Raw genomic sequence first — 134,391 nt, 5'->3', positions numbered from 1 at the left:
ATAAGATTAACCTTAAGGAAGGAAGTAAGCTACCTTTTAAGTATCTATTCCGTATATCGCCTTAGGAGGATAAAGTGATTAAGCATTAGACGGATAGCTACCTAGCCGACTAGAAGATTTAAAGGTATATAGGACGAGCGGATATAGCTTCGCCTATACTTATAGTACGTAGGCCTAGTAGTAGACTTCGGGTATACGTAGACTATCGCGGCCTAAACGCTATTACGTTAAAGTCTAGATACCCTATCCCCTTAATATAAGACACGCTTAATAGGATAGCGGGTAAGAAGTAGTTTACTAAGCTCGATATAATCGCCGCCTTTAATCGTATCCGTATTACGGAGGGTCACGAATAGAAGACCGTATTTACTACTAGATATAGACAGTTCGAGTGCTTAGTAATGCCGTTTAGATTATATAATACGCTAGGTATATTTTAGTCTTATATTAACGACACTCTTCGCGAGTTCCTAGATAATTTCTACTCTATATACTTAGACGATATTCTTATCTTTAGCGACACCCTAGAAGAGTATATAAAATATATAAAGAAGGTCCTTTAGAAGATTTAAGACGCGGGATTACAACTAGACTTCTCTAAGTACGAGTTCTATACGTAATCTACGAAGCACCTAGGCCTTATTATTAGTAAAGACGGCGTGTCTATAGACCTAGCTAAAGTATAGGCTATACGAGACTAGGCTACGCCGTAGTCGGCTAAGGATATCCTCGCGTTTAACGGATTCGTAGGCTTTTACCGAAGATTTATTAAGAACTATAGTAAGATCGTCCTACCGCTAGTTAGGCTTACTAAGAAGGACGTAGTGTTTATATAGTCCCTAGAATGTTAATCCGTATTTTAGTGACTTAAATAGGTATTTACGGACGTCGAAGGTATCGTATTAGCTATATTTAAACCCGGAAGAGAGACAGTACTCGAAACTAATATATCTTACTTCGTAACGGCTACTATACTTAGCTAGTAAGATAAAGACGGCGTACTACGGCCTATCGCTTACCTTTCTAAGAAGATGTCCCTCTAGGAATATAATTACGATATCTACGATAAGGAATTACTTACGATCGTTAAGGCCTTCGAAGAATAGCGACCTAAGCTTATAGCCGGAGATATAGATAGCGAGGAAGGCTACTTTAAGTACCTATAAGATAGCGGTAAGCCGGTACTCGTCTACTCCGACTATAAAAACCTAGAGTAGTTTATAACTACGAAAGAGCTAAACCGACGCTAAGTACGCTAGGCCGAATTCCTCTCCTAGTTCTTCTCTAAGATCGTATATCGACCGGGTAAACAAGGTAGAAAGCCCGATAGCCTAATACGACGGACGTAGGACCTACCGGAGCGGTATAATACTAACGACCTACGCCGATAATACTAAAACTACGCCGTTAGCGAAGATCTAAAACTAATGCCTAAGGAAGGTCACCGGGGTATATAAGTCGATACTAATAAGGATACTTAAGTACGAGACCGCTTTACCGCCGATCGACCTATATATATAGAGACTACGGACCTCCTACTTAGGTAAGTTAGTATAGTACCTAGTAAAGAAGGTTATCGCTAGTATAGTCGTAAGGGCCCGTAAATTAGTACTAGCGTATAAGGGCATTCGACCCGGAAACGAGCCGAACTACCGGGTAAGGGACGAATAGCTAGTAATATAATAGGAGGGTAAGAAATCGTTTATAGAGTAACTATAGAAAGAGAGGTAGAATAACTAGGGTATAGGGTATAGTAGACGTCCTTAGCTAGCGGGATAACTTAAGGAATAGTTAGCTACGAAATTAGCGGTCAAGTACCTCCCGAAGCTTATCTACTACCGCCTTACGAGGGTATAGAGTAGTATAGTAACCTAACTACGAAGCGAATATATCGGCCTCGAGGAGTACCTATTATAGAGGAAGGTTCTAGAATATACGAATACTAGCTACCCCTACGGCTATTACTCCTAGAACGTATAGTACGTACTCCTTATCTATCCGAGGTAGTCGCTAGGAAGAGGGGAGTAGATAGTAAAGGCGAGGAACCGGACGATTAGGGCACTTCTTAATAACATTAAGGACCTACGGCGTATTACGAACTAGATACTAGAGAAGGGCTAGCTAGAACAGTACCGCCTAGTAGGAGTAGTATAGGAAGAGAGGACACGACGTAGCGCGACGAGACCGGCTAGGAGCGGGGACTAATAGGGTAGTAATATAGACTACGTACGTTTAGAGGGAAAGCTAATCTAGATAAGGAGAAGTCGGGGGCGGGAAGGGTTTTCACCTATTCGGGTTTCCCTTTATATATAACAATAGATATATACCTATATAGGCCAAATAGGGTCCTAGAACAGGGCAATAATAAATCTATCTATCTTATTAAATAGGTACGAGTTACGTAGTAGTAGAAGACGGCGGATTATATAAAAGACGAAGAAGGACCTAATAGGATAGCGTATATCTATATATAGTATCGCTAGTATTAGTATAGGTAGATACTAGGTGTCCGGATGTTTACTAGCCTATAGGCTAGTAAACCCTAGTTACGTATTCTAGTCACATAACACACCTATACCTATATACTTGACCTACGGCCTATATGTTCTTAAAACTCCTACTTAGGCCACATAGTCTCCTACAATCCCTTTACGTAAGCTAGAGCTACCTTATAAAGTTTTGAAACTACTAGCTATTAAGGGGCTTTATTAACCTATTAGTAGCTATATCCTTTATATAGTAGTAGTCTACTACAATCTTCTTCTACTACTAGAGATGTCTAATATATTTATATACAATATCAATATGCTTTGACCTTTTATGTATATAGGCATCTTTAACAAGTGTTAAAGCGGCTTGGTCGTTATCTATAAGCTTGACTGGCCTTAGCTCGTTAATAGTGCCCTTACTTGCCCTTATACTCGGCTAGAAAGAGCTCTTTCCTACTAGTTCTAGGCACCCTATTTCCCTAAGGACAGTAGTCAGAAATTGTGACTACTTTGCGACTACGTTTATAGCTATAAACTTAGCTTCTATTATTGATGTTATAATAGACTTCTACTTCCTACTTATCTAGGACATAGGTGATCTATAAAGAAACCACACGTATCCCAGAATTAAGACTCTATCCACTTTGTCTATAGCGTAGTTAGAGTCCGAGTATCCCTAGAGATTGGCCCCTCCCTTTCTATATATAAGACCTAGGTCTAGGTACGACCGTAGGGATCGGGAGAGCTTCTTTAAAGCCTTTATATACTACTACGAGGGATCAGCAACATATAAGCTAATTCTTCTAAGGGGGAATGCCAAGTCTAGCCTTGTCATTGTCATTAGCTATATCTAGGTACTATTATGGCTCTAGTAATCCTATTTGTTACACCTCTTATCTATAGGAGCCATAGGTACTAAATACTCGTAGCTCTCTATAGGTGAGTAGGTTAGCGTAGCCTTCTCTCTAGCTATGTTCATCTTAGCTAAGTTAGCGTAGACATAGTGTCCTTGATCAAGCTTCAAAGTGCCTTAGGACCTGTCTCTTATAATCCTTATTCTAAGGATCTTCGTAGGTTCACTAAGATCTTTAATCTTAAACACTTTTCTAAGCTCAGCCTTAAACCACTAAACATCTAATAGCTTCGGAGCTATAATAGGTATGTCATCTATATAGATAGATAGATATTTCATTAAGCTGTTGTAGTGCCCTTTGGCCTATGCAGCTATGCTATCTTGTTTTTGTATATATAGAGGGGAAACCGTGTTGGTGAAAACCCCTCCTCCTTCCCGCCTGTCTTTTCCTCCTCGTTGTCGTCTTAAATTTCCCTTGTTAGGGGTACGCTAGTGTCATGGGCCTGCCCTGATGACTACCCTATCTGCAACCCCCCTCGCTTCCGCCTCTTGTCTATCCACTCCTCCGTCTCGCTCGCGAGGCTAAACTGCTGGAGGTATCCCTGCTGTAGTATCCACCGAGAGATTCGGCGAATGTTGCCTTTGTCCCTAATAATTGACTTGTAGTCTCTCCTTCCCGCTTGGTGCCTCCAATTTCCCCTGCCTCTCGCCCACTGCGGGCATCGTAGTAGCATATGTTCTGGGTTTTGCGATGGGTAGCCACACTGGCAGGCTGGGCTATAGATGTCTAGTGCGCGTCTTCTGAACAGGTAGGCCCTTAATCCAATGTGTTCGGACCTGATTTGGATCGCTATGCTTGCTTCGGCCCTTGTCAGGTCCCTATATAGCTGGTAATTGTGTCTCTGGAAGGCTCGGAGCGCTATCGGGCCTGTTGTCTTAGGGGGCTTCCTTTTCCAGTCCTGCTCCCATAGGCAGCTCGCTATCTGTTCCGCTAGGTTTTGGGTCTTAGCCTTGCTCCCGCCGGCCTGGCGAGTCCTACGCTCCTCCTCCTTTCGTGCTAGCCATTCGGTGCTTGTCTGTACGGCCGTAAAGGTCGTAAGGTCATCCTCTTTTTGGCTTGTCCTATATCCTGCCCCTCTCCGGTAGCGGCTTTCTATCTTATTCTTTGCCTCCTGGATCGTGGTTTGTGCTAGGTAACCTGTCGTCTTTGCCGCGTATTGAATTCTCATTCCCCGGATGTACTGGCCGATTGGTGGTATTCCTGTCTCCATTTCTACCGTGCTTGTTGACGTTGTCTTGTATGCGCCTAGTACCCTACGTAGGTTGCCTGCCTGTGTCCTGTTTAGGGGTTGCTCTATCCGTTTCGGGATCGGCTTGCCTGCGCCTCCTGTTCCCCAAATCTGTGCCCCGTACAACATAGCTGGTCTGACGATCGCCTTATACATTACTCTTGCCTTGTCGAATGTTGCTCCCCATGTAGATGCCGTAAGCCTCTTTATCGAGGCTTCATTGACTTGCGCTCGACTCTGGGCTTTCTTAATCTGTACATTCCAGCTTAGCTTCGGGTCGAGCCAGATCCCTAGTACTCGTAGCTCCGCTGATGGCTTGGTCTCGTAGCCTTGGATTCTTACCGCCGCCTTCATATTATGGTGTGTTCTCGCTTTACTGAAGTGTATAAGTTGGTACTTTTCAGGGGCGAACCGGGCACCATGCTTCTTTGCCCACTCCTCGCATTTCTTGTGCCTATCTTCAAGGAGGCGACAGTTCTCTTCTGTCGAGTCTGACCAGGCTAGGATGTTTGTATCGTCTACGAACCCCGATGCTGAGGTTTGCGGAGAGGTGAGTAGGGGGATTAGATCCGACATAAATATTAGAAACAGGATAGGGGAGAGAGTAGATCCCTGAGGTATTCCAGTCTCTGCCTTCACCGGGTCGGACGTGTACCTTCCTAGGACTAGGTATGTCGTCCGTTCCTGGAGAAAGGAGAAGACGAACGACGTTGCCCACTGGGGGATGCCTTTCTGCTGTAGGATATGTATTAGCCTTTGGTGTGAGACGTTGTCGAAGGCCCCTGCGATGTCGAGGGATAGTAAGGACGCCGCTCGGTTCCTGCCGTAGTGCCAGAGGGTCTGGATTTGCTCCGTAATTAGCTCCATTGCTGTTAGTGTCGATCGCTGGCTTCTTCCCCCCATCTGTGTTGCTGGGAGTACGTGGTTGTCCTCGGCAAGCTGCGTAAGTCTCTGGGCTACTATCTTTTCTAGGACCTTCCCTATCGTATTTAGAAGTGCTATTGGTCTGTACGACTTGGGCTGAGTATAGTCTTCCTTCTGTGGCTTGCGTAGCACTACTGTCATAGACTCTCTGTACGGCTTCGGGTGATACCCTAGCCGTAGGCACGCGGTAAATAGGTTTGCAAGGCTCGGCGCGATCTCTTCTCTACACTCTTTTAGCAGTACGTTTGGTATCCTGTCTGGGCCTGGGGCTTTTCGTCCCTTTAGCTTACTTATGACTCCTGTTACTGTGTTAGGGCTAACCGCCCAATCCATGTCCAGGGGTTCCGGGTATGTGCTCGGGTCGATGTCCGTAAGGTCTGCCTCTACTTGCGTCGAAAAGAAATGGTCGGCTAACGCTTTTGCCTTGCCCCGGGGCGTAGCCTGGGCAATCCCTTCGCGGTCTACGATTGGGGGGAAGTGAGGGGCTTGTTGCTCTTCAGGTAGTCGTGCCCATTTAGCAAGTCTCCACATCTGTTCCGGGTTTTCTGTAACGAGCCCGATCGTCGCTCTCCAGTCCTGCAGCTTATCGCGTCTTATCTGTGCCTTCTTCTCTTGTGTCGCGTGGCAGTATTGCTCCCACGTCTCTTGGGTGTGCTCCTTCGTCCACTGTCGCCTTGCCCTTCTAGCCTCCCTTACCTTCGTAGAGCATTCAGGGGTCCAGAAGGCCTTCTGCTGCGTTGAGGGCCGGAGTAACGGCGTGTATTGTTCCGCTGCTTGCCATATGACCGAGGTAATCTGTTCCGCTGCTTGATCTAGCTGAGCTGTCGTCTCGAGTTCTCTATGCTGTGGTAGGTTCGCTATTAGGAAGCCTCTTATGTCGTCCCAGCGTGCCTTCTTCCAGTTACGGCGTGGTTCGTTTGCTGGCTCCTCTATCGCCTTCACCCCTAGCGTCGTTTGGATAGGGATATGGTCTGAGGAGGCTTCTAGCGCGTAGTTCGGTCGGCATTGGACTAGTCTCTCTTCAAGTTCTCGTGATAGAAAGCATAGGTCGATCGTGCTTGCACTAGTACGGGCCTTCCACGTCTCTGTTCCCTTTGGTGTTACTAAGGCCATTCCGTAGCGTGCGGTTATGTCCAGTAGCTTCCCCCCTAGAAATGCGTGCGGGGGAGTGAATTCGAGTCCCCACTGTGGGTGGTGGAGGTTGAAGTCGCCGAGGAGTACTTGCTTCGTGTCTTGGCTTAGGGTCCGCTCTAGGTGGGCGAGGGTTCCTAGTTCCCTACTCGTCCGACCCCGCGGTGGCGGGTTGTAAACGTTATGGATCTGGATAGGGCCTTGTGTCGTGTCGATCTGGATTGATGTTATGTCTCCTAGGTTGCCCTGCTGCGGTAGTATAACCTTCCACGACTCAAGGTCTATAGTCTTGCTTACGTATATACATGTCCTCGGGTTGACGCCTCGTTGGCCCGCGATTACGGTGTGGTATCTCCGGTCATTACAAGTGGCTGGGAGTCCTACGTAGGGGTTGATCCATGGTTCCTGTACCGCAATAACGTGGTGCCGTAGCGGGTCTAGCTCTTGTAGAAAGTGGCGCTGGACCTTGTCCCTACTTTTGTTTACGTTGTACTGTACGATAGTGATGTCGTCGTATAGTATCATTCGTTATCCGTGAGGTCCATTTCCGTGCTGACCTGCTGTGTCTCCTGAGCCTGTATCTCGCTGTCCGGCTGGCCCTGGGGCCGCTGGGGCGCCCCAAAGATTCGCATTTGGCCTAGTTCGTTGGCTGCCCGGTTAAGGTGTCGAGGCCGACCGGGAGGTGGATGCGTTTGCGGTTGGGTTCCCTTGTTCGTCTCTTCTGCCCTCTTCCTTTTGCTCGGCTCGAAGCCCTTGTACACGGTAGGTCCCTCCTGTTGTCGTTGGGGGTACCTAGCTGGTGTAGAGATCCTTGCTTGTCTCGCTCGTTCTTGTGCTGCTATTCTAGCCGGGCATTGGCTTGAATACGCTGGGTGCCTTCTGCCGCAGCATGCGCACCTGCTCTCCTTTTTTGGGCATTCCCTTCCCTGGTGTGGGCCTGCGCAGTGAGGACACCTTGGGGTCTTCTCCCCGCATTTTGAGGCTATGTGACCGTACTGTTGGCATTGGAAGCATTGTAGTACCCTGTGGCTGCTCTGATGGATCTCCGTGTCCATTCTCTCGCAGTTCCAGAATAGCCCATTGTCTAATATCTGGTTAGCTTGTTCCGCTGTCTCTACCCAAATAATAAGCGATGAATGCGTCTTTTCTCGGTCTACTGTCTTGTGCAGCCATGCCGCCTTCGTTAGTCGTACTCCTGGGGAGGTGTTCTGGTTCTGTACTTGGAGGTGGGGAAGGTCTTCGACCTTGAATGTCCTAGGGACCCCGTGGGCGATGACGGTATACTGTTGGTGGGAGACTCGTGCCGACTTCGCGACTTTAGTAGTCCACTCCTTATAGGTCTCCAGCTTTCGTCTATCAGACTCTTGTGCGGTAAAGAGTCTTACTACGCCTGTTGCTTCTACCCTCGCCCCAACTACCTCCTTTTGGCCGATTCTGTCGACAATCTCCTTGCTTGTTAGGGCTGCGATTTCTTGTTTCTCCGCCGGATCAGTAATGTATAGGCGTACCGCCTTACTTTCCTTCGGAGGGGGTTGATTCTTGCCTGCTGCTACTGTTGCCCATGTAGTTGGTTTCTGGGCTGCCTTCTGTGTTACTTGTTGGATTGTCTTCGGGATTTGGTATGATAGCGCTTTTAGCGCTCCTAGTAGCTGTGCTATGGTGTTCTTATATGCCCGGGCTGGGTGTTCGTCATCCCCTAGTAAGTTCTCCGCCTCCGTATATAGGGTCGTCCACGCTGTGTTGTTTGTCGTTGGCCTCTGCTTTCTGTATAGTGGGCCTTGGCTTGTGTCCTGGGTTTTTTCTTGGTTTGTTCCCCGGTTTGACTCTTGGTGCAGAATGTTCGCAAGGCTATGGCTCTCGTTGGTTGCCATCCTTCGCTGTTGTTCGGGGTCGCGCTTCCTAATTGGGCAGTTGTCCTCCGCAACTCCGCAATTCTAGGGTCTGCCTTCAGGGGAAGGGGACCTCGGTTTTGGGGTTTTTTTTTGTATCACAATTGCGCCGCCGCCAGCGCAGGCGGGTCGCTACTGCTTGAGTAGATTGCTCGTCTTGATAAGGGCTATCGATTGAATGGTCCTCGTCCTAGTACCCGAAAGAGTCGCTTCTGCCTAGTTATATCAAGCGGAAGATATTGTCATCTATATAGGTAAGGACTATAAGGTCTCTATCCGTATAGATAAGTAGGTATAGATCTACCTAGGACTAGGTAAATCTAATCTTCTCTAGCTTTGTAACACAGAGCTTGTTCTAGTCTCTAGCTACTTACTTAAGCTTATAAAGGCTTCGTAGGACCTTGAACACTATATTTAGAGGTGCTTCAACTCCTAGGGGTAGGATTATATAGATGTCTTCAAGAAGGCTACTTTAGGTAAAAGCATTATTTATATCTACTAGGTGCATCTCGAGATCTCTCTTATACTACTACTATAAATACTTAGAGAGTATTATGTCTAATAGTAGGTATAAAGGTCTCTTCGAAGTCAACCCTATATTTCTATAAAAACCCTCTTATAACTAGTCTTACCTTAAACTTCTTAATAGCTCTACTAATCATTCTTTTTATATCAAAGATCCACCTAGAAGTAATTAGATTCGTACCCTTTAGCGGTATAACTGCCTCCTAAATATTATTACTTACTAAGGTAATAAGTTCGTTCTCGATTACCTCTTTCTATATATGTCCCTATTCGGGGTCTCCTACGGCTACCTTATAGGACTTTAGGATTAGTACTTCCTACTAATAGGCTATAGCCTACCTAATAGTAGCAAATGTATGTTCTTCTACGTCGTTTAGAATCTCCTCTACCTAGCTCATTATAGGGTCTAGATAGAACATCTAGGCGATAAGAGCCTTATAGTATTTAGCCTTATACTCTTGAGAGTTATTATCTCCGTCCCCCCTTAACCTCTTGTTACCTATAACCTAAGGTAGCGCTAGGTGTTCGGATAGATCGAACTGAACGACATCTTCTTTTTCTTTTATTAGAGTACTCTAATCTCTAAACTTCTAGTATTCCCTAATGTCCTTTAGGGGAGGGAGAAGTTGTATAAATAGCGGTTGTTTTAGTGTTAATGACTTAGGTAGGTTCTGTATAGATCCACCGCTATCGGCCTTCGATAGTATTAAAACCGCCTTAATATTTTCTCCTAGCCTTCGTAACGGTGTCTCTAATAATCCCCTATCGGAACATTTCGTCCTAAAGGGCTTCCTCCTAACAGTTACGCTATAGCGCTCGACTCGGCTAGTTAGTAAAGGTGATACCAAGATCTATATCTCCCCCCTTCTCATTCTTGAACCAGTCGACGTGACTATACGCTTTTATAGCTTTTATGTCGGGATCCTAGAACAGCTATTGTTTTGTAGTGTTTTCTAAGTAGCCTATAAACACGGCTTCTTTCCCTCGGTTCATTAACTTGTCTCTCCTTAAGCCTTAAGGTTAGGCTCTTAGGTCTATATAGATAGATAGATGATTCATTTACCCGTTGTAGTGCCCTCCGGCCTATACGGGTTTATGTCTATATATGTTACTACATAAGGTAGGAAACCTGTTCCTAGGTAAAAACCTCCTCTCCTTCTCTAATAGCTTCCTTGCCATGAGTTCTCAGTTTTCCTTCTATTAGGGTGCACTAGTGTCATGGTGGTTAGCCTCTGACTACCTTGTCTGCAACCCTAGAGTTGTCCCCCTCTTCCTGCTCTCCTCCTCCTTCTTTCTCTCCTCAATCCATCTCTCTGTTTCCCTAGTAAGAGAGAACTGCTTAAAAAATCCTTAGTGGATGATCCACCTTGTAATTCTCTGGAGGTCTCCCTTATTGCTGATCATGGCTTGGAAGTTTCTGTTCCTTGCCCTTGCCCTCCATTCACCTCTCCCTGTACTCCATTCTTTGCAAACCAGAAGTCTATGTTCGACATTCTGGGACAGGTAGCCGCATGGGCAACTCTTGTCTTCGATACCTGGGACTTTTCTCTGATGCAGGTATGCCCTGACTCCGATGTGTTCAGAGCGGATTTGTATTGCTATGCTTGCTTCTGACCTGGTCAGGTCTGAGTACAGTAGGTAGTTGTGGCTACCAAACTGTTGGAGTGCCTTTGGGGTTCCTGGCCTCTGTGGGGTTCTTGTCCATTCAGTCTTCCAGAGGAGTCCTGCCATCCTTTCAGCTAGAGACTGTTGCTTCTTCCCTTGGCTGGCTGCTGATCCTCTCCCTTGAGCCCTTCTGTCCTGTTCCTGCTGGGCTAGGTGCAGCTGTTCTGTTAGTTCTTTGAACTTCTGCAGGTCCTGCTGCTTCTGTGGGGCTGGATTGGGTCTTGCTTGTCTGTGCCTTCTTGTGCACTGGCTCCTGATTTTGTTGACTGCCTTCTGGATTACTAGCTGGGCTGGGTATGCAGACGTCTTTCCTGCATACTGGTATCTCAACCCTTGAAGGTAGAGCTTGGCTGGTGGGGAGCCAGACTCCATTTCGACCACCCTTGTTGGAGTTGACTTGTATGCTCCAAGCACCTTTTTCAGACAGGAGGCTTGGGCCCTGCTGATGGGATCTGCAATTCTCTTTGGGATCTTGTCTTGGGCTGACCAGATCTGGGCTCCATATAGCATGGCTGGCTTCACAATGGCCTTGTACATAACCTTTGCTTTCGCAAATGTGGCTCCCCATGTGGAGGCTGTAAGCCTGTCAATTGATTGCCTGTTGTTGTCTGCTCTTGCCTGTGCTTTCTTGACCTGTGGTCCCTAGCTGAGCTTTGGATCCATCCATATTCCTAGCACCCTTAATTCACTTGAGGGTTCTGTTGTGTGTCCCTGAATAGTGATTGGGGCTTGCATATTGTGTCTGTTTCTGGCTCTACTGAAGTGGATGAGTTGATACTTCTCTGGGGCAAATCTGGCTCCATGTTTCCTGGCCTATTCCTCACATTCCTTGTGTTTCTTCTGCAAGATTCTGCAGTTCTCTTCTGTGCTGTCTGACCAGGCTAGGATGTTTGTGTCATCTACAAACCCTGAGGCTGATGTGTTTCTGGAGTTTAGCTTTGCTGGCAGGTCTGCCATAAAGAGGAGAAACAGGATTGGAGACATTGTTGATCCCTGTGGGATTCCTGTCTCTGTAGGCATGCTGTCAGATTTGTATCTGCCCAGTCTTAGTCTTGTGGTTCTGCCTCTGAGGAAGGACTGGATAAACTGGACTGTCCAGTTAGGGATAGCCTTCTGTTTCAGGATGTGGATCAGCCTCTGGTGTGAGACATTGTCAAAGGCTCCTGATATGTCTAGTGAGAGGAGTGTGGCTGCTTTGTTGTTCCCAAAATGCCATAGGGTCTTGATCTGCTCTGTGATAAGTTCCACAGCTGTTAGTGTTGATCTTTGTTTCCTGCCTCCCATCTGTTCTTCAGGAAGGATTCCATGTTCTTCAGCTAGGTTTGTCAGCCTTTCTGCTATGATCTTTTCCAGGAGTTTGCCTAGTGTGTTGAGCAAGGCAATAGGTCTGTATGCCTTTAGCTTTGTGTAGTCCTCTTTCTGTGGTTTTCTCAAGACCACAGTCAGTGACTCCTTGAAGTGTTTAGGACAGTGTCCTTGGGCCATGCACTGTGAAAAGATGTTTGACAGTGCAGGGGAGATCTGGTCCTTGCATGTCTTAATGAACAAGTTTGGAATCCCATCTGGTCCTGGGGCCTTGTTTCCTGAGAGTCTCTTAATGATGCTCTTGATCTCTCCCTCTCCCACTGTGCAGGATTGCTCTAGTGGTGTTGGATACACACTGCCCTCCAGATCCTGCAGGTCAGCTTCTACCTGTGTGCCAAAGAAATGTTTCCCCAATGCCTGTGCCTTTCCTGGGAGAGTGTGTTGGATTACTCCTTCCTGGTCTTCAATGTTTGGAAACTGGGGCAGCATATTTCTGTCCTGTGTGGGTTGTCTTGCCCACTTTGCTAGTTTCCACATCTTCTCAGGATTCTGGGTAATGGATCCAACTGTTGACCTCCACTCCAGCATCTTGTCCCTCTTGATCTGGGCCTTCTTGTCTCTGGTTGCCTGGTTGTATCTGTCCCATGCTTCCTGGGAGTGACTCTGGGTAAGGGCTCTCCTGGCCTGCCTGGCTGCCTTGACCTTCTCTGAGCATTCCTTTGTCCAGAATGGCTTCTGGTACAGTGACTGTTTCTTTTCTCTAGTGTGGGCTGCTGCAGTTTCCTGTATTGTTCTAACCAGTTCTGCCACTACTTAGTCTATGTCTAAGGCTGTTTCCAGTCTCCTGGTCTCTAGTCTAGCTAGCTTCTGTTCCAGGTCTTGTCTGATCTGTTCTCCTAACTTCCGTATATATATAGATTAGATTAGATTTGTCATTCCCCTATTCTAGGACCCTATCCGGCCTATATAGGTATATATCTATTGTTATTTATAAAGGGAAACCCGAAGAGGTAAAAACCCTTCTTGCCCCCCGACTACTCCTTATCTAGATTAGCTTTCCCTCTAAACGTACGTAGTCTATATCACTACCCTATTAGTCCCCGCTCCTAGCCGGTCTCGTCGCGCTACGTCGTGTCCTCTCTTCCTATACTACTCCTACTAGGCGGTACTGTTCTAGCTAGCCCTTCTCTAGTATCTAGTTCGTAATACGCCGTAGGTCCTTAATGTTATTAAGAAGTGCCCTAATCGTCCGGTTCCTCGCCTTTACTATCTACTCCCCTCTTCCTAGCGACTACCTCGGATAGATAAGGAGTACGTACTATACGTTCTAGGAGTAATAGCCGTAGGGGTAGCTAGTATTCGTATATTCTAGAACCTTCCTCTATAATAGGTACTCCTCGAGGCCGATATATTCGCTTCGTAGTTAGGTTACTATACTACTCTATACCCTCGTAAGGCGGTAGTAGATAAGCTTCGGGAGGTACTTGACCGCTAATTTCGTAGCTAACTATTCCTTAAGTTATCCCGCTAGCTAAGGACGTCTACTATACCCTACACCCTAGTTATTCTACCTCTCTTTCTATAGTTACTCTATAAACAATTTCTTACCCTCCTATTATATTACTAGCTATTCGTCCCTTACCCGGTAGTTCGGCTCGTTTCCGGGTCGAATGCCCTTATACGCTAGTACTAATTTACGGGCCCTTACGACTATACTAGCGATAACCTTCTTTACTAGGTACTATACTAACTTACCTAAGTAGGAGGTCCGTAGTCTCTATATATATAGGTCGATCGGCGGTAAAGCGGTCTCGTACTTAAGTATCCTTATTAGTATCGACTTATATACCCCGGTGACCTTCCTTAGGCATTAGTTTTAGATCTTCGCTAACGGCGTAACGAGTCCCTTCGATAGGTAGGCCCCCTTACCTAAGGACTATACTTAGCTACTATAGGTAAGGACTGGCCGTATAATAGCCGTATATAGAAGTCGTAACTACCGAAAGTCCGCCCCCTATATAGACGTAGTAAGCCTCTAGTATAGTACTATATTCTGTTTAGCTTTCCGTAATATTACCTATACGTACTTCCTCTACCGTAGCGCCGGGTCTACCTATAGCCCGAGGATCCTAAGCTAATTTACCGGGTTAGTCGTATACCCCTATATCTCGATAGAAGGTTATATATTATAGAACCGTAGCCGGCGCGTAAAGTATATTAGATTGTAATAGTTATAATAGTACCTATTAAGCGCTTTAAAGATAGTGACACGATGATAGCGATCGCAGGAAACGACCAGGAGCAGGAGAGTAACGAGTGGAAGGAGGTCTGCAGGAAGGCAGAAACAATGGCAATGGCAGGAGATGGCGAGCACCCAGAAAGAGCACTTAAGGGGATGATTTTGGAGCTCCTTGGAGGGCTAAAGGCACTAAGGAGCCAAACAGGACAGATCATTAACAGGACAGTAGCAGCAGCAGCAAAGAAGAGGACACAGGAAGGCCAGAAACTAAGCCAACCAACCTGGGCAGCAGTTGCATCCCAAAACCCTCCCCCCCCCCAGAAAACAGCTATCAAGGTCTACATTTCCGACCAGCAAGAGCAGAAAGAGATTGAGGGCCTGTCAGGCAAGGAGATCATACAGAAGATTGGGATACAAGGCATCATTGGAGCCAGGAAAGAGAAGGGAGGTGTCCTTAAGCTGTTCACAGCACAGGAGCAAGACAGGAAGAGGCTAGAGACACAGAAGGAGTGGACAGTCAAACTAGGCAAGACGGCTAAGGTCTCACACCAACAAAATATGGTTATTGCCCATGGGATGACCACAAAGTTTGACATTGAAGGAGACCTTAAGAGGCTGCAGGACCAGAACCAGGCTGTATGCCCAGGGCTACAGATCACAAAAGCAGCATGGGTCAACAGAAAGACAAAGGACACAAAGAGAGAGTCTTCTCTAGTGCTCTGGATAGGCACTGCAGAATAGGCAAACACCGTGCTTGACAAGGGCATCTTCTGGGAATGCGAAAGAATGGACACAGAAATCCATAGAAGCACCCACAGACTACTGCAATGCTTCAAGTGCCAACAGTATGGTCATATCTCTACTAGATGCCCAAGCCAAAAGGACACTTGTTCCCACTGTGCTGGTAGCCACAAAGTACAGAATTGCACAGCCCCAAAGAGTGAAGCCAGATGTGCATGCTGTGGAAAGAAACACCCTTCCTGGTCCCAAGACTGCACAGCTAGGATTAAGGCAAAGAGGAGGGCAAGAGAAGCCAGGATCAACACCCCTATCAGATTCCAGACAGGGACAATCACCCAAGAACCCCTAAGGACTGTCTACAACCCTCTGAAAAGAGGCAGAACAGAAGAGACCACACAGGCCCAAGGCCACCCTGCTATGGGTAGACCAAAATCAATTGTGGTTGCAGGAAGAGACCCGTCACAAAGCAGGCTCAACCTTACCACAATCCCAAATAGCAGCCAGCAGCAGGAAGCACGAGATGACCAGCAGGAGACCAGCATGGATAAGTCATGATTGAGACACCTAATCTTACCACTATCCAGTACAACGTCAACAAAAGCCAGCACAAGGTCCAGAGAAGCTTTCTCCAAGCACTGGACCCAAAGAAACACCTAGTTATTGCAGTCCAGGAACCTTGGATCAACAGCAAATCTAACAGACCATCTACTGCTAACGACCCAAGGTATCACACACTCCTAGCCAAACAAGGCACCCCTAGAACATGCATGTACATCAGCAAAGAGATGGCAACAGACAGCTGGGAACAAATCCAACAGGAAGGGGGAGACATCACCTCAGTCAGACTCAACACCAACCAAGGCAGCATCCACATCCACAGTGTATACAACCCACCCCCCAGCTCCAGAAGCAGCACCCAGCTGGGCACACTACAACAGCTGCCAGACATCCTGCAGAGTGACTCCCAACACATCGTGCTGGGAGACTTCAACTTGCACCATCCTACATGGGGATCAGACTTTGCACCTGCCCATCACTTCCTAGCTAACAGACTCCTCTCCACTACCCGAAGCAACAACATGCACCTAGTTACCCCAAAGGGCCTAACTACCTGGTCACAGAGAGCAAGCTCAAGCACCATTGACCTGTGCTTTGCATCACATGACCTGCAGCAGAAGGTCACCAGATGCTGGGTTAACCAGGACTTGGAGTCCTCATCAGATCACCTCCCAATTCAGGTGGAGTTTGAAACACAGACACAGCAGGAAGGAGACCTAGAACCTCAGCTGGCCTGGAAGGCAGCCAACTGGGAACAGATCAGACAAGACCTGGAACAGAAGCTAGCTGGACTAGAGACCAGGAGACTGGAAACAGCCTTAGACATAGACCAAGCAGTGGCAGAACTGGTTAGAACAATGCAGGAAACTGCAGCAGCCCACACTAGAGAAAAGAAACAGTCACTGTACCAGAAGCCATTCTGGACAAAGGAATGCTCAGAGAAGGTCAAGGCAGCCAGGCAGGCCAGGAGAGCCCTTACCCAGAGTCACTCCCAGGAAGCATGGGACAGATACAACCAGGCAACCAGAGACAAGAAGGCCCAGATCAAGAGGGACAAGATGCTGGAGTGGAGGTCAACAGTTGGATCCATTACCCAGAATCCTGAGAAGATGTGGAAACTAGCAAAGTGGGCAAGACAACCCACACAGGACAGAAACATGCTGCCCCAGTTTCCAAACATTGAAGACCAGGAAGGAGTAATCCAACACACTCTCCCAGGAAAGGCACAGGCATTGGGGAAACATTTCTTTGGCACACAGGTAGAAGCTGACCTGCAGGATCTGGAGGGCAGTGTGTATCCAACACCACTAGAGCAATCCTGCACAGTGGGAGAGGGAGAGATCAAGAGCATCATTAAGAGACTCTCAGGAAACAAGGCCCCAGGACCAGATGGGATTCCAAACTTGTTCATTAAGACATGCAAGGACCAGATCTCCCCTGCACTGTCAAACATCTTTTCACAGTGCATGGCCCAAGGACACTGTCCTAAACACTTCAAGGAGTCACTGACTGTGGTCTTGAGAAAACCACAGAAAGAGGACTACACAAAGCTAAAGGTATACAGACCTATTGCCTTGCTCAACACACTAGGCAAACTCCTGGAAAAGATCATAGCAGAAAGGCTGACAAACCTAGCTGAAGAACATGGAATCCTTCCTGAAGAACAGATGGGAGGCAGGAAACAAAGATCAACACTAACAGCTGTGGAACTTATCACAGAGCAGATCAAGACCCTATGGCATTTTGGGAACAACAAAGCAGCCACACTCCTCTCACTAGACATATCAGGAGCCTTTGACAATGTCTCACACCAGAGGCTGATCCACATCCTGAAACAGAAGGCTATCCCTAACTGGACAGTCCAGTTTATCCAGTCCTTCCTCAGAGGCAGAACCACAAGACTAAGACTGGGCAGATACAAATCTGACAGCATGCCTACAGAGACAGGAATCCCACAGGGATCAACAATGTCTCCAATCCTGTTTCTCCTCTTTATGGCAGACCTGCCAGCAAAGCTAAACTCCAGAAACACATCAGCCTCAGGGTTTGTAGATGACACAAACATCCTAGCCTGGTCAGACAGCACAGAAGAGAACTGCAGAATCTTGCAGAAGAAACACAAGGAATGTGAGGAATGGGCCAGGAAACATGGAGCCAGATTTGCCCCAGAGAAGTATCAACTCATCCACTTCAGTAGAGCCAGAAACAGACACAATATGCAAGCCCCAATCACTATTCAGGGACACACAACAGAACCCTCAAGTGAATTAAGGGTGCTAGGAATATGGATGGATCCAAAGCTCAGCTAGGGACCACAGGTCAAGAAAGCACAGGCAAGAGCAGACAACAACAGGCAATCAATTGACAGGCTTACAGCCTCCACATGGGGAGCCACATTTGCGAAAGCAAAGGTTATGTACAAGGCCATTGTGAAGCCAGCCATGCTATATGGAGCCCAGATCTGGTCAGCCCAAGACAAGATCCCAAAGAGAATTGCAGATCCCATCAGCAGGGCCCAAGCCTCCTGTCTGAAAAAGGTGCTTGGAGCATACAAGTCAACTCCAACAAGGGTGGTCGAAATGGAGTCTGGCTCCCCACCAGCCAAGCTCTACCTTCAAGGGTTGAGATACCAGTATGCAGGAAAGACGTCTGCATACCCAGCCCAGCTAGTAATCCAGAAGGCAGTCAACAAAATCAGGAGCCAGTGCACAAGAAGGCACAGACAAGCAAGACCCAATCCAGCCCCACAGAAGCAGCAGGACCTGCAGAAGTTCAAAGAACTAACAGAACAGCTGCACCTAGCCCAGCAGGAACAGGACAGAAGGGCTCAAGGGAGAGGATCAGCAGCCAGCCAAGGGAAGAAGCAACAGTCTCTAGCTGAAAGGATGGCAGGACTCCTCTGGAAGACTGAATGGACAAGAACCCCACAGAGGCCAGGAACCCCAAAGGCACTCCAACAGTTTGGTAGCCACAACTACCTACTGTACTCAGACCTGACCAGGTCAGAAGCAAGCATAGCAATACAAATCCGCTCTGAACACATCGGAGTCAGGGCATACCTGCATCAGAGAAAAGTCCCAGGTATCGAAGACAAGAGTTGCCCATGCGGCTACCTGTCCCAGAATGTCGAACATAGACTTCTGGTTTGCAAAGAATGGAGTACAGGGAGAGGTGAATGGAGGGCAAGGGCAAGGAACAGAAACTTCCAAGCCATGATCAGCAATAAGGGAGACCTCCAGAGAATTACAAGGTGGATCATCCACTAAGGATTTTTTAAGCAGTTCTCTCTTACTAGGGAAACAGAGAGATGGATTGAGGAGAGAAAGAAGGAGGAGGAGAGCAGGAAGAGGGGGACAACTCTAGGGTTGCAGACAAGGTAGTCAGAGGCTAACCACCATGACACTAGTGCACCCTAATAGAAGGAAAACTGAGAACTCATAGCAAGGAAGCTATTAGAGAAGGAGAGGAGGTTTTTACCTAGGAATAGGTTTCCTACCTTATGCAGTAACATATATAGACATAAACCCGCATAGGCCGGAGGGCACCATAACGGGTAAATGAATCATCTATCTATCTATCTATATTAGATTGTACTTTTCTAGGGTAAACCGAGCCCTATATCTCCTAGCCTAGTCCTCGTAGATCTTATACTTCTCTTCTAGTAGCCTATAGTTCTCCTTAGTCGAGGACGACTACGCTAGGATATTTATATCGTCTATAAAGCCGCTCGTAGCGGTGTTCTAGGATTCTAGGGCTAGGAGTAGCTTCGCTATAAAGAAGAGGAATAGGATAGGTACTAGCGTTAAGCCTTACGGGATTCTAGTATAGACTACTTAAAATAGGCTTTTATACTAACCGACTAGGATCGACGTACTACGGTTTTAGAGGTAGGACCGTACGAAGTTAACAAGCTACTTAGGGAGTCCTTTCGACCTTAGGATATAGAGTAGCCGCGGGTATAATACGTAGTCAAAGGCTCCCGATATATCTAGACTAAGTAAGGATACTACCTTGTCCCTATTCTTATACTAGATAGCCTTTACCTAAGAGGTAATAAGTTCTATCGCGGATAGCGTCGATCGCTATAGGCGCGTACCTATTTAGGTATCCGGGAGTAGGGAGTACTCCTCTACCGCCTTAGAGAGTCTCGTTATAACTAGCTTCTTAAGCGCCTTCCTAAGAGTATTAAGGAGCGTAATTAGGCGGTACGACTTTACCTACGTATAGTCTTCCTTTTACGGCTTATATAGGACTACTATCGTCGATTTTTTAAATGCTATTAGGTAGTATCCGGTCTATAGGTAGGCGTTAAAGATCGCTACGACTACTAGGGCTAGTTAATCTCTATACTTCTTTAGTAGCTCGTTTAGGATTCTATCCGGCCCCGGTACTTTCTTCGCCGGTAACCTCCTAAGTATAGCGGTAGTATCTCCCTCGGACATATCCTATTAGACCGCGATACTAGGGGCTAGGGGAGTAGATGTTACGAATATATGTTAGTAGGTATGTCGTACGGTACTAAGACTAACTTAGTATATACTAAGCTAGTCGAGACAATAGTACGGTAATACTATTATAATACCGTACGAATAGTAGGAGCGACTTAGAGGAACTGCCGTCGTAGGATAAGACATAGGTAAAACCGATAAGGCGTAGTGAAACAGAACTAGGACTAGAGCAATATCCCTCTATATAGGTATAAGAGACGTAGTCTCTATACCGATAGTAGAGAGACCTTTAGTACTAAATACTATTCTACTATACACCTTTATATACTACATTAGTCCTTCCTCCTTCTCTATTACGTGTCCTAACTTCCGTATATATATATACTATACCTGTCTAACAGGTTACAAGCCCGGGTTTGCTTAATAGGACATCGATATACTAAGGAAGTACGACGTAGGGTATTATACCCTATACCCGGAATCCGTACGGTAACGTACTAATAGACTCGAGGAGTCTAAGCTTATTCTAACTACCGTAGTTAAGTAGAGCTTGCTACATATCTAAGGCTACCTTCGCTATAGAAGACTTAACGAGTTACGAGGGCCCCGGAAGGTCGGCTCTACCCTTACTCGTAAGAACTAGAAGCGCTAGTTCGTTATACTACGAGACTATCTCGAAAGCTAGGAGGTATTCTAGGTTATCGACGACTCGTCGGCTGATCTCCTAGAATCCGTTACGCCTAAGATCACTTCGAAGGCGAACGGTATAGCGAGATATACTATCTTAGTATATTTGTCCGAGGAGGACAACTAAGAAATCTTAGACATACGAGATAGGCAAGAAATCTAGAAACTTCTATAGAAGAAGTATAGTAAGGTCTATAAGGTATACGTAGTAGCGCTTATAAAACAGCTAGTATCGTTTAAGCTACCGGACGATTAGACAATTAGACAAGGGTAGATATATCTAGGTAACCTATCTATATAGATTGCCGAAATAGATAGTAAAGAGACCTACTATAAGGACCCTATCCGGACGTTTAAGCACCTACTAAGCAGCCTCCCGGACGTCTACGCTAGTACTAGGGACACTATCCTAGCCTAGCTAAACCTAGGCTAGGAATCCGCTATAACCTTACTTAAATCCTATAAATCACGGATCTAAGAGATCAAGGGCGAGACCGCTCTATACTCCTAGAGGTAAGGGGGCAAGAGCGGCTACTTTATCTACGATAGTAACTACGTAGTTATATCGTGCCCGGAACTAGATTCCGTAAAGGAGTTTATTAAAAAGAAGAACACCTAGAAGCAACCGGAAAAGAAGTCCTACGAAGAGCTAGTCCGGGATCTAGAGAAGGCCTAAAACGCCCTTAAGAAGTCTAAGAAACAGTAGAAGGATAGGAGAAGCCAATCCGACAACAAGATAAAGGCAAAGGCGATACGAGCCTATACCTTACGAGAAAGCGATAGCGAGGAAATATACGACGACGAAGTCGCCTATTCTACTACCGAAGTAAAAGGCAAGTTTCCCGCCTCCGAATAGTTACTAGACTCCTATACCTCCTTATACATAACTAATAATAAGTCTCTATTTAGATCGCTTAGAAAACTAGCGAGAAGGAAAGTGATTAAAGTTAGTAGGGGGTACCTAGATATATTCTATAAAGGAATAGTAACTATAGGAGGACTAATAGGGAAACAAATTGCGCTAGAGAAAGTCTTGTTTGTTCCTAATCTCGGAGTTAATCTAGTTTTATAGAGGTAGTTTAGTGAGCAATTCGATGTCGAACCTCTAAACTTTATACTTAAGTATAAGAGCGGAAAGCCTATCGTACGAATAGTACTACGAGGGGGGGTACCGGTAGTATCTTCGATATCCGACTCCCTAAACTAGGTAGATAATAGACTACCGGAGGTGCTATACGAGGAAGCTCTAGCCGCGGTAACTACCGAGGATTAGTAGGAGCTTTAGTATAGAAGATTCGTACACCTAGGAAAAGGGTTACTCCGGAACGTCTATAGGGTAAGTAATAAGAAGGACCCGATTCCTATCCCGGACGAGCATAACTATAAGGTATACTCTATCGCAAATATACGGAAGTTAAAAGGCGCTATTATAGAACGAAAGAACGAAAGACTTGCGCTTATATCTATCGACATCTACGGACCCTTCGAAAATACGATATCTAGGCTAGGTTTTAAATACTAGCTAGAGATCGTAGATAACTTCTTAAGAAAGAAGTAGGTAATCCCGCTTAAGAACAAATCCGACGTACCGTAAGTACTACGATAATAGCGGCTAACTATAGAGAAAGTATCTAAATACTACGTAAGAGTAGTACGGAGTAACAATATACTAAAGCTACTAATAGTTCTAAAAGAATAGGAGAAAGAATCGGGGGTTTAATACGATACGACGGATACTTATAACTCTATACAAAACGGAGTAGTAGAAAGGTCAATCTAGGCATCGGAGAACGCGATCCGCGTAATACTCGAGGAATTGGGGATACCGGTAGAATTCTAGCCTAAAGCGCTAGAGGTATAGGCGGTTATACGTAACCTACTACCGAACGGACCGTTACTTAACGGTGTCTAACTTTCGCCGGAAGAAGCATTTACTAGCAAAGTACCGACGGTAGATCACCTAAGAGTATAGGGTTATAGGGTAGTAGTTTACGTAGAACCAAAATTATATCTAAAAGGGCTACGATAGGATAAGTTAATAAACCGGGGTAAGGAAGCTGTTTTCGTTAGATACGGTTAATCGACTAAGCAATAGTTGTTCTAGGAGCTAGATATACGAGCTATTAGGCAGTATAGCCAAGTAGATTGGTTCAAAAACGAGAAGGGGGGAGATCTAGACTTAGGTATCTCCTTTACGAACTAACCTAGTAAGGCACCCGAACGAAGGCTAGTCGGTCGACTACCGGCGGTCTCGCGACCACTACTATAGCGACTAGCGGATGCCCCGATAGCAATCTTACGATCCTCGGGTAGTATAATACCTAGGCCTAACGAGAGTAACTCCTCTATAGAAGAACCGACCTAGCTAATTCCCGCTCCCTTCGTAGAGACCGAACCCGCTACGGCTAAGGACAAAGGACTAACTGTCTTAAGACCGCTCTATATCTAACTTCCCGGTAGACTAGATAATATCGCGGACTATAAGAAGATCGAGGAAACCCCGGAGCTACCGGAACTAATCGTCCGGAGGAAAAGGACTAGGGATCCTAACGATAACTACGGCTAGGACTAGGACTATAAGGCTAAGCACTACAAAGCTATAATAGCTTTGTTCTACTAACTACTATAGGTAAACAATAGACTTACCGATACCGACGAACGTATATTTATAGCTACGGTAGAGGAACTGTTTAACGAAGTCTAAGAACACGCCTTTACTATATTCGGACCCGGTATCGCCTACTAATAGGAAGTACCTATCCCGAAGATATATAAGGCTACGGTAAGGGATCCTAAATAGGGCTACTTATAGAAGGACGCTATCGATACCGAGCTGCTCTCGTTATTAAGTAATAATACCTAGGAAACGGCTGTCGCTCTAAGGGGGGCGAATATAGTCACCTCTAAGTAGGTCTTTAACGTAAAGAGACTTATTAGCGGAGCAATCGAAAAGTTCAAGGCAAGACTTGTCGTAAGAGGGTTTTTATAGAAATTCGGCGTTAACTTCGAAGAGACATTCGTACCTATAGTACGCTATAACACCCTAAGGGTCTTTATAGTAGTAGTTTACGAGCGGGATCTCGAGATGTACTAGGTCGACGTTAACAATGCGTTTACCTAAAGCTACCTAGCCGAAGACATCTATATAAAACCCCTACTAGGAGTCGAAACCCTACCGAATACGGTCCTTAAGGTACTCCGGAGTCTCTACGGCCTAAAGTAGGTAGCTAGAGACTAGAACAAGCTCTATATTACTACGTTAGTCAAAATAGGATTCTACTAGTCCGAGGTAGACCTATGTCTCCTAACTTATACTAAGAGAGATATTATACTACTTATCTATATAGACGACATACCTATTATAGTACTAAGGTTAGCCGATATCTAATAGTTTAAGAAGCAGTTCGCGTAATACTTTAAGATTAAGGATCTCGGGGAACCGGAGAAACTACTAGGACTAAAGATCACTCGCGATAGGCGTAACGGTACCCTAAAACTCGACTAGGGCTATTATATCCGTAAGGCCCTTACTAAAATAGACATAGTAAAAGAAAAGGCAAGCCTAATACTCTCGCTAATAGATAGTTACGATGATCTCTATCCTATAGCCCCAAACGACGAGAGATATAGTAAGGATGACTACTAGAGCGATAATAGGACCTAGATATAGCTAATGACTATAACGAGACCGGACCTAGCCTTCCTACTCGGGAGAACTAGCACATATGTCGCGGATCTAACAAAGCGGTATATAAAAGTACTAAAGAAGGTCTCGAGATACCTAAGGTCGTTCCCCGACCTAGGGTTAATGTTTAGACGTAGTAGCGGTGCCCTAACCGGATACTTAGACTCCGACTACGCGATAGATCGAGTAGATAGGGTCTTAATTCTAGGACATGTCTAGCTAGTATACGGTACGCCTATATCCTAGATAAGTAAGAAGTAAAAGTCTATAGCAACCTCTACTATAGAGGTAGAGTTTATAGCGATAAACGCCGCCGTAAAACAATCCTAGTTCCTAGCGGCTATCCTCCGAGAGATGAACTGCCCGGGGCTAGTAGGAGACTGCTCTTTCTAACTAATAGTCCTGGCCGACAAGAGTACTGTCGACGAACTGAGACTAGTGCGCCTTATAGGGGATAACTAGGCGGCTCTAACCTTAGTTAAGGACGCCTATATCTACGAAAGATCTAAGCATATTAATGTTACCTACAACTATATTAGGCACCTCTAGTAGTAGAGGAAGATTAAAGTAGAGTACTACTATACTAAGGAGATAGTAGTAGATAGTTTAACTAAACCGCTAGCCGGTCTCTAGTTCTAGACCTTCGTACGATAGCTATAGCTAGTATAGTAGGAACAATCGTTCCTTACCTTACGACCTAAGTAGGAATGTTACGAATATAGGTTAGTAGGTATGTCGTACGGTACTAAGACTAACTTAGTATATACTAAGCTAGTCGAGACAATAGTACGGCAATACTATTATAACACCGTACGAATAGTAGGAGCGACTTAGAGGAACTGCCGTCGTAGGATAAGATATAGGTAAAACCGATAAGGCGTAGTGAAACAGAACTAGGACTAGAGCAATATCCCTCTATATAGGTATAAGAGACGTAGTCTCTATACCGATAGTAGAGAGACCTTTAGTACTAAATACTATTCTACTATATACCTACGTATACTACATTAGTCCTTTCTCCTTCCCTATTACGTGTCCTGACTTCCGTGTATACACATACTATACCTGTTTAACAGTAGAGCTATTTATATTGCTTAGATTAGCCTCGACTAAGGGCGGGAAGAACTTACTAGCTAGTAGACGCGCCTTAGCCTCGGGTTTACTAACCGGGCTACCAGGCAATTATAGCGCTAGGATAGAGAGGGAGGGGCCCTATATAGGGTCCTATTAGGCCTATTTTGCTAGCTTCTATATCCTCGCTAGCTTACCGGCAATTTCTTCTACTATAGCTCTCTAGCCGACTACTTTCTCCCTCCGTATTATAGCTTTCTTTTGTTAGTATACCTCCCTATATACGTTCTAGGCCTCCTCGCTATAGCTGCTCGTCTATATCCGGCGGGCTCTCCTTACTTCTCTTACTACCGTAGTATACTTCGGCGTCTAGTATAGTTTAGACTATATCGTTAGTTAGGTAAGCGGAATGTAAAGTAAGGTCGCTTTTCTTATTTCGTCTATTAACCCTTAGACTGCCTCGTCTATCTCGTCTTTACTATTGTATTACTACTACGCGATCTAGACTAGCCTCTCGGAGTCGTCGAGGTACGCCTAGATATTAGCCTAGTAGGCCTTTCCCTAGTTAAGCTTAGGGGTTCTTGCTAGTATATATTATATCTATGTCGTAATAGAGGTCCTAACTAGTATATAGTCTAACGACGGCTCGAGTTTATATTCGATCCTATAGTAGGTTACTATATAGTAGTAGCTATCTAAGATCTAGGAGGGGTCGATCGTGCCTTAGAGTCCCCCTCTCTTCTAGGTACCTAGGTCCTTCAGGGTATTAAGGGCAATTACGTTGCTCGCTATCAAGTTGAGTACTTCGTCGGCTATAGGGTACGGCTATATAAGGCTTTCCTAGGAAGGGTAACGTGCTTTACTACCGAGCGGGCTATACTACTAAGCGGGCTACTTTTACTAAGAACTATACTACTTCTATAGATATAGCTATATAACTACTATTATAGCGTATATTGTCTTTAAACGAGGCCAAACTGACCTTAGCTATCTAGGCTACGAAACGCGACGCGATAATTACGAATCGACTTACTATAAAGGTATACGACGCGTCTCGAATTATACTAGGGTATCGATTGAATAGACGACCTCCTCGGGGTGACTACGAGCCCGATTCGAAGAAGCTTATAGAGCTAGAAGAGTGGGTAACACTTGAGTATATACTCGAGCTAGATCTTAGAGGTTTCCCGCTATTAAAGGCTAGTATACGAGCAATAGCCGATTTATTACTATAAGAGAAGGGTCTTAAGCCCGCTAGTCTTAATTAGACAGATAGGTTTATTAGGCGGTATCGTGAGCTAAAGGTTCGTATAATACGTAGATACGATCGTTAGCGAGCCCTAATAGAAGATCTAGACGTTATTAAGAAGTGGTTCTTACTTATACCTAATATAAAGGAGAAGTATAGTATCCTTAACTAGGATACCTACAACTTCGACGAGATAGAGTTTATAATAGGTATCATTACGTCTTAGAGCGTCGTTACGGGTTTAGAAAGGCGTAGTAGAAAGAGGAAGGCCGTTTAATAGGGCAATAGAGAGGGAGTAGAGAGATAGCGTATTAGATAGCTCTTATACGAAGCGAGATTAGTAAGCTACGTAAGTCTAACGAGGCCCTTATATAGCGGAAAGCACGAAAACGTAAGTACATTTAGTCTAGAGGGTCTCTAACCTTCGATAAGGCGTCGTAATTGATACCTCTAGAGGATACTAGGAGGTAGGAAGTGAGTAGAGAGTCGCTAGATAGTATTCGGCTAGTACTAAGGCTACGACGCTATAAGCGATATAGCGAGTCGGGGCATAACGTACGTACCTATTAAGTAGACTCGCTAGATAGCGAAGAATCTAAAGAGGAATTGTCCTCCTAGTAACGATTCTATAGGATGTTGTCGTGTTAAGATACCGTCATAATTAAAGTAGAAGTAGTATAGTTCTTAGTAAAATTAGCCCGCTCGGTAGTATAGCCCGCTCGGTAGTAAAGTACGTTAGTATATATTAAAGTCTCCTACTACAATATAGCACCCTTGTCTCTTAATAAGGAAGGAATCGTATTTAGTAAGCTAGCTACGAGATAAGGTAATAAGTCTTAACCGCGCTTTCCTACTTATCTAGTACTACTATATAGCCTCGTTTCGAGAGGTTAGCCCGGAGCAAAAGCTTCCCTCTACGCCCTCTCTCCCTATTTACTCCTTAAGCTAATATCCACCTCTATAGGCCTAAGCCCTTTAGTACTCTCTATTAACCGATATACGTATCCGTCATCTCGGGCTATATAGATAGTATTAGCCGTCGCTACTAGTATATACTACGCCCTAGGTTTTAACGCCCTTCGCGTTACCGTAGCCTATCTCTAGAAAGCGGCCGTCTATACCTCGTAGGTTTACTCGGGGCATATACTACGCCGGGTAGCGTACTCCTTACGTTTCTTCCTACTAACTAATATAAAGTTCCTTATTACCCTACCCTCGATCCTCCCCGATTATAGAACTAATCTACTCGTATAATACATCTTTCCCCCGTCCTAATAGCCGTCTTTTCCTTGCTTAGGCTATCGTCTTTTCCTCGTCGTAATCTACTATATTAGACTAGGTACGTTATGTAGCGGGATAGGTAGTACCTTAGGTAAAACCCTCGTTCCTATACCGGGTATTTAATAGGCCCTTATAGGTAGGCTTCGTCGCGTGTCTACCTACCTACCGTATTACCCGCTAGTAAACACTAGATTGTTTTGTAGTCCGCTCGACGCCGTCGTATAGTCCGCTTAGTTATTGCTCTATAGTCCGCTCGTCTAATATTTGTCGCTTAGCCCGCTCGGTTTACGGTCTCCGGAGGTAAAAATTCTATACTTATACTAGAGGTGTCCTATCGAGCGTATAGGCTACGGTTCCGCGCCCTTCTTATATATAGAAATAAGAGGGACTCGCTCCCGATATAAGTATATACTCGTCGGATAGTTTTTATACCCGTTTTACTAGTAGTCCTCTATTTACCGCGGCTTCGCCTACGTTACGCGTACGTCGCGCCTACGACGCTCTAGCGTAAGAATACTTAGCTCTCTCGTAGTAAGACGAGAGCTTCGTAGCCGATACTACGTATAGGCATAGGCTATAATAGGGGGGATATACTAGTACCTACTTCTAGTAATTATCTAAGCGAGAATACTAGCTCGGCTATACCTTTATATACTCGTACCGGCTATATTAGCTATAGTAAGGGATAGGCTAATAGCGCTAACCGCAGAGGACTAGATTAAACGACGTAAGTTTATATAGTTAAGCTACTAGAGGATATAATAGATATAGAGGATAATAAAGCCTTAGCGCACGTATTAAGGAAGTTTTAAGGATATATACTTCAAGATAAACGTGTCTTAAGGGGGGGTAGTGTCACGGTAGCTCCGTAAGTAGAGGATTCGGATCGGGTTACGTGACTCGTAATCACGTGACATCGATAACTAAGCTCGGCCCGAGCGCGACCTCGGCTTCCCTTAAGAAGCCCTCTCTCTCTTAGAACTACCTTCTCTCTTTAGCTATCGACTTCATTAATAAATCACTACTATACTCGCCTACTATAGCCTCGTAATACCTCTCTAAGTACGTAGTAGGGAAGTAGGAGCTATATAGGTACTTCTATAATACCGAAGGCTACTAGAATAAGTAGATAGATTCTCTTAATATATTAAGAGAAGTAGGTACTCTAGTCGACCTCGACATTCGCGTAGGCATTATCTTTTATTAGCTATATCGACACTACCTATCGATTCGTAAGTAATATACCTTATTAAGAATATATAGGTTATAGGGTCAATATTAGGTACTTAGGGGGGTTAGTAATTAGGGCTTACTAGTCAAGTCCTAAGTATAGCTATCCCTCCTAAAACACCTATACTAATACTAGCGATACTATATATAGATATACGCTATCCTATTAGGTCCTTCTTCGTCTTTCGTATAATCCGCCGTCTTCTACTACTACGTAACTCGTACCTGTTTAATATACCTTAATAATATAGCTAATAGCGCCGCTTAATATAGAATTGGGCATTAGATCGTTTAGGGTAATCGTAGGACTCGGTCGATACCGTAGAAGGCGAGAGTCGCTAAGATTATTATACCTTACTTATATATACTATTTACGGCCGTCCCCTTCCGGAGTCGTTATTAGCCCGACTCGATTAGGAGCGCGTAGAGCGTATAGTTAACTACGGCTACTTAGGAGTCCGCGTACCTAAGGTAGTTAAGCGTCTTAAGACTTTTTAAGCTAGGCTTAAAGAGTAGAGGTATCTCTCTTTCGATTCCGAGGCTTTAAGGTCTCCTTTAGTTTCTATAGCGGGTTTGAAACGAGATATATATATAAATGTTTCTAATACTACTACTACTACTACTACTACTACTACTACTACTACTACTACTACTACTACTACTACTACTACTACTACTACTACTACTACTACTACTACTACTACTACTACTACTACTACTACTACTACTACTACTACTACTACTACTACTACTACTACTACTACTACTACTACTACTACTACTACTACTACTACCACCACCACTAAATCAATTAATGTCGGGGACTCTTGGGATCCTCTGCTCCAGCCGCATCACCACTACATCTCTCCATCTCGGGGGGGTACGGATCTTCTGCTCCATCCGCATCATGACTTCATCTGTCCTGTCGCGGGGTACAGGACTTCGTGATTTCGTCGACACGCAGCTGGCCACGCCAGATTCAAATTCCGGTCGACGCCCTGACGAGCATAGACATAGAACCCGCTGAACGACCAGAAAGACCCAACGGCGCGATGAGAACTCTTTAGTGTCCAAGAGGGTGCTCCAAGCATGTCAAGTGTCCACTCGTGAATGGCTTTAAAAGCATCTCGTTTGGAACACCTTCATACCCTACGGCCAAAGGGAAACTCGTGCCACGACGACATTATGGACTACCTGGAACCCAACGACTCTGACGGTCTCGACCATATATTCGCAGGTCTCGATACGACTCACTTTTCATTTGACTCGTACGACTCCTCTGATCTCTTCCTAACCGATATTCCCACATGGAACGCATTCACGGCATCGGATTACTTGGATACAGCACAAGCTGATATGATGAACCTCGCTCCTTTGAGAGAGGACACCAGTGACTGGACCAGCCTTTGTCAGACTGTAAACGCTGCGCTCAACTTCTCCTTGGCTGAGACCAGCACACAATCGACCGTGCAATCTATCATCCCGCCAGAAAGCGATCATATGGCGCCCTGCACGACGGGAGGCCCACCACCTCGCGCTGAGCCTCTTGCTATCCGAGCCACCTCTAGAACAGAGCCAGATATCTCAGCAGCAACCAAACCCAAGAACCCGGTCTGCAAATCTTGCCCTGTCTCCTTCGCCGACATCAGCGAGCTCAGGACTCACAACGACACCTCCCACTCTCGATCCAAGCACTGCGACCAGTGTCCATGGAGCTTCAAGCTAGGCAAAGACCTCTGTCGCCACGCAGCCAGCACGCATCACCGCAGCGGGACCCACGCCCGTCCGTATCGCGATTGCGAGCTCTCCAAGTCTGGCTTCTCGAGACGGGATACGTATGAGAGGCATATGAGACGGCGGCATGGTGTCAAGGTTAGGACAAGGCAAGGTAAGGAGAGAGAGAGGACCACTGCGCAGAATATTCAGCTTGATATTCGTAGTTTTTTTTCCATGCGGAATGGGAAGGGTTCTTGATATGCGATGAATCACTATACCTCGTGATATGTGTGGATTTGCGCGTGTACGCCTTCCGTGTTATTGATGACGCGGCTGTCGCTGTTCTGTGTTTCACATATGATACTGTCATACCTTGCGACCTTTTCGGGCCCGTTCGACACCTCTCCGCGTAATGTTTGGCCTTTGCCTTCTTGCTAGATCCTGGTCGGCGCAACTCATTCATTCACTCGGCTATGACATAAGTGAGACGATTAATCATCGCTACAAGCTGTTCGCAAACGACGCTCCGTCGCGGCAAGTTAAGCTTCAGCAGATCATCTGGGATAGTCTAGTAATCACACCGCAGCCAATCCGAAGCTCAGGAGCCTCGGGTCAAACAGCTTCGATCTCGGCCGAGCAGAAACACGCGTCGACTAGGGTTTTGCGAGATTCTCTACTGCTGACAAGGACCAGGTTTGGCTCGACTTCAGCTGTTGTAGCAGTGTGATGGTGGGCTGGCGATCCTGCGAGATGCGGGACGAGGACGACGTCGAATGCTGTCGCCTATGCCGTACTCAGCCAAGGGTGCAAAGGCACGACTGACTGTCAAAGCGAGAACACGAGACGTGACAGCAGCTGTGGCGAGCAACAAGTCGGTAGGCAGGAAAATCCGACGAGCTAGTGAAGCTCTACGTAACCATTGCACAAGCGATGCACGCAACAGCCGCTTCTACGGGCGACTTGCTGCGTGGTGGAAGAGGAGCTCTGGGGAATATTGTCCGTGGTAGAACTGATGAGGCGAGAAGAGGCCTTCACGCATCCCTCGGCGAAGCTTTCACCGCGCCCACTTCTTCCGCACTGCGCGCCATTTGATGTGGGCAACGCAGGGGGACAACAGGAAGCTCTTGTCGAAGCATGTAGCCCTCGCTGATGGGCATGTACATGCATACAGTGCTTGAAGAGTCGGAGTTGTGTGCCAGGCGGCATCTTTGGCAGGGAGAAGGCATGAAGTCGGCTTTCGGCACGCTAGATGCGCCTTGACCGATGCATTCTGGACGCTGTCACGCGGTGAAGACGTTCGGTCAGAAGGCATGGCCAGACAGACTGTCAAGGTGACTCCAGCGGGGACTGCTCCCCATTCTGCCGGTGCCGTCTTTGATACGCCAGTGGCCACCCATGCAGTCGTGACAGGATTGTCAACAGCTGGGCTACCGGAATCGTCTCTTTGTCGGACTTAGCCACAAATGCCGGTCACTCAGTCGTCAAAGCACTCCACTTTGCTGCAGAAGGCTCTGTAAACGCTGCTGATGGCTGGAGTACATCGACGCGACATCACACATCAGTGTCGTTGATTTCGCCGCTAGAGTCCGGGAGTACAGCCTGTACAGGCAAAGTAAACAAGCCTTCACTACTTGCCGTTCTCCATGCCCTACCCGCTCCAATCACTTCCCCTGATTAGAAACGCTTGACGGGCATCGGACCTTAACCCCAGTGTTTCCCGCCGATCGTTCGAGAATGATGCGTCGACTGCTTTATGTACCTTCGGAGCAGTCTTTTCTTCCATGCAGCTACCGTCGCTGTCTATGCATCGGACTCTTCAACAACAATAACCTGGCCAAACATGTCTGCGCCTGACGCGGAGCGGCCATGGACTGCCAATACTGACACTCCCGGCCCTTATGACACAAATCATGCCGACCCTTTGGCCGAGGAACCTCTGGAGCGCGTCACCCATGAGAAAGACCTATCTGAGGAAAAGGTCCTTGACTTTGAGGCACTTGAGGAGACGAGTTCGAATAGTGACAGCGACCTCGGCAAGAAGCACAGGCGGCCTGAAGTAGAAAGCAGTCAAAGTAATTGGACCGCCGGGACAGAAACCAGCGTTGCCACTTCACTTGCACCCGATCCGGAAGAAGAATCACCTCGAAAACGAACATGGAGTCAGAGGCTCAATCCACTGAAGCGCAAGCCGCCGCCACCGGTACCCAAGGAACGATTGCCATCCCGCGAGCACGAAGCAGGATGGTTCAGTGTCTACACTTTCCAATGGATTTCACCTTTAATGTCGGTCGGGTATCAACGGCCGCTGGAGACGAACGATATCTGGGCTGTCAATCCAGACCGCAGCGTTGAAGTTATGAAAGCGAGATTGTATACGAACCTAGAGAAGCGAAGAGCTCAACCTGGCCGGATCAATCCTCTCGTTATGGCTCTTTACGACACATTCAAGAAGGAGTTCTGGATAGGAGGCATTACCAACCTGTTTGGAGCACTGCTGCAAGTTCTGTCTCCGTTCGTCATGAAGTATCTCATTGCTTTCGCGGGTCGCGCATATCGAGCGCAACTTGGTCAAATCCCTGCGCCCCACGTCGGCGAAGGTATTGGTCTTGTTCTGGGCATCACTGCCATGCAAATATGTCAGTCGTCATGTATCAACCACTTCATCTATCGAGGTATGATAGTGGGTGGACAGTGTCGATCGGTCTTGATCAGTGTGATCTTCGAGAAGGCCATGATCTTATCTGGACGTGCAAAGGCAGGCGGCAAGGCTCATGCTTCGGAAGAAGATCTCAAGCCAGATTTTGCGCCTGGAAGCAAGGAAGAAAAGGCATGGTACAAGAAGCAGCTCGGAAGCGGCAAGAAGGGTGTCAGCGGCGACGGTCAAGGATGGGGCAATGGCAGAATTGTCAATCTCATGTCCGTTGACACATACCGCATCGACCAGGCTTGCGGCATGGGCCACATGATCTGGACCAGCCCAATCCAGATCCTGCTCACCCTGGCACTTCTGTGTATCAACCTGACATACAGCGCGCTCGCCGGATTCGCCTTCATCTGTGTCATGATGCCTTTGCTTGCACGAGCCATTCGCAGCTTGATGGCTCGCCGAAAGTTCATCAACAAGATCACCGATCAGCGAGTCAGTCTCACACAGGAGATCGTGTCTTCTGTACGCTTCGTCAAGTATTTTGGCTGGGAGACGAGCTTTCTGGAACGACTGAACGAGATCAGGACACGGGAGATCAACAAAGTCTCGTTTTTGCTGTCCATCAGAAACGGTATCATGGCTGTCTCGATGTCACTGCCTATCTTCTCGAGCATGTTGGCCTTTATCACTTACTCGACAACGCAGCATGTGCTCAACCCGGCACCCGTCTTCTCCTCCTTGGCTCTGTTCAATGCCCTTCGAATTCCGCTCAATTTACTCCCAATGGTACTTGGTCAGGTCGTGGACGCCAACGAATCGATCACTCGTATTTCCGAGTTTCTGGCAGCCGAAGAAGCAAACGATGATTCCAACTGGGATAACGATGCTGAGAACGCGATCTCAATCGAGCATGCCGAGTTCACTTGGGAGAGGAACACCAAGAACGAATCCGATGGTGCGCCAGGCCAGAACCCGAAAGGCGAAAAGCAGAGGAAGCTGGAAGCGAAACAAGCTAAGAAGGATGCAGAAGCAGAAGCGAAGGAAGACAAGTGGCGCTCGAAACTGATCGAAAAGGGTGAGCTTGATGCTCTGCCCACTCCGAGCAGCACGACTTCACTTGCTGAGGAGGCCAGGCCATTCCGGATAAGGGACATCGATCTCAACGTAGGGAGAGATGAGCTTGTGGCTGTGATAGGATCTGTTGGTTCTGGGAAGAGCTCGTTCCTAGCCGCTTTGGCTGGTGACATGCGCAAGACGAGTGGTTCTGTCACCTTTGGTGCAAACCGACGTGCATTTTGCCCACAGTCTGCCTGGATTCAGAACGCTACTGTCAAGGACAACATCACGTTCGGCAGAGACTACAACAAGAAGTGGTACAACGATGTCGTAGACGCTTGTGCACTTCGACCTGACTTGGATATGCTGCCCGCTGGCGATATGACCGAGATTGGTGAGCGCGGTATCACAGTTTCCGGAGGTCAAAAGCAGCGTCTGAACATCGCACGGGCTATCTATTTCGACGCCGACATTATTATTATGGATGACCCGCTGTCTGCTGTCGATGCACACGTAGGACGTCATATCATGGACAATGCCATCTGTGGGCTTCTTAAGGGCAAGGCCCGAGTGCTGGCTACCCATCAGCTGCACGTCTTGCACCGCGTTGACCGCATTGTATGGATGAAGGACGGCGCTATCAACAAGATCGCCACCTTCCCACAGCTGATGGAATCTGACCAAGAATTCCAAGAGCTCATGAAGACTACGGCTGCAGAAGAAACCAAAGAGGATGTCGAGGAAGTGCTTGAGGACGAAATCGAGGACGAGAAGACGAACGCCAAGAAGAAGAAGGGCAAGAAGCCAGCAGCGGCACTCATGCAAAACGAAGAACGAGCCGTCAAGAGCGTCGGATGGGGAGTCTACGTTGCCTACATCAAAGCCAGCGGGTCGATCATGATCGCGCCTTTGATCCTCTTCCTACTGATCATCTCACAAGGTGCCAACATCATGACCAGTCTTTGGCTGTCTTACTGGACGTCTGGCAGGTTCGGACTCAGCTTGGGAATATACATTGGTGTGTACGCCACTCTCGGCGTTGTACAAGCCTTGTTGATGTTCGCCTTCTCGGTGACCCTCACCGTGTACGGTACTAGGGCTTCGAAAACGATGCTGGACCGCGCAATGTACAGAGTGCTGCGCGCGCCCATGTCCTTCTTCGACACTACGCCAATGGGCCGGATCACGAACCGCTTCTCCAAGGATGTCGACACGATGGATAACACGCTCACGGACTCGATGCGAATGTTCTTCCTGACCATGGCTATGATCGTTTCGGTCTTCATCCTCATCATCGCTTACTACTACTACTTTGTTATCGCTCTGATACCACTGACGATCTGCTTCGTCCTTGCTGCCGGGTACTATCGAGCTTCAGCACGAGAGCTGAAGAGACATGAAGCTGTCTTGCGAAGTGTTGTGTTCTCGCGCTTCAGTGAGGCTGTCAACGGACAGGCTACGATCAGGGCTTATGGTGTCCAGAAACGCTTCGCCGATAATGTGGACGAGGCCGTCGACTCCATGGACGGCGCGTACTTCCTCACCTTCGCTAACCAAAGGTGGCTGTCAACACGTCTGGATGTCCTCGGAAATCTTCTGGTGTTCACTGTCGGCATCCTGGTCGTCACCTCACGATTCACCATCAATCCCAGCACCGGTGGTTTGGTGCTGTCGTATATCCTGTCCATCGTACAGATGATCCAGTTCACCGTGCGACAGCTAGCTGAAGTCGAGAACAACATGAACTCAACAGAGCGCATCCACTACTACGGCACCCAGCTCGAAGAGGAAGCACCACTTCACCTCGGCGATGTCAGACCAACCTGGCCAGAGAAGGGAGGGATCGACTTCGACAATGTGCAGATGCGATACCGCGACGGCCTACCACTCGTGCTCAAGGGCCTGACGATGAAAGTCCGCGCCGGAGAACGCATCGGTATCGTCGGCCGCACCGGCGCCGGCAAGAGCACAATCCTCTCCACTCTCTTCCGCCTCGTCGAGCTCTCTGGCGGCAGCATCACCATCGACGGCGTCAACATCGCCAAGATCGGTCTCCACGATCTGCGCTCCCGTCTCGCAATCATCCCACAAGACCCCACCCTTTTCCGCGGCACAATCCGCAGCAACCTCGATCCCTTCAACGAACATACAGACCTCGAACTATGGAACGCCCTTCGCCAAGCAGATCTCGTCGGCGCCGAGCAGACAATCGAAGACGAAGCAGGTCGCATCCACCTCGACACGCCAGTCGAGGACGAAGGTCTCAACTTCTCCCTTGGTCAACGACAACTCCTCGCTCTCGCACGAGCTCTTGTTCGAGGGTCCCAGATCATCATCTGCGATGAAGCTACCTCATCCGTGGACTTCGAGACTGATCAGAAGATCCAGAAGACGATCGTGCGTGGTTTCCAGGGCAAGACGCTGCTCTGTATCGCGCATCGACTCAAGACCATCATCGGCTACGATCGCATCTTGGTCATGGACCAAGGTAACGTCGCGGAGCTGGATAGTCCCATCAGTCTCTACGACCAGGGCGGTATATTCAGGAGTATGTGCGACCGCAGTGGGATTAGGAGGCAAGATTTCTTCAATAGTGAGGAGGCAAGGTTTGGAGCGGAGAGTCCGGCTCTTGAACGCACGCAGAGTGCTATGTTTCAGCAGCCTGAGCAGGCGTATGTGAAGGAAGGATGATGAATGATGGTCACAGGATATGATACCTAGAATGGGATACAGCTTTGCATACTCGCATGGCCATGGCGTTTTAAAAGCTAGCACGAACAGCTATGAGGTTACGAAGATGACATGAGGAGGTTGGGGAGCTAGAGTTTGTAATGACTGTATAGCTTTTAGTCAATACGTCGTAGCTTTCCTTGACCACGCGGTCTCTGCGCGCGACGACTCTTTTCATAGCACCTCGGCGGTGGACTTATTAGAAGTCCTTCCTGGCACCATAGCTTTCCTTGTCATCGTCACATACTTGAGCGCTTCCGTCGCGCTAAGTACATTTTCATGCCAGCCTCGTCCTCATGCCATGCTCCTCCTCGATGGCCTATGCACTTCCCTAGTCTTTCTTGATAGACGTTTCATGCTTCACCTCGACGGCGCTATTTCGATGCTCATACTATCTTCCTTCGTGCTATGCTCCTTCTTGCGCTGGCCTATGGACTTCCTCAGTTCTCCTTCTTCTTGCGCTGGCCGTTCCCTGGTGAGCGCTCTTCTGGTTTCGGGCTCCCCTGAGAAGCGCTTCGAGCAGTATCGACAGGTGGAGCGGCGCTCGCGACCTCAGCCAATGTGTCCAGTGCGGTGGTGTCCTCGGCTGCACTGCTTTGCTGGGTAGGTGGAGCTGTTGACCGGACTACACCAAGGCTACCCCAAGTCGCCTCAGGAAGCAGGTGCTGCTGGAGGTTGGCCACCCTTGCACGGTCGTTCTGCAGCGACGTGGCTGGTGCGTGAGGAGCTTGTTGAAAGGCCACAGTCTCTCGGTGGACCAGGATGGCGTTGCAGATAGGACAGATGTCTGCAGTCTCGATGTACCGCTGCAGGCACGCTGTGCAGAAGTGGTGACCGCATGGGGTCACGGCTGGAGAGACCAAGACCTGATAGCAGTATTAGCAGATGCGTGCGGGTAGTGGACTCGAAGAGCCAACTTACGTGTGGGCCGAGTCCGCAGGCCATGGTGCCAGTGAGTCCTTGACTGTTGGCATTCGACATGGTGTAGAGGGTGTAGAGGGTGTTGAGGGTGTTCAGGTAATTTGCGGTGGTGTGAGGTAGATCTTTGTGTGTTGATGGATGTCGAACTTGTCTTCGCGGTGGTGGTGATTTGTATGTTTGTGTATACATTGAAGTGTAGGATGTCTTTAAAAATGTGGTTGTTCTCGAGCTGGTAGCCGGACCATCTTGTGCGCTTGTCATTCACTGAACCGAAAGCCGCGCATGTGGAGTCACCTCAACGAGTACGTTCACCATAATGCCAGTTGGTCGCAACAGCTGGCTGTGTACATTCTCGAATCAGTATACCAGTCTCCATGTTAGGGTCTATGGTCAAACGTCTGTCTGGATTCACCAGCTGCGGCACGTGTGTTATATCTTCGGCCGTGTTTGCTAGTCTTTTCTTGAAAATGATTGCCCACTACATAGCGGGTAAAGATTAGATCCCTAGTGTGTAATACTTCCTTGTGTCCCTTTGTTCGCGGAGATGCACCCTTTTGTTAGCCTTACAGCACGAGACGTGTGGGTTTACGCCAAGACACATGAGCAATGCAGAACACGCAGACAAGACACGAAGTGGTACAAACATACTAAGAGTGGCTCCAGACTGCACGCTCAAGTTGACGATGTGTAGTAGACTGTACTGATGTTCTGGACTTTCTATGTCCCTGCTCGCACCAGGCTCATTTACACACCATGCTCATACCTATGATCCATCCCCTCCTCCAGTGTACTTCTTCGTGAGCTGATCACCCTTTTCGACGCCTTGATCTGGGTTTCGAGCCACCTGAGCAGCTGTGTCCTTGGAGGGGCCGCTCTGCTGCATTGGTGAGTCTCCAGCAGGTGCATTGTGTTGTGAGCCGCCCTGCGAGGTGAGGACAGGATCTGCGCGATAGTTGTCGACTTGTTGGTTGCTTAGCTTGGATGGACGTTCTGGTATTGGGTCGGCGATAGTCATCCCCCCGAAAGATGCTCCAGGACGCATGTACAGTGGTAAACCTGCAGGGACTGGGTATAGGTTTGGCGGAAAAGTTGTTGGCGAGTTGAAGGACTGGAGTGTGGGTGCGGTTGAGCGCTCGTACACCAAGGTATTGCACGTAGGGCAGGTGTTCGATGTCGCTAGGTATCTGTTCGCGCAACCGTCGCAAAGGAAGTGGTGACAGGGTAGTCTGGTCGAAGACTTCATATCCTGGGCCAGATATTAGTAGATACTAGCGATAGACTCGAGAAGTTGTCCTTACCTCGCCACACAGTGCGCACTTCATTGATTCAGCCATTTGAGGGAAGAAGGCTGCTTTCAAAATCCGTGACGACTTGTCGTGTTGGTGTCTGTAGCGAAGAAGGGTTTCTTGTGATGCAGGATGAAGAGAGCATTTCTCTCGATTGCCGTAGTACGCTAAGACAGCAATCGGAAAATCCCGCACGCTGGTCATTCACTGCGCGCAAGCCGCGCATGTGCGACTACCACGATAAGCCCGTCCATTATACGAACACCACTCTAGAGGTAACAGATAGCCGTATATATCCTCAAGTCAGTATAGCAAATGTTATATCAATATCCGTGTTAAACTGTCATTTGGAGTCACTTAAGTACGCCACAGCCGCCTATATCTACGATCGGGTTTGCTAGCCTTTGATAGGAACGCACCGCTCTCCATCAAAGCAACCATGACCTTAGCAAATGACGCTGCTTTTTGAGTCGTTCTATGAGACAGCACTCGTTTGATCGTTATACAGCGCAAGCTACATGGAAGACTGCCGAGGCACATAAGCGAACGGAACGTGTGGATGAGCCACAGAGCGGGAGAAAAGCACACAATGGGAAGACGAGTACGTCAATACTTTGCGGGAAGCAAGACCGATTGGAATTGCTGAGGGTAGTACTAGTAGGTCCAGGCTATAGAACAATGTACAGCAAGCCATAGTGAGCGTTGCAAACTTCCTATCTTCTTCCCATGCGCCAGCGCTCCGGTGGCGCTACGCTTGAATCCCACACCAGCCTGTTTACTCTGCCTTGTTCATCCCTGGCCCTCTGTACACTTCCTTCGTCGCGTTGCTTCTAGAGTTGATCTTCCTCCTTGTGCTGAGCCTCTCGAGCGTCTTCCTCTGGCTCTTGGCTGTCCTGGTTGGCCTGGTCATCGCCTGTCTCGTTGCGCTGGCCTTGCGATGCTGACCCGAAACTGTTGTACTTGGTTCCGGTTGCGTGATTGACGAACACCCTCGCCGTCGAGTCTCGGAACCACTGGCAGTGCGGGTGCGATGGTTAGGCTACCCCAAGATGCGCCAGGCTGCATGTACTGCGGAAGTGTTGGGTCGCCGGTGAGCTGGCCTTGTGGAAAGGCTGGTGCCAAGGCTGGGGCGGTCTGAACGTGGTCTTGGGTAGCGGCGGAGGCGGTGGGTCGCGCAGTAGTTCTGTTACCATCGTACAGCTCCGAGCCGCATACAGGGCAGGTACCGTCGGCGGCTGCGTAGCCTCTCAGGCAGTGGAGACAGCAGTGGTGGCCGCAGCGAGTGTCGGTGGGGTTTGCCAGGATCTGGTAGAAATGTCAGCGAATTGTTGATGCACGTCACTCGAAGAAGTGTCTCACGTTGTCGCAGATCGCGCACTTTTGCTGGCCGACCTGGGGAACGAATCCTTGCTTCGTGGGTTGCGACATCTTGTCGAAGTGGTCGTGATGCTGTCGGCTGGAGAATTTATCTGGTGTGTTATTCCAGTTGAAAAGGCTGAGATCGAAAGAGCTGTGTGCTCGCTTGCAGTGTGCGCTAAGCGGAATATCGGAAACTCCCGTGCTGGTCATTCACTCCGCAGGTCCAGGCATGTGAGACTCATGTCGCAAAAGTTCGCGAGCAGAGAGGACGATGTTATATAGGCAAGGATTAGTCGTGGCGTATATATAGTTTTGACGAGTACGTAGTAGCTATGCTGAAGACGCTTCGGAGTATCTCCAGAGCATGCCATATGCTGCCACGCTGGTGAAAGTCGGACCCTTCGCTATGCTGGCTGTAGTACATGTAGCAACGTCGAGGCTTGTAAACTACTTCGATATAGATCCTGTTCGCTCGCTCTGCTCCTCATCGATCTGTTGTTCTGGCTCCTGAGAGCGAGTCTGTGCAGGTCGTTCTGAAGAAGATCCCCGCGGGCGTGGCGCAACAGCCACGAGACCTCCTTGCTGCTGTGCTCTTGACTGATCTTCTCCCGCTGCAGGACCCATGTTGGGAGCAAAGCTGAATGGATAGATCTGCTGCGCTGGTGTGATAGTGCCTTGCGGTCCATTGTGCATGCCGCCGTACTGGAAAGGTGTCGGCACCGCATTGAAGTGCTGAACAGGAAGCTGGTCGCGGCTGAGATGTATGTTTGGGTCACCTGTGTACATAGGTTGCGGTGGTGGTTGTGCGATCCTAAGACTACCCCATGAGGCTCCAGGAAGCATCCACTGTGGAAGTGTTTGCGCATTGGTGAAATTCTGTGGGTAAATGGCTTGTTGTGGAGTCGGAGCAGGCATGTTCTGGTGGACCACCGGAGTACAGGTGGGACAATTGTTGAATGACTTGCGGTAGTAGCTGATGCACTGAAAGCAGAAACGATGGCCACAAGCTAGATTGATGGGCTCGTTCATAGGCTAAGATGGGTGTTAACAAGGCGAATAGATGTTACCACGAGTATATGACTCACGCCGTTGCACAGCGCGCATCTCTCTAGCTTGGGATCATTATGCTCGGTATTGGAAGGTTGCTTGTTGGGTTGCTTGTTGGGTTGCGACATTGTGTGAGTAAGCTGTCGTGGTCGTGGTAATGGTGGTGATGGTGGTGCTTCGCGTGCAGTTGGATCACGGTATCTTACTCAACTCAGCGATCATGGTTGCTGCGCTTTACATATCCATAGTCGAGTTTGCTGATTCCATTTGCGACACATGCATGCTCACGACCATAGACCACAGTACTACCCTGCATTCCTTTGTTGGATTCACAGGCAGCTATCTCATTAACACTCAGGAGGAAATCTGTATGGGACATGAACCAAGATGAGCAATCCTAGCGATGTCCTTGTTTTGCCAGACGGTCAGTTCAAGATGGCAACATCGAAGTCCTACGTTCGTGTCTAGCTATATGAAGCACTCTTATCTTGCCAGGAGCATTCTCTTCTTTCAATGAAGACGCCAGGCCATGCCTCTCGTTAGGACACAAAAAGTAACAGCCTTGTGAGTGACGTAGTGCGAGTAAAGTCACATTCGTCTTCTTACAAGCCATCTGCTGTACCCTGTACATCCTGAGCTACAGTACACATGAAGTCCTCGTACGCCTTGAAACTTCCACACGATCGCCTCCTCAGCGCAGTAGCAACGAGGATCTGAATTCCCAGCCTGCTCAATCCGCCTTATGTCTTAGATGCGTGAGCAAGACACTTCAACGTCCCTGCGACTTGTCCACAACTACTTGGCTCGACTGTCTTGCGGTACGAAGGCAACGGAAACCTGTACCATGTGCATCATTCCCCATCGCGTAGCCAATCTGGCGGCGAGATGCCACGCCGCGGGATCGGCAAAGTTCTGAGTTCTGCTCTTCGTGGATTTCGAGACTCTGGACCGCCCAACTGCAGTCCAGGCATCGTCTGGAGGCCCTCGCCCATCACGTCTGGAGAAACTGTGCGGCGTGTGGCTGGAGCCGCCGCAGCAAAAGGGTTTGTGATGATTCGCGAGTGAGCCGGGGCCCGCCGCCAGAAAGGCCGCTCGCTCGGCAGAAGAGCACGTTCTCGAGGAGGCAAAACGACTCTCGCAGGACGATCAGTGCGTTCGGCCCTCGATGCGATACGTCCGTGGTTCAAGAACGCTTGCGCGGTCTGGTCAGCTGTAGCTGAAATCTGAGCATTCTCGCGTTGTGGTACGTTCTCCCCAGCCTGTCTCGACCTGCTCGGCATGCTGGACTCGGCAAAATTCCAGCGTTGACGTGCTAGTTCCGCTGCTCGGAGAACCGCGTCTGCCCTTTCCAGAGCACCTGAACGTGGTCTTGGAAAGTCTCGCGTGCTCTGGTCCGCTGCAGCTGGAGTCGTCGGAGCATTGTCGTCTTGTGGTCCATCCTCAACATTCAGTCGCGGCGTGTTCGAGACAGTACCGTACATGCCTTGGCGTCTCCTGTCCATTGAGTCGAGAAGATCGTCCAGTCTCCTGTCCATGTCGGCGAACCACCCTGCGGATGCGTTCGGAGGCGGTGAGCGTAGAGTATGGAAGTGGTGTTGAAGTGCTGTGTTCTCTTGTCGTAGTTGCTCTAAGAAAGCGCCGTCGATCCCGATTCTTCGCCGAGTTAGTCTGAACAACTCGCTGCGACATGTAGGGCAGGTATGTGCTGAGCCGAGCCAGGTCTTGAGACATTCGTGGCAGAAGTAGTGGTTGCAGGCGGTCTTGGTCGGGCTTGCCATGACCTACCGCGAGTTAGCATGTGTCAAAAGAGAGATTGCGCGATATCACTTGCCTCGTAGCAGATTGGGCATGTCTCCGGCTCAAGCTGTGCGAAGTAGTCTTCGCGAGTTGGTAGGACCATCTTGCGCAGGTGGTGCTTGGTGATGGTGGTGATGGTGGTGTTGGTGATGGTGGTGTTGGTGGTGGTGGTGGTGGTGGTTGAGGGCCCTCGTGTTTGGTAGGAAACTCTGCAACGTGAGTTCGGAGTTCAAGAGAGGGAAGATCTTGGAGCACAAAGTTGGATGATGCTGAGTCCGTGCATAGTCACATGCTTCTTCTCCGCCACGTCAGTTCATCAACACTGCCCAATCCGTCCACCCATACTCTTTCCATTCATCTTCAAGGTGGTAGATTCACCACAAACCGTACCAGACAGCCTCGCCTCGAGACAACAGTCTCAAATCCCCGAATCCTCCTGATGGAACTGCAGTCCCATTTGGTGCCACCCATCGCAAGTTTTCTGCGTAGCATCCAGAGGCCCAATACTACTCAAAATCTCATCCTGCCTCTCCACAATCTGCAATGCAAGCCCCGAAGAAGCATGCCAAGCGATGTGACAATGCCTACCCGACAGTCAGCATACATCCTCATGAAACACATACTCTTGCACCACTTACACAAGCCATATGCCTGGATTATCTAACTTGAAAGCAAGCGCCAGGTACCCACCACCATACAACAACGCCGTATCCCGTCTGGTCGGATTCTGCACTCGGTTCGGTGGGATCGTCCCATTAAAAGCTGAATCAACCTGCGCGAGAATCACAAAGTCGTGGCCGTGAAGGTGAATAGGATGTGCAGCAGGAACGCCTTGTTTGCCTGGAATCTTCTGAATATTGCTGCCATCAATGACAAGGTACACGAACCCTCCATTCCAAGCGTTGTTGGTGTAGTTTACAGTGGCTTGAAAGACATCCTCGAAATGCGCTGGGTTGTTGACGTTGAGGATACTTGGACTCGAGTAATTGAGGAACAGGGGATCGTCTTTGATTTCCCATCTATACGCTCCGTGGGTCGCCTTAGTATCGAGAGATGCGACGAAGGTGTACTCATCCCGAGAGTTGCGCAGGTCAGAGGCGTTCCAGGGTACGATGGGACTGAGACTAGCCATAGGCTCATCCGCGCAGACCTCGCGGTCTGTGTGTGCTTCTGTCGAGGGCGTGGCGCGGCTCGAGGCGTTGTAGCGTATTATGCCTGTTTCTTCATTATCTTGAGCCACATTACCGCAGCCGTTGGCGATGCGGGTGCGGATCCAGTAGTCTTTGGAAGGAGAGTCTTGGTTGCCGAGAGGTTTTGCGTGCACGATGACTTGATAGCGTTGGCCTGGGTATGGTCAGTAGATCCATCACTGGAGAGACTGGGTACTTACCAATAGCGATAAAGACAGAATCAGTCTTGTACGGCTTGATAGGTACCAAGTCGGCCTCGATGACTTCAAGCTCGTGATCATCGATCGCAAAGATGAACATGGCATCTGCCGAAGCGTTGATGAGCTGGAATAAATACCGCTTGCCTGCTTCAAATGTCTTGGCGTAGATGCCACCTGACTGCCGTACTGTACTGACGGATCCGTCAGCGTTCGTGACACTCTTGAAGCAACGATCGTCAGGGTCACAACAGAAGGCGGGGTCCATGCCAGCCTTGCATGCTGTTCTGGTGCTATTGCAGCTACTGCAGCAATATGGATCGAGGGCAGAGCACTTGTAGCTGGAAGTGCCACCAAGTAAGAGGCTGTCTCCGATCGGTATCGCACCAGCCAAGTCCTGTTGAAAGGCAATCGAAGTGTTCTCGTGCACCCAGTCTTGCATCATGATCGGCGTGAAAGTCTCATCCCAATTCGAGCTACTGGGTCCATAGATTGTGAGCGGGCCGGCAACGCCATCGGAGTACTGCGTCTGGTAGTGGCTGTGGTACCAGGTATGACCGTACTGATCAGCGGTAAAGTTGTAGGTGTAGGTATCACCGAATGCAATGGGGCATTGTGTGACACCATTAACCCCATCATGCTCCGTAGTATTGAGCTGCCTGATACCATGCCAATGGATCGTGGTGCCCAAATTCACAATCTTGTTGGTGACATGCACGACCTGAAGCCCAGTCAGTCAGCAGCGGCACTATGTTACAGCGTGGGACAGACTTACGATCTGATCCCCCCAGCAAGCCTGGAGGTGGGGACCAGGATATGTGTGGTTGAAGACTTGGCCCAGCGGCTTCAGGTACCCGTCGGGCGCGATCTATACATTGCTTAGCTCGTGTTGCTAGCTCTGTGAAGCACATTGTTCAAGACATACAGGGTCGACGCTAACTTCAAGCCAGTACTGCAGCAGTCAGTGACGAATCATGAAAAGGTCTGAGGTTGAAGGACTTCTCGTGTAATGCCAGGAGGAGAGAATTCGTCTCCAGGCATATCATCTGCATTCGCCATTAGCGACCCAGCAGTCCGGGTGGGTGTCAAGAAAGCTTACATTGTGTGTGGATGTCATATCTCGTATCCTTGCGATTCAAAGGCTTCAACCAGCAACTCCTATCCTTCGCACTATTGCAAGCTTGATGTCGAGTCATGCTAGGGTACGAGCAGGTGAACCCCGTTCCAGGAACCTGGAAGGAGACACCTGCCGCAGAGACATCTGAAAGACCGGCAGTGTGCTTTGGTATGTTCAGCGGCTGCTGAGGATACGAGGAGTGGTACCCGTCTAGTAGGTTGGCAGTTGTAGCAAGCTGCAGCAGAGCTTCCCAGTATGAGTTGAGGAGACCCATGGTCAGCAATAGTAGGACTGAGCAAGTTTGAGGTAGTAGAGTGCACAAGGAGGACGAAAGCTTGAGGTGCTTATATTACGCCTCTGGCTCCGATACTTACCTCCGTCTGACTGACCTACCTGCTCTCTCGTCGGTACGGTACTTGCAGCAGCTGAGCTGAAGCACAACAGTCATCCCTTTACACACTCTGTCGGTCCAAATCTGTGCGGAGGCCCTGTCTAAGTTTTGAACGTTGCTTAACAACGACAGAGTCTTACTGGTCCGGTCTGTCGCTGCATGGCTTGCACAGGCAATTCTGTGAACGCAATTCAGCTTAAAGCCCTGTAACCAGGGTAGAGACTTTTGTGTACGAGTTTGCAAAGGGATGGGAGAGTCGCTTCCTCGTGGCTGAGAGCCGGGTACTCACATCTGCGGTGGCTGCCAAGTTCCGATACCCAGCTGTTCCAGGATAGTGCCATGCTCAGGCTCTTTCCACCTCGTGTTACGTGGCATACGAGCTCGTCGTCTAAACTATGTCATAAGTTGGCTTCTACCGTCCAGCTCTTGACTTGACCTCGAATCACCACTCTCAGATCATCTCCGCTTGAGGGTAACGCAGGAACTGCACCTCAGTATCAGACCACAGGCCCTCCATGCAAGAAATCCCGTCAAGCATACGTCTCTGGCCCGTCGATTGGAGCTTTGCGGATGTGGCTCGAAATTGAACAAGGTATAGGCTGACCGCTGACACTGACAGCCTGTACGACGCGAATGCGTGGCGACGCGTCGGTTTCAAATGGCCGAGGTTCACCCGCATTATAATTGATGCTGCAACACACAACGTCCACACCAGGGTCACCTTCCACTAACAGCCCATCATAGACACGAGCAACCTCATTCAACCTTCCCATTGCACATCCATCTCCATCCTCCATAGCATCCACCGCCACAATCAACCGAGCTCCTACTTCAACTCATAAGCAGCTGGATTAATGTAATTACGCTTCACGCCCGTGTACGGCATCTCCGCCACCCTCTCACTATCTGCCGGTCCTGGTGGCGAAGCTCCAGACGATAGCCGCGATGGTTCTGGCAAGAACTCTGTCTCATTGCTGGCTGGATATGCCTCTCGCTGCAGACTGGAACCCCAGACAGTATCCCACTCCATTGGAGCTGATTGCTGCATCAAGGGATCTGGTACTGTTGGCCTGGCCGCTGCTCTGCTGAAGATGCGATCGTGGAGGTCGATGGTGATGGGGTTGAAGATGTTGGGATTGCCCCATGGCGTGGTGTTGAAGTCCTTGAATGATTGCTTTCCGGGTGCAGTAGAAGTGAAGTCCTCGTGAGCTGGTACATCCACAGGTCGTCTCATTGACTCGCGTCTCCGACCGACTGGCATGCTTTGTCCCCAAGCACTGGCATACTTGGCCATAGATATTGGAGTCTGTTATGGGGCGGTCTTCTCCGGGTCGATCTCTTTTCGTAAGACATCTGCAGTCTCCTTGAACACACGCCACAGCTCATACTTTTCGAGGCCACCATCGTCATCCTCAAGCGTATTCTGGCGAGCAAGAGTCAAAAGGGAGGCCACAAAGCACTCCTGGAGGAAGGCGAACGAGAAGCCTGGCGTGATGCGTGCCATTGCTGGGCAAAGCTTTTCAGGAAATGCTATGTCTTTTTTGTGAGAAACCTTTCCACGCCAGTACTGACAGTAGAGAGTTCGCTCGTGTTCGTTCGGCAGAGGAAACAGATACTTCCGATCGAAGCGACTCGGGCGAGATGTAAGACCCGGGTCGAGCTTCTCAAGGAAGTTCGTGGATGCCACAACGAAGATGCCATCATTGTGCTCCAGACCGTCCATCTGATTGAAGAAGTATGATCTAGTCTGTGGTCGGACGATTGTCTCAATGTCTTCCAGTACCAGCATGCAAGGGCTCAGCCTCCGTGCTTGCGAGAACACCGAATTAAGCTGGTACGCTTGTGGAGCGTTCTTGACATAAAGCGTTGGAACTGAGTGTTTTCTCATCAGGAGCGTATGCATCAATGCTTTGATGCTGATGGTCTTGCCATTGCCTGGCGGTCCGTGGAAGATGAGACCGCGTTTCCAGGGCACGCCAAGGTCATCGTAGACGTCTTTCGAGTCGAAGAACTTTGATGCGACTGACACTAGCTCCTTTTTCATCTTCTCGTCGAGAATTACTTTGTCCCAGGACGCTTTCTTGATCTCTTGGAACAGAGGTTTGGACTGGTACCAGTAACTATCGAAGACCCAGACAACATCGCTGAGGATGTATTGACCGATAGCTGTAATGAGTGCGTCCGTTACCTGTCGAAAGTTGTCAGTTGCAACTCAATCGCCCTAGCTTTCTTTGAGCAGCTCAGTGCCCAATACAGTCCGAAACGTACCTTCGATGGACCCAGTGGGTGCTCCTGCCATTTGCGCTCTTTGAGCACATACTGCACACCGCCAACAGTGTAGAGAATGAAGTCCTCATTACCCCACTTGTAGTGATACTTCGCAAAGTGCACTGCTTCGGCGAGTTGGCCATTACGTGACCCAGCAGCTGGTCCAGTATATCCTTTCCAGCTCCAGAACATATCAGTGTCCTTGTCTCGCTCAGCCGATGCGAAACCACTTGCCGCAAAGCCGAGGAGGTTAATGTTGCCAGCAGGAATACCAGTCACGATGTAGCCTGGAAACGCCCTACGGAGATGCTCTGCATATTGCAGGTCGTGATCTGCTGATTTGGCGGAGTTGAGGTCAAGGACGTCGTCCCAGAGGCGGTATGGAGCGTTGTGGTTCTGCTCTTCGATGAGCGTGAATGGCTCGGTGTCTGTCATGCTAAAGGCTCTTTCTACAACGTATGGTGAATTGGGGGTGAAGTGAAGAGATCACAGAACAGTACAGGACGAGGTACCTACCTTGATGTGCTTTGCCCCATCCTACAGCTGCAGCTGCCTGGGAAGGATGCGAGGTACGACTTGGCAGGAAGCTCCGGTGGAGCACGAGGAAGGGACGATCATCGCGTTTCGTCTGTCGCTATGTGCCCTTAACATCGTCCTGATAGCATTTGATCCCTCAAACATCGCATCCATTGATGGTAGAGGAGCATCCACGACAGATAACGATGAGTTTGGTGACCGCGGCGCTCCGACATCGGCGCCTGCCACCAAGATCCGACACGTCTTTCACTCATCAACATCTGAACTTGGCATCCTGCCCTCCAGCGAGTACACGATATTGCTCTCGTAACAGTGCGTGCGTGTTGGCGTGTCTCCTCGATCACTTCGCCGCGGCAACGCTGCGCTACCTCGAAGCAAGATAATGGTCTCAACGCGACACACCGAGTCAATGACAGCACGAAGACATGGTTCATTCTGGGATGCGCGAAGTTCATCTGGCATCTCGCGCAATCATGCTGCGCCGCGCAGCCTTGGCGCCCTCTGCCTTCATCTTCCGCATCCATGTGGCAGCACGAAAGTCCCTGGCGATACGCTGCTGCCTCACTTACCACGACGAGACCGCAATAAAGCCCATACCTCCATCCGCAGGGCCACAGACAGCATGGACGCTTGCAGGCAGCCAAGTCTACGACATCGCAATCGGAGTGGGCTGCCGAGAAGAGCAGGCAACATCGTTCCAGTAATGCATGTAAAACGCCTCTTGGTATGCGCTCGACCTTGCAAAACGTGCTGATCTGAGGCGTTTGGCACGACTAATGTGGAAGGTGTACACTTCTGACTGACATTCTCGAGCCGCTAGCCGGGTGATGGCACAACACAAACGAGCCATCACGCTCTCTGTAGGTCTTCTCATGCCAGGTAAGAAGTAACTGTCACCACTATGTTACTGCGCTCTCTTTCGCTAGTGAACGGGAAAGGCAGCGCGGCGCGCCCAGGGGTATATACTCCAGGTGCGATCGATGCTTGAAGATACTTCAGAGATGCACGACCATCAAGGGCAACGCTACTACAAGTGATGACGATAGCTGACTTAACGACGAATGGCTTGGAGGTGAGTGGGCATAGATGGCGAAGCAGTCAGAATTCAATTCGGCTCCAGGCGTGTCGTCTACGACGGCATAGCGACTGAACTCAGACCATCGAATGCACTCGGTCACAGCTGCAGAACGTCGCCATAGGAGAAACTTCTTGCAGTCTCTATGGCTTGTCATTGGACTTGCTGCGCCGAATGTCGCATTCTCACAGCATGGAAGAGAAAAAGTGGTACAAGCACTGTCGCCAGGGTGAAGCTTTCTTCGAGACATTTCCGATCGAGTTAGTCTGCCATGATGGTAGAAAACGTGAGCTCTGCACCATCGGCACTAGTGGCTGTCGCACCTGCGTCTGCATTTACGTCCGACTGAGCGACGACAGCTGCTTCATAGCACACATAGCAGCCGAAACTGGTACCGAGGACGAGGTTGAGAAGTGGCGACCTGATGAGGAGCAAGGTGCACTGCTTAGCCAGGCCATCGAAAAGAGGCTGCGATCACATTCACAGCTGACTATACTCGTCAATGCCAAGGATTACAAGCTTCAAAAAGGAGAGTACGCCGTCTGCTCATGCCACAGCGATACATTCAAGGGCAAGCCTTCGGTGGGCAAATACATCATTCAAGGTCTCCACGACTTCTTTGGCAAGATGGAAGTAAGGAAGGCTTGCGGTTTCATTGTGGATCATGCAAAGCGTGACATTGACTGGCTTACTACAACAGCGGAAGCTTCCAGGGAAGCGATACCGAGCGATCATGGATGGCATAGCCAGAAAGAGGATGATTATGTCATTGAGGAGGGCATGGGCAGCGAAGACTGGCACTTTGTGTGGATATATGAGGAGGGCGACTGGGTCAGGGTATAGTTCCCTTAGTATCTTTGGAGTTCGAACTTGCAAGACCTGTTCTGAAGATACGAGTGGAAATCTCTCTATGAAAGTCAAGTAGCTTCCACACTCGCTGTTGGTCTTCCTGTAATGTCCAATGCTTGCCTCTGGAACATTAGATGCAGCGAAATAAAGGAGCGATATCTCTGGCAATGTTTGGTGCCATTTCCACCACTCCTATTTACTCCATCAGAGACAAGTAGCAAACAACCAGATCCTTCATAACCGTACCATCGCTCGTGTGTCTCGCAAGCTGGAGAATCATAACTCAACAACAATGACAGAGTTCCACAAATTGACCCGAAGCCAGCAAGACGAGGCGGTGAAGGGACACGGAACCCATCGTCTCGAATCCAGGACAGGAGAGCAGTGGTACAAGCACTGCAAGCAAGGCCAAAGTTTCGTCCTCAACCTCCCGCTTGCCCTCCAATGCCACGATGGCAACACTCACACCGTAGACACAGTCGGCACTGCTAAGTGCTTCACCTGTGTCGGACTCTACGTGCGCCTGAGCGACACTAGCTGCTTCGTAGCCCACATCGCTGCCGACTTGCACCCTTTCGTCGACGACACCGGGCTCTTCGAGCCCTGGCGGCTCGATGAAAAACAAGGCGAGCTGCTGAAGAAAGCTGTGATCCGCAAGCTGGAGACGGTCGACGAGCTACGAGGCTTCAGGGCGCCAAATCACAAATTCGCGAAAGGCGACATCGCAATTTGTTGCGAGCATCGAAAGGAGGCCTGGGGATTGACAATGGTCGGCGACGACATCATCGATGGCCTGCGAGCCTTCTTCGGTGATGATATTCCAGTGAGACACGCACAAGGCTTTCTGGCTCAGCCTCACACCAGGGACATTCAATTTTTCAGAGGAAAGCCTAAGGAGTATGTTAATTGGGAGTGGTGTCTGGAGAACAAGCTGAAGTATAACGACATTGGCCAAGAGTTGCCATCTGATTGGGGTTGGGACAGTCAAGGTGGAGAGGACGATCTTTCGATTGCTGATGGCTCGGATGACCGTGAGTGGCATTTTCGGATGTACGATGGCGACTGGATCAGTGGTGATTGAGCAGAGGTGTATTGCCGTACTTGTTTTGGTGGAAGTGGAGGATCAGAATAGCTGTGAATGAAATCTCGCTGTTTCGGCGTTGTGAGGTATCAGTCGAGGTTGATGATTGGCATGGCTGTCGATGCAGACTGCCCACACCTGGCTCCGAATTCTTGGCTTCCATCTTTAATGTGACTGTTGTAAATACTCCATGGGCAATTAAAGGTGAAGCCATATCACAAGTAGTGTTGTTGGTCCACATCCACCCACTAATTCAATACTACGTGGCCACGCTGTGGCCGACTAGCTATATTTCGTCCATTATGGCTTTGTCGTTGCATCCTAAAAGAGACCCTAAAATTAGAGCAGATTAGGCATCTATAGGGGTAATAAGGCATTCAAATTACCTAAAAGACGACCTTCGAGCAGGTTAGGGGCCGGAACACCCCTGTCTCGACCACAGCTAATCCAATACCGTTTTATAGCCACACCCTGGCCAGCTGGCTATGTCTCATCCAGCCGTGGATCAACAACACTAATCGCAAGCTCTATTGACCCACAGCAGCTCCATAACCCATCCTCGGCTATCCACACCTTCACAGCTTCCTAGTCAGAGTTCCCCCACGACCCACTTCGAGCTCGAGGAGCAGCGGGCAGCTAGAGCGTCATCCCCATACAGCAGCACATCGCATACAGCTGAAATGCATGCTGATCTTGTGTAACACAACATCACCCTAACTCAATCTCAGCACCACCATGTCCGACAAAGTCATCGCAAAGCCCTCCTCAGGCTGCTGCCTGCGTGGCACAATCCACGAAGGCGAAGCCAAAGGCCGCATCGAGAAGATCGTCGATGTGGAGACTTACATCGCCGAACCGTCAGCGGAGAATGCGAATGGTAATATTGTGTTGTTCTTCCCGGATGTGTTCGGACTGTGGATCAATAACAATCTTCTGGTCGATGCGTTTGCTGCTGCTGGGTATTTGACTCTGGCGCCGGATTATTTCAGAGGTGTAAGTGGGTGCATGATTTGTGTTTGAGGGTTGAGCTGATGCGGTGCAGGATCCTGTCTGGAAGCATAAGAAAGATCTAAGTGATACGAACGACAATCCAGATTTTGATTTTCCTGGCTGGTTGGCGAAGCATCGGGCGTTTTCGGATCCGTTTGTGCCGAAGTTCGTTGAGGAGGTTAAGTCGAAGTATGGTAAGAGTGACACTAAGTATACTTGTGTTGGATACTGGTGAGTAGAGCCGGAGTCGGCTTCAGCCAACCGTTCCAGAATACTGACACCACTCCAGCTACGGCGCTCCATACGTGATGGACCAGCTCTCCGACAAGGGCATCTGCTCAGCTGGCGCATTCGCGCATCCAGCATTCCTTAAGGAATCGCATTTCGAGAATTTGACGAGTAGGTCCCAGCACCTGCTGTTAGAAAGCATCCACTGACCTTCAAACTTAGAGCCGCTTTTCCTGTCGTGTTCAGAGATCGACCAGACCTTCCCGAAAGAGTTCCGCCGCAGAGCAATTGACATTATGGACGAGCACAAGAAGCGCTACTCCCTGCAGCTCTTCCAAGAAGTCTCGCACGGCTTCGCGCTGCGTGCTGATCTAAGTGATGACTGGCAGAAACACTGCAAGGAGATGAGCTTTCAGGGCATCCAAGAGTGGTTCGACTGGTGGTCAGCTAAGAAGTGAGTATCCTCACAACAGAAGTTAGGCCATCGGATGGGGCCGCGGGCTCTCGCCTTCGGTGGCTGTGCTCTCAATAGTGACAGCTTCTGTAGAATGACAGACCATGCGCCAAAGCTGTGAATAAACTCTCAAGATTTGTCTGCCTGGCCAGGCCCTCTGGTGGCCCATCGCTGTCTGCTAAAGTCGTCTTATCTTACAATGCTGCTGCTGTATCCGTTGCGCCGTCACATCTACTTTACTTCGTCGAACATCATCTTACCTGCCCTGCCGCTCATACCAAAGGAAATCCCAAAATGCGCTGTCGCTGGCACTCATGCCGACATCTCATCTGCGCAGCGTCAGCATCGTCGAGTATGATAACATCACTAGTACTCACATATGTAGCTCGCCGGCCTGCCATCATTCCTACTTGATCGAGGGGGTGGACTCGTTTGCGCCAGTGGGGAGTACGATTGAGCTGGTAACGACAACGAAGGTCGTGGTGTAGGCCAGTCTGACGAGGCTGTGGTTGCAGTCTGAGGCCGTGAACTTGCTGGAGAATCGCCACCTCCAGGATGCCATGTGTATCCTTTGGTCAGACCAGCCAGGCGTTGCATTGCCTGTTCGTTTGGAACATCGCCAATAATGACATTGTGGCCAATGACAAAGGCGAATGTGTCTGTGCTGAGCTGCAGTACCTTACAGTTTAGCTCGCCAATGTTGAACATTTCGCCATGCCTGAAAGTGGAGTCGAAGTGATTGGCCCATTGTGGGTTCTGGCGATACTGTCGTGCAAACATACGCTGTACTCCCGCAATGCTTTTGCCAGTACAAATTCGTGGCATGTTGCCTTTCTCCTCCCGGAGCTGATTCCTGAGGTACCAAGCCGCTGTCCTGATCTGCTGGTCTCGCATGGCATGTGTTTCGAGTATGCGTTTGACACGATATCCGTGGTGTCGCACGTTCTCAAGAAGGCGGTCAGCTGCGGTGGTGCATATGCCTTTCGAAGAGTGCACTTTGTCTAAGACTCCGTCTATGATTACAGCATTCTTGGTGATAGGGTCTGCTACCACCCATTGCCACGTCCCGGTCGATATCTCGAACAATGTGTAAATGTGCGGTTCTGGATCTGGCTTGAGCGTGACGATCGGCGGCTCTTGTTCCATTGTTCTGCCGAGTCAGCTTCGTACAGGGATGTGAGGCCTTATACTGCATCGGCTTGGTATGCGATATGCTGTAGAGAAGTCTTGAAGTAGTTTGTCTCACTCCGACTGATGGAGGACGAACGCTGTTGTCGTTGCACTTCGGATTCTGCACTCCTTTTTCGCTTGATATCCGGTGTGACCATTCGAAACATCCCCCAGTCATGGACCAGATTCATACGATAGTGTCGACAGGGATTACCGGAGTTTGGTGGATATGTCAGCCAATTGGCTTTTGTGCTTGTTTTCTCTCCACCTCACTTGTCAAGAGATCTTCTCGTGTGAGATCTCAGCTCAATCGCAAGCCGCTTCCATCGTGTCGTGGCGTTCCTAGATATGACCCTTGAGATGCACTAACACATCTCATCTCAAGAAAGCCGTGGTGCCGTTTTAACGACAATTTCAGTAACTTGGCCACCGACAAAGCTGGGTTGGCAGCACGTGGCAAATGCAGATAGCCGCGCGGAGATAAAGGACCCATCACGATTTTGCACAAGTGGATAGAATGGCATAACTTTGCAGAACAAAGCCTGGTCGCGAACACCATCCGTGATGGTCAAGTGCCACGCTCACAGGAAAGAGTAGGCGCCCCCTCGAAGGGCTGAATGACGGTAGCAGATCCAGGCACCATTGGAGTTGCGCTTCCAATGCATCATGGATACACTGTCGCGCGAAAACACAGTCTTGCCCTCACACCCTGATTCTCGAACGGTGAGCAGGACCGCGCCATGTTCGCTGCCCCTTTGAATCATGGCTGTCGGGTTATAGCACTGAATGCTCCAGTGAGGGTTCTGCCGCTTGAAGGCTTTCACATTCTTCGTGTGTTCTGCCAGACTTCTTGCCGATGGGATTGGGCATTCGTGGACCGCTGCATTGACCATTACGAAATCCTCATCGAGATACGCGTGGATGAGTTGCCAGGCTGCCGAACCTGGGACCGCAAAGTCGGATGCCATATGTGCCTCGATGATGGCACCAGAGATCTGTGCGAGGTGTTCGGATGTCGAGGACTGCCGGGAGACCGCTGGTTGTGAAGAGGCCATGGGATCGTCCAGCGCGCCCGGGTGCAGTGGCTTTGCGACGGTCGCCATGGAGCCAATCTGAACATACAACTCCGGTGTTACAGGAGGGAAACAAGAGGCAAGATGGGAGTAAGGTATGACCACTGTTGCGCTGACTAACACGCGAACGAAGAAGGTTTCAGCCCCAACCACGCGACCATGGCATGGCCCGGGGGGTCCTTCCATGAACGGCCTTCGATGATACATGTAATATTGATTGACATGCCATGCACGTCTCAACAGGACATCCATGGATACCTTGCAATATCTGTACCGAGCTCGTACATGTACCTATCAAATCAAGATCTCCGCGACTTCTAAATGTTGTCATCATGATTGCAAACAGATACCATGGTACAAGCCACTTGCCATGCAATGACCCGGAGTGCTTGGCATTTGTTTGGGCAACTGCGGCCGAGGACCACGTACTGCCTCCTTGTGGTAATCGTCGCATCTACAGGCTTGCCCTTTACGATCGCGCCGGGCAACATGAGCCCCACGATTCTCGAGCCTGTGCTCCCAAGTTAACGCACCACGGAGCTCCGCACGCTGGAGGTAATTGCTTGGCCCTGTGTAAGCGACGACGTGAATCAATTCATCCAGTAATTGAGCAGTGGAGACCGTGGCTGGCAGCATATCTCGGATCCTGGAGCAAGGCATGTCTTCCATCTGTCGATCCTGCTGGCAGTCTGGCTCCTTTTGGTGGGGATGTGTGTCCGTGAGAGGAGGAAGCTACGCACGAAGAGGCAAAGCGACTCAGCACTGATGCGGACGAGGGACCAGAAGGATGACACGGAAACCACCATGCAGTCTGCTGTTGGAGTGGCCTAGAATGGCAGATGATAGGGCATCGCATTAGGCATCGGCGCCATGCCTATGGTGTATAATCAGTAGTCAGCTGCAAACCCCAGTATATAGCTCAGAAACTGACCATACCTGAATATCGCGTGAAGCGATACATACCGCGCATAACCTTGCCTGAAGGATAGTTGTGGACAAAACACGCCTGACTGTGATTCAGGATGATGACGCTCTAGAGAGAATGGCTTGAGCTCTGAGATACTCCATCCTTGATACAAACTCTTATACACAATACAGACTTGTGAACGCCTCTCCCTGTCGTGACATGCAATGCAGCACCGCATCTATTGCTGCTTCTTCTGAGCCTGCGGTCCCATCTCCTTGCTGAAAGCCATATACGACACCTCAAGTCCTGCAATTGCCGAGATGCCCACGTACAGAATCATGAAGAGCAGCAAAGCCACTGTCAGACCCATGAAGATACCTGTGTCCCCTTCGTTAGCATGTGTACGACGAAGTCCTCGTCGAGCTCGCAGACTTACCAGGCGACAAGAACTGATACTTCTCAAACAACGGCAGGTCCTTCTGGAAATCATCCTGCTCGTTCGTCTGCCGCCTCCTCGCACCATGCTCGATGTCTCGCTTCAAGTCGGTGTGCATGTTCTCATGGAACGGCGGCTCATCCATCTCGTACCCCTCTCCTTCACTTTCCCTGATCGATCCACCAATATAGACTAGAACGTGACTAGTATAATTTGACATCCCATGCAGTGCCGTCTGAATCATATCATCCGCTTCCTTCATCACATCCCTCCTCTGCTCTACCTTCTCCTCCCCTACCAGCGTCTGGAACCTCAAGATAACCTCCTCGCCCGCCTGATCACGCTCACACCTCTCGCGGACTCCAGCTGCGATCCTGCGGACGTCGACCTCGCCCATTACCTCAGGGATCTCTACAACGCTTTTGTACGTTTTGCCATCCGCTATCCTGCGCTGCATATGTGGCATGCTACCCTTTGTGAGATCGTGGGAGCGGACGCCGGCTTGCTCGAGGAAGATGTGGCGGGAGACATCGCAGGGGATTGAGGCGATGAGGGAGTCTTCGAGGGAGGATGATGTGCTTAGTTGTTGCGATTGGAGAGTGGTTTGATCGATGCTGTGAAGTGGTGTTAGCTGGGGTGTGGTTGGAGGTGATGATGGAGCTTACGGCTCAGTCGAGAGCAGGAAGAAAGGACTCGCATCGCGGAGACCGTATGCAGTTCTCGCGGCGAGGAGAAGCGGGAGTATTGAGCTCTTCATCGTGTTAATGTGTTGGTGTGTAGCAATAAATGTCGCCGCCTTCGAGATGCGCCTCAATGATGAAGCTCTCGGCAAGATCCGAACGCGATCACCTCCATCTAAATTTCGCGACAACCTCTACCACAATCGCATACAACATATCCACAGGCCTAAGACAATGGCCCCCTTCACCAAGAAACGCAAACTCGTCGACCGCCCCGTGGAGGAGCTAAAATTCGACTCCTCCGCCCGCGACGAATACCTCACAGGCTTCTCCAAGCGCAAAGCAGCACGGAAAGAAGCCGCAAAGGAAGCAGCGATAAAGCGCGATAAGGAGGAGAAAGTGCGCGAGCGAAAGCAGGTATGATGGATCGTGAAGTGAGCATATCATCTTCAAATTCTGGACTGACAATTTTCAAAAAGCTACGAGAACAACGCAAAGAAGACCTCGAATCCCACGTCGCAGCTGTGAACGACGAACTCCGAAAACAAAACGCCATCCTAAACGGCGAGGAAGACGAAGATGAAGATGCCTTCTCCGGCTTCGACGACACAACTACAACTACTCCAGTGACGAAAGAACCCGAGGAGGAACTCCTACCAGACGATGCAGAATATATTGACGAAGACAAGTACACAACCGTCACAGTAGAAGCCATGGGTGACGAAGACGATGAAGAAGTGGATAAGGAGCCTGAGAAAGCAAAGTACGCGGCAAAGGCAGAGACGGACAAGAAACCGCAAAGGAAGAAGCGGCCTTGGGATGACAAGGAGAAGGTCAAGAAGAAGAAGTTTAGGTATGAGAGTAAGGCGGAGAGGGCCGTGACTCGGCAGAAGCAGAAATCGCAGAATAAGAAGTTTGCCAAAGCCCGGCGGGAGGCTTGATCTGTATCGTTTCTCTTGCTCCCCGTTCAAAAGTGCAGGAAGTGGGAGACTTTGGGCATCATTATCGTGGAGGTTAAGTTGATGTGGTTCGGTTGATGAAGTTTCAAAGGATGGGTATTGTGCATGTCTATGAGGGGACCTTTCAATATCGCTACTTCTGTGCATGGCCTTTCTCTGCCGGCAAGCCTTATGACTCCAAACAGCAGCAAATGGCATTGACTCCATCCATAGTCATGCTTTATCACACTTCAGCGTCTCTGCTAGAGCACCTGCCTTTTCAGCGGCCTCGAGAAGTTCACCGCCGAAGGATCCGATAGCTCGATCGCGTAGCACCCTTGAGATTAGGCACCCACATTAGCACGTCGTAGGTAGCGGTACATAGGACGTGATGCAGCGCATGTCGCTCAGATGTTACCAATCTCAGCAACAAAGTCGTCCAGCTCCTTCTTGGTGTCGGCATATTTCTTGGCCATCTCCTCGTACTTGGTCTCCCACTGGTCGCGTGACGCCTCGAGAGCCTGGACTTTACGCTCGTAGTGACCAGCCTTGACGTCGGTTTGGCGGAGCCTGTAGAGTTCCACATTGTCAGCATCGACCATCTTCTGCAGGCCGCTCGGCTTCAACAGCTTCGTGGCTTTGTCCGGTTTCAAGGGTACTGACTTCTCGTTGGTTTCTCTCAATTGCTTGTCGTTCTCCTCTGCCTCCTCCTCGAGCAGTTGCAGCTTCCTCTGCAGTGCATCGTTCTGGGAGCCATGTTGAGCGCTCTCGTCCGCTGCAGCCTTAGCTTCGCCGTGCAACTTCTCGAACTTCTCGACCTCTTGCTCGAGCACGCTGTTCTTGTGTTGAAGGGAAGTGATCTCTTGTTCTTTCTGGAGGTTCTCTTGCTCAAGTGTCTTGACCTTGGAGGAGAGCTCCTCGACCTTGGCTGCTGATTCGTCGGCCTCAATGCGGAGGGCGTTCATACGCTGCCAACAGCATGATCGTCAGCATGCTGTCGGAGGGTGATACGATGAACGTAGCGACGTGGACGAGTATGGTGGTAGCTTTGCAGCAGCAATATGTGCTTCGGAGACGCACACATGGGTGTTTCCATACAGTATTGAGGGGCAGGCAGGGTGAGCGGTCAAGCATACCTTCTTGATCTGATCCATGGTTGCTGTCGTGTGGCTTGAGTCAAACAGAGGAGAGAAGAGGTCGATTTGTCAAGAAGAGATTGGCAGATGTCGGTCGGCGGTGGAGGTGTCAGGGTGTGGTACGTGTTGCGTAGTGGTCGTGGCCGCGATGCTCTCACGCTCACCAAAGCAAAGAAGTCGAGCATCCCCGTCGAATTCGCGGGACAAGTGCGCACGGGCACACTCGGCAAACATGGTTGCATGGGTGGCGCCGTCCGATTGGACCCTGCAGCAGTTTTCCATTGCAAGAGGAAGGAACGAACGCAGACATCAACGGCCAACCATCAAACATCAACCAGAACATCAGCAGCCGTAACAAATGACCCTGAAGCCCCACGAGATACCACCCTACGAACGACACACGTGTGGCTGGCGTGTCAGGACTGCTCACGATGCTCATGACCATACTAAATACGGCATGGCGGATCTCCAAACGAAGAAAGCTCGATATATCAGCTACAAATCTGCCAGAGATCCAGCCATACCGGCCCTTTGTAGACACTGCAGAACTCACAGTGCTTACACATCTCGCGGACCATCCTATACTACGCCCCAGACCTGCGCCATGGCCACCATCTAGCACACACAGACCTTTGACTTCGAGCGCGCTGAACTGACTTCCTCAGATTGTCCATTCAAAGCGGGCTGTGGGTGACTATAGCGATCGCGATACGCAACCTTCTGCGCGTTCGTCTGTGAGATCAAGTCCCTGTTGCCCGGGATGTGCTCCTGGCCACGGCCACCTATGAACTCTTGCTTCAGGCTTGGCCGGTCTCCCTTGCGACGACTTTTCTCTTGTAGCGTGCGTTCGATATCACGCTCCACTGCTCGCTCGTTGCCCATGCTATGTGGAAGAGCATCCTTGACCTCTTCGGCTGTACGCTGCGCGCCGCCTTTTGTTTGGGCACATTTTGGTGTTGATGTGGGGCATTGACAGTGAGGATGGAAAGTATAATTATACTGACACAGCTGCGTTATGATCGAGCGGATCGCTCTTCGCTGATGACGGAATATTGTCTTCATCTCGAGTCACTCTTCACGATATTCAGCTCGAGTGTACGGCGCTGCCTTCGCACTGTCGATCTTTAATATTATGTTCATTCCAAGCCAGTGGCACTGGCCTCTGGTCTGATCCTACTACCATCGAGAAGCTCCATCGAGTATATCTTTACAGGTCTGTCCTTCATTCCTTATTCTTACATCATCCCATCCTCATAAAAGTCATTCCACCCCACTGTCCCTGCATTTGGTTTACCAGCAGTACGCACCCGGCGCTACCTCAACTTAGCAATCATGCCAACATCATACCACGCGTTGATTCCACTTACCACCGGCATCCTTACAACACTTATCAAATGCATCGTCATTCAAACACGTCGTTGAACCGCCTGTGCACTGGTGGTTCGGGCCAGGGAAGTCGTGCTTCTCACAGCTTGAGACGGCGCTGCCTGAGCAGCATTGGCCGGTCAGGTCGTTACGCTGTGGTCCTGTGCCGGATGGGTCCTGACATTTGCAGTTCTCTGATGCGAAAGCGCTGCCAAGGATGGTGAGGAAGAGGGCGGTGAAAAGAGTGGTGCGCATATTGGCTGATTTTGACAGAGACCTTGGATTATGAGTTGGCTGATTGAGTTAAAAGGTGAGTTGTGAGAGATTTTTGAGAATGACACTGGCGAGCGATCCAGTACAAGAGAAGGTAGCCCTTATACCTCGACGTCAATGCATTGGTCATCCGCTATCTCGTTCCATTGTGATACAAGCGCCAGGCGGAACACGAATAGTGTGTTCACCACGTGCTGTATTACGACTCGGGATATATTGCTGATTCCCAAAGTCTACGGAGGAGGTCCACGTTGTGCGGTCTCGTCTTCATTTCGGTGCTGCGATAGGGCAAGTCGTGAGACTAGATCGCGCTTGTGCCGTGGGGAAATCGTGCCGAAGATGTGGCGGATCGGCGGTTGACCAGTGAGGCTACAGCCTCATGTTATCAGGTCTCAGACTGTATCAACGTGGGATGAGACATTCGTGTAAGCTCTTGTGATACAGGAAGGTAGTGCAGGTGGTGCGCAACTTCCTTTGCAACTTGGTGGCTTCGATAGGACATTGATATGCTCAGGGCATACAGGACCTTAAGAGACAGAATTTCAGCCCTACCAGCATCCATAGCAGCGACTGGGGCGGTGGAGGCTGTGCGAGCGGAGAAGTGGTTTGTGCTCACTCAAGATGGTGCTCCTATGAGTTTGCTGTGCGCACGCCTTTCCTCATCATCCAAGTATAATGCAGGGAGAGCTTCGTTCCATCAACGAGAGTGACACGTAGTCGGGTGAAACTGTACATAAGGGCGATGATCTGAGCAACCAGGGCACTGTAACGAGCAGATGAGCATAGATGTCGATGTCGAGACTTGCACGTGCAAAACAAAGCTGTTCCAACTCAGCCCAGGGCTACACCTTGCGCAGCAGCTTGTTGTACGTGATGATCAATTTGAGTAGGTCTAGGCTGACTCAGCCCATTTCATGAATCTGTAAGACTTCTGGAACCTTTGTCATTTCCATTCCGAGCGGTCTGTCGACTCTAATCTTTTGAATATACTTAGAAGTTACCTGACCACACGTTCCACTAGTCTATTGCTAGACTTTAACTTTTTGCAGCTTCAAAACTATCTCACTTGCCCCAGACCCTCCAGTGCTTTCCTGAAGTCGCGCGGAGGCTTCTCACATGTGACGCTTGGCAAGCAACTCCACTGAAGGCGTTCACAAGTACCATCATGTATTCCTCACATCGCCACCAAGCTACCACACTTGCAACATGGGTACACAAATACTCCAAGAGTCCGACCCGGACGGCCAGATCCTAGAACAAGGAGGCGCATATTCCCTCGTAGCCCTCTTCACCAAAAACATGCGCTTTGGCCGCAACCACCAAGAACACAACATCGAGGCCATCTCCGATCAAGTGATCAAGCGCATCGCATCATACGAAGAGAAGGTACGTCTATCTTCGGACAAATTACTGCGATCTGCAACGCCCGCGATACCACCATCAGCCATCCGGCTGAGCCAACACAATTCCACATCTGACTTCTCTACCTCACAGCGCCGCGGAAACGAGTACATATTTCCACCCCTCATCCTCACCGGCAAACGCAGTGACTGCAACACCTACAACTATCGCCCTGGCGTTCCAGGTGGTCTCGAAGACTCCCTCGAGCATCTGTTTCACACCAGTCCCGCGGAGAACCTGGCGGCACACTGTGAGACCTACCTCTCAGTCCTCGCGTTCTGGAATATGCAAGCGTTCCCACAGAAGGTCGAGTGGCGTGGCATAAGGGGCGAGACGGCGCGGGAAAGGCGGGAGTCGATGGGTGGAGGCCCTGTCGGGGCAGACTGGAAGAACGGCGATTGAGCGAGGTTAGACTTTGGGGGTATGGCGATGGAGAGGGATTGGGAGACGAAAAGGTGAGGTGGGATGAGTAGCTCATGTACATGTTTCACATGATCGTATTGTTTGCCACAGTTCTGTGGTTCTTGGCGTTTGTTTAGCTAGCGATCGATCGATCGTGTCCGGTGACCTTTGCACGTTTGCATCACGAGAAGACGGACTCATGATGACTCGCGATCTCTTGTCTTTATAAAATGATATCTTCGAGCCACGGACATGCTCAATTTACGCTTGACGTGGTATCCTACAACTTCCCACGAGCAATTCAGTATACGGCTATACACTAGGGTGATCATTGCCTTGCTTGACTTTGGAGCATGCTTCACTGTTGTTTCATGCCTCTCGGCGCGCGTATCGATATAGCGCCCGCCACTTTGCCGCCGCAGCATCGCAATCGTGAACGACGAGACTTTCAGCAGCGCACACATCAAAACACCAGCCTGTTCCCCCTTCCTTCTCTCACCAACCCTCCCGAACCCACCTCTCCACCCATCACCCAAGCTGACCACACTTCCAACAACCTAACCATCGGAACCAAGCCCTTCCACACCAATCCTCCAGCCCTCATCCACCCGCCGCCATGTCCGGCAACACCGTCGTCACCTCCTGCACCGGCATGCCCCTCGCCTGGCACTGCTTCTGCTGCAGCCGCTTCGGCTTACCAGTCGAAGCCGACGACGGCACCGGTTCTATCCCAGTCCACTGCGCCTGCTGTAGACACATGGACGAACCTACACGCGCGAACGCCATCGACATGCCTGGACATCCACATGTGGTAGCTCTGGCAACGATAGATCGAGCAGCGGTCTCTGCATCGCCGTACCTACTCACAGCAGATCCTGCACCGGTCCATGTAGCCCCCTACCTGGAATACCACCCAGACTGTCCGGCCTGCGAGGCCGAGCAGGAAAGCAATTCTGACTCCGACTCCGACTCCGACTCCGAAGCCAATATCCTCGACAAAATCGACGAGCTCTTCGAACACATCCACCTCAAAGGGCCGAATAGCGAGGCAGGGAGAGAACGTCTCGCAGTCCTGCTCTCGAGCCTCCAGGAGCACCTCAATAAGCTGAATGCTTCAGCAAACCCACCACCGCAGCAGGTACCTGAGGCAGAGACTGCCCGTTCAAAGTGCTCCCACGCTGAGGCTGCTCCATCCGACGCACGGGGTAGTCCATCTGCTGCGAGCAGCGTTGCTGGATCTTCTGGATCGGGGGGGGGGGGAGACGGTTACTATCGCGTCCTCATCGAAGAGCAAATGGAAGGCAAGCGATCATGACGATGTCATATCGTCGAGTGATGCTTCTTTTTATGGGAGCGAGTGATGGCTGGCAGAGTTCCCTGGCCATTGGTCTTGTGCTGGTGACAGATCTTTATGCGATTAAGGCGTTAATACTGCGTTTTAGTAGGTAGTGCTTTCTGTTTTCCAAATGTAGATAGTCATTAGGCAATGCTCAATGTTCTTACGCCTTCAGCTTCGTGCGTAATTCTCATCGCACACTGGGATCCTTCATTATTAAAGGAAGTCACGCTGTATGGGTATCACTGTAAGCAAGAAACATGTAAGCAGCCACGAACGTGCCAACTCCTAAAGGTCCAGCAACTCAACATACTCCTCGTCGAGCTCACCAAAATCGTCACTGTCATCATCACCTTCGCGATCAGACAGCATGTCCGGCGGTATAACCTCGACATAGTCCATCGCGTCGTGGAATTCTTCCGCATCACTCTCCGCCTTCACGTCCTGCATCCGGTCATCCTCTTCACCACCCACAAGCTCTTCGAGCTTGATACCGCCGAAAGTCCTCTCCATGAAGTCATGCACAGTCTGATCTGGCAGCAGCATCGACTTCGGCGGCAAAGACTGTATCAGCATATTCCGCAACGATCTAGCTCTCGACATGGCCACGTATGCCTGACCTGGCGCGAAGCACTTGTCCAAGCTCGTGACCACATTGTCCAGTGTCATGCCTTGTGACTTGTGGATAGAAAGCGCCCAGCCAGCGATAAGCGGAATCTGTGTGCGCGACAGCAGACTGTATGGTTCATCTCTTCCGAGCTCAGTGACGCAGCAGTCGGCGTATATTGGTATCTCTCGTCCGTCTTTGAACCGCACAATCGGCCAAAGCTTGTCTTCAGCTTGATCTTTGAAGTATCGGATCTTGTCTTCGGCATAGCGACGATGTACACCAGTGATGAGCTCTTCGCCGTTCCTGGTTTCATCCTTGTTGTTCTTCTTGGCACGAGGCATGGTCTCGTCATTCATATCTGTGAAGCCGATGATCTTGCCGGTACTGCCGTTGACCAACTTCTCCTTGGTGCTAATGTTTCGGGTCAAAATCACGAGCATTCCTTCTTTGAGCTCTAGACTGTCTTGATAGCGGTGTCGGAAGAGCGCATGCAGCGGAGCCGTTGTCATGCCATCGGGTCGTCGTGCGTCCAAGAATTCTGGATGTTGTCTGACCCAGGTCAAGTCATCCACGCTGCTGTAAGTATGGGAAGGCGTGTTCAGCGCTTCCATGTGTGCGTCGTTGATAGCTTCTGCTTCTCGCCTCAGCGGGCACAGCTTGACAGCTTCGTCAAAGACAACATCGTTCTCGTGGTTCAACAATTCCTTCTCCTGGTCCGACGTCCAATCAATTCCTTTCCGCATCTTGTGAAGCAGCCTGGTGAAATACACATCCGATTGACGATGCACCTGAAGCAGCTCGACGTTGGCAAAGTTGCAAGCTTGCCAGACAGGACTTGCGAACGCGTACTTGTCTTCATCTCGGAACTCGCCATGGTGCTTACACCGGTAGACGTCTTCCTTTTGGCTCTTCCATCCTTCAAGTTGTTCGCCGCATTTCAAACAGGTCTCGAATGGCAGAACGGGCGGCAGTTGGTAAAAGTCTCCGGTGATGATGACCTGCATGTCTCCGAAAGGAGGGCGGTCTGGCTGTGCCCGCTGCAAAGCTTCCTGCAGAACGTATGAGAGCCGACTGAGCATGTCATTCTCCACCATACTGATCTCATCGATGATCAAAACATCAATTCGGTAGAAGCGTCGATAGTTTTTGGGCATCTTCGCGGCCTTGCTGAGCTCCTCTGGTGAGCCCTTGGCCAGTTTCACGGTCCAGCCTGCAAAAGTGTGTATGGTTGATCCGTACACTTGCAATGCTGCCATGCCAGTAGGAGCGACAACTTGAGGCGACAGTCCGCTCTTGTTAAGATAGCGCACGATGGCCTCAAGCACCCGAGATTTTCCTGTGCCAGCAGCGCCAGTGAAGAAGACGTTTCGACCTTGAGCAGCAAGCTTCAGCACTTCGTATTGCTCCTCGGACAGACTGTACTGCGTCACTGCTGAAGTCAGACGAGTCGAGGTTTCATCGGAGTCGAAGCATTCCTGACAGACTCTACCCTTCTCCATGGGAGGACGGTGGCCACAATCTCTGCAAATGAGATGATTCCGAGTACAGTTGCGCGATCGGTTGGTCACTTTGATGCCTGCGACGGCAGCAGGTGTAGCATCAGCAGACCGAGTTGTCGAATCTGCTGGCACTTCGGGTCGTGCAACTGCGCACTGCCCGCCACATCCGTAGTCGCAGGCAGTAGAATCATGATTCATGTACTTCACCGCGGCAGTAACATACTCACCGACCCTGTCTCTAGTAATCTTCTTACCAGTGCCTTGGGGGAGAGATTTGTGGAGACTGTCCTGAACACCTCTTACCTGCGCTTCGGCTCCGTCCGGTCCGTAGTACTCGTAGTAGAAGCCAGGCTTGACTCGTTTCAGAACGCAATAGATCTTCTTGCACGACAACGGTACTTCCGAAGGTCTCAATCTCCAGGAAGCTTTGACCGAGATGTGTGCGGTGGCATTTCTGATACTTTGCTTCTCGGCAACTTCTTCTTTGCGAGCTTGACGGAGTTCAGGGTGTGTCCGCCAGCATGTCTCCCCGAGATGGCCTTTCTTGCCACATTGACCTGCAGGCTTGTCGGGAGCAGCGACAGGCTTTCGCGTGGACTCGGGAGTGGTGATGGGAGCGGGATGCACTGCTGGATGTATGCCACCCGTTGCCGTGCTTGCGGTCACAAGCTCGAAAGCATTATTGTTGTAGCTGGGCGAATGATTCCCACGAGAGGGTAGAGTGTTGGTAGCGGGCGTGTTATATCCCCGCCTAACGAAAGAGGTTTTGTGCATCGTTTCGAAGGCATCGTCGCTCGAAGTCGAGTCTCGTCGTGCATGGAAGGTGTTGGGCCGGGCAGGGGGCCGGGCAGGGGGCCGGGCAGGGGGCCGGGCAGGGGGGTTTTCAGTCGGGCCACGGGAAGTTGCAGTCGTCTTCTCCATGATGGCAGCTTGTGCGTCGGATAACTTTGAGCCGGCGATAGACTGATACGCTACTTCTATCCGGTCACGTGTCTGTCTCTTCCGCGGCCGACGCCCACACTCAATGGCGCTGGCAGTCGATGAGCATCAGCGTCCATGTGACAGCATCAGCCATCAGCCATGGCGTCGCCGATGTGCCTGCGATGCCTGAAGCGCTCTCTAATCGACGTCGAATCCTCATTACCCAGTAATGCCGTCCAGCGGGCTGCCTTCTCGACCTCATCGCCCCTGTGCAGGAACTCGGTGGTGCTCAAGAAGAAGGCCGTCGTTGCGAAACCAGCAACGCGAGCGGGAAGGACGCTGCGCCTGACCAAGAACACGCGCGTAGGGACGACGAGACCGCCGGCCGTTGGCGAACGGAAAGCGATCAAGAAACGCGTGGTACTCAGCAACACCAATGCGCTGGACGTGGCTGGTCTCCAGGACTTGACCGGTGCATATGCAGACATACAGGCAGCCGAGGGCAAAGTGCTCGGTCTTCCAGATGCCACTGTGGATGCGCTGCGAGCACTGGAAGCGTTCAAGCCGACGCAAGCATGGAGTTTGTTCAGACGGCCGGCGAGCTTGATCAGGAAGGACTCCGTAGAGCTGGCGGGCGACATCGCGTGGGTCGCCGAGAATGGTGAGGGCAGAGTGGTGCGCAAAGTGCTGTATGGTGAGCGTGGCAGTGGCAAGAGTGTGCTCCAGCTTCAAGCACTCGCGGTGGCACAGCTGAAGAAGTGGGTTGTGGTGCATATCCCAGAGGCCAAAGACATGGCCGATGCGCATACCTCCTACCAGCCCATCGAGACGCCCAATGGCTCCTTCTACGAGCAGCCGCATTACACGGCGAAACTGCTGGAGAACTTGGGCAAAGCCAACCAGGACCTCCTCAGCAACATGTCCGTGACGCAGCAACACGACCTGCCAATCCAGCTGAAACTCGACACCTCTCTCGCTCACTTGGCTGCCGTTGGCGCAAAAGATCCAGACCTGGCATGGCCCATCTGGCAAGCACTTTGGAGTGAACTTCTGGCACCATCGCAGAACGGCAAAGGTCCGCAACGACCACCGGTCATGGTCACCTGCGATGGTGTTGACCACATCATGCGCCTATCCGCCTACCTCAACTCCGAATCCGAGCTGATCCACGCCCACGAGTTGGTTCTTGTGCAGCACTTCATCTCACTTCTGTCCGGCAAGACCCCGATGCCCAATGGAGGCATGGTCCTCGCAGCTATATCGCAATCGAATCGCGCGGCCGCTCAAACTCTCGACACTGCTCTCACCAGGAACAACCACATCCAGATGCTGCAGCGGATGGACATTGATCCCGAACAGCCGGCCCAAGAGGTAAAGAGGCTGTTAAAAGGCAAAGGCATAAAACGCAGTCTGGAAGAGCGAGAACTGTTCCAGCAGGAACTTGCATACTGGAAGAAGCTGGTACTGCCAGAGTGGGATCCATACGTCACCTACGACAAGTGGGTGCAAGACGCAATGCAGTCGGTCGGTGCCCAGAAAGTCGAAGGACTGAGCAAACAGGAGGCACGAGGAGTGATGGAATACTACGCGCACTCTGGCATGCTGCGGAGCACAGTGACCGCCGGTCTGGTGAGCGAGAAATGGACGTTGGCAGGAGGAGGTATCATTGGACACATCGAGCAGGGGAGTGTACGCGCTCGGTTTTAGGCCATTGGGGCTGTAGATAATGTACAATGAAACACACTATACCACAGCCCCCATCCATGCGCAGTCTGACGCCGCACGAAGAATGAGCTGAAATACACAGATCCTGCGGCGAATCAACCAAGGCACTCGAGAATAGAGGTATCCCTCGTTAGCAACGACAGCAACACTGCAGCGCAGACACCGCTTGTAATGCGCGAACGATGAGAGAGCAGTCGAGCGCAACAGCAAGATAGTCAGCAGGACCCTCTACGGATGTTACCCTGGCCGTGGTCGTTGTTCGTCGAAGGTTTGTGATGCTTGGCGTTTGTCTGGGCATGATCCGCCTACCACAGTGTCGCTAAAGGAAGCTTGCCGTCGAATCTTGAGGATTGATAATAGCACCATTTTATTATCAAAGGCAGACAGATCTGCCTCGCATTTGACGCCGGGAGAATAGTTGTCAGTCACCAGAAAATATATCCTTCTGAATACCGACACGTGTGTCGCCCGCAAGAACTCCCATCATGTCGCAACACGCCTGGACCACAGAGGCCATCCAAGACGGGCTCAAAGTTGCGGAAAGATACGCGGACATCACATGGTACATCGCGTGTGCCCTCAGCTACCCTCTCTACAAGGCGATCCGCCACTGTCTCTACGGAAGACACCCACCAAGACAATCTCATGCACCGCTGATGGTATTTTCCTCTCTGGTGGCCATCACGGGCTACACCCTAGCATTCGCCATCGCATCAGCAGGCCTGCGATACACGATCCCCAGCACCAACATCGGCTTCACCATCGTGCACCCAGTCCTCCCGAATCAATGTACCCCCGAGCTGTATCATCTCGAGCCAGATTCTTGGCCTTGTATCAGGGATGGAGCTTTGGGGTATGTTCAGCGAGTTATGGGCCGACGTGGGTGGCAGCACATCAGACATTCCGAACCGAAATAATTCCTGATGCTTCTGCCCTATTTTGGGGTTTGGCTCGCGCTCGTCGGTCTTTTTCACTTTGACCAGTGGGTCGAGCGCATGACGGGGCCAGGCGATGCAGACAGGGAGCATGCACACGAGGATTAGATGGCGGTGCGCGATGAATGGACACCAAGTACGAAGTAGCACTGAGGAAGTGCTGCAGTCATCAGGGAGACGGCTTGGGACTGCCGGACCCCCAGGTACCGTATGCAGAGTGCAGGAGAGGCTGATCAATTCGGTGAGTCAATCGGTGGAAGTGCGATGACTGAAGGACTGGAAGCGAGACGAGGTAGGACAAGATAGTCGAAGCGATGTGTTAGTTGAGCGTGGGTGGAAATAAACTTGAATGATCCACTCCGATCTCTTGCATTCCATCTAAGGCTGTTGCTACCCATGAAGTGACACACGAGGTGTGTCGGCGACTCTTCCTCCCACAGGCCTGCCACCCACCGAGCCTGTACGCCGTCATACACTTTTTTGCATCTCCAATACCTGCCATCACGCTCCACCGAAAGATCTTGGCTGAAGCCATTCAATGATGCAGACCGCATGCCCGTCTGGACTATTCTCAGTGCCCGAGCGCTCTTGAACCTCCCGGTTGTGTTATATCACGACAGTCCAGCAACACTGCGCGACGAATGTTTAGTACCGGCAGGCTGAGTCGCGGTTGCCTGGCCATTGAGTCCGGCTTTGTGGTGCTGTTGCAGCGTTCCACGATCAACAACAAGTCCGGCGTGTGGTGCATCCCACAATAATGTAGACGATGGTGCGAAATACGAATCGACTATGCAACCCAGCTTTTCACTTTGTCTTTCTGCGAATTGACCAGGAGCTTGGCGACCATATCAAGAATCGCGTCGAGGAGGAGGGGGAGGAGGGTAGCGAATGCGTTAGCAAACGCAGACGACATTGTGGTGCAAGAGGCGGTTTTGGGGGAGAAGAAGACTGAGTCGAGCGTGGAAACGAAGTTGTAAACACCTCCATCGCAGCACTGTGGCAGTTGCCAGCGTTGAGAGCGTAGATACAGGAAAGCGCTAAGCGCTACGAGAGTCAGCCGCTACTACGACTACTCCGGTGTCGACAAGCCATCATTGCTCTTAACCTCAGTCCCAGCTTCGCTCTCAGCGCTTGTGACGCTTGCCACGGATGGGCTCGTCTCAGCTGAGGAAGTCTCGTTGTGGGTAGCAGATGGTCCTGCCTCACCAGTCCTTGCCCTCTTCTGCTCAGCAGCCTTCGTTGCCGACTGGTGCCTCTCCCAAGCTGCATACAGTTCACGTACACAGGTCATGAGGTCGTCGCCAGGGAAACGTGGACCATCCCAAAGTGCCTTGTTGAAAACATCGCCGAAGGACTCACGGTCGGGGCTATCGATGAACGCCGTAACCTCCTGGAGTTGCTGGAAGGGAACATGTTGCCAGCTACCCCACGACCAGCCGTAGGGCCAGTTCGCAAGGTTGTTGCCCGGGACGACTGTGGCATCGGAATCTGTGTTTGACTCGGAGTCGGTCTGCGAGGCGGCATCGTCCTTTCTGGCTGCCTCGCGCTGCTGACGACGACGGTAGCGCTCACGCTGGCGCCAAGCTCGAGCCGTATGACTAGCAGGAAAGCTAGGCAGATCATAGAGATACATAAAGCCGTCCTCATCAAAGCTGATGGGACCCGGCGGTGGGCCAGCAATGCCAGGTACGAAGCCCATGCCTGGTGGCAGGTGGATGTGTGAAAGGTTCTCGTGCAGGATCTCTGTAGGCTCGTAGCTGATGCTCACTGGGTAGCGCGACATGTAGTATGGCAGACCCAGCCGAGGATCGAAGCCTACACCAACTGGCAAGTCGTGGTGCACGTTCCAGTGACGCGGGTAGTTGGCCATTGTGGGAATTGTTGGAGTTGTTGAAAGAAGTTTGGGTTCAATTGGGCGTTGCGCTTGAGTGTGAGTAGTTTCGGTTGGAGATTCGGAGCGGATGGTGGTTGTGAGGAGAAGAGGAAGAAGGTCAGAGAGGGATCTTAAGAGATGCCGGTCGCTGAATGCCGTTGCCATGCTTCATTGTTCACGCTCGTTCGTCCTGTGACCAGTCGCCTTGACCACCTTATTCTTCCTCGAGACGCTGTCGTCAGGAAGTCTCCCCTCGGTTGCGTCCGCTTCAATACCCTTCAAACATGCCAACTCCGCGCAGCCGATGCACGTCTCCCGGGAGTCTCGAGAAGACCTGACAGATCCAAGATCGATATTACGGTATTAAGACATATATCCAATTCCGCTTACCTCACAGCAGGCCCGGTCCACTGATGAGACCCCATCTCCGCCCCCCCCCCTTTTCCATTTACCCATCGCTCAAAAGCAATGCACCACACAATCCACCGGTCAACACACACACACACACACACATTTTCCAAGTCCTTGCATGCCCAAAACAATACATCCACCGCGCACATCTCTGCAGTGCCGACGGCGTGAATGAAATCCTTTCCCTTTCTCCGCCTCGCCTGGCCAGTGAAAAGCCGCCCCTTTGTATCCCGATCGCGATGCAATATGAACAGTCGAACACCAAAAATCCCACACAATGGCGGCGGACGCCTCTATCGATCGTTACCCCAGCGACGCTTTGTCGACCTCGTGTCAATCACATCCAACGCTCGGGTCGCAATCCAAGCCAGCCGGATTCTGCTGAAACATTACATCCTGCGTCGCATCGCTCGAGCTCCTCCTAATGGGGCCAGAAATCACCTGTACGAACAACATGTCCTCGAGGATGTCGGAACATCTAATCCATGCCCGTATAAAGATCGTTGAGAGATGGCTCAGCAGTGGCCTGGGAAGTCGACTTCTTGCCCCACTTAAATCTCTTCTTCTCATCACGCTTCTTCTTCATGTCAGCCCAGCCGTCGTCCTCTTCGTCGGCGACTGGCCGTGTCTGTGTCTTCGGTCCGCCTTTGGGCTTATCAACGACCCGGATGGTGGGCTTGGGTGTCTGCACTTGTTGGCCGTTGTATGGTGTTACCGGGAAGTCGGGCGACGTCTGCTGGTTTGCAAAAGCGTTTAGAGCAAACCCAGATGTCATGCTCTGAGTTCGCGAGGTATCTCCATTCGCGGTAACAGGCCGGTATCGAGAAGGCATCCCAATATTGCTGCGCTCACTGGGTGCCATGGACGGTGCGTATCCATTTGCTCCACCGCCATTCATGTTGAGGCCTTGCACAGATGGTGCGTAAGTGCTTCCCTGGAGTGGCATTGCGCTATTCGGTCTTGGGCCTCTAGGTTGCGGGGGTTGTGCCCAGCCGGTGGGAGGATTCATCATGGTCATCGCGCCACCACCTTGACTATGCGGTCCAGGAGGTCCGTACTGGCTTGCCATGGACATTGGTCGCTCACCGCCAAAGTTGACGCCCAGGTAGTCACTGGTCCTTTGTTGGCCGGGTTGTTGCTGCGGTGTGCCTGGCGTTTGTGGACCTCCCATCTGCATATTCTGCATCTGGATCATGTTCTGCATCATTTGCATTTGCATCTCCATCATTTTCATGACCTCCGGGCTTACGCCACCCGCAGGTTGTTGCATTTGTGGCATCATCTGTGCAAACTGTGGCGGCATCATGGGCATCGGTGGAGTTCCGGAAGGTGCGTATACAGAGGGCGGAGCGAGATTGCCCGTCGAGTTGGCACGCGGCATTGGTGGTGGCATATTCATGTTCGATGGCAGCGGCATCTGTCCCATCGTGCTGAAGCCACCAGCAGCCATGTTGGGGTTTGCGCGCCTCGCCGCCTTTGCTCGCTCCTCTCCAGCAATGACACCAACCAAACCTCCTGGGTGACCTTGAGGTGCGGGTGGCTGTGGCATCATAGGTTGTCCCATCATCATGGATGCGTGACCGTTCATGGCCAAGGACTCCCTTGTGCTTGGATTGACAAGAGAAGAACCGAAGTACGGATCCTGGGGTAGCCTCCTGGCGAAGGCTGGCAGGGCGCCTTGACCTGCGCCGCCGCCATTAATGGCGGATCCAGCCATAGAGCTGCGTCGTCCATGTGCGTCACCGTCCTGTCGAGTAGGAGGTCTTGAGGCACTTGGAAAACCATGCGCCTGCAAGATACCAAGAGGTACATCCTCGTCTTCCTCTTCATTGAGCTGCGAGCCCCGGACAGCATCTGGTGGTGGTCGACCGCTGATGCCCCCGAAATGTATGCCCATTCCGCCGGGAGCGCTCGAGTCACGATCCACAGAAGGCCGTATTGTGGAAGCTCCGGATGATGGTAGGTCTGATGGCCCACCTCCGGTGACCTTCTTCATTTTTTGCCTGTATACCGACATGTTGGCCTCTTGCTTCCTACGCTGGTTAGCCAGATGCTTCACGCGCTCATGCTCGTCCTCGTCATCGTAGTCGTTGTCTGAAAGATCCTCTTCTTCGCTGTGCTCAGCATTGGCGCTGTGGCCATTCCTTTGTAAAGCCTTGAACTGCGCCGGTGTCATCTTCTTGAGGTTACCGCTCTCGGTGCGCTGGTGCGCCGCCGGTCGCACGGCGCGCGACGGAGGACCGTTGGGTGACGCCCCGTACAGTGAGGTGTCGCGCACATCGAGTCTCGTCGCTCGGGGTGTCGTGGCATTGGACTCGCCGCTGAACAGAGAGTCGTCGGCATTGCTGCTAGGGCTGGTCGCTCCTAGCCGCGAGGCGCTCGACAAGGCTTGGGTGGTGGTTCTGCTCGAGACTGGACTGGTCATGGGCTCGTCGCGCAGCTCCACCCTCTTGACCCATCGATCTTCATCATCGACCTGCGTCTGTCGGTTAGGGTAGTGTCCGTTCTCTTTACTGCCGTCGACACCATCATCCATCACTGAGCTGTAGCTGGAGATAGATGCCCTCTCTGGTCCAGGAGACGTGTAGCGTTCAGGAACGCGCGAGTAACCTGACTTGGATCCGCCAAGGAAAGCTCGGGTAATTCCATTCCCATCGGCTGGCCCCGGCGCGGTACCGTCTAGTGTGTGCGGCGAGCTAAGCGCAGGACTGTGCATGAGTCGGTCACTGTCTTGGGCGTATGGCGAGGCGTCGTAGTCATCGCGTGAGGATGTCAGCTTCAGCGGGTTCGGCGAAGGGGTCAGAGCGTTCCGAGAAAGTGTTCTGGGTGGATACATAGGTTCCGACTCCTGCGGGAATGTCAGCAGCGAACCATAGGAACACGGATTAAATGACATACGGTACGGTGAAAGGCACTCGCCGTGGGCGGTGGCAGGGCTGGAGCATCTTTGTGCAGGCTGTCGAACATGTTGCTAAAGTCATCGTTGCCAAAATCGGGTGAAGTCAGCGTCAGCTCGCGCTTGATGGGAATCGCTGTGACGGCCGTGCTGGCATAGCTGCTCGTGGTCATTGCTCGTTCTCGGGGTGGGCTCTGATTTTGCTGCGGCTGTGTTGGAGGCCTGCTGCTCGTATGCACCGGCACCAGTGGTGGAGTCTCTTTGGAATTTCTGGGCTGTCTGTTACCAAAGGAGAATGCGCGTGCTGCACGCGAAGAGAAGGAGGGCGGCGGTGGAGGAGGCTCGTCTGCATCTGCTGCCACGGTGCGGTACATGCCCGTAGTGGCCTCCTTGCGCACAGAGTGCAGGTCGTCCTGTTGCTCGTGGTGGTGATCCTGGTCAACAGACGAGGGCAGCGTCGAGGTCGAGCTGTAGCGGGCCGACGCCGAAGAACTGTCGTAGTGGCCGGAGGAGCCTGAGTTGGTGGTCCCACCACTTCCCCTAGCGTTGTCGTTTAACCGCCACCCCGGTCTGGTATTGTTTCGAGACGTGTGCACCGACGTGTTCGGGTAGGGATCCAGCTGGTCCGCCGACTTGCCTCGCAGTGCGTGCAGCGGCGAGACGAATGGCCGGCTGCTGGTCCTCTCTGGTCTTGTTACCGGCGCGCCATATGTTGGCTTTCCGTCTTTTCTCTCAAGCACGCGGAAGGAAGACGATGCAGATGCAGATGCAGATGCAGCAGGTTGCGCGGAGGCAGAAGCCTCGGAGTGTCCCTCGAGGATGTTAGCGGAGGACTTGCGCCGTCCGAAACCCTTCAGATTGAGTCCCTTCGGCATGTATCCGGTTTGTGGTTGAATGGCTGTTATGCTTTGCGGAGCACTGGGCGGCAAAGAAGCTACTCAGCGCGACTTTGGAAGTCAAGCCTATTGCTGGTCCTGTCGTCCCATGTATGAAGACTATCGTCTGCTCGAGCGTGTTCGGTATTGGGTATGTACAGGACAGGGCCGCCTCGTGGGTCGTGTTACAGCGGACGTTGATCGGTCGCTCGACGTTCGTTGGGCGGGACTCGTGAAATCTTTCAAGGCGTGCGACCAGGCTGCGCAACACAATGCGGCGTCGGTCTGGGGCGAGGGCAAGGGCTGGTTCGACGTCACGCGTAAGGATGGATTCGAGAATCTCGGTGGTCGTGCTGCTGATGAGAGAACTGTAATGTGTTGCGCAATGCTAAGGAGATTGCGTCGTCAGAAGAAGATCCAGGCACGCAGAAGGGCAAGCTTGCAGATCCCCGCCCAGCTACGGACCACCACCTGCACCACACAATCGCTGCGGAGCTCAAAGCATGAAGGGGCGGGACGGGACAGTGCGGGCCAACTCTGGATGTGGATGGTTCAGCGTTGTGCCAGTGGCTCTCGCGAGGCTAAACTTCTCTGCAAGATGGACATACAACTGCAACACACAGCAACGAGGTGGATGGTCGTTCTCTCGATGGCCTGCACTCAGCTGCTGCGTGGCCGTGAGTTGTTGTGAAATCTGATTCCTCGCGCGAGACACCAGCCACACATCGGAGTCTTGCTTCCTTCGTCCTCCCTGTCAAAGGGCATCATTGTGTCCACTGTCCAGAAATACGGTTCGCGCCATGCCCGATCCATGCATGGCTTGCCTCACTCCACCGCATGCGGGCAAGCTCGTCTGTACGGAATCGCTAGGGGCGTGTCGTGCTGATTCGCTAGCAACACCTTGACTCTATAAAATCCAGCCCGTTGCTTCAATCAGATTATCTACATAATTTACACAGCCGAGAATCCAGCGCATGCACTCTCGGCGCCCGCTTCTCTGGCAGTCATCAGCCATTGCGCGGCCTGCTGACGCTCACCACGAAGGCAGCACACACGACCTGGCGGAGGAGCCGAGCATGCGTTGAGACCAGAGACTGCATGAATATCCACCACCGAGCATGTACAGGTACTGTGCGGCGCCACACCCTACCCCAGCAGCGCGAATACAGTAATGCAGTGCACGAGGCACACTGCGCGGGCGCCTCTCTATCTCATCTATTTTCCTTTCCTCCCATCCAGCCGCCTTGTTTCTACCCGCCTAGCTGCTCGGCCGACCGCATCGTCATGCTTCCGACCTGCAATCGACATGTGATAACAGGTGGCAAGCGCTCAACTGCACTGCTGGCCTGCAATATCAATCCCAGCAGCGGCGTTGATGCAGACGCTCGCGCTGTGCCTTCCAGCTCTGTATGGTTCAGTGCGATGTGCTGAATGATGGAATCGTGGCTGCATCCTTGTAACGTTGCGCATGTTCAACCCCGACCACGAGCTCACCTCGTGCGGACTCTGCTGCCGTGCCAGCGTACTGCGTAACGCGTATAACGCACCAGTCTATACCACATCGTCGGAAAATCCCCCAAAGCATGTCGTGCAAACTGCGTTGAGCAGCGGATGGTCACCGTGCATGTTGCCCTCCGACTCCAGCAAATTCATCATCCGCAACCATCTGTCCTTGGGGAGCTTGGCGTCTCTTATGCAAACATTGACCGCTTCCCAGCAGATCGTCGTCATGCACAACCTCGTAAACCGAAACACGCCAATTTCACACCACCTCCCTACGCCACACACCGCCGACCATCCCTCTCCGCCGTGCTCACACCGCTGGGAGAAAAGGCTGGCGGAGGAACTGCTTGACAAATACACTTTGACCGGACTGAAGCCACAGAAACGGCTGGCAGCACAGTGTCAGCGACAAAAACCTGAAACACCACACCAGCTCAAGAAAACTGAAACCCGCAGGAACCTTCCTTCCCAAGCGAGAAAAAGAGCTCGTTGCTGTGCCTGCGTGCGCCACACCTCCCTCCCAGCATTCCACCAACCACCAAACAAGGTCAACACACACAGCGCTCATCGTCATGGCTACACAAGGAGGAGCCTCCGGCATAAATGCACGCGCACAATCCGGCTTCGCCAAGTCGGCTGCTTACAACACACATCGCCCGACGTACTCTTCCTCAATTGTGCAGCTCCTGCTTGAGAATGTTGGAGTGGCCGGGAAGAAACATGCCAAGATCATTGACCTCGCCGCGGGCACTGGGAAGTTCACAGAAGCGCTCGCGGCGAGGGAGGAAGAGTTTGAGATTATCGCTGTTGAGCCGCATTCTGACATGAGAAATGTCCTCGAGAGCAAGAACTTGCCGCGGGTGAAAGTCGTGAATGGGACGGGGGAGAAAGTGGATGCTGTGGAGGATGGGAGTATCGATGCCGTCGTTGTCGCACAGGTAGGTGAACATCACGATCTCATTTGTTTTTCTGGCTCGCTGGGCCATGTCAACACTCTCTTACCCGGGGAATGTACTTCATTACAACGAGCTGAATGGCTCGACCAACAGGGTTTCCATTGGTTCAGTAACATGACCGCACTGAAAGAGATTCACCGCGTGCTAGCGAGACATTCTGCCCTTGGTCTTGTTTGGAACGTCGAGGATTACAACAATGCTCGCGACCACAAGGCTTCGACGCCATGGGAGGCAAGACTGCATGATCTCACCTGGAAAGTCGCAGAAGAAGTTGGCGATGAGGTACCACGATTTCGCCATTTGCAATGGCGGAAAGTCTTCGATGAGCAAGTGAAGAAGACGCCGCTGTCTCTTATCATTGCGAGTGATGACCAGCTGTTCTCGCTACCGATTGCGGAGCAGCAGGAGCCGTTTGAGGTGGCGCTGAGTGTTGATAGCCTGTGGGATCGATACAGCGCCTTGGGGCACATTGCTGCGCTGGAGGGAGTGTATCGCGAGCGTGTACGCAAGACTTTCATGGACATTGTCTCAGCGGACGAGGTGGAGAAGAATGAGAAAGGAGAGGTCACTGTTCATGGCAATACTTATGCCGTCTGGACTACGAAGATTCCGACGGAAGGCCGTACAGGCACTGAGGCCCTTGGTGATGTCGAAAGACGAGAGGAGTAAGATCCCGCGGCGGTACATATGCTATCTGGACCACGAAGACTCCGACGGAAGCTCGTACGGGCACTGACTCTCCCCATGATCTCGACAGACAATCCAAGCAAGCTCATCCCTCAAGAAAACCCCCTCTATAGACCAGATCGCAGTCCTGTCCCAGTGATGTTTCCTCTCGCCTCTACTAAACCCCTCCACCACAGCACGATTTTCATGCCACGGAGCAATAGCCGCATCGTCCGGCATCTCGATTGTGGCGGACTGGTTAATCCATTCCTGGACCGCCAGACCGCTATCGTAGCAGCTTTGATGATTACAATGGTTCGAGCTTTCGCGTATGGCGTTGAGGTATGCGCGCTGAATGCCGATTTCCTCGCGGATTCGACGCTGCATTGCGTTCTATGACGATGCAGAGTCGGAGGATATGTACATGACTGTTGCTCGGTCAGTGAAGTGTATGAGGCTTTAGATAGCGGAATGGAGGGCTGACCGTTGTTGCCACGAACAAAGGCGTCTCCGTAGTCCCGCCTGTGCTTGCCATCGACGTATTCTTTCGTGTCTTCGAGTGCGACGTTCATGTAGCCATCGACGGATTGCAGTTCGCCTGGGCAGACCGTCAGTCTTCATCCCATTGAGCTTGCTCGTCTCGAGAGATATACCTTTGTAGACAACACCTGAATTGAGCTTCACCGTAACTGGAGCCCCGATAATCTCGCTGAGGAAGCCGCTGGGGTCACGGGCGTCACCGTCGCCACCGCCGTTCTCCGGCTCCGCACTCATGTTGTCGTTTGTACGAATGTGGAGAGTGTGTTTGAGACGATGTGGTAACAAAGAATGCGCAGAGTTCAGTGTTGTTTGCTGCCAGTAGTGCGAGGTGTTGTGGGCTTCGACTGAGGCGGAAAAGTCGAGAACCGGCAGCGGCAAGCTTTGGCGAAATTCTTCTTCCAACAACGAGGAAAGGAAAGCGTGATCACAACCACAACATTTGTATATGGAAGCGACACCGAAGTGATAACAAGCATCGATTGTCAAGATGAAGCTTCTCACCCTCAATTTCCTCACATGCGCCCGCAAGACTTGCAAGTCATCACCTGCAGCATTTCCACTCCATCCGAAAGAAGCAGAGCTGGAGCAAGTTGAAGTTGACCTGAATCCACTTTTCATCACGAACATGCTGCCGAGACTGGATTGGGAGGCTATCAAGACTCTGAATCAAGAAGTAAAGAGATCAACATCTCCACATCACGATTTGTGACTGACAGCCTTACAGCTCGGTCTACCAACCCTCCCAGCAGAGACACCAGGCGCTGAGGAACTCGCCGCCGAAGATGGCGAGCCGACGCAAATGCTGAAGGACTTGCATACGCTGCTTATGGAGACGAGTATTGCGAGTGGAAAGCTGGCGTGTGGGAATTGTGGCCATGAGTATGCCGTGAAGGAGGGTATTGCGAACTTTTTGCTGCCGAGTCATATGGTCTGAAGGACTGCATGAAGAGCACTCCAACTACACGGTCTCAGGCACCACCTGAGAAACTTGCAATTCATACTGCACGAGGACATCAAGTGGATCACTCCGGGACGAACAGCGCGATGCAAAAGCACGAGCTATGTGCACGACCCAGCAGTCACAAGATGCGCGAGCGCCCGCATGGCTCATGGGTACTGTCTCCGAATGGTGCCGCGTCACATGCACCGACACGCGCCAGGAACCCGAAGTTCTGGTGTACCAAAGTGGTCGTCAACGTGGAGCCCGAGGCGCCGGTCAACCACGACATCACGAGGAATTCGGCACGTTTGGCACGGCAGAGTGGACGGATGCACGATAGACGCCAACGAATGGATTCACAGACATACTGTCTGACCTTTTCCGAGCACTTCGAGTAGTAGATACCTACGAAAGAGGCTCTGCACCGAGCGGCCTCTGATTACCGATCGTATTCCCCGGCAAGTTCGGACTCGCAATCTCCCAAGCCTGATTGTACGGATACTCCTCCCCCTTCGGCATCTTCCTCATATCACCATCACAAAGCACCCTATATCCATTCCCTTTCGGGCACATCATCCCACACCTCCCATTCCAATCACACTCCCTATACTGATCCTTCGAGAAGTCCAACTTCTGTCCCTTCGCTTGCATCTTCTCAAACCATACCCTTCTCTTTTCACCGTCGCGGTCGTGGATCTGCAGTTGCTTTGAAGTGGTAGCGGCCCAGAGGACGCACTCTACGTCGCCGGGGTGACAGTGCTTGAAGAAGTTCTTGTTGCCCATGACGATGCCGGAGACGTCGAGGAGCCATTCGTCGTGGTCGTCGAGGAACCAGGGCGAGTTGGGGTCTAGCCAGGGGATTCCGGCTTGGTCCCATACGTCCCACCAGGTCTCGCCGCAGACTGCTTTTGCGGAATGAGCGCCGAGGAGTTCGAAGCAGTTCGTCTCGGTCGCGCGGGCGTCGCGTTCTGTTAAGACTAAACTCCATATCAGCACATAACTCTACTCGAGGGCTCATGACAGCAGAGGTGGCCGCCGCTCCAAAGTTGACTGCAATCGTGACCTGCGGAGAGTGCTTCGCGCGCGCGAACGCTTCCACTTCGCAAGCAGTCTCTACGCCGCGATATTGCCATCGCAACGATCGAAAGACTCTCGTCCTCTCGTACGAATGGCCACGTCTATCGTTGAGCGCCCTTGTCGCGAGAGAAAGAGATAAAGAAAGGTACTCACACCCCATCAACAACCCCTCACAATAATACTGCTGATAAAACGCCACCTCACAATGCTTCACCTCCGGGAAATACCACCGCGTAGGCAACGACATGGAAATCATCTCCGTGAGATCCTTGTGCTTGAAATTGAAGCCTTTACATTGTCCGTTCATGTCGAGGTTTATGCCGCCCATGAAGTTTTTCGCTAAAGGAGGAGGAAGAGGAAGAGTCAGCTCAGCTTCTGGACGAATGCCGTGGATTTGGGGCGGATTCTTTTTTTTGAGGATACGCACCTATTCCATCTGGCCATGAACAGCCTCCTTTGTCGTTACGGTAGGCGTTCACGCGGAGTTGGTATTGACGACCGCGCACTGGGCCGAAGAAGCCGATGGGGCGGTCGCGGGATATGAGCGTGTTGTTGAGGCTGTGGTCGTCAAAATCCAGGGTGGTGGGCTCGAACGATGTTGTTGGGGTGGGAGTGCTGCCTATGAATGCCAGAAGGCGGGACATGATGTTGGAGAAGAGCATGGCGACGCAGCCTGGCGATGCGTCACCGTAGCAGGTTCGCAAGGTGTGTGATGGAGAGGTGAAGCGCTGTAACAGACTCGGGAATGTAGTGGAAATTTCGTCGTTCCCAGGGGTAAGAATTTCGAGCGAGTAAGCTGGAACATGCTCACGATATCAGCCTACCAGATCAGCTTTTAGTCTACTTCTAGCCACGAGTCATCAAGACAACGCCACCTCACCTTGAATTCTCCACTCCTACTCGAGCGCGCTCGCAGTCCTCAACACCACCGCCGCCGCCAGCACTGACAGACCCTGGAGATCCCGCCATCACCATGCGTCCCACCACCCTCCTCCCCCTCCTGGCAGCCATCCACATCGCCACAGCACTTTCCTTCAACACAACATCCCTCCCCTCCACCTCAACCCCCTTCCTCTCCCGCGGCCACCGACCCGGCTACATCCACGGCGACCCCAACTCCGACCACCGCCTCTACCCCTGGCTCACGCCCGGCGGCGAAATGAAAAAACCCGACATCACCTCCCCGCGCGACACCTGCAAACTAAGAGACGACTCCGATCCAGGCGATAAAGTGGTTTACTGCCCGATGGGGTATCCCTTCGACATGGCTGGTGCGGATAAGATTTCTGTTGCGTTGTATAGTGGACCGGATTGTAAGGGGTTTGCGGATCATTGTGCGCCGAGGGATGAGTTTTGTCCGAGTAGTAATGTGCAGGAGAGTGAGGTGTGTTCTGACTTGTGAGAGGCGATGGGGAGGGGTGAGTTGGTGCTGACTTTATTTGGGATAGGGGAAGGGAACGATGATTGCGCATCATTTTGCGGAGAAGGGGTGTTTGGAGTTTCCGGAGAGTGATGTGGCGCAGTCGGTGAGTTGTACTTACCAAGTTTTGTTGCAGACGAGTCTGTGCTGACATCCGGCCGTGATAGATCGAAAAGATCGCATTCCACATCATGGATTGGGCACAGAGGCCGCGACATAAGCCTCAACCCAAAATGATGAACTGCAAACTTACGGTATTCGCAGAGAACAGGTGCAAAGGATATCCGTTGCTAGGTGAGTGAAAGGTCCTTGTGGGAAGAAACCGCTTTCGCGTGGAAGCTGACACGCGTTGACAGAGATGCACAACGACGATGATATGAAGTGCCTGGACATTCCGAGCTATATCGCTCAGCCGAGGTCGCTGTTGGTCAAGTGCAAGAAGAGAAAGTGATGCTTGCGCGTCTTGACTCCCACGGCGACGGTGAAGGAGTCCGGAGAAGATGTCGCAGAGGTATCGAGAGACTTTTACTGGCCGTAATTTTGCTGCTGGAATCTGTCCAGCGTGCAGCGAGTGGGAAGGGAATCGGGGGGCCCTGTCAGATCTGCATCCTAGTAATACTTAATTGGAGGCTCGGTCTTGTGTTGATCAGATGTGACATGAGCCCAGTGAATAATGTGATTGTGCATGTGATGGAGTGAAGGATGGATAAAGAAATCCTTGCCCTTTGTGAAGACGGCCTGGGTTCTACCGAATTTCGACGTCATCCTTGTCTTGCGTGAACTTTGTCCCTCATCCTGGACTCGACCATCTCGAGCTTCATTGCGCCTTTACCTGAGAAATACGTAAACATCGGCGGTGCGCGTCCTGGCATTCGTCGCTTAGGACGACATAATACTATTCGCGACATCCTTCACAGCGGCCTCACCTTCGAACACCTCTTCCCTCTTCCGAGTGGCACTTCCCGAGTTCTGCTTCACCCCGCGACTCGAAGACCACCATCGCGCGATAACCACACGACCGGCATCGATATGCCTCTGCAGAAACACAACAATAGCAGCAGCTCGCGCTCGTCGCCCTCTGGCTTCCACCCCTTCGGCGGCCGCGTGTCGAGACACTTCGGCGATTCGCTATCGCCAGAAGACGCATACCTCAGCTATTACGATGTGCGACTGACGCGCGAAGACGTGGACTCGATCAAGGGCGACTGGCTCACAGACAACGCGATATCCTTCTGGCAGGAATACCTCGAGCGCGAGAAACTCACTCACTACCCGCAAGCGCACATCGTCCTCCTCAGACCCTCCATGAGCTTCATGCTGCAGCAGACGCAAGATCCACTCACAATCAAGACCGCACTACCAGACTTCACGAAAACGACACATGTGTTCCTGCCAGTCAACGACTGCCGTAACGCAGCCGTCGCGGAGGGTGGTTCGCATTGGTCCCTCTTACTGGTCTCGATCATTGACGGGGTTGCCTTTCACTACGACTCACTCGGTGACTGCAATTACGACGATGCCAGGCTAGTCGCGTACAAGATCTCACAATTACTCGGCAAGCCACTCAAGTTCATCAACCTCGAAGACTCGCCTCGGCAGGACAACAGCATGGACTGTGGAGTGTTCGTGTGTCTGCTCATGCAACACTTGCTGATCACGCGGCTGCTTAAGGCACATGCGCAGGACAAGATCTCCATGAGCATGCGCGGAAAGGAGGTGGATGCATACGGTGGTAGGAAGGAAATGATGCGCATCATCGACGCGAGGCGGAAGGAGGGCGAGCGACGAAGATCGTAGGTCATACGTGGGATGTGAGCCCTGTCCAAGAGGTTGGCTAACATTCTATCTAGTCGCAGCCACAGTCCGAACGTGTCGCAGTCAAAGTCGAAGAGCCCGCCTCGCATTGGTGCCGAAAACGATGGTGCTTAGGAAGCCCCACCACTTGCGAAGTGTCCTCGAGTCGACAAGAAGTACTCTAATAAGAAGAGACTGCCGATCCGCGAACGACGCAATTCTCGACGCAGAGCCACGATTGCTCTGGACTACGATTCAACTGATGATGATTAGCGATGGCGTTCTGGAGGATCTGCATTTGCTGCATAGCGAGCTCGATTGCTTTACAATAGCATTGTTATTTGTGTACTATTCTGACTCACGTACCGATACTACCGACCTTCAGCGCTCAAGACCGTTCATGCGGTGTCCTCGATACTTCCGTTCCCCCCAGATCGCCGCCTTCCCCCCAGCAATAACCGACGATATATAACATACGTAGCACAGCGTATTTGCGCCTATATCGTATGCTTGGCATCATTATCACTTCGCTGCAAGGAGCATATTAGAATGAGGCTGAGAAAAGGTGTTGTTGCTGCTATCTACTCAGGGCCCATTGGCTTCTGCCCTGCAGCCCTGTGTCCACGCGCTATATATGCTGGTTCATACTGATCAAGCTGTCGTTGCTGCTGCTGGATGTAATAGGCCTGTTGTTGCTGTTGCTGATGTTGATACTCACCTGGCCATTGCTGCGACTGTTGGAAGTGCTGTTGCTGGACGACACTGTGGTGTAGAGGCCTCACCGGCTGAGTCGATGGATACACTATCCGTTGCTGCTGTGACTGCTGTAATTGGTGTTGTTGTAGCGCAACCTGTCGACGGTGTTGCTCAGCTAATATTGCTTGCTGTCGATGGTGGTCAGCCTGTAATCTTGCTCGCTCCTCCTCAGCATGTTGTCGCTGCTGCTCACGAGCCTCCATCTCAGCGAGTCGTTGGCGTAGCACATCGACCTCACTTGGCTGCTTCGGCGGAGCTGGTTGTAAGGACTCCTGCCGAAGGTTGTAGCACTCGTATCCAGCAGCGTGACAGGCAGGACCACATGCTCGATTGTCTCGTTGGCAAGGGCATTGCTGAGTGCGGCATTGGCTGCCCTTGCAGCTACAATTAGGTACTGTCTTCTTCAATTGAGTAAGTGACACTCCAGGCTCAAGAACGAAGGCAGCAGTCGTTGCTGTAGCCGGCTTCGCTCTCTTAATAGCAGCCTCATTCAAGTCGTCTAATTCACGAGCAGTGAGTGCTCGCTTCGTCGAATACAACGTTGCACCACCTGTCATAGGCTTGCGGTTGCCAAAGTAGATGTCAGGCTCTCGCATTCGAGGTGGTAGCTGCACCTTCTCAAGTAGCCTCATCTTGTTGAACTCAACGAACCAATGGAGGTCGAAGCGCTGTGGCAGCAGCTTCGCAGATCGTCGTCCATTCACCTCAAGAAGCTTCATGATATCATGAACGCATGGCCAGCCTAGAGTCTTAGTAGTGTAGTCGTTGCACTGACACTGCTTACAGCCGCAGCTATACGCAGAGTGCTTGATCTCATTGCCAGCATCGTCAACCCTATAGTCATTATAGAGCAATGCTTCTGCGCGCTTGTGAAGCTCAAGCACTTCGAGCAGTGCGTAGTCACTAATACAGCGAGTTACGCTCTGCTAGAAGTGACCGGTTAACACCTTGTGACAACGCTTGCGGTTATCAGCGAGTTCACTACGTCGACGGTCGTGGCCTTAGTTCCACCAATTCAGCATCGACTCGAAGAGTGTGAAGATATCGTGGCGGCTGCTGTGGTTGAGCCACTCCTTAATGCGGCCGTGACATGCTTCAACTCGTAATGTTGTCTTCTCGCCGAAGTGCTTGATCTCGTTTGTCCAGCAATAGACAATACGTGTCTTAAAGCGCCACTAGTTAACGTGTAAGTACTGCTTAAACATTGGATACACCATATCGAGCTTCGTAACGTTGCTGTTAAACTCGTCTTCAGACTGACTCCGTACGGTGTAAGTGAATAGCTTCAAGAATTGAGCAGTAGATGGACTGTCCGTCCAACAGCCGTCTTGCCTAACCTGTCCGAATTCACCTCTCTCCTTCCGCACACGTACAAGGATGTCTTGCTATAGATGCCAATCGCACACAATATTCGTGCTTTCTGGAAAGACCTCGTCGACGGCGAACATGAGTGCCTCTTTACGGTCAGTACCGAAGACCGTAGGCATTGGACAACTAGTCTGTTCAAGGCCCTTACGAAGAGAGCGTAGCAATTCGACAAAGTGTGACTTGTTAGGCTTAGGTCGAATCAAGCCAACGCCCAGCTCGATTGTATCGTTTATAGGACCAGCAGATACAATGTCAACAAGCTCTATGTTATACAGGTTTGTGCTGTAGGTTGAGTCAATACAGATCGTATGCGGCGTATTCTTGAAGGCTTTAAGGCTCTTCGGATGAAGGGCTATCATGCTTCGAATTGAGCCTGTCTCGGAGTCCGTGTAGATGTCATGATATATAGACTCACTGTTAAGCAGATTGACCATCCTCTCTACTTGATTATGCTTACGCCGAGCGTTGATATTACGAGCCTAAGCAATGTTATAAATGTCGTGAGGCTTCAGCAACACACGCCCCCTGAAATAGGCCATAATCTTCGCTGTCGACATACGTGTTTTCTGAAGGCGTTCAAGCTCCTCTAAGAACGTAGCAGTCCTTGAACGTTGGCGGTATGTAACAAGCGCTATTACATCGTCCGGCTTATGATTGTGTCGATAGTGTTCAGGCTTATTCGAATGCCGTATCTCCTACTCCCCTTCAGGCTCGTCTAGCATAGCAGCAACAGCGTAGAAGTGGAAAGGGCAACCACATCGCTTAGACTTCTTCTTCGCCTTGTTCTTATCGGTCTTAGCAAAGCCAGCACAGCAACACACTACCTTATAGCGATACCGCTGTCCAGCACGGTTACAATCCTTGGAGCCCTTCGGATCTGGTCTGTATTCGAAGCCCTCCTCTTTTCCAAACGCGTGGTAGTAATCGGTCAATTCCTTCTCGCTAGAGAACGTGTCTTCTCGCGGCATAGGACCATCTGGCACCGGCTTCATAATGAACGCGTGCTTCTGAGGCCGTGGTGATACAGAGCGTGTCGAATATTGAGGTCGTATGAAGGTGTGAGAGGTGATAGACCGCGTTCTTCGACGCCCACGCGCATCTGAGTCGGAGCGGTCAAAACAAGGTGTTTCTGGCAGCACAGGCGGTTCGGCGGCGGCGGTGAGGTCGATAGCAGGTAGCTGTGATGCTAACAACACCGTCTCGTAATCGTCCATGTCGCTATTGAGGTGGTAGTGTTGCAATGGATGAGATTAGGCTTGAGAAAGTGCGAAAAATGAGGTCCTAGGAGGGCGGATTTCGAGATCACCTCCCAGTGCCGCTGCGAGCCCACAACAACCTAACAACGCGATTAGACGCGATAACATTAGCTTGAATTGATGCGATATTGAATGCCATTTGATACAGGAGCCTATATGGCTATATCTGAAGTGTGGGTATTGCTGGGGGGAAGGCGGCGATCTGGGGGGAACGGAAGTATCGAGGATGCGGTGTATCATACACGCGGCAAGTATCAAGTATTCGTTATGCATGGGCCCAATCTTTTGGTTCAAGCTAAACCGCTTACGTACGACGGCAGGAACCAGAAACGGCTAAGGAGGAATGGTATCCTTGGCTAGGTGGCTACAGTCCTGGGCATAGTTCTTACAACCCCTGTTCTTCCACCTTTCCTCATTAGGAAGGATGTATCCACTGCTTGGCGTAGCTCACCACCTGGTGTGTCCTCCATTGTTGGCTATTACTGCCTCGTAGCGTTCTCGCATACTCTTGCATATACGTTGTATGTCCTCGGGTATGAGCTTGGCCCATTCAATCTTGATAGCAGCTATTACCTCATCTCGTGTTGTAGGAAAATGAGCACCTACCCCATGCTTAAGAAGAGCCCATAGATTCTCAATAGGGTTGAGATCTGGTGAATTGGCTGGCCATTCCATAAGGTGTAGGCCCTTCTCCTTGAATAGACTCACCGTTGCCTTCGCCTTGTGGATTGAGGCGTTGTCTTGCATAACAATGCAGTCCTGCGAGCCTGTTGACACTCGCTGCTTCTCAATTGCCGTGTGGATAAGAGGGACAATCTGGCTGCGATACACCTCACCGTCGACAGAGCCCTTCTCGAATATATGGACTTCCATAGGTCCATCTGCAGAGATACAGCCCCATATCATACAGGCTGAGAACTTGCGGAAGCGTGCTGTAAGACAGTGTTTGTGATAAGCCTCATCTGCCCTGCGTGTCACATAGACCTGTCCGAATATTCCACACCTGAATGAAGCTTCATCTGTCCAAAGGACCTGAGCCTACTGTTCCACTGTCCATTTAATATGAGCCCTTGCCCATCGAAGCCGTGCCTCCTTATGTTTCTCAGTCAACAACGGCTTGCGTGTTGCGACATATCGTGAGGAGCCCTCCTTCTCAAACGCAGCTCTTACTGTCCGGACGTCGCTGAAGATGCCCTCTATCGCGGCAATCTGTTCGTATCGCAGGCGGCGGCTGTTAGCATCAGTGGTGGCTCGATGGACAAGTCGCTGACGCTTGGAGGTGTTGATTACAGGTAGTGGGCCTCTCTTCTTCGGTGTGGAAGGTGGCGCTCTTTCAAGCCGTGAGATTACTGAAGAGACAGAGCCTTCGTTAGTGTGAAGGGCGTCTGCAATCTGCTGCAGCGGCCAGTGGGCGTGTTTGTGAAGAGACCACATCTCGCCCTTCTCGGATTCGGTAAAGACGCGTCCCTTCGGCATGGTGGCGATAGATAGCGCGTGTGTGAGTGTGTGGATAATGAGATTGAAGGTAGCAACACCTTCTGAGATGGACATGGATAGCCGGAAGGGGTTAGCGTAAATACAGGGGTTGTAAAAATATGCCCAGGACTGTAGGTAATCCTCGACTGCATAACACACGAGGGCACGTTCTAGTCCTAGCATCAACGCCATCTTCTTCATCATCACAGAGAAACTTTGCATCAAACCTGTCTGAAGGATAGCTAGTGATCGAACAGCTCACAACAAGCAGATACTCACGTCATGGCCGACCTCGAAACAACATCAGCAACGAAAGGCGACACGAATATTCTAGGTATGGACCTCCAGCCCGCCACTGGAATAAGTCTACTAACACCTCGGTCCAGAATACAAAGAAAAGACCGCAACCCTCCTCTCCGAAATCTTCATCTCCGATCCCGTCATCCGCTTCATGCTCTCTGGCCTAGATGACACAACTCGCCTATCCTACATGCACGAATACTTCTCCGCCTTGACCAAAGCCGCCATGCTCAACAACGCCACATTCCAAGAAGCTTCCTCCTGGACCTGCGTCGCTATCTGGCTACCACCCGGCAAAAAAGTCGACAACCCCCTCACAATCCTCCAAGCAGGCATCCTCCAAGCAGTCCTCAAGCTCGGCTTCAACGGCATCAAGAAAATGCTCTGGGACTACCAGGGTCAAGCTGAGGCATTGAAGAAGAAGGAATTGGAGAAGGAGAGGTTTTGGTATTTGTTCTTTATCGCTACGGTGGTGGAGGCGAGGGGGAAGGGGTTGGCGACGGGGGTTGTGGAGGGGTGGAAGGGGAGGGCGAGGGCGGATGGGGTGCCGGTTTGGTTGGAGGCTACGACGGAGAGGAGTAGGGGAATTTATGAGAGGTGTGGGTTTAGGGTGGCGGGGGAGGTGGTGTTGGGGAGGGGGACGCATAGTAGGGATGGGGTGGTGGAGAAGGGAGGGCCGGGGGTGAGGGTTTGGGGGATGGTTTGGAGGCCTGAGGAGGAGGAGGTGAAGGCAGAGGAGTCGAAGGCAGTCTAGCCAGTTGCTGCTGAAGGGAAGGCGTCAGCATGAGCATCCCGTTTCCCAGGCCACTGGAGACCATGGTTACAGGCCTGGACATTCGCCAAGCAGAATACACGAGATCAGACTTCGTTATCAGACGTGCGAGCACCGTTCGCAACGCCATAACGTACATTTCCTTCGACATGACGCTTACCCAAACAGGAAAGCACATCTTTGCCAGCTTTATGCAGCGATTGAGTTCAGACTAAACGGCTAGTGCTCCAAGAGCACGCGACACGCACATCGATCGACGTCAGACTTCAATGCTCATTTTGACCTCAGCACAACAGTCCCAGGCTGCAATAAGGTATCATGCGAAGTCCAACAGGTTTCACAATGGCACAGCAAAGGCTCACAGAGGTACCTTTCCCGGAACCCTCATTATTCGCCGTGGCTAATTAACTTTCCACCAGGAACTCAAGGAGCTCGAGAAGAATCCACGCGATGGTATCGTCGCTACAATCATGGATGAAGATGTGTTCGAATGGCTTGCTAGGATAGCAGGTCCTGCAGGCGAGCCGGATTATGATCTTATGCTGCATATGCCGAAGGACTATCCTTCATCACCACCGAAGGTGGCGTTTGTTACCAAGGTCGATCACCCGAAGGTCAATAAGAATGGCGCGATTGATATTGCAATTCTGACGCAGGAGGGGTGGAGAGAGGAGTTGACGGTGGCGAAGTGTATGTCTGATGCAATGGGTGGAAAGGGTGTTATGTCACGAAGCTGACGACTGTGTGTAGTGCTTGAGCAGATTAGGGACATGTTGAGGGAAGGCTAATGGCACGAAGCGCCCGGTCAACGACTAAAGCCGATAAGCATTAACGCAGCTCCCATCAATACCTCTTGACTTTCGAAACCTCCAAGATGCCCGCTCGATGGCAGGCAGGAGACACACTCTTTGTTACCACCAGCGCTTCATCACTACAGCTTGTCTCACGTCTACGTATCTGCTGACAAAGTCATTGCCGGATTACACTTCTCGACACCGCCACATGCCGGCCACACTCGAGCTCTTCAATTCGGCAATGGGCTCGGCTTGCATGAGCTGAAATGCAGCTTAAGCGAAGGCTTGAAGAGGTATTTTGGTACACATCAGCTCTGTGTGACCATGCGACAATACTTCAACGGTCCAGGAACGTGGGGTTTCATGATTCAGAGGTAAGCATGGCAATTCCCTCAGACGATCTCGACGTCGCACAATACGTGTTCTTCGGTGTGTTCCTGTTGGTGGCAATGGTGTGCTACTCCTGGGAGATCTGGTATCGCACAGAATGGCATGCCGTGCTAGAACATATCTGGACATGGCCCTCTATCATACGCCGATGGAACAAAGCTTTCCATTGCACCGAATCAGGATTTTCGCGTTGGCAAAAGGTCGAGACTGACGACGGAGTGGGCATGGGGCATTATGCGACACTTTGGCAAAGGCCAGTGAGGTGGAAACGAAGGGTACCGCCATTTCTTCTCTGGGTCCCAGCTGCAGTATGGTCACTTTCTGTTGTGGTGCCACCCTTGCACTTATCCGCGAGCGCCAGTGGTGACCAAGAACTACTCAGAGCTTCGACTTTGGAATGGAACAATGCGACGATCTGCAGTGAGGAGACACCAGCCTCGGCTGTGAACGCTGACATTGGTGGCACTGGCATCAGAGTCGGTCTCTACATTCCTGTCTGCTTAGCTTTGCTGACCCTTGGTCTTGGCAATCTGCACAGAGACGACACTGGAGCAAAAGAAATCGGTAGCGCGCAACTTTTGAGTACGTCAGAGATCCTTGTGCGTGTTATATAGGTGCCCATACTGACAAGCTGTTCAGCGCTATTCTATCTCAACTTCAATGCCTTCAAAGCTGCTACTGCGGGTTTCAAAGAACTTACCTTCCCCGAGGTCATTGTCGCCTGCATGACCATTGACTTTACGGCAGCTGGTCTACACATGACGACATCTAGTAAGGAGACTTTGGCAGCTCGATGGTTTATGGGCGTGTCGGCATTGAACCAGATCGTCGCCGTTGTGATGATCATTGCAATGCTTGCTCGAATCAAGCATAACTACACAGATCTTCCCGGCGTTGATATAGTGTGGTGGAGCCGGATCAACTCACATTCTGGACCCTCGAAAGCAGTATGGCTCTACATAGCCGCCCGGTGTCTCATACTTGCTCACGGTTTGTGGTTGGATGCTCGTTATTCTCCACTGTTCCACAGACTGGAAAAGGATTGGTCCTATTTGGCGGGCGCTGATCAAGAGATGGAAAGAGCAAAAGAAGAAGACGAAACGTTGGTCGGAAAGAACGCGGCGGATGAGTCGGAATATCAGTACGCTGTCCTCCCAGCGACTGTATTCGGAAAGTGGACTGAATGGCTGCCAAGCCTCTTGGTCGCTGTGACCAGTACAGAAACCCTTGCTGCTCGCCTGCGATATCACAGCGACATCCAGGAGTGGGGCCAGAGCGCAGCTTTGGTCCTTGCCATTGCTGGTGTAATGCACTGGGCTTATGTGATGGGACAGGTCGTCCGAGAAAAGCTGGAACAACAGTGTTTCCTTCACTGGCTATTTGATACTACCCGGCGACTCAAAGTATTCGATGCGCGATCAAGACACCCAGTCAACTATCCGCGATATGCGTACAGATGTGAAGAAGGGATTGATATTTCAGACGAGAATCTCCTTCGCACCGCGGAGGCAAACAACATGACCGCCGTTCGAAAGCTTCTCAGGCATGACGCAGACATTAACGCGGTTGATCAGAAGCAAGGGATGACCACTGTGCGTTACGCCATACGGTACGGAAATGTTGACTTTGTCCGAGAACTTACGAAGAAGGGAGCCAACCTCAGACTGCCAGACAACCTTCCGATTCTTCTGGTTGCGGCACAAGCAGGACATCCAAATATGATTCTATACTTTCTGCACAAGATCGAATATGCTTCAAAGCTTGAGTCTAGAGAAGGCAGAAGTGCACTCTGGTCAGGATCTCGACACGCTCGCAGAACGGTGACAAGCAGCATCGGGCCATGGACTCCTGACGAAGCAGGAAGGACACCACTGTATGCCGCGGCCGAGGCAGGGCAGTACGCAGCTGTGCGACCGTTGATAACGCACCTTTGTCCGCCTGACCAACCTTCGCCTGGCTATTCCGAAGCTCTGAGAAGAGCTCGTAGTGAGCGCTGTGACAAGGCTCTCCGGTGCTTGATAGCATGTGGCACAGAGATTTCATACCTGGACAATGACGGCTCTACCATCCTTCATGACGCTGTACGAGACTGTCATGCTCAGGAAGGAAGCCGACTCGTCACTAAAGCAGGGCAAGTCAATACAACTCACCAGAACCTGGAAGATATCTACAGAGATTTGGAGTGTCTTGCGAAGACCTTCAAGGAGTTCACGAGATTAGTCGACGTTAGCGACAAGGACGGCCGAACGCCGCTCTCGATAGCAGTACGATCGGATAGTGACATGTCGTACAATGAGCACGCCACAAAGATACTGCTGCAACTTGGTGCAAATCCATTTGCAACAGATTCTGACGGCAAGACCCCCCTTTTAGGCTACTTGGAATGGAGAGGCCAATACATCTCGAGATGTCCTCGATACCACCAAGACCCGGTCTGGGCGCACCCGTTTGTACATGCCCTATGTCCAAATCTGATTCACCCAGCTGAACCATGGAATGAGAGCCTAGTCGCCGGTCTTCTTGATCTACCGCCGAACGTGATGTACTGGCTGGTGCACGAAACTTGGATAGCCCCAGAATCTCAGGTCGGAGCAGACCGACGTCCACTCATCATGGAGGCTGTATATACTGGCAAGATTGGTCCTGTCGTTGCACTGCTCACAGCTAACCCAGGGTCATCGTATCATGCTGCGGTAGACATCAAGCAATGGCAATTTCACCGGGCAGGTCATGAAGAAAACAACTACGCCGATCCCATTTCAGCTCGAGCTCTAGAGTCTCTGTGGGAAGAAACTATCGAGCCGCGCCAGAGAGTCGTCAAAACCATTGTCTCTGGTGTACTCATGCTTGACTGGTTTGACAGCAGTATTTGCATCCTACCAAATCCCAATGACCATGCAGCCGACGAGATCAACGTTGTGATACAGCACGACATCTACGAGCCACCTAAGTCTATTCGGAGAATGAATGAGGATGAATTGAGTCAACGAGCTGAAAAGAAGTACCATGAGATCATAGAACACCTCCGCGATGAATCTTACCACCCAGAACTTCTGCCTGATGGAATAGCCAGCAGGTACATCAAGAAAGCCCGGGTGGAACATCGTGTTCATTGACTTGTAGCATTCAAGCACTATGGACTTGTGGACCCCAAGTTTGGAGCAAAGTGAAGCAAATGTCGAAATAGGGCTCCTGGGACGCGATTCAGTTGAACTTGGGAGCATACACTCTCCCTTACATAACCCAGCCGCCCTCTGCTCCTGTCCTTCCGCCATGGCGCCCCTCACGTCGAAACTCAGCGATTTCTTCAAAGCCATCAACTTCGCCGTGGAATGTGAACAGCGCCTCATGGAACTCGACTCCGCCTACACCCTCTCCGACCAATGTGATGCAAATGATTCATGATCGATCCCCAGGACAAAAAATTGGACAAAAAGAAGCCCTTCAGATATACTGAAGGTGAAGAAAATCCGACAATGACCGGTGATCTTTACGGATCGAACTCGTCTCAATTGATATGACAAGTTCAAGACCGTAACCCAATTGACGTTATCTCGCTAGTAACAGTCCATTGATTTACAGATTTGTGCTTGCTTGTTCAACGCAACCTCACTAAGGCGGCGTAATCTTATGATCACGACCTATAGTTGCGTTGATGGAGGGGCAAGAGTGTGGGCGACATGTGTAGCTTTGCTGACAGATGGTCCGTGCGGACTCTTCGCGCGCTGAGGGGTCGGTGGTCTTGCTTGTTGGTGAGCTGGGCGGGAACTGGGATGGGGAGGCAGAGTAGGTGAGGGTGTTCTGTGCGGCATTCAGTGTGCCACTATGATCTATGTCTTCGGCCAACCATACCGTGCTCGCGTGTTGTATGGTACATCTAGGTTGTCTTTCTTCCTCGGCCTGTACAAATGGTCAAAATTCTGCACGTTTGCAGGGTCGCCTTTCACTCTCCATCTCGTCGAGGCGAGGCCGTTGCCATCACGAGTCACTCTCTGGACGCGCAAGGGTATTTTACAGTGACCGACATCAAGCTCATTGCGCCGCCATCATTCTTATGTGATGCCCCATCCCGATCTCAAACCTAGTACCAGAACCGCCCGCTCATTTCGGCCACCTTGTCTTTGGCAATCCTCTTCCATGCCCTCTCTGCTTCCACTCCCTTACCATCGCTGGCATACCCTCCATTGCTCTCCTCCTCTGCTCCAATTTACCCATCATCGTCCTCTCCCACGCCTTACCCTTGACCTTCTTTCCAACACCCGTGCCCTGCACTCTCAGACCATTCTCGATCCGCTTCTGCTCCTTCACTTCTGGGTGCTTGGGACTTATTGGCATCAAGGGTAGGACATCGTAGGCGCGTGCGAGTTTGAAGAGTTCGGCTTGGCGACGGAGACTGATTTGGGGGGATTGCCAGTTGCCGGTTCGCGGGTTGCGGAAAGGGAGGAAGGGGTTTCGCGATGGTGTGGTTGGGGCATTCGTCGAGATTGTAGGTCTTGGGATTTCTGTGGTTGATGCGCCGACGTTTGGGTCTGAGGAGGAGGTATTCTCGGCGATCGTGATGGTCTCGCTGGTCTGAGGTGTAGATATTGAGGGTGCTGCACTGGCTACTTGTGGTGGCGGGAATTTCGTGAAAAATCTCAGTAGCCGTGGGTGCAATTGCTGGGCCAGGCGTATATGCTGCTCCATTGCTGCCATGTTGGATGTGTCAATGTCGTGGGAATGGTGGAAGTGGTGCGGCGCTGTGCTCGGAGGTGGTGTGGTCGGCAAGTCCCGATGGGAGCTTCCACGCGCGTCAACTGAACTGCCTAGCTATCGACCATCGAAACACATCAACTAAACACCTCACCAACACTTCATCACCGCGCGAACCTCACATATCCCCGACCAACAGCTTCGCTACCTCCAATACCACACTTCACCCTCGAAACCGCTAGAACAACACCACCACAACAGCTCAAACACCACAGGACAGCATCATGTCCTCGCCGTTCTCCATCAGTATGTCACGTCAAGCACACGATAGCTCGAGATCCTTCTAACACTTCTCCCAGACGGCGGCGCCTGCGTGGCAATGGTGGGCAAAGACTGCGTAGCCATCGCCTGCGATCTCCGACTCGGCCTCCAATCTCTCACCGTCAGCAACAACTTCCCCAAGGTCTTCAACTACGGCCCCAGCCTCTACCTCGGCCTCACAGGCCTCGCGACCGACGTCAGCTCCGTCTCAGAGCTGTTCCGATACAAAGTCAACATGTACCGGTTACGGGAGGAGAGAGACATTGCGCCACAGACCTTCGCGAACTTGGTGTCGAGTAGCTTGTACGAGAGGCGGTTTGGCCCGTGGTTCATCGGTCCAGTTGTGGCGGGTATCAACCACACAACAGGGAAGCCGTTCATTTGCGGGTGAGTCAAGATGTTGGAGAATAAGCATATCCCAAACGCAGGTTGGACACGATACTGACTACTCTGCTCGTCTAGCTTCGACTCAATCGGCTGTATCGACTTCGCAAAGGACTTCATCGTCTCCGGCACAGCTTCAGATCAACTCTTCGGAACCTGCGAAGGTCTCTGGGAGCCCGACCTCGGCCCCGAGGACCTCTTTGAGACCATCTCTCAAGCACTCCTCAACGCAGTCGACCGCGATGCACTATCAGGTTGGGGCGCGCACGTGTACATCATCGAGAAGGACAAGGTGACCAAGAGACTGTTGAAGGGACGACAAGATTAGAGGGTGGGCACAAACAGCCAGTGTACACTAGAAGAGCATTGCATGAACATGCCAACGCACGGCAGGGCGTTCGAGGCGCATATGGACACGCTAAGCGGGAGGATATCTTGCGGCAGAAGATCCACTGCTATGTATGGTCAGTAGCTCTTATGACATGAGATGAACTGATACCAAGAATGTCACAAAAAAGGCTCGACATGCCGTGCATTTACGCTACTCATTGACCACTGACCTCACCTCTGGGCGTCAGCATCAAGTCATTTTGCTCAAGACGGCAAGGCCGTTGCCGGCAACGTGCTTGCTATTCTGCATTCTGCACGATCTCGAGGCCTGCATGCTTCTACAGGAGTGACTGTGCTCCGTGAGGAAGAATGGCAAAAACGTGGTAAAACAATCGACATGACTGCAATGATGGCGATTTCGCTGACCAATGGCCTCATGTCTCCCAGCAGGCATCTGACGAAACGAGGGCACGAAGCGCTAGTCCTAGCTTGATGCGGCTATTCATACCAGTACGACAATGCTGAATGTCGAGGTTGAGCGGTTTTGACTGGTATAGGCTTCCTTCGGTGAGGCGGACCCGGTGTCCCTGACAGTGAAATAACGAAGATCTTCGCTACTCGAACGAGGAGTCTGCTGAACCTTCTACTGTTGCCAGTGTCAGGATCGTTGTGTAGGCGGAGACCATGTTCAGGGTGTCGAGAAGGTCAGTCAGGACGGGTCGAATTTGGTAGGATTCTGGGTCGTGGCCGGGGAAGCCTGAGCGCATGGTTTCTTCGTGGTGTGACATAGTCATTGGCACTTGGTAGCTAGCAGGACGGTACTGAGCAGACATACTGTATGCCAATCGCCGATCGTGGGTTACAGCTTCGTTTAGACGATATGTCGCAATTGGGTGTGGAGACTTGTATCGAAGTTGTGAGACACTACCTGAACGCGCGCTGCTCCAGGTAACGATAATCTCATGGCTCTCTTTCATGTTGCACGCAGCCGTACCGATACACGGCACTCGAACCAGTCTTTAGAGCAGCAATCATATGCCGGGCTCATGCTACCCCTCGTCCTTTCTCGTGTCCTCGAGAACATTCAGTTTCGTTGCACATCACAGATAGCGTTGCATGATACTAATCGGTCCTCCCATGAGCCCAATCTCGGCCCACCCTACGAACCGATAGCAACCACAGAAGCAGGCCACCGCCCCTATCCATTGATTTCTCAGCCTCGCCAAGTCATGGCTCAAACAAACCACTGACCATGAGCTCAACGCATATTCGTACACCATATCCGAGCAGCTTCGAATCTTCAACTGAGAATAAGATTGGACTAAAAGACATGTAGCTCTCCAGCATATTCTGCAAACAGCTGACGTGAAACGCAGAGATCTCTCGGGTTCTGGCTCCAGGATGTATGGAGACTTGGCGGTGAAGTTTTAGTTGGGCCGACAAAAGTGTGCCAGGCTGGGACATTTGTTCGGCAGAAGGCGCGAAAGTTGTTGAGGTATGGCACCGCGCAGTCGATACTGAATGATCCTGATCCTGCTTTGGTCGGGCAAAGATATGTTGAGATGGTCGATGTTCAATGAAGACTCCGATATGGGCACCGTTTAGAAGGTAGTGTCCTGATCCGAAAAGGTTGCATGATGCTGATTGGTATCTCTGGATTGACTGTAGGCGCGTGGTGTTTGAAGCGAGTGACCGTTCACCAGCGTGTTGTGGACAGTCCGATGGCCTTGGTGGAGAGACGTGTGTCCGAGCAGGCGGTGCACTCCGAGTGCTTGTATCGCATGCTTGCCGCCCAAGGCTTGCTTCGGCAGACTTGACCGACCACACAGACCGCAAAGACCTTGTCCCACTCCACGAAGGTCAAAGCACCTCATCAAGCCCAATTGCACGTCTCTCTTGGAGTAAGACTTGCAACAAACCCACATTCCGTTGTCCATCGCAAGTTTGTGCTGGTGGCTGCTGGGGAAAACAGGTGCTTATAGCACTATTGCAGTCAGTGAGATGAGCAAGATCCTGGAGACCGGCTTCCAGCTGTGGGGCTCAAGAGCGGTCACGAGGGCGGCGCAAGAGCCCATGTTCGTATATTTTGCTGTAGACAGCTGCGACAGACCTCTGAAGCTCCCGTGCTATTTGTGCGGACTTGTGGCCTTCCGCGTACAGCTCGCACAAACGAGTATTCTCCTCGACCGACCAACGTCGATTTAGCCTGCCATTCATGGATCGTCGCTCTGTCTCGTACTGCATGTAGTCGATCTTATGACTGACAGCTCGAGAAGTTCGACCTAATACCGCTGCGATTGTGGCATGAGCCATGCCAGTGCCAAGGAGTAGCTTCAGCTTCTGGACTTCATCGTCCCTCCATCTTTCCTGTCGCGGCTTTCCGCGCTCTGCAGCTGGCGTTATGGCACGGTAGCGGTGGCGTAGTGATAGGGACGGTCTACCAGGAAGTCGAGTTGCAATGGTGGGATAGCTCAGGCCAAGCACATTTCTGCAATGCTTCAATTCGGCATCTTCCTCCGGAGAATAAGGAACGTGTTTCTTATCGAGGTCGACAAGGTCGGTATAGGTCATATGAAGGACATGGCTGCGAATGCAACGGCGAGAGCGGCCTGGTAAAAGCTCTGACACCTCCCGCAAAGATAATCCTCGCCGTCTTGCGTCCTTGAGAATCGCATCCTCTTCTGCGCTCCAGCGCTTGGTTGGCTTAGGCTGTAGGGCGCCTGAGCGCTGCAAAAGCTTGATTCTGCATTTCACACCGTCGACAGTACGGTTGGGGAAGAGCTTCGCTATGTCATCGTATTTTTGGTTTTCGTTGGCAGCCGTGATCAGGGCTGCATCTTCGGATGCGTTCCAACGCGGCCGCCGGGGCGCTGATGGCAACGAGACCGGGTGAAACTGCCTTTGAGCACACTTTACCAAAGACGCCTGGTTTAGCCAACGATTGAGATGGGGACGATACAGGCCAGCAACGAAAGTTGATACATGCATTGGTGAAGTCCAGTCGGCTTGATGGAAGACCTGACGCGACTTCTGGAGATGGAAGCGTGGGTCCGTGGGAAGGTCTGTTGTGCTTAGACCATAGATAGACCACTGTGCTCTATGTAGACTATACTAGCGCGGTTGGGGTCTGACTACGAAATCTTCTTGTTGTCCACGGCCACCACCAACGCCTCAGCTTCCTTCTCACCCACATCATCAAGACTCTGTACATCCTCATCGCTCAGCGCAAAATCGTAGATGTTCGCGTTCTGCGCGATGCGGTCTGGGTTGTCGCTCTTTGGCAGCGGTGCCCAAGCCTTCTGCAAGCAGTACCTCAGCAACACCTGCGCTGTCGATTTGCCGTGCTTCTCGGCGATCGACTTGAGAGTCTTGTCGTCGGCCCTCTTGTTTCGTACGAGCGGACAGTATGCCTCGACGGCGATGCCATTCTTGTGGCAATAGTCTACCACTTCCCGCTGCTGGCACCATGGGTGGAGCTGCAACGTTGTCAGCTTGATCGCAACCGGCAGAGGTTCTCTACTCACTTCGAGCTGATTGACATGCGGCGGCCAGACCTTCGCATATTCCTTCATGCTTTCGATAAGTCCGACGCCAGTATTGCTAACACCGATGGACTTCAGCTTGCCTTCCTGGTGTAGCTTCTCCATGACTGGCCACAGAGCCTTGATGCCCTTCGCACCTTGAGCCTGCCCATTGTGGATGAGCAAGAGGTCCAGATAGCCATTGTCGCCATCGATCTTCTTGACGCTCTCCAGGCACTTTTGGTAGGTTGCCTCCTCATCTCCCTCAGCAGCAAGCACTTTGCTTGTGATGAAGAGGTCCTTGCGTGGAACGTCGGATTTCTTGATGGCCTCGCCAACCTCAGCTTCGTTCCCATAGACTTGAGCGGTATCTATGTGACGGTAGCCAACTTGCAATGCCTCCAGGCATGACTTCGTTGTGAGATGATTTGGACTATCCCAGACGCCGAATCCAAGTTGTGGCAGCTCCGCTCCGCTCTTGAGCTTCAGGGTCGACCGAAGTGAAAGTGATTTTGCCATCTTTACCAATGTCACCAAAAAGTCTGCCGTGGTCGAAATTACTTCACTTACGAGCTTGTGAAAAAGGACAAGTACCTGCACCAAACTTCTATGCATCTACACGTCATCACGTCCACGGTGTCAAGACTTCTCAATCGGGAAGCTATTCTACAGGGATCCACCGAATGGCTTCAAAATTTGAACTAGCCCGAAGCTCCACTTAAAACATTCACTCAACACTAACCACTCACTACCACCAACATCAAAATGGTCCTCGAAGCCATCCGCTACAAGCCAGGGAGTCTCTACATCCTCAACCAGCTCCAGCTCCCACACCAAGAAGAATATGACGAGATTAAGACCGCCGAAGATGGCTGGCACGCCATCAAAGACATGCGCACTCGCGGAGCACCAGCCATAGCAATAGTCGCCGCCCTCTCCCTGGCAGTCGAACTCACCCACACCAAGACTTCCAACAACGCAGAAGAAGTCTGCGCCTTCATCATCGAGAAACTCAACTACCTCGTCACCAGCCGTCCCACAGCCGTCAACCTCGCCGACGCAGCCGGCAAGCTCAAGAAAATCACTCAAACCGCCGCCGCCTCCTCCAAGAACGATGGCGCCGCCGTCTCGAAGGCCTACATCGACGCAGCAGCCGCTATGCTCACTGCCGACGTCTCCGACAACAAAGGAATCGGCCACCACGGCGCAGCCTGGATCCTCAAGAACACCTCCTACTCCGGCCCCATTTCAGTCCTAACCCACTGCAACACCGGCTCCCTCGCGACCGCCGGCTACGGCACAGCACTCGGCGTAATCCGATCCCTGCACTCCACCGGCTCCCTCCACCACGCCTTCTGCACGGAGACACGACCCTACGACCAAGGCTCCCGCCTCACAGCCTTCGAACTAGTCCACGACAAGATCCCCGCCACGCTCATTACAGATTCCATGGCATCTGCTCTCCTCCGTCTAAAGGGTGGTAAGGACCGCATTGCGGCTATAGTAGTAGGCGCCGACCGCGTCGCAGCAAACGGCGACACAGCCAACAAGATCGGAACGTACCAACTCGCCATCACAGCCAAGCACCACAGTGTGAAATTCCTCGTCGCTGCACCCCGGACGACCATCGATCTGAACACACCCTCCGGCGAAGCGATCATAATTGAAGAGCGCCCAGGGGTAGAAATGACGATGCTCAAGGGGCCCAGGTTCGACGGTGTGAATGTCGATCTTAGCTCAGTGGAGCAGATCAGTATTGCGGCCAAGGGGATAGATGTATGGAATCCATCTTTCGATGTCACGCCAGCGGACCTGATCGATGGGATTATTACGGAGATTGGGGTGTTTGAGAAAGATGGGAGTGGCAAGTTTGATCTCACGGCTGCGATGGAGGCGAAAAATGAGAGCGTTAAGCCTAGCACTGTGGGTGGGCTGTAGAATGCTTTGCCTCGGGATGGCAAGTGAAGGGGAGCACTTCAACAGTAGAGATAGATGAGCGTAGCGACCAATGATACCCAGGATCGAGTGCTTTTGAAAATTGCTTCCATGAGACTGAGAAGGGTGTGTAGTGAATATTGTCTGCACACGAAAGAATCGTCTATCATCACATCTCCTATGGTATCGTTTCTATCCCGCTAGAGAGCTTGTGCTGTACTCCAAGCCACGCTGTACAATGCTAAATCCAAAGACTACCCAACACAGTCCTCATGACTATTAGTTCAGAAGTTTTGCGACGCACCACCATTCAGCCTCGCAGGGTAGAGGTCTTGCCCTTCTCGCACCGGCTGTTGCATATTGCCATTGACGCCTTCATCCTGGGTTTGTCCACCCGAAGTGTACACCGGTCCTCCCATCATATTGCCCTGCGCCTCCGTATTCATCGCCATCTCATCATCCTGCTTCCTCAACGGCGCAGGGAATCGGTTGTGCTTATGTCTCGTCTTCACAGCCGGCAGGAAATCAATAATAAAGCTCCAGATGTAGAAGATGTAGATCAAGCTTATCGTCCACTCCAATACTGCTGCGCGGTTGTAGTGTCCCTGGTTGCCCATTACGCCGAATGCAATGGCAAGGGCCAGCTCGACGAAGATGAAGGCGAGCTTGATCCAGAAGGAGTAGGCGAGGATGGAGTATTCGCGGTAGTGGATTCCGAGGCGTTGGTATTCGGCGCAGATGAAGATGGCGGAGATGATATAGCCGCCGATGAAGACGACGAGCATGGCGTCGTGGACGTGCGGGTAGCGGACTGTGTCGAAGATTGTGAGGAGGATCAGGCCGGCGGCTCCGACTATGGCGAAGATTGTCGCGAATATCGACTGCACAGTAGCATTAGCCATGATCCCATCATCACTACGCGTTCGCATATGCCCATGTATACGCACCAAGATCTGCTCAGTCCTGTTGTAATTCTGCGTCAACCTCCCCGTATGCCTCAACCACCTCTCGGCAACGAATGCCACATCAAACACCACCACCGCAACCGCACTGCCCGCGATAAACAACGGCTTGCCCCAATTCCTCGCACCAATGTCACTGATGTATGCTATGTGTTGATCCGTGTTGAAAGAGCTGTAATGAGGACTACCGATCGCGACCCAGCGCCCTAGCATGGCGAGGAGTGTGCCTGTTTGTATCCCATGTCAACAACCATACTACCCAATCCGGGAGGATGTTTTCGGTGGAAATCATACCTAGCCAAACGCATCCTGCAAAGAGCGGGAGGAACCAATATGAGAGTCCAAACATCGCGTCGTCGTCGCTACAGCGCTATGCTGTGCTCGTTCGCTCGTGCGAGGTGGTAGTGGTGTATGTGATGCTGTATAATACTGTATATCGATCGACCTCAGAGCCGGGAACCGAAAGGTTTACCGAAAGCCTGCTAGGATACGACCAACTTTCTGGAATGTGAAGACTGAAGAATGCCAGCAGCCGTGATGGCACTGATGAATGAAATCCGTCGACGAGGCAGTGCCCTGCGCAATGTACCCAAGGAAACAAAATCACACAAGCAGGATGAGCTCACAGCAGTGCGACAAACCTTGCAACAGCAGTCGCGAAGCACGACTGGCCTACGTCATGTTTCTGGTGAAATTGGCAGGCGGATAGACTTCACGCGGTCCGGAAGACAGCGGTTGTCAAGAAATGAACAATGAGGCACAGCAGCAAACGCGTTGCCATCCCTATGTCCGATAGGTACAGGTACGTATTGTCTTGGTGCTGTATAAGGTGATGTAGACGTGCAGGTTGTGTGTATAGTGGACAGCGGGGGAAGCGACGACCGAGTTTCTCTTGCATGTTCGCTGACTGTAATGACGCGGAGGGCGGTTTGGGAGGCTCCGCGGAGGATGGTGTTGATCGAGTGCTGCATGTGGATTGCATAAGCCACGTTGATGATGGACTTCACGTGTCGTACACAGTGTGAGGGCCCGTGGACCTTCGCAGCATAGAATGGTGCTGTGAAGTAGAAGTACAAGCCAAGATAAAGGAATGTCAGCGACATCCGACCGACCGACAATGAAACGAGAACGCGAACAGCTTGGCGACATGTGCTGACCATCACCCTGCCAACACAGCCACTCTTGGACGCCTACGAGCAATACACGTGGTAGATTGTACCACGAGAGCATTAAGGCAACAGTCGAGAAAGCCATCTCGTACTTTCATTCAGCTACGACAACGTAACATTGCCTCATCAACCTCATCAACCATACAAGAAGTCCAGTCCTTGTTCTTGAGAAGTCTTATATATCATCCAACCATTTCCCGTGTCCATTCCATCCCGTCATCATATCGTGAGCCTCATCCACATCAGCAAAGCTCCCATATAACGCCAATCGCTATGCATCAAAAGGTTGTGATGTCAAGAGTCCGACTACGCAGTTGCGCGCCTTGCAAACATGCTCAACGCTTGCACCAATTCAAGTCGATCAATATCTCGACCGTCTCCCACTCCTTTCCTTCCTCGTCCTTTCGTGTTCTTCAAAAACACTCTCGTTCTCCTCAGGCACAGTCTCCGGGTTCGGGGTCTTGCGTTCCCTCCTATGTCGATGTCTTCGATTGACACTGATCTGGCTGGCAGAATCATCGGGAGCCAGACTGGCAGTATCGCCCAGACCATCATCCTCTTCCTCTTCGAAGTCTGTAACGCCGCTAGCAGGCGTGTCCAACCTCACACCAACAGGATCACCAAAGCCACTGCCACGACGAAGCTGTGCCTGAGCTGAAAGACCCGCTGATCGTTCGCGCAGCATTTGTCGCACAAGCTCGGCGCGACCGTGCAAGATCTCAAAGGCATCTTCCAGACGCTCCATATCCAGGAATAGGTTTCGTTCCAGCTCAGCCGCGACTGCGATCTCAGTGTCCTCGTCCAGCTGGACTGGCGCAGGCGGCGCGACTCCCATGCCGTTGGGCCCAGGTGTAGGTCCACGAGATGGGAACATCGAAGGCATTGGTATGCCATCCGGGCTGATTCCACTGAAAGGGGTTGGATTCCGCGAGGGTACTGCGTTGAACCCGCTGAAAGGTGTTGTGTTACGTGACTGTGGACCGCCCATAGCTCCGCGCGAAGGTGCTCTTTGCGATCCCCATTGTGATGCTGAAGGTGGAAACGGTGCTTCTGCGCCAGACCAGAGGAAGCCGTCGAATCTGCCAGATATCAAGATGTCCCACTCTGCTTCGTTCACTTCAGCAAGAGTTGCAAGCATCCCATGCAAATGAGGATTGTTCAGCAAGTACATAGCAGCCTCGCAATCCCGTGGTGGTCGTTCTAGCCTGTATAGCCGCTGGAGAGCTTTCTTCGCGCGCCGCAGGGCGTTGGATGCAGCAGATGGTCGTTCTGCAGGTGTCGGCGCCCTTGCTTCGGAGATGAAACTTTGTCCGTGCATCAGAGCGATGAAGAGATTCCTCTGCTGTACTGTCAACTTTGTCATCATCGCAAACATAAGCGTGTCTTCATCAGCTTCTTCGGGCGGGCTCGATGGCACTTCCGGCTGCTGTGATAGCCAACTCTGTACGGCTCTCTTCGTCTTCTGATTCTGCCGAATGTAGTGATCTCGGTACTCTTCGGGAACATCAATGTCGAGCTTTTGCATAGGTGCAGCCGTTGCGCCTGATATGCCCAACCCACTCTCGTCAGGCTGTATCGAGAATGGCGGCCATTGCGGTAGCTCTCGACGACCAGCCACAAACTCAAGTATTTCTCCCCAACTCACGCCATTCTCTTCCTCGTCCGACATGTGCGGTTGTGGAGTAGTCTTGCATACTACGCAGTCGCATCGTTGTGAAGAAATGTCTCGCGCGAACACCTGTGATAGCTTATCCAACAATCTGCGGGCGACTGACTTGTACCCAGTAGCAACTGCCAGAGAGCCATTGCTGTGTATGACATGAAGGTAGTCATCCAACCTCTTATGCACAGTAGAGAAGACCTTGGCGTACTCTTCGAGTGGAGCTGCTGAAGCGAGAGCTGGTGACTGGTATACATTGTACTGCTGAATCGGCGCAGGTGACTGAACCAACCTCTTGGGCACAGGAGTCGGCAAACCGCCATACTTGAGCAGGTAATCAACTCTTGGTGCCTCTTTCGGTCCGGATATCGGCGGTGGAGGTGGAGGTGGTGGCAGAGGTACTTGTCTCGCAGTCATTGGCGTCTTCATGGAATGCGGCACAGCTTTGTTCGCGATACCAACATCGATGATGGGTGTGGCCCGCGCTCCTGCCGAGAATGGCGCATAGTCCTGAACGGGTGTCTTTGGTTGCGAATCATCGAAAGATGAAGGAGAATCGTTCGTTGCAAGATTCGGAGGCCGCCTTTGCGCACGGCTGGGTTTGCGATCTGGCGCGATTGATGTCGCGTCGGAGTCTGTGGTATCCTCGGTGAGGGTGGAAGGAGGCTGAGATGCAGCTGTCGACTCTGTCCTGCGATAGCTGCTGTTTGGTGTAGATTTGCCTTCGTCCTCTGGGAATGCGCCTGGCATGCTCGAGATCTCGGATTCCTGAAAGCGTGCCTCTTTCCGCAGACTCGCGCCAGACTTCGCGCTCTGCATACCATTGCTGCGCGGGCTGTCATTGCTACGCCTGCTATGCTCCATCCTAGCTTTCACGTCCTCCGCGGTCTCTCGCATGCTCTTGCCGCTCCCAGAGCGCCTGATGTCGGGGTCGTCTTCAGTGAGTGGTGGGCTGGGAGGCGCTCGTGAGGGTGCTGGTGCCGCTTTCGCAGGAGAAGAGTTCCTCCGCCTGGGAATGTCATCGGCCAGATCTGCTGTGTCTGGCGTGTGTCGTGAAGCCTTGACATCCTCTCTGCTGCCTACGGCCTCTCTGCTGTGTGCTTTGCTGAAGGAGGGATATGACGTCTGCGATCTCACTTCACCGCTTGCACCGCTTGGACGACGGTCCATTTCAGGAAGACCACTGCTTTTGCGAGGTGATTCCCTTACAGACTCCCGGAGGGACGTCCTGCTACCCGCCGCCCTCTGACTGTGGGAGGTGGCTGACCTGCGGGACTCCCGATCCAGACTTTCGCTAGAGAGCTGCTTGCTCGAACTCTTCTTCGACGATCGGTGCTTATGCTCCCTCAGCGAGGACGACTTCGACTCTCGGTCGCGGTCGTCGTGTTTGCGACGGCGGCGAGGCTCGTCCATATTGGTTGCACATTGGGTTTGTGGCAGAGCTGCGTCGTGGTCATTTGGCCAGTTGAGCATGGGCGACATGATGGAAGGGCGGCTACCGGTATGCGTTGGCTGGCTTCAAGTGCGGGTCCGTGGTGCTTTCCCTTCCAACTTCCCAGCCAATGAAGCTACTACCCTCACAACTCTCAATTTCACTATGCAACTTGCCGTAGATGGACCAAGTGGATAAGAATGTTGTGTTCGCTGCGAACATGACCGGCAGCATGCATCCAGGGGCGCTGTCGAGATGAAGTGCGCGGAAGAGCAGGCTGTGTCGCAATGAAGACCAACCAACATCGAGGTCATGCACGGGGTCCAACGACATCAAGGCACCAGCATGTGAGAGTGCCTGAACACCTGACAATCGAGTCATTGGGCATTGAGGGCATTCACTTAGGCATGGCAAGAGGTGTGTTGGAAGGAACGACCGCAATGGACGACTTTGCCAGCATCAGAGGCCTTTGAGCTCAAGACACGCGACATCTCTCGAAGATGAACTTGTGGAATACCTGGGCAAGCAGCCCCAAGACCTTGATGTCCATATCTCAGCACTGTGACAGTACGAGATACCCTGATAGCGAGGTTGTAGTAGAACACCTGGCATGAGGTTCGTGATCTCATTCTCTCACATCCCTTTGGGCCACGCGCTCGCGTCCGACTGGAATGCCACCACCCTTCGCGTTTCAATATCTACTCTCTCTCTCCTCCATCTGCAACATTTCCAAAAGATGTTGCCACGATGACGGCAAACCCGAAGACCGTCGGTCTTTGCATCTTCCTCTTCCTCGCCTCGGCCCTCATCACGCTCTCCCTCAAACAGACTCACCATGGCGGCACCTTCCTCCCCGGCCATCGCTCCAGCGGCCACAAAGGCGAGGTCCTTACAAAACAACAACAAATCCTCCAAACCCACAAAGTCGCCTTTGCGACCTTCCTTGCTGGTAGCACTGCAGCAAAAGACCACACAGACGAAGAATCCGCCGCCTTGAACGACGAAGACGATGGATACTACCTAGGCACCAGAGTAATGGCCTACCAACTCCTTCACTCCAAGAGTGCCGGCACCAACAACTCCATCCCCTTCCTCGTCCTCTGCACCCGCGACGTCTCGAAACGCAAACGAGACCGCCTCAAGCGCGACGGCGCGACCATCGTCCTCGTCGAACGATTAGACCCCGGCTGGGTCGCATCCGGCATCGACCGCTGGAAAGACGTAATGACCAAACTCCGCCTCTTCCAACTCGTCGAATACAGCAAAATCTGCTTCATCGACGCCGACGTCCTGATCACAGCTCCCCTAGACGGCGTCTTCTTCGACGAAGCAACCCTAACCCAAGCAACCCTCCCCTCCCCCCAAAACATAAAAGACGACGAAGGCCCCTTGCCCCGAACCTACATGTTCGCCACACACGCCGATTCCTGGGGTTACGATCACCCTTACCCACCCACCACAGACCTAGACTACCTCAACTGCGGTTTCTTCGTCTTCACGCCCTCTTTAGTCCTCTTCGACTATTACATGAGTCTCACCAAACTCCCCGGCCGTTTCGACCCTACATTCCCAGAGCAGAATCTGCTGAATTACGCGCATAGACGAAACGGCAATATGCCCTGGAAAGTCATATGGTATGGATGGAATGTGAACTGGCCGACGGAGAAGGATTGGAGGGGTGGTGCGAGGAGTTTTCATGCGAAGTATTGGGATGGCGATCCGAGTCATGATCCGGTGTTGAAGGCGATGTGGAGGGAGCAGAGGGCGGAGATGGAGGGCTTTCACAGGGGGAGGGATTTGGAGAAGATCAAGGGGTAGAGATGGGGTGGTGGTGACGATGGGGTTGGGTGTGTGCTGGCATTCTGTGTAGGCAAAAGTCTGAGCGTGGAACTGATGAGAGCAGAGGGTGAGCTTGGTCACGCAACACATTCCTCACACAGTACACTCGTTCACACCTCGCACTGTCCACCTTAGTCGCCATACGTCTCAGATGGTGAAGACTCGTGAAATCCATTCTATTCTTACCTCCCACCACCCGTCATGCACGAGACAACAGAACAGACTGGTTTCGCCTTCCTGCAATCTGAGATGAAGGACTGCATCTGCCGAGAGCTAACCGCCACTTCTTCTCGTCCCGTGTTCAAGAATAGCAAGCACACTGACAAGAGAAACGTCAACTCCCAGACTCCTGCGTGCGACAGTAGCACATGGCCTGGCGTGCCTGGCTTACGTAGTAGTGTACTGCCCTTATGCAAGCCCTACGACTCTTCCAGCGCGATCTCAATCTTCGGCCGCTGTGCAGTAGTTTGCACGCCGGTGGGCATCTTTCGTCAGCGTAGCGGCGCAGTAGTCTGTTGACACTTGTTCTCATGAAACAGCGACGTGATAAAATAGCGTGACTTCCATGATTGGCCATCACCATCAACCTGCTAGTAGTGGTCGTATGCAGGTGTCTCCAACACTTGTGCAAGGTACAACAAAGCTTCTCATGCATCATGCACAGTGTAAGGATGAACGAAAGCCGCGGCGTCAGAGATCTTGAATCGTCCGAGCAGCGAGCACACATGCACCGCGGCTGAGAGGCGTGCCCATGACATGTAGAGGTGCAGGTACAGGCACAAGACGTATTTTGGGCATGCTGGCGTTTTCTGGTTGTCGATGACGCGAGACGCGTTTGATGTTGACAAACGTTGTGTGGCTGTCAGCCCGCAAGCACGCAAGTCATGGTTGTTTCGTTGTGCGGTGCCCGTGCTGGTGTGCTGCGGTGGACATGAGTCGCAAGTGGTGGGGAGTGTCGCCACATGGTACGATTAGATACGAAGTAAGGTGATGAACAGGAAATGCGTTGACGGTGAGGTGATGTGGGGTGGAAGAGAAGAGATGCGAAGGTAGATGATATCAAGAGACCAATCACTTTTGCTCTATAGTACAGTAGTTACAGTTCCCACAGCCCATCACTCTTCACCACTCTCCTCGACCAGCGCAGGAGGGCTGTGGATGCAGTAGCTATCCAGACAGGCAGGTCTTCGGGTGGCGGTGTGATACATACAAATCCCCATCACACAACCAATCACAAAAGAAAAGGTTGGGATATACATTCAGCTTCGCGCGCGAGCAGCGAGAAAGATCACGAACAAAGCACGTTTTTGAAACATGCTTGTCCCGGTAATTCCATCAACAGCAATGCCCCAAAAAGCCCCAAGAGTAAAAAGGTGGATTGTGGAAGAATGTGTCCGAGCCCAGGAGAAGAAGTATTATGTTGTACAGCGAATGGCAAGAATGTCCAGGGAAGAAAAGGTAGTACGGCCCGAATGCTTCGTGCTGTTGATGCCGCATCGAATCGAAGAGTGTGTAGAGGTAGTGTGATTGGGTTTCGCCGCAGTCCTTTTTATGATATCCCCCAGCGTGACGACGTGATATTCGTATCAGAGCAGTGCCCCTCCAGTGATGTGGCATGATAGGTCATCATCCATGTCTACAAGCAAGCAAGCGGAGGCAACAGAAAGAAAAAGTCGGGCAGAAGAAACATTCTATTCTTCCCGCTTGCGCTTCTTCTGCGATGGCTTCCTGTCTTGGGAAGACGGGCTGAAGTCGCCATCGGAGTAGCCAACGCTGCTTGAGCTTGAGCCAGCCATCTGTGAGGTCACGTCGAACAGCATCGAGCCGAGCTCGTGGGCGTCTGGGCTGACTCGATGTTGTTGAGGGTAGAGATGTTGTGGCGGGTATTGCTGCTCCTGCTTGGGCCGGATCACACTGCCTGCATCACCGCCGTTGACGGATTCGATGGGTTGTTGGTGCATCTGGTGCTCGCCTGGCTGTGTGAGAACACCCATGACCATGGTACCGGCGCCGTGTGTCCTCTGGTGCTGTGACAGGTTGTCGGAGCGAGAGAACTTCTTGCCGCAGTCGGAGCACTCAAAGGGCTTCTCGTGAGTGTGGAGCGACCGGTAGTGGCGTTTGAGGTGTTCTTGTCGGCGGAAGCGACGACTGCAGAGAGTGCAGACGAAGGTCTTGGAGGGGTCATCTGTCAGGGACTGCTTGCGACCACGGCGAGAAACGCTGCTGCCTTGGGTTGGTGTTGGGGCGGCAGAGTCGTTGTTGTCAGATGTTGTGCTGGCTGCACCTGATGTTGGTGCGGTTGAGGCCTGTTGAGTAGTCGACTGCGCAGTGTTGATGGCAAGCTCGACCTTCTTGGTGGTCTTGCGTTTCGACTTGGACTGCGCGGCAGCAGAGTCTTCCGGCACCGAAAACTCGGACAGTGGTGAGAAGCCGCCGTGTGCCATCTCGTCTTCGTCGCTGAAGCTCTCGTCGCTGAAGAAACCGTCGTCCTCGATGAGGCCTGGCACAAGGTCGAGGCGTTGGCGCTTGCTGTCTTGGTAGTTGATGTCTGGTTGAGCGTACGCGACCATGCCAGAGAACTCGTCCTCAGTGTCGAGATCGAAGATGGGCTCGAAGGTCGGGTAGCCGGCGTATTGCACGAGTTCACTTGGTGCAGCAATCTGAACGTGATGTTCGTCTCTCAGGGGTAAAATGTGCTCCCTGGTATCCGCAGATGGCGCGTTTGCGAAGTCGGCACTTGAAATGCCGACCGTCAAATTCCGAGGGTCGCACACGTCCTGTTCGGAAGCGACCGAGCGAGGCACGGGCGATGGCGATGGTGACACCTGCTTCGAGTTGGATCCCGTTGCGAGTTCGTAGGATGTGCCGCTGGCTGCAGAAGCAGAATTGTGGTGCGAGAGAAACACTGGCGTCATTGGCGGGGAGCCAGGGCGCGTCCAGTCACCGCCTGCCAGCACCTCAGAAAACACCTCCTCTTCACAGCCTTGCTTCACTGCAGGCTGGTACACCATTTGTGGCTTGGCGAAAAACACGCTCTGTCCATTCACTGGAGTTGGGATGATGTCACACGTTGGTGGAGGAGTCGAAGCCGAGCTGAATGATCCAGATGCTGAGAGAGTGGGCGTCGCTGGGAAGTAATGGCATTCGGTATCGATCGGTACTAGGCCATGGGCTTCGTGCTGCATGACATAATGGGGTTTCTGCTGTTGGCGAGGCGAAGCGTCTGGTGTAAGCATTGGAGGTGGTCCATATGCGTGCTGCTGGTAGTAGATGTGCGCAGATTGTGGGCGGTGGTACATTGCCTGCTGCTGCTGCTGCTGGTAGTGCATCATCTGCTCTGGGCTCGATGGCACGATTGTCATTGGAAGGCCATGCGGTTGCTGTGGGTGAGGGGTGAAGTGGCCATGTTGTCTTGACTCTGGGCTTGGCTCTGGTTGGTAATAGAAAAATGGACTTTGCGCCATTGGAGGCGTAGTTTGGTGTGCGTATTCCATTGCTAGGTATTTCTGCTGACCATGCTGTTAGCACGCGAGAGTGGAGGTACGGTCCGCATCGCTACCAGCGGACCTACCAAGTTTTCTGTTGTCGTCGTGTAGTAGTGGTCTCAGTTGGCTCGAAACATTCAATAAGAGTTCCGCCTCAGGTTCCGATTAGATTGGTAGTTGTTGATGATAGTGTCGCACTGTACAGAGTCCGGGTCGGGGCAGATCGAGATGTAGGTCGGAAGGAATGGCTGTGGACGACCACGAGGCGTGATGATGTCTCAAGTTGTACGGGGTGTTGTCGGTCGTCAAGGGAACTTTTTCGTCGATGGTCGCACAAGAAGTTAGTGTAGAAGAAGTGTTTCAAAGGAATGACGAGGTTCGATCCGAGTCTTGCACAAAAAGCACAGATCGAATTGAGACCTTAAAGGGAACAGTCAAAAGAAGTACAAGAGATGACGATAGCGGATAAGAAGAGAGCGTCGACCAAGTTAAGATAAACCCTGGACCTAGGCGTTGGACGAATTGATGGGGAGAAAGGCCGATTGAGACAGATCAGCCGGGCGACGCGGCGAGCGAAAGGTTGGCCCAAAAGACGTTGGCCAGGTACAAAAGTTAGTGCCAGAGTAGTGTGCACGCGATTCGAGTTAGCTCATGGGGACGTCGGGACGAGTGCTGGGTCCATGGGATGGGACGCACAGGCGCTGAAGCCGGCGAGCAGGACACGACCAACGAGCGTCGATGCAGGTACGCCCACCCCAGCACCGCCCTAGTTCCTCTATCCCGGCTGCGTGAATACGATTAATTGGCTCGTCTCTGTGCAGCACACTAGGACATAATTCGTCGACCGCCATGGTTGCGGTGCTGCGCCTCTGCGGCCTGCAGGCCTTTCACAGCGCGCATCGGTATGTGCGAAGGCCACCTCGTCAAGTCTTCATTTGGTCCACGTGAAAGTGCCCATGAAATACCGACATACGAGGTCACAGCGCTGTTGGCATCTGCGTCTGCGTCGCTGTCTCCGCCATTCGCAGTGGCGGCGTTGGGCTGAAAGCTGTGTCGCGACTGTATCATGGCCTGCATGCACACAGCCATGAATCTCTTCGTGGTGCCGTGGTTTTCAATGGCGACGTTTGAATCAGAATCGCTGTGCAAGTCAGCGTGCTGCAGCGACAAACAGACGACTGATTGGCGTGGTGGCAGCTGGCAGAAGGGCCGCATCCTCGGAGGCTCGGCCCCGGCGAAGGAATCCGTTCTGTGACAAGCTTGCACGCAATTCGCTGCCAGGTCTCATGCGCGCGCATGGCCGCAGGTTCTGCGCGCGACCAGTCAGTCGCTGGTGTTGTTGTGCAGGCATTCTACTTGTTGACAACTGGTGAGGCGAGCGTCTGCTGCATGGTGATACTGTACTGAAAGCTTGTGGCACGCTGTGTGCTGCTGCTGCTGCTGCTGCTGCTTCTTCTCGTCGCCAACACCCCCAGCGTGTGTGGCCAGACTGCAGCGCCACCAGCGTGTGTGGTCAGACTGGAGCGCCACCATCAGCCAACCGACACGGCTTCACTTCCAATCGATAAACTGTGCCGGAAGGCGATATCACATCCGCTCGAGACCCTCGGTGGGGATTCGCTGGGCACAATTCAACACTCAAGACACTGTGTGTCGACGACTCTTCCAATAACGCTTCCGTTCGTGAGCATCACGCCGTGTGTGGGCTCACAGCTTGCTGCATCCATAGCGTTGTTGGAGACACGGCGTCGTGCAGGCGCTGCCACTGGGCATGTAGCACATTCCATGGTGGCCACACTGACGCTGACCATGGCCTACCGCTGATGCGAGAGCCGAGTCAAAAACGACGCGTCTCGCGTCTCGTTGTATGGTGTACTGGTGCAGCTGCGAAGACTCTCTGCCGTCACGCTGCGTCTTCTCGTGTGCTGCTGCTGGCAGACGGCGGCTTGAAACACAGGCTCAGGGTCTACTGCAGGAACAGGAACAGTCCCTTGTCTCCGATGCACTTCCACCAATGGTGGCGGCGATCGACAACCGTGGGACCGGCTTGCAGACGACCCAGCGACCGCTCTGCACTTCTCCACGCCAGTGTTTCACTCTCCGACGCAGCGTCTTCTCGAAGGAAAACCCAAGCCGCCAGAAGCACATAGGCCGCCCCGCCCGCAGGGTCACAGCACCGACAGCCTGTATCACCTAGAAGGTGATCATCTTCGAGAAGACGTGCACGAATCTCACACCTCGCAGATTGCGCACAACATCTGGCTTGACGTCGGTGTTTCTGTTCGTGTCAGAGCAATCTTCGTGTCGACGACTGTGGCCAGCTTGCGAACAACAAGCTCGGTACGCATGCACATTTGATGCCCAATGTTTCTGCCATTGGTGCGTGTTTCTTTAGCAGCGCGACTAATGTACGCAGTATGCACAGCGGAACTCTGCTTTCACACGTATGCGGCTTCAGCGCCACGTCATGGCACAACTGCAAAACGGCCGAGATAGGACGCCTCTGCACCTACTTTGATCCAGTGTCACCTTGAACATCAGAACTACAGCAGATACACAGGTACACGAAAGCTGACAGCTAATCTCGAGCTGCAGGAACAGTGTTTTGCTCATCTCGACTGCACATGTCACTTTGTGGAGAGCTCTGCGAACTTACTTTGTCTTTTTGCAGCAGTCTGCATGTGGTCATGGACTACAGCGCCCGCTTCCACGTGCATTGTGTCCTGGTAAGTGCTGTCCAGATGTTCGGAACTTCGCTGCTGGAGTCGACAAGTGATAATCTCGGGCTAGACGTCCTCTTGGTGTTCATTAAAGTGGTATTTGTTCCATTGGTCTTTCGGCATGTGCTGCCTGGTCTCGGCCTAGCTCAAACGGGAAGCTCGCAAGCCTCATCAGTCTGTTGCTTCGCGGCATCTGGATCTTTGACTTTGGCCCGTCAGAGCCGTCCTTGGTGCCGGGCCATCGAAGCTTGACCTCCCCGGGGAATTGTGAAGACTTTCCCGCCGTCACGACGTGCCAGGACTTCTGCTTTCGACGATTCCAGGCAAAGATCGCCTGTAAACGAGATTGAAAGAGCTTATCCCTGCAAGCTCACCTATTTTGTTAGTACTGGTGACGAGCTGTCGGAGACGGTGGCTCGCACCATGCCGCCGCGGTATCTGGGAAGGAAACCTACGACTACACGCGGTTCTTCCGTAACTCTTCACTGCGCGTCTGTCCGCCTGTGCGGTATTTTGTCCAGATGGCCACGGTTCTCAGCGGAAATGACAATTTCCATCTCGAGAGGCGCTGTTGTTGAGAACCCTAGATCCCGGCTTCATGCACTCGGTCAGCACCCAGGATTGTACTCTCGAGATGGAGGGTCCTCGAGCAGCCGAATCGCCGAACAATCACGGGTTCATGAATCACGGCGGAGACACACAGGAACTCGCTCACATGACTTTCATGTCTCGCTTCAACTTCGCTTCGAGCGGTGATGCCACGGCTTATCAGCTCCCAGACCTGTGTGCGCGTCGCCGCTGTTTGGTGTCGCAGGACGAGAGAGCTGAGAGCTTGCACGCTTCGCAGGTGGCAAAGTCGTGGAGCCGTCGGATCCTTCGTGACGATGGGCGTGGCACGTTGATGTGACATGCGGATGCACCTGCGAATCCCCACAGACTGACATGTCACGGCATTGAGGTCGACCTTGCTCCACAGTGCCGGACTTGTGGACGAAAGCCAGAACAACAAGTACACCAGAAGGTCCTCGGCTTGCAACGCGCTGCCAAAGAGCATCCCGCGTCGCGAAAATAAAGTCGACCTGCAGTGAGGCGTCGAATTTCGAGGCTACATCGTCGTAGTTCGCTTTGTTGTTGTCGTATCTGCGACTACTGCGCTTCGTGTACCTGCATTTGTCAAATGTACCTGCATGTCGTGCCGTGCCCAGCGTGAATCGATGCGGTAGATCAATGTGCACAAAGCCGAGGGTCTTCAAGCCGTTGAGCGAGGATTTCGTTCTCTCTCTACGTCGTGTCTGCTTTACACGAGAATGCAGCGAGTCAGTCAGCCAGCCATAGATTGAGGCACTTGGACCGTCTACGACCTGAATGTCGATGTTGATTTGCCACGCCGGAAGAGGTTGTTCGCCTTTCGAGGCTGCGCTTAGGCACTGGGTTCCGTACCGGACGGACACTTCTGCCCCATCTCAACGGATCCGCCTTGGTGCTTGTCATGTGAAGAACGGTCCAGCCAGGAAGAGCCTCTGCACTGACACGGAGGCTGGAGCAGTTCTTGATGCTGACCTTCGAAGCGTCTCGTACTTGCAAAGACACAATTTGGACTCATTCGATCAATCCTTGCACCTGTCCTTTCGGCTGTGCAACAAATCGCAGAAGAACAACAGTGCAGGCCTCTAGCTTCCATGGCCATCTAAAGCGGATCGCCATTTCGGGGCCAGCAGACTGCGTGTGATCCGGGAGGCTTGATGAGCGCGTCGACGAGGTATGAGGTTGAGGCAACGCTCGCGTACCATTGGTCTCCCTCCAGGATCCGGTGATATCGGACATGTTGATTGTTGTGTAGATGGAATCCGACCTAGAAACAGCGACGATGCACAACATGGCTAAGATGAGCCATGTCAGCACTGTATTCTCGAGCATTGAATGCGGACCATGATGACCTGCTGGCAGGAATGGCATTCTTCCCAGGTCCAGTTGCCGTAGTGGTTTGAGGTAATGTTGACTGGCCAAGTAGGCCGATTGACGTTGATTCTGACAGCATACAGGGTCATGGAGGGGAAAGGGAGGATCCTTGGATTGGAAGTCCGTCAACCATGTCTGCATGTACCGATCATGCCTGATTTCCCCGCCTTGCTCCTCCAATATCGGCGCCCGGGTCACCTCACTGGATAAGTTGAGCATTGAATGTAGTAGGACGCAGGCGTGGCAGGTAAGCAGAAATGGCCCGCGGCCCAGATCGAGAGTGTGGTCGTACCACGAGCAAGCGAAATTCCAGGTAGCTCGTTGTCCGGGCTGAAACGGAGATGATTCAATCAGGGTTTGTACCACGTTCTCATCGCTTTGCAGCGTGGACAGAACCCTGAGCACCATGTGTGTTGAATGCCAACCACGCCACAAGGAGTGGAAACTGTCCTTTCCAGCGCGAAGAACAAACGAAGAGGCTGGTGAGTTGTCAAGCCTGCTACGCTTTCGATGCCTAGAAGCCTAGTCGTTGTTCACGGCTTTGCCCGCCTCAGCTGTTGTATAGATTTATGGAGCGCCCAACGAATTCAGTCGTGTTGTAGAAGCCCAGCCCGGCGTGGGAGTGGCACGTATGCAATGACAACGGGTGCCAGTGCGATCACAGATGACCATGGTCGGTAGCTGACCAACACATGCAGCGTCGGCCACTCACCCAGGACGGAGAAAAGATCGAAGTCCAGGACAAAATGCTGCGCTCGCCGACACACAATATCTCCCGTTCTCCATCATGCTTGTGGTGGGATCGCAAAGCTCAAGGTTGATGTTGTTGTTCTCAAGCACTACATCCCAGACATATCAAGCATCCAGTATCTTCGAGGATGCTGACCATGCTATGAGGTGGGTCTCTGAATTGCGACCAACTCTGTTGTTAAGTCAAGAAGTTCAAGGCAACATGTTAAGTACAAGCAGGAGGCAGCAAGACGTCAGGTCTGCATGATGCTCACTTCTAGCAGAAGCCAGCAGATGAAGTCGAAAATGCTCACTCGCTAGTCCTTAAGGCGCGTACGATACGGCCTCTTAGACCAGGATTAGCCTGTCATTGGTCGGTTATCTCAGGCGCGAGTACAGTCCTGGGCATAGTTTTTACAACCCCTATTCTTCCACCTTTCCTCATTAGGAAGGATGTATCCACTGCTTGGCGTAGCTCACCACCTGGTGTGTCCTCCATTGTTGGCTATTACTGCCTCGCAGCGTTCTCGCATACTCTTGCATATACGTTGTATGTCCTCAGGTGTGAGCTTGGCCCATTCTTGATAGTGAGATTGAAGGTAGCAACACCTTCTGAGATGGACATGGATAGCCGGAAGGGGTTAGCGTAAATACAGGGGTTGTAAAAACTATGCCCAGGACTGTATGCTTTGGCTTCTGCCATCAGCAAAATCCTCGTCAACCTTCTGCAACTTGCTGCAACTTGCAAGCTGCGTCGCGGCTGGGGAAAGTCTATCCGGGGCTTTCGTCAACTTCAGCCCCTCGCTAGCGAGGGGGTCACAGCCATTTGATAATTCGAAGCCTAGAAACACATCCACCTGATAACAGCGCGGGCTATTAACCGGTTTGTTCGAGGGCTGCACGCGTCATACGGACCAAAGCGCCCACCTCCACCAAAAAACAACACCACATCTTCAATCGTGTTTTCTTTATCCAATATCAGGCCCATTGCAACCAGCAAACTTATATACGTATCTGGATACATCACTGAACAAATTGTCGTGCTTGGATTGGCTATATGTGGTGTTGTTGTCGCATGCTACCGTCGCAAACTTTTCACCTGTTTCTTGGATTGGAGAAGCTACTGCAAGATGACCAAACACCTTTCAACACCTCAAAAGAATCAGATAGTAGGAGCCTATCACTACTGCAGACTTAAGGGCATCAAGTGCTCGCAAAGAGACCTTGTTAAGACCTTCAAACCGCTCTTCGCACCCACAAGGCATCAGGTGCGCAATGCTCTGGACACTGCAGGCTCAAGACAGCCATATCACCTTCCAGAACCTCCACCTTCCGGACCAGATCAGCTCTTATCCAAGGAGGACTTGGACCGGTGTGAACGGCTGCTTGAGAACTACCACTATGAAGGCCATCATGTGTCATGGGGCAATCTGCTCTGGAGAGCTGACATTGATTCTTGCTCAGCTGAGACACTGCGAAGGAATATGAGGAACAGAGGCCATTCAACCTACATTGCTGAGAGCAAAGAATGGATATCCACCTCACTGGCACGCTCAAGGGTGCGATGGGCTCTTCGCATGCTTATGACTTATCCAAGACCGGAAGACTGGAGGCATGTGAGATGGAGTGATGAGGTCCACTTTGGTTGGGACCCTGAAGGCAAGGCCTATATCATTCGAAAGCGTGGCAACGCAGAGAGACGCAAGCCTGATTGTATCCAAGTGAGAGAGACCTACGACGACATGGATAAGAATCAGAAGCGTGTCCATCTATGGGGAGCCATATGGTACAACAACATGTCCCCATTGATTCAATATGAGGTACACTCGAACAGCAACGACAAGATGAATCAAGACATCTACTGCAGCCAGATATTGCCCGTTGTGAAGGACTGGGTCGAGGATGTGTATCCAGATACACACTACTACTATCACCCTGGCTCTGACGACCGTATTCTATTTGCGCTTGAGGAGGATAATGACAGTGGCCATGGGGTTGCTCAGAAAAACAACAAGGTGGAGCGAATGAAGCAGTCAATGGGGCTGTCAAGGACTGAAGGCCCATATCGTTACTTCTTCAACCACGCCAGATCACCAGACTTCGCACCCATTGAGAACGTGTGGAGCCCTCTGAAGCAGTACATACGACAACGACCTCACTGGTCTGATGAGATAGTGGCTGAGCTGTGTCAAGAACGATGGCAACAGATAAGGGAGGAGAATATGGACTGGATCAACGCCCTATGCGACTCAGTGCCAGAGAGATTGGAGAATATCATATTCAGCAGGGGTCAGAAGAACGCAGTAGATACACATTGTGACTATAGACGCAGCAGAACGAAGAACAAGGTGGTGTGGATGTGAATAGAGAGATAGAACAACACCTTCAGAAATGAACATAATCCCACCAGTTGTTTTGGGCGGTTTGGTCAGTGTGGAGCGTGGGCTGGTTCTGCGGGGCTTGTAGTTAAGTTACAGCGAGCTTCGAAGTCGTTGACTTCGTACCCTCCGTACAAAGGCAATATTGCAGCTTCGACAAATCTAAAGCTATAGCCTTGTTTAGAGTTACACGGCGAACATAGCGGTGCTTGTTTCGACCTAATCCCCTACGTGTTTTTGTAGTGTCGCTGCAATTTTCACGTAGGTGTGTTTCTTGGCTGCAAATTATCAGCTGGCTGTGTCCCTCTCGCTGGGCGAGAGGCTGAAGAGACGGAAGCCTCGGATACTTCAGCCTGGCTAGTCTCCAGGATGTGGCTGTTTGCCGTTTGCATGCAATAACGCTGTCGGCTTATAGGCGTGGCGAATGTGTCGGGCCATGGCCACTTCGGTCGGCCACGAAGCCGGACTGCTCGTGGCCGCCACCACCGACTCATGGTGGTCGCTTCTCGACTCGCATGGCGTTACGGTGGAGTAGTGGGACCGTATCCTGAGGGTTCAGCCACGAGTCGTTGATCCTGTGGTCGTTGGGCTTCAACGGCGGTGCTGTACTCGAACCGTTCTTCTTCCAAATGTCTCCAGACGAGCCAGAGTATGTTAGCGAAGTCGATGACTTCGCGTAAGCGTGATTATCGCAATGTCGTGATGTATGATACGAAGTGTATTGTCTCGGGGTGCAGCGGACGGCATGTCGTTGACATAAGAAGTCAGACAACATGCAGCCTTTCATCGTCGAAGCGGTGGGTAACATTGTTTCTACCCGACTCGGGTACGCCAGCGCACATCGCCTCTGATGTAGCCGGTCTTGAAGCCGGCAAGCCGAGATCGTTTCAGACATCTCAATAATTGGGGGACACGACAGAATCGCACACATGATGTTTGTAGATGAATGTTACCACGATGGCAGGCGTATTGGCTTTCATCACAAATCGTCGTTCCTGCTATGCCAAAGTGACAACTTGCTAGCACGTGACATTACAAACACATGACTCGTGCCCCGGATCTGGTCCAAAAACTCTATGTCACTTTACTGACCACCACCACCACTTGCAACTGCACATCACCCAAACATGAGCGATAGCAAGATCTCACTGTCGCTCGGCGCGAAGCGCAAGGCGCCTCCATCATCAACAAATGGTCACAAACGACCACGTGCGACCCTGAACGAGGACGACGATGATGGCGTGGAACTCGGCCGGGTAGAAAAAGTTTCACACTTCGATAAGAGCGCTGGCGGAGCTGTGGATGAGAGTCGCAAAAAGGAAGAGGCCGGACCTCTTATCATACCCAGAATCTCAAACCGCGACTGGAAAGAAGCAGCCAACAAGCGGAAAAGGCAGAAGAGTGGGTTGCCTGGAGATGCGCCTGGACAGGATGCCAATATGGCTCAGAAGATGCGAGACGTGGAGGCAGCGGATCAGGCAAAGAAGCCGAAGTTTGGACTGAATACGTTTAAGAACGCTAGAGAGAATGGAGATGAGGAGGGTCAAGCGAATGGCGATACGCCGGAACAGGCAGAGTCCTCAGCTCGAGCAGAGGACGCACAAGAAGAGACGCCACGGCAGAAGACGGACGATGAGCTGGCTATGGATGCATTACTTGGGAAGACGACCACGGACAAGAGCCTTACGATTGCGCATGTGGAAGACACGATGACTGAGGGCGATGCTTTCCAGCACGACTACACCGAAGCTCCAGAACTCCCCAGCCTAGACGACTATGCACGAGTACCAGTTGAGCAATTTGGAGCTGCTATGCTGCGAGGTATGGGCTGGAAAGACGGCGAAGGCATTGGCAGCCAGAAAGGCAAGAAGCTAGTCAAAGATACTGGCAAGCTGCCAGAGAGGAGAGCGAATCTGCTCGGTATCGGTGCGAAAGAGGACAAATCGCTTGCGTCAGAGATGGGAGCATGGGGCAGGGCTGCGAAAGGTGGGAAGGAAGTGAAGATCTACAATCCAATCCTCTTGAGGGACAAGAAGACGGGAGAGATGTTCACGGAGGAGGAGCTGCAAAAGAAGCGCGAGAAGGACGAGCGTGCGAAGTATGAAGAGGAGTTTGAGAGGAAGGAGCGAGAGAAGCGGAGGAAGGACGGCGATACACGAGATCGCAGGCGCGAGCGTGACAGGGATCATGATGAAAGTCGCCGGAGTGACAAGCATAGAGATCGCCGGCGGCATGACGAAGACGATGAGAGTGAAGAGGAGTATCGTCGGAGGAAGGAGAAGGAGCGACGAAGGAGGAAGGAGCGGGAGATGGATGAGCGTGATGACGATCATGACAGGGAGCTTCCGCGAAGGCATAGGGATCGTGACGACAGATATCGCGATAGCGACAGGGATGGACGACGAGACCGCAGCCGTGATAGAGATCGCAGGAGATGAGGCACTGCCAACGTAGGGATCTTTCTCGACAGGTGCTACGAAGTTGATGTCGCGTTGGTATCGCTTTTCTTTCAGCTGTTCCTTCGGCCGATACGCGGTGCCAAGACCCATCACTTGTTACGCACGACCTTCTCCAACCGCGAGTAGTCTTCATGTTCCCACAGTCATCGATCCGCTCTCCGATGTAATTCTCTTGCCTCGTCGAGTTCTGCTCCAGCTCACCGGAATTTAGTCATCTTGACCACACCCTGCAGCCTCATCGCATCCTTGATAGGTTGAAGGCCACAGACATCGCACTTCACAGTATCTCCCTCCCCAGCAGTGATCGTTTTGCGACTGGTATATTTGACCCGGCCGCATTTCGAGCACTCCAGTGTGATTTGGTGTGTGACGCCACAGAGCAACCGCAACTGGAAGTCCACGGCGAACTCAGGAATCGCAGCAGCTAGCGAAATCATGGCAGCTTTTGAGTGGCCAATGAACTCATAGGCACCGATGACCCACATGTCCACGACTGCGTCTTTAACCTGGAAGTGTGCGGTCGTGATCAGGAAGCTCGATACACTTGTAGACTGTGTAGGCTGCGCCGAGCATCTGATTCCCGTTGGTGAGCACAGGTGCAGAGGCTTGCTTGAACTTGGTCAGAGCGAGGGTCTTGAGCTCCGGGATCTCGTACTGCTTTCACATCAGCCTTCCATACTTGTGAATGAATCTGATGCCGATCTCGGACGTCTGGCTTCGTCACAGACAGGTCTTACCTTGTGGGCGATCTCGTAGACGTGCGCGTGCAGCTGCACGTTGTCAACCGCTTTCTTCTGGTATGGTTTCCGCTCTGCGATACTGTCGTTTCCAAGATCGCCATCGTAGTCGAAGTCGTAGAAGTACTGGATCATGCGGTCGACGGCCTCTGGCTGGCCATCCTTGAGCTCGATCACGCACTCGGTGTCTTTGCTGAAAGATCCGGACAAGCAGCGCTCAAACCACTTCGAGTGCGCGGCGATGAAGCAGCGGTGGAGCTATGACCGTCAGCACGTACCCTGTCCGCGAAAGGAGCGAAGTACATACTCTGCACTTCTTGTCGCCGTAGACGACGGTGAAGTCAGCGAAGCGATCCTCGTTGCGGTAGCTGCATCACACGTCAGGACAAGCTTCTCATAGCAAGCAGAGATCCACGCACGCTGAGAACGCGACCTTCAGCTGTTCCATCATGGCGGCTGGCAGGCGGAAGACCACAGTCAGGTTGTGGTGGTCGGGAGTTGGTACGCGTGAATGTTGTCGTGGCTGCCGCGAAGAAGACAACTTAGGCACGAGCTGCGGCTAACGTTACCATACATAGCTCCATGCTAGCGTAACGGCGCAGTACCAGCACGGGCACGGCAGGCACGACCAACTACCACCACCGCCGTACGTAAGGTTCCTAGTAAGCACCCTCACGCTCCTCCCACACATCATTCCAACCCAACTTCGGCTTCCTATAAGCAGACTGAACCGCAGCATCAGCCACCAGCTCCAACCCTCCCAACTTCGCCCCCTCCGCCTCCTGCGCCCACAGACTGACGGCGATGTAATTCGTCCCCCCATAGTCTAGGATACCTTCAGGCACTGGAAACTTCACCTGCGGACCGAGATGGTTGATGTACTTCCCAAACTGCCATCCATTGACATAAAGCTGCGCACGACACTCGGTAGCCTCACCGGCACTGTTCGTGGAGTTGGTGAGGACGAAGCTTAGAGGCACGTCGTAGCCAGTGGGAATGTTGAGGTCGAAGCTGGTGGTGTAGAATGCTACGCCCGGGTGGTCGAGACCATCGAGGGGTGATGAGGCTTTCCAGTCCTTGGTTGGAGGCTGAGGTAGATGGTATCCCTGCCGCTCGGCGAAGAAGCCTCCTTCGTTCAAAGGACCGCGGGTTTTGTCTTGGTACTGCTCTCCTCCGAGGTTTCCGGTCAGCTTCCAGGTTATATCGCTCTGCTCGTGGCTAGAGAGTGAGTAGTTCATGATGCCACGGGGTGTCTTCGCCATATCGTATCCAGGGGTCCAGTTGGTTTCCATCCCCATGTGGTCGATCACGACGGTGATGACATACTCCTCACCAGCCTCCAGGTCGAGATCTTCAGGCAATGAGAGTGTCTGGTTGTAGCTTCTGGCAGTGGAGTTACCTGCCCAGGAACCAAGATGTGTTCCTCCAAGCCAGACTGAGTGGCCGAACGAGAGACCACCGGTGATTGAGAGGTAAAGTGACGACTCATCGCCGGTGGCCGCGAAGTGGCCGCGAAAGATGAGAGAGCCAGTATGGAAGCCGTAGTCACTCGCAATCAGGGAGGTCGGTGTCTTCAGCTCGAACTCAGTCCCGGAGTCGGGATCTCGTACAGTGTTGTTCGTGGTGGTGTGATCTGCAACAACCCAGGCGGAATCATCATATCCTGGCTTGAATTCTGGCAGAGAATCGAGGGACTTCCATTCCAGACTAGGCAGCGATGGTAGCTCGAATTTTGGAGCCGTATACTCGAGCGTAGCTGACAGTCGACCATGCTTAGACTTCGGGTCCGACAATTTCTCGCCATTGAAGGAAATTTCTGTGCGGTGCGAAGCTCCTGACACGACTTCCAGCTCTGCTGTGGCGTTAAGATCACCCCTGAAGTGGAGGTCGCGACCACTTCTCGTGACCTCACGCAACAGATAACCAGCCTTAGCAATAACGGTCTCCTTGCTCTGCGAACTGTAATTGCCGATGGGAGGAGGCGACTCCAGCTCGAGAGACCAATAATTCAGAGCGTCATTCCGCCACAAGAGGTACACATCAAGTCCGTTGCGGTAGTGCAGGACCTTTCGTTCGGCTGTGACCTCCCACTGAACAACCTGGAGAGACCTCTTCCTCTCAATTCTGACGGACCCACCCTCGACTCTCGGCACTCCTAGCTTCGTCGAAAAGGCTAGCTCGTGGGTCTCGCCAAGCAAGCCATAGATCAGAAGCACTCGCTTCGAACCCGACTTGCTGTGAGTATAAATGTCTGCAGATGAGTACATGAGATTAACACCGCTGACGTCGTAGTCAGTGACGTGAATTTTCGAATCTCTGCCGTTTAGTGTCAACGTTCCACCAAGTTGAGGTATCGTGACGTTGCCTGCACTCGTGGGGACCGTAAAGGTATACGGCGTGGATGTGAAGGACTTGTAATCGGAATGTCTAACAACGTAGAAGTTCGTCTTCTTACCAAACAGTGGTGTCGTCGAGATCGCAGAAGTACTGACATATGTCGAGTTGGTCAGATTCCCTGTTGTGACCTCAAGGTACGCAGGTGAAGACACCATGAACTGAGCCAACAGCTTGGCTTCGTGATACTTCTCTCGAGTGATTGTGCGGTCTTCTTTGATAGCGGCACCATAGTCGTAGGAAGTGTAGCCACCAGATTGCCCAAGATTACCCCAGTTCGTTCCGCCGTAAGACATGTAGACATTGAAGATCGTCACAGCATTAGCAAAGTTGTTCTTGTAGAAGATTCGTTCCGCTTCGTGGTTGACCATCTCAGCACACCCTTCGAGACCAGGACCTCCCCAGGAATCTATCGCGCCACCTTGGAACTCTGGAATAGTATAGGGAGTGTTCGGACTCTGCTCCAGATGAAGGTGGCGGAAATCTGTGCGAAGGTCTGCAGAAGTCCAGTTCGCTGGGTGAGCACAATCCCAGCCGACACCATAGTTGTCGTGACCATAGATATCCGGACCACCGGGCTCGCCGGGTACGAAGAGTCCGATCGCGGCCGCTTCGTTGTTGATGAAGGGTACCACAATTCCAGTATCGCGGAACTGCTTGTTGACGGCGTCGATGTAGGTGACATCTGGCCATTCGACCCAGTCCGCACCGAATGTATATTCGTTCTCAGCCTGGAAAGCGATGACTGGGCCACCGTTGGTGATCTGCGCATCAGCTATGATCTTACCGATGTTGGAGACGTAGTTTTGTGTTGCTTCGAGGAAGCCGGTCTCGTTGGTGCGTAGGATGTCTGGAATGCGGGACAGCCAGCCTGGGAAGCCGCCTCCTGATACTTCGGCTGTAATTGACCAGCGTCAGTCTACGCTGTGGTCCTCATGGAACTGGGAGGTTCTCACTGACCGTTGATGTACGGTCCCGGTCGAGCTAACAAGTACAATCCTACTTCCTTCGCAGCTTCGAAGAAGGGCTCCCAGTCAAAGACGCCTTCGGCAGAGAAGCTACCAGGCTCGCCTTCGTGCAAGACCCAGTCGACCTCACGACGGTCAGCACTTTCCCGCTACTTAGAGATCTGTTGGTGCTTACATAGAACGAGACCCCGGTATAACCCAAAGCTTTGATCTTCTGTAGCACATCTTTCCACAAGTCTGGGACAGGCAGTCGCCAAGGATGAACCTCTGCTGAGTAGAAGAAGATGCGTTCGCCGCGAACGAAGAGGGAATATTCGTCCCAGGTGACCTAGACCTAGTGTCAGCTGCGAAATTCAATGGCCTTTCACGCTATGCTTACAAGATCCTGCAGTGCTTGCCGCTTCTCAGACTCAGCAATTGTGTATCGTTGACCTCCTATACTCAGGCTGTTGACGACAGCAGAGCATGAACTGACAGCTAGCAGCACGAGCTGCCGTAATGACACCATGGTCAAGTCGATGGAGAGAAAAGCTCCTACCTGGACAATCAAGTCGGTCTATATGGCGACCTCCCATGATCCCGGCCATGATGTTGTTCGTATGGAAGTCTTGGAGAGGAGAACATGCATGCTGCTGCATATGCATTCGCGGCCGGAAGTAGTTCCTCCGAACATTAATAGGCTGATTCGGTGTTGCACCGACCGAGGGTCTGGAGCGAGTCTGATGGGCCTTGGACGGCGAGATGCATCACGTGGAGCCTTGATTGACGTCCGTGTATCTGCTTAGCGTGAGTTGGAAGTGAATGATCGATGCGCGTCCGTGCGCTCGTAGTAATTTCGCCCGGGGCACATAAATTGACCACCTGTTGAGCCAACAACATGCCAGAGACAGTTAGATAGATGCCTGCGATGGATCTTCCCAACATGGAATCGCGGTAAATAAGCATCATATCAGCAGTTGACTCTCTTCTCTCCGAGCGTCGCGCATCGCATCAGAGCAAAGTCCAGTGGCTCGAAGAATACCAAAAAGCCGCGCTGGTCAACAAAGCACTCGGCGCGGGACAAGAAGCAGAGCGCATGAGACGAACCACCCACAATCGCAACAGCAGATTCTTCCAGCTCTCAGGTGAGATCCGCAATCGCATCTACGAACTTACTTTCTCTCGCCGCACGCCAGTCAACTCCAGCAGCAGACTCTTCTGGCACTTCCCGGGCCTCGTCGAGGCGTGCAGACAGAGCTACATCGAAGGTCTCGATATCTGGTACAGCTGTACCGACTTCTACGTGAGGGATACGCCACGGCTGCCGTCGTGGCTGCGCAGCCTGTCAGTCGAGAAGGCGAACCTCATCACGAGCATTCACCACACAGGTGTGAAGAAGAGTGGACGGCATGCGACATACACTGGCCAGCAATTTCTCGACAGGATGGCCAGGCTCCGAGTGGAGATGGCGTCAGAAGGGATCATTATTGGGGAGGGCGTCATCAAGGCCCCAGTGGACATCGGCCGAATGGTGTGGACTTCGAGTCCGGATAGGCATCGCCGTATGCCGACCTGGGATTGGAACATGACGGACGACTTGACGGATGAGGACGATGACCAGTAGTAGTCGTGGGTGGAAAGCGCCAAGGGGTGAATGAGGAGAGGTGGATGGATGCTGAGGTCTAAGGGAGGAGAGTGGGCTTTCCTGGTCGAGTACTGGTAATAGTTATGCAGTCGTGCGTCTTGAGATGAAGAACGCTGAACGATCAACGGAAAGTCCGAATGTTGTTTGTCGTGAAATGGCATCGCGACATTCCAGTCCAAGCTGTCATCTCGTTTGGAATTGCCTCGGCCGAGCGCTTGGCACTTGCTCTCCTGCTGCACAGCAGCATCTCTCATCTTCTTCTGTCCACCTCAGGCTGCAAGTATCTCACGTTATCAAACGTACATGGAGGCTCCTTAGTGCAGTCACAGCCTACTTAATAGCGCTGATCAGAAGGATTCGGAGCTGGTTCTACCGAAGCTGTCAAGATTATTCAAGCCGACATAAGGGTCGGGACGCTTTTCGCCGGGCTTTACCAAACTCGAGAAGTTGTCTAAAGTGCACCCTCTCGGCGCGCACCCGATAACTATATACATTATATATACGATATATAGCTTATTCTACTCGCCTCGTTACGACAAATCTAATAGGGCTCTTATTATTATATATAAGGGAAAAAGCAAAGAAGAGAATGATGAACGACGGGGCGACAGCGTCGCAAAAGCAAAGAGCGCCCTCAACTCGATAGGACAGGGCCCCATTATACACACCGACAACACTATCGAATGGCGGAGGACGAAGAGCGACGCGCGGAGCGACGACGCGCCCGGGAGAAGCGGAGGACAGCGACCAACTATCACAACGACTATAGTAACCACAAGCCGCTAACCAAAAGAACTAGCATACGAAACATAGTGTAGAAACGGTAGAATACAGTCCTGGGCATAGTTTTTACAACCCCTGTATTTACGCTAACCACTTCCGGCTATCTATCCCTATCTCAGAAAGTGTTACTACCTTCAATCTTACTATTAAGAATAGGCCAAGCTTATACCTAAGGATATATAACGTATATATAAGAGTATACGAGAACGCTACGAGGTAGTAATAGCTAATAATAGAGGATATACTAGGTAGTAAGCTACGCTAAGTAGTAGATATATCCTTCCTAATAAGGAAAGGTAGAAGAACAGGGGTTATAAAAACTATACCTAGGACTATATACCGCTATCGTATACGAAATTATAGCTACCCTCGCGAACGCTAATCTACCCTACGAACGCGCGATCCGTAGCCTCCTCGAGAGCTTAGCTAAAGTAATCTAGAAGCTACTACGGGCTATAAAGAAGCTAGCGCTAGTAAAATACGTAACGAACGCCGACCTCCTACGGGAGATCTAAGCGCTTAGAAGAGCTAGGCCGGCGATATATACCTAAGCGGCTATAGTAGCTATAGAGTAACCGACGTACCGCGCTAGGCTAGTCTAATACAAGGTTGTAATATATATCGATAACCCGGAAGAAAGAGAGCGGGTAGCGGTACTCTCGTACTAGCGCCTTATAAAGTAGGTATATTACGTTAGAAGTATAGGAAGTTATTATACGGGCTTATATAGGGTGTTTTAAAAGCAGGTTATATATTGTATATATCTATCTAGAATAGATAAGTATTACTCTTAAAGAGGCTATAGGTAACTAATTAGTTACCTAATTCTTAGCGTACGTAGCCTTAAGTTTTAATAATAGGATATTACCTATATATACGCTCGGATCGCGACACACCCCCTTAGCTCGTACGCTAGAGTAAATAAGCTAATTCCTATATAATCGCGTATACCCTATTATAACTACCCCCCTACCTATAGTAGTAACGTTAGGCCCTCGGTATTACTACTACTATAGTAAGGGTAAGTTAGCTATTTTAAGTAAAGTAAGCTAAGGTAAGTAAGGTAAGCTTTATACCCCTTCCCTTATTCCTTACTTTTACTACTACTATTAACGTACTTTACTACCGAGCGGGCTATACTACCGAGCGGGCCACTTTTACTAAGAACTATACCACTTCTATAGATATAGCTATATAACTACTATTATAGCGTATATTGTCTTTAAACGAGGCCAAACTGACCTTAGCTGTCTAGGCTACGAAACGCGACGTAACAATTACGAATCGACTTGCTATAAAGGTATACGACGCGTCTCGAACTATACTAGAGTATCGATTGAATAGACGACCTCCTCGGGGTGACTACGAGCATAATTCGAAGAAGCTTATAGAGCTAGAAGAGAGGGTGATACTTAAGTATATACTCGAGCTAGATCTTAGAGGTTCCCCGCTATTAAAGGCTAGTATATAAGTAATAGCCGATTTATTACTATAAGAGAAGGGTCTTAAGCCCGCTAGTCTTAATTAGACAGATAGGTTTATTAGGCGGTATCGTAAGCTAAAGGTTCGTATAACACGTAGATACGATTGTTAGCGAGCCCTAATAGAAGATCTAGACGTTATCGAGAAGTAGTTCTTACTTATACGTAATATAAAGGAGAAGTATAGTATCCTTAACTAGGACACCTATAACTTCGACGAGATAGGGTTTATAATAGGTCATTACGTCTTAGAGCGTCGTTACGGGTTTAGAAAGGCGTAGTAGAAAGAGGAAGGTCGTTTAATAGGGTAATAGAGAGGGAGTAGAGAGATAGCGTATTAGATAGCTCTTATACGAAGCGAGATTAGTAAGCTACGTAAGTCTAACGAGGCCCTTATATAGCAAAAAGCACGAAAGCGCAAGTATATTCAGTCTAGAGGGTCTCTAACCTTCGATAAGGCGTCGCAATTAATACCTCTAAAGGATACTAGGAGGTAGGAAGTGAGTAGAGAGTCGCTAGATAGTGTTCGGCTAGTACTAAGGCTACGACACTATAAGCGATATAGCGAGTCGGGGCATAACGTACGTACCTATTAAGTAGACTCGCTAGATAGCGAAGAATCTAAAGAGGAATTGTCCTCCTAGTAACGATTCTATAGGATGTCGTCGTATTAAGATACCGTCGTAATTAAAGTAGAAGTAGTAGAGTTCTTAGTAAAAGTAGCCCGCTTAGTAGTATAGCCCGCTCGGTAGTAAAGCACGTTATTATCTATATAATAAAGTATAGATTATATAACTATTACCGGTAAGATAGCTTCGGTAATAGTCCCGTTATACGGACTTTTACTTAAGTATATAATTATCTTACCTACCGGTAAATATTAGAGGTCCTAAGTTTAATCTAGGGGTAGCCTTAGTCCTATAGTATACTTAAACATATATTGTCGTCCGCTTAACTTATTAAATTGTCCGATAATTACTCTATACTAAGTTATTTCGCTCCGGCGAATAGAAAGAGAGCTCGCTCTACCTCTAGTAACACGGGTCTAGGCTGCTCTCGGTAGGTAATAACACGGGTCTAGGCTACTCTCGGTAGGTAAAAGGGTGTCGTAGCTAAGTAATCGAATAAGTTCTACGGAGAAGAGAAGTTCTAGCTAAGGCGCGTATCGAAGATAAGCGCGACGTTCGCCGAGCCGAGGCGTTACGTTATATTTACGAAGTTACGTAACCCGAAGGCCGTAGGCCGTAGGGCTATACCGTGACACCACCCCCCTTCTCAAATCGCCTTAAGCGCCTACGAGGCGGTATCTATTAATTCAAAATAAGTAACGCTCTATAGGGTATATCTATCTAACTCTATAATCT

General features: G+C 51.4%; 48 protein-coding genes across 48 annotated transcripts; 21 read left to right on the top strand and 27 right to left on the bottom strand.

Annotated features, from left to right (window-relative positions):
• Positions 1–30,444: 30,444 nt before the first annotated feature.
• Positions 30,445–31,233, top strand: CLAFUR5_04754 (uncharacterized protein; the record flags this gene model as incomplete). Its single annotated transcript, XM_047903902.1, has 1 exon — positions 30,445–31,233. One exon carries the CDS (start codon positions 30,445–30,447, stop codon positions 31,231–31,233), a length of 789 nt encoding a protein of 262 aa, XP_047761199.1.
• Positions 31,234–32,815: 1,582 nt separating this feature from the next.
• On the top strand, positions 32,816–37,369 carry CLAFUR5_04753 (ABC-type transporter cicA; the record flags this gene model as incomplete). Its single annotated transcript, XM_047903901.1, has 1 exon — positions 32,816–37,369. The coding sequence occupies one exon, from the start codon at positions 32,816–32,818 to the stop codon at positions 37,367–37,369; it is 4,554 nt and encodes a 1,517-aa protein (XP_047761202.1).
• Positions 37,370–37,848: 479 nt separating this feature from the next.
• On the bottom strand, positions 37,849–38,518 carry CLAFUR5_04752 (uncharacterized protein; the record flags this gene model as incomplete). Its single annotated transcript, XM_047903900.1, has 2 exons — positions 37,849–38,274; positions 38,330–38,518. 2 exons carry the CDS (start codon positions 38,516–38,518, stop codon positions 37,849–37,851), a joined length of 615 nt encoding a protein of 204 aa, XP_047761201.1.
• Positions 38,519–39,092: 574 nt separating this feature from the next.
• Positions 39,093–39,663, bottom strand: CLAFUR5_04751 (uncharacterized protein; the record flags this gene model as incomplete). The annotated part of the gene is made up of 2 exons (XM_047903899.1): positions 39,093–39,575; positions 39,628–39,663. 2 exons carry the CDS (start codon positions 39,661–39,663, stop codon positions 39,093–39,095), a joined length of 519 nt encoding a protein of 172 aa, XP_047761204.1.
• Positions 39,664–40,445: 782 nt separating this feature from the next.
• On the bottom strand, positions 40,446–41,184 carry CLAFUR5_04750 (uncharacterized protein; the record flags this gene model as incomplete). The annotated part of the gene is made up of 3 exons (XM_047903898.1): positions 40,446–40,574; positions 40,627–40,920; positions 40,975–41,184. 3 exons carry the CDS (start codon positions 41,182–41,184, stop codon positions 40,446–40,448), a joined length of 633 nt encoding a protein of 210 aa, XP_047761203.1.
• Positions 41,185–41,421: 237 nt separating this feature from the next.
• On the bottom strand, positions 41,422–42,149 carry CLAFUR5_20291 (uncharacterized protein; the record flags this gene model as incomplete). Its single annotated transcript, XM_059463127.1, has 2 exons — positions 41,422–42,006; positions 42,060–42,149. The coding sequence occupies 2 exons, from the start codon at positions 42,147–42,149 to the stop codon at positions 41,422–41,424; spliced, it is 675 nt and encodes a 224-aa protein (XP_059318976.1).
• Positions 42,150–42,872: 723 nt separating this feature from the next.
• CLAFUR5_04749 (uncharacterized protein) lies at positions 42,873–43,921 on the bottom strand (the record flags this gene model as incomplete). Its single annotated transcript, XM_047903897.1, has 2 exons — positions 42,873–43,802; positions 43,853–43,921. The coding sequence occupies 2 exons, from the start codon at positions 43,919–43,921 to the stop codon at positions 42,873–42,875; spliced, it is 999 nt and encodes a 332-aa protein (XP_047760435.1).
• A 315-nt stretch (positions 43,922–44,236) lies between these two features.
• Positions 44,237–46,596, bottom strand: CLAFUR5_04748 (Laccase-2; the record flags this gene model as incomplete). Its single annotated transcript, XM_047903896.1, has 7 exons — positions 44,237–44,402; positions 44,457–45,162; positions 45,209–45,926; positions 45,981–46,073; positions 46,131–46,157; positions 46,205–46,251; positions 46,305–46,596. The coding sequence occupies 7 exons, from the start codon at positions 46,594–46,596 to the stop codon at positions 44,237–44,239; spliced, it is 2,049 nt and encodes a 682-aa protein (XP_047760436.1).
• A 943-nt stretch (positions 46,597–47,539) lies between these two features.
• CLAFUR5_04747 (uncharacterized protein) lies at positions 47,540–48,007 on the bottom strand (the record flags this gene model as incomplete). The annotated part of the gene is made up of 1 exon (XM_047903895.1): positions 47,540–48,007. The coding sequence occupies one exon, from the start codon at positions 48,005–48,007 to the stop codon at positions 47,540–47,542; it is 468 nt and encodes a 155-aa protein (XP_047760429.1).
• A 15-nt stretch (positions 48,008–48,022) lies between these two features.
• Positions 48,023–49,416, bottom strand: CLAFUR5_04746 (uncharacterized protein; the record flags this gene model as incomplete). Its single annotated transcript, XM_047903894.1, has 2 exons — positions 48,023–48,901; positions 48,982–49,416. The coding sequence occupies 2 exons, from the start codon at positions 49,414–49,416 to the stop codon at positions 48,023–48,025; spliced, it is 1,314 nt and encodes a 437-aa protein (XP_047760430.1).
• A 1,369-nt stretch (positions 49,417–50,785) lies between these two features.
• Positions 50,786–52,523, top strand: CLAFUR5_04745 (uncharacterized protein; the record flags this gene model as incomplete). Its single annotated transcript, XM_047903893.1, has 2 exons — positions 50,786–51,430; positions 51,768–52,523. The coding sequence occupies 2 exons, from the start codon at positions 50,786–50,788 to the stop codon at positions 52,521–52,523; spliced, it is 1,401 nt and encodes a 466-aa protein (XP_047760427.1).
• Positions 52,524–53,258: 735 nt separating this feature from the next.
• On the top strand, positions 53,259–54,199 carry CLAFUR5_04744 (Hydrolase pyvD; the record flags this gene model as incomplete). The annotated part of the gene is made up of 4 exons (XM_047903892.1): positions 53,259–53,516; positions 53,566–53,744; positions 53,803–53,912; positions 53,964–54,199. 4 exons carry the CDS (start codon positions 53,259–53,261, stop codon positions 54,197–54,199), a joined length of 783 nt encoding a protein of 260 aa, XP_047760428.1.
• A 308-nt stretch (positions 54,200–54,507) lies between these two features.
• On the bottom strand, positions 54,508–55,341 carry CLAFUR5_04743 (Beta-lactamase hydrolase-like protein; the record flags this gene model as incomplete). Its single annotated transcript, XM_047903891.1, has 2 exons — positions 54,508–54,524; positions 54,573–55,341. 2 exons carry the CDS (start codon positions 55,339–55,341, stop codon positions 54,508–54,510), a joined length of 786 nt encoding a protein of 261 aa, XP_047760433.1.
• Positions 55,342–55,946: 605 nt separating this feature from the next.
• CLAFUR5_04742 (uncharacterized protein) lies at positions 55,947–56,468 on the bottom strand (the record flags this gene model as incomplete). Its single annotated transcript, XM_047903890.1, has 1 exon — positions 55,947–56,468. The coding sequence occupies one exon, from the start codon at positions 56,466–56,468 to the stop codon at positions 55,947–55,949; it is 522 nt and encodes a 173-aa protein (XP_047760434.1).
• Positions 56,469–57,583: 1,115 nt separating this feature from the next.
• Positions 57,584–58,538, bottom strand: CLAFUR5_04741 (uncharacterized protein; the record flags this gene model as incomplete). The annotated part of the gene is made up of 3 exons (XM_047903889.1): positions 57,584–57,723; positions 57,782–58,395; positions 58,447–58,538. The coding sequence occupies 3 exons, from the start codon at positions 58,536–58,538 to the stop codon at positions 57,584–57,586; spliced, it is 846 nt and encodes a 281-aa protein (XP_047760431.1).
• Positions 58,539–58,695: 157 nt separating this feature from the next.
• Positions 58,696–59,402, top strand: CLAFUR5_04740 (uncharacterized protein; the record flags this gene model as incomplete). The annotated part of the gene is made up of 2 exons (XM_047903888.1): positions 58,696–58,878; positions 58,941–59,402. The coding sequence occupies 2 exons, from the start codon at positions 58,696–58,698 to the stop codon at positions 59,400–59,402; spliced, it is 645 nt and encodes a 214-aa protein (XP_047760432.1).
• Positions 59,403–59,806: 404 nt separating this feature from the next.
• On the bottom strand, positions 59,807–60,553 carry CLAFUR5_04739 (Tropomyosin-1; the record flags this gene model as incomplete). The annotated part of the gene is made up of 3 exons (XM_047903887.1): positions 59,807–59,969; positions 60,063–60,367; positions 60,536–60,553. 3 exons carry the CDS (start codon positions 60,551–60,553, stop codon positions 59,807–59,809), a joined length of 486 nt encoding a protein of 161 aa, XP_047761348.1.
• Positions 60,554–61,150: 597 nt separating this feature from the next.
• On the bottom strand, positions 61,151–61,417 carry CLAFUR5_04738 (uncharacterized protein; the record flags this gene model as incomplete). The annotated part of the gene is made up of 1 exon (XM_047903886.1): positions 61,151–61,417. One exon carries the CDS (start codon positions 61,415–61,417, stop codon positions 61,151–61,153), a length of 267 nt encoding a protein of 88 aa, XP_047761347.1.
• A 408-nt stretch (positions 61,418–61,825) lies between these two features.
• Positions 61,826–62,155, bottom strand: CLAFUR5_04737 (uncharacterized protein; the record flags this gene model as incomplete). Its single annotated transcript, XM_047903885.1, has 2 exons — positions 61,826–61,848; positions 61,903–62,155. The coding sequence occupies 2 exons, from the start codon at positions 62,153–62,155 to the stop codon at positions 61,826–61,828; spliced, it is 276 nt and encodes a 91-aa protein (XP_047760644.1).
• Positions 62,156–63,379: 1,224 nt separating this feature from the next.
• On the top strand, positions 63,380–63,976 carry CLAFUR5_04736 (uncharacterized protein; the record flags this gene model as incomplete). Its single annotated transcript, XM_047903884.1, has 2 exons — positions 63,380–63,559; positions 63,668–63,976. 2 exons carry the CDS (start codon positions 63,380–63,382, stop codon positions 63,974–63,976), a joined length of 489 nt encoding a protein of 162 aa, XP_047760643.1.
• A 616-nt stretch (positions 63,977–64,592) lies between these two features.
• On the top strand, positions 64,593–65,291 carry CLAFUR5_04735 (uncharacterized protein; the record flags this gene model as incomplete). The annotated part of the gene is made up of 1 exon (XM_047903883.1): positions 64,593–65,291. The coding sequence occupies one exon, from the start codon at positions 64,593–64,595 to the stop codon at positions 65,289–65,291; it is 699 nt and encodes a 232-aa protein (XP_047761346.1).
• Positions 65,292–65,600: 309 nt separating this feature from the next.
• On the bottom strand, positions 65,601–68,195 carry CLAFUR5_04734 (ATP-dependent DNA helicase pfh1; the record flags this gene model as incomplete). The annotated part of the gene is made up of 1 exon (XM_047903882.1): positions 65,601–68,195. One exon carries the CDS (start codon positions 68,193–68,195, stop codon positions 65,601–65,603), a length of 2,595 nt encoding a protein of 864 aa, XP_047760642.1.
• A 306-nt stretch (positions 68,196–68,501) lies between these two features.
• Positions 68,502–70,049, top strand: CLAFUR5_04733 (37S ribosomal protein S23, mitochondrial; the record flags this gene model as incomplete). Its single annotated transcript, XM_047903881.1, has 1 exon — positions 68,502–70,049. The coding sequence occupies one exon, from the start codon at positions 68,502–68,504 to the stop codon at positions 70,047–70,049; it is 1,548 nt and encodes a 515-aa protein (XP_047761345.1).
• Positions 70,050–70,552: 503 nt separating this feature from the next.
• On the top strand, positions 70,553–70,984 carry CLAFUR5_04732 (uncharacterized protein; the record flags this gene model as incomplete). The annotated part of the gene is made up of 1 exon (XM_047903880.1): positions 70,553–70,984. The coding sequence occupies one exon, from the start codon at positions 70,553–70,555 to the stop codon at positions 70,982–70,984; it is 432 nt and encodes a 143-aa protein (XP_047760641.1).
• Positions 70,985–72,071: 1,087 nt separating this feature from the next.
• On the bottom strand, positions 72,072–72,872 carry CLAFUR5_04731 (uncharacterized protein; the record flags this gene model as incomplete). The annotated part of the gene is made up of 1 exon (XM_047903879.1): positions 72,072–72,872. The coding sequence occupies one exon, from the start codon at positions 72,870–72,872 to the stop codon at positions 72,072–72,074; it is 801 nt and encodes a 266-aa protein (XP_047761344.1).
• An 892-nt stretch (positions 72,873–73,764) lies between these two features.
• On the bottom strand, positions 73,765–77,057 carry CLAFUR5_04730 (uncharacterized protein; the record flags this gene model as incomplete). Its single annotated transcript, XM_047903878.1, has 2 exons — positions 73,765–76,134; positions 76,185–77,057. 2 exons carry the CDS (start codon positions 77,055–77,057, stop codon positions 73,765–73,767), a joined length of 3,243 nt encoding a protein of 1,080 aa, XP_047760339.1.
• Positions 77,058–79,132: 2,075 nt separating this feature from the next.
• Positions 79,133–80,185, top strand: CLAFUR5_04729 (uncharacterized protein; the record flags this gene model as incomplete). The annotated part of the gene is made up of 2 exons (XM_047903877.1): positions 79,133–79,498; positions 79,610–80,185. 2 exons carry the CDS (start codon positions 79,133–79,135, stop codon positions 80,183–80,185), a joined length of 942 nt encoding a protein of 313 aa, XP_047760591.1.
• Positions 80,186–80,575: 390 nt separating this feature from the next.
• CLAFUR5_04728 (U6 snRNA-associated Sm-like protein LSm6) lies at positions 80,576–80,956 on the bottom strand (the record flags this gene model as incomplete). Its single annotated transcript, XM_047903876.1, has 3 exons — positions 80,576–80,610; positions 80,667–80,780; positions 80,836–80,956. The coding sequence occupies 3 exons, from the start codon at positions 80,954–80,956 to the stop codon at positions 80,576–80,578; spliced, it is 270 nt and encodes an 89-aa protein (XP_047760482.1).
• Positions 80,957–81,209: 253 nt separating this feature from the next.
• Positions 81,210–81,656, top strand: CLAFUR5_04727 (Multifunctional methyltransferase subunit trm112; the record flags this gene model as incomplete). The annotated part of the gene is made up of 2 exons (XM_047903875.1): positions 81,210–81,395; positions 81,447–81,656. 2 exons carry the CDS (start codon positions 81,210–81,212, stop codon positions 81,654–81,656), a joined length of 396 nt encoding a protein of 131 aa, XP_047760475.1.
• A 411-nt stretch (positions 81,657–82,067) lies between these two features.
• CLAFUR5_04726 (uncharacterized protein) lies at positions 82,068–83,383 on the bottom strand (the record flags this gene model as incomplete). Its single annotated transcript, XM_047903874.1, has 3 exons — positions 82,068–82,639; positions 82,893–83,114; positions 83,167–83,383. The coding sequence occupies 3 exons, from the start codon at positions 83,381–83,383 to the stop codon at positions 82,068–82,070; spliced, it is 1,011 nt and encodes a 336-aa protein (XP_047760476.1).
• A 329-nt stretch (positions 83,384–83,712) lies between these two features.
• CLAFUR5_04725 (uncharacterized protein) lies at positions 83,713–84,610 on the top strand (the record flags this gene model as incomplete). Its single annotated transcript, XM_047903873.1, has 4 exons — positions 83,713–84,123; positions 84,188–84,265; positions 84,327–84,453; positions 84,516–84,610. 4 exons carry the CDS (start codon positions 83,713–83,715, stop codon positions 84,608–84,610), a joined length of 711 nt encoding a protein of 236 aa, XP_047760477.1.
• Positions 84,611–85,188: 578 nt separating this feature from the next.
• Positions 85,189–86,088, top strand: CLAFUR5_04724 (NEDD8-specific protease 2; the record flags this gene model as incomplete). Its single annotated transcript, XM_047903872.1, has 2 exons — positions 85,189–85,952; positions 86,010–86,088. The coding sequence occupies 2 exons, from the start codon at positions 85,189–85,191 to the stop codon at positions 86,086–86,088; spliced, it is 843 nt and encodes a 280-aa protein (XP_047761137.1).
• A 5,003-nt stretch (positions 86,089–91,091) lies between these two features.
• On the top strand, positions 91,092–91,863 carry CLAFUR5_04723 (uncharacterized protein; the record flags this gene model as incomplete). The annotated part of the gene is made up of 2 exons (XM_047903871.1): positions 91,092–91,143; positions 91,196–91,863. 2 exons carry the CDS (start codon positions 91,092–91,094, stop codon positions 91,861–91,863), a joined length of 720 nt encoding a protein of 239 aa, XP_047760478.1.
• Positions 91,864–92,199: 336 nt separating this feature from the next.
• Positions 92,200–92,618, top strand: CLAFUR5_04722 (Ubiquitin-conjugating enzyme E2 8; the record flags this gene model as incomplete). Its single annotated transcript, XM_047903870.1, has 2 exons — positions 92,200–92,247; positions 92,301–92,618. The coding sequence occupies 2 exons, from the start codon at positions 92,200–92,202 to the stop codon at positions 92,616–92,618; spliced, it is 366 nt and encodes a 121-aa protein (XP_047760479.1).
• Positions 92,619–92,999: 381 nt separating this feature from the next.
• CLAFUR5_04721 (uncharacterized protein) lies at positions 93,000–96,181 on the top strand (the record flags this gene model as incomplete). The annotated part of the gene is made up of 3 exons (XM_047903869.1): positions 93,000–93,049; positions 93,487–93,647; positions 93,705–96,181. 3 exons carry the CDS (start codon positions 93,000–93,002, stop codon positions 96,179–96,181), a joined length of 2,688 nt encoding a protein of 895 aa, XP_047760480.1.
• Positions 96,182–97,166: 985 nt separating this feature from the next.
• CLAFUR5_04720 (uncharacterized protein) lies at positions 97,167–97,760 on the bottom strand (the record flags this gene model as incomplete). The annotated part of the gene is made up of 1 exon (XM_047903868.1): positions 97,167–97,760. The coding sequence occupies one exon, from the start codon at positions 97,758–97,760 to the stop codon at positions 97,167–97,169; it is 594 nt and encodes a 197-aa protein (XP_047760481.1).
• Positions 97,761–98,041: 281 nt separating this feature from the next.
• On the top strand, positions 98,042–98,790 carry CLAFUR5_04719 (Proteasome subunit beta type-3; the record flags this gene model as incomplete). The annotated part of the gene is made up of 3 exons (XM_047903867.1): positions 98,042–98,063; positions 98,117–98,465; positions 98,541–98,790. The coding sequence occupies 3 exons, from the start codon at positions 98,042–98,044 to the stop codon at positions 98,788–98,790; spliced, it is 621 nt and encodes a 206-aa protein (XP_047761283.1).
• A 616-nt stretch (positions 98,791–99,406) lies between these two features.
• Positions 99,407–99,625, bottom strand: CLAFUR5_04718 (uncharacterized protein; the record flags this gene model as incomplete). The annotated part of the gene is made up of 1 exon (XM_047903866.1): positions 99,407–99,625. One exon carries the CDS (start codon positions 99,623–99,625, stop codon positions 99,407–99,409), a length of 219 nt encoding a protein of 72 aa, XP_047761282.1.
• Positions 99,626–101,923: 2,298 nt separating this feature from the next.
• CLAFUR5_04717 (uncharacterized protein) lies at positions 101,924–102,832 on the bottom strand (the record flags this gene model as incomplete). The annotated part of the gene is made up of 2 exons (XM_047903865.1): positions 101,924–102,268; positions 102,317–102,832. The coding sequence occupies 2 exons, from the start codon at positions 102,830–102,832 to the stop codon at positions 101,924–101,926; spliced, it is 861 nt and encodes a 286-aa protein (XP_047761288.1).
• A 246-nt stretch (positions 102,833–103,078) lies between these two features.
• Positions 103,079–104,251, top strand: CLAFUR5_04716 (Methylthioribose-1-phosphate isomerase; the record flags this gene model as incomplete). The annotated part of the gene is made up of 1 exon (XM_047903864.1): positions 103,079–104,251. The coding sequence occupies one exon, from the start codon at positions 103,079–103,081 to the stop codon at positions 104,249–104,251; it is 1,173 nt and encodes a 390-aa protein (XP_047761287.1).
• Positions 104,252–104,532: 281 nt separating this feature from the next.
• On the bottom strand, positions 104,533–105,559 carry CLAFUR5_04715 (uncharacterized protein; the record flags this gene model as incomplete). Its single annotated transcript, XM_047903863.1, has 3 exons — positions 104,533–105,129; positions 105,196–105,437; positions 105,505–105,559. 3 exons carry the CDS (start codon positions 105,557–105,559, stop codon positions 104,533–104,535), a joined length of 894 nt encoding a protein of 297 aa, XP_047761290.1.
• Positions 105,560–106,740: 1,181 nt separating this feature from the next.
• Positions 106,741–109,521, bottom strand: CLAFUR5_04714 (uncharacterized protein; the record flags this gene model as incomplete). Its single annotated transcript, XM_047903862.1, has 1 exon — positions 106,741–109,521. The coding sequence occupies one exon, from the start codon at positions 109,519–109,521 to the stop codon at positions 106,741–106,743; it is 2,781 nt and encodes a 926-aa protein (XP_047761289.1).
• A 697-nt stretch (positions 109,522–110,218) lies between these two features.
• On the top strand, positions 110,219–111,289 carry CLAFUR5_04713 (uncharacterized protein; the record flags this gene model as incomplete). Its single annotated transcript, XM_047903861.1, has 1 exon — positions 110,219–111,289. The coding sequence occupies one exon, from the start codon at positions 110,219–110,221 to the stop codon at positions 111,287–111,289; it is 1,071 nt and encodes a 356-aa protein (XP_047761285.1).
• Positions 111,290–113,001: 1,712 nt separating this feature from the next.
• On the bottom strand, positions 113,002–114,804 carry CLAFUR5_04712 (C2H2 finger domain transcription factor sebA; the record flags this gene model as incomplete). Its single annotated transcript, XM_047903860.1, has 1 exon — positions 113,002–114,804. The coding sequence occupies one exon, from the start codon at positions 114,802–114,804 to the stop codon at positions 113,002–113,004; it is 1,803 nt and encodes a 600-aa protein (XP_047761284.1).
• Positions 114,805–123,708: 8,904 nt separating this feature from the next.
• On the top strand, positions 123,709–125,019 carry CLAFUR5_04711 (Pre-mRNA-splicing factor spp2; the record flags this gene model as incomplete). Its single annotated transcript, XM_047903859.1, has 1 exon — positions 123,709–125,019. The coding sequence occupies one exon, from the start codon at positions 123,709–123,711 to the stop codon at positions 125,017–125,019; it is 1,311 nt and encodes a 436-aa protein (XP_047760317.1).
• A 522-nt stretch (positions 125,020–125,541) lies between these two features.
• Positions 125,542–126,228, bottom strand: CLAFUR5_04710 (uncharacterized protein; the record flags this gene model as incomplete). The annotated part of the gene is made up of 4 exons (XM_047903858.1): positions 125,542–125,694; positions 125,778–126,035; positions 126,085–126,145; positions 126,197–126,228. The coding sequence occupies 4 exons, from the start codon at positions 126,226–126,228 to the stop codon at positions 125,542–125,544; spliced, it is 504 nt and encodes a 167-aa protein (XP_047761286.1).
• Positions 126,229–126,436: 208 nt separating this feature from the next.
• On the bottom strand, positions 126,437–129,647 carry CLAFUR5_04709 (Beta-galactosidase A; the record flags this gene model as incomplete). The annotated part of the gene is made up of 4 exons (XM_047903857.1): positions 126,437–129,069; positions 129,132–129,264; positions 129,315–129,467; positions 129,519–129,647. 4 exons carry the CDS (start codon positions 129,645–129,647, stop codon positions 126,437–126,439), a joined length of 3,048 nt encoding a protein of 1,015 aa, XP_047760533.1.
• A 369-nt stretch (positions 129,648–130,016) lies between these two features.
• On the top strand, positions 130,017–130,742 carry CLAFUR5_04708 (uncharacterized protein; the record flags this gene model as incomplete). Its single annotated transcript, XM_047903856.1, has 2 exons — positions 130,017–130,028; positions 130,116–130,742. 2 exons carry the CDS (start codon positions 130,017–130,019, stop codon positions 130,740–130,742), a joined length of 639 nt encoding a protein of 212 aa, XP_047760534.1.
• Positions 130,743–134,391: the final 3,649 nt, after the last annotated feature.

This window comes from Fulvia fulva, chromosome 4 (genome assembly GCF_020509005.1).
Source record: "Fulvia fulva chromosome 4, complete sequence".
Taxonomy (NCBI): domain Eukaryota; kingdom Fungi; phylum Ascomycota; class Dothideomycetes; order Mycosphaerellales; family Mycosphaerellaceae; genus Fulvia; species Fulvia fulva.
Note: the sequence above shows the minus strand (reverse complement) of the source record. Positions and strands in the feature narration are given on the sequence as shown.